Source organism: Oncorhynchus nerka, linkage group LG18 (assembly GCF_034236695.1).
Source record: "Oncorhynchus nerka isolate Pitt River linkage group LG18, Oner_Uvic_2.0, whole genome shotgun sequence".
In the NCBI taxonomy this organism is placed as follows: Eukaryota; Metazoa; Chordata; class Actinopteri; order Salmoniformes; family Salmonidae; genus Oncorhynchus; species Oncorhynchus nerka.
Window position 1 is genome coordinate 46066499 of NC_088413.1, and position 144179 is coordinate 46210677.

The 144179-nt window shown below is 40.6% G+C and overlaps 1 protein-coding gene and 1 long non-coding RNA gene across 3 annotated transcripts; both read left to right on the forward strand.

The window, feature by feature from the left end:
* Positions 1-62375: 62375 nt before the first annotated feature.
* On the forward strand, positions 62376-119315 carry si:dkey-87k14.1 (leucine-rich repeat transmembrane protein FLRT2). Of its 2 annotated transcripts, none has more exons than XM_029687692.2 (2): positions 62376-62624; positions 115268-119315. In XM_029687692.2, exon 2 carries the CDS (start codon positions 115851-115853, stop codon positions 117894-117896), a length of 2046 nt encoding a protein of 681 aa, XP_029543552.1. In that variant the 5' UTR covers positions 62376-62624; positions 115268-115850; the 3' UTR covers positions 117897-119315. The 2 variants fall into 2 exon arrangements, with proteins under 2 accessions (XP_029543552.1, XP_029543551.1); XM_029687691.2 differs by lacking the exon at positions 62376-62624 and adding an exon at positions 100801-101475.
* Positions 76754-81273, forward strand: LOC135561563 (uncharacterized). Its single transcript, XR_010459560.1, has 3 exons — positions 76754-80612; positions 80834-80959; positions 81077-81273. It is a non-coding gene; the product is annotated as an uncharacterized LOC135561563 (long non-coding RNA).
* Positions 119316-144179: the final 24864 nt, after the last annotated feature.

The window sequence follows — 144179 nt, forward strand, 5'->3', positions numbered from 1 at the left end:
ACATAGCACACTGGCATTCATTTCAGAGAAAGGGGTTTATGTGGCTTTTGTAAGTGTGAGTCTGTGCACGTACATGTGTGTGTATCAAATGTGTGTATGATTGTTAATTAAATATGTGTAAGTGTGTGTGTGTGAGCGATACTTGCATATACAGTACATAGCTGGAAGTAAATTATGCTGGTGATGGTGCTGTTAGATGTTCACTTGAGAGAGTGTATGTGTGTTTTTCAGCTGTTGTCCATTGGGGGGAACATGAAGGGCAGTGGCCAGTGGACAGCAGGGTCAGGTCAGTACTGGGCTGGCTGGCAGGCTGCCGGGGGCACCACAACCACTGCTGCTGGCAATGTGGAGCTCGCTCACATTAGGGAAATGAAAGGTTATCCTGCTAATGTGGGAATTGCAATCAGAGGCAGATGCTGCAGGTCCAAACAGCAGGGATGGATCCGAAATGACACCATATTCCCTAAATAGTGCACTACTTTTGACCAGAGCACTATGGGATCCATTGGCTCCAGCCTAAAGTAGTGCACTATAGGGAATGCCATTTGGGATACACAGCAGGTCAGGGTGGAGGCATTGGATGGAGGGAGAGCAGGGCGGGAGAGCAGAGCAACTCTGTGGAGAGTAAAACATGCTTATCAAAATCACAACCATCATTATCATATTTGCCAGCATGCTCTACTGTAGGTAGATTTTGTAGGATTGTTTTTAATATCTGATGTTGATATTGATTTATTGTAATGTCCTGTGAAGAGATATGGACTAATAATGGTTAAAAATACTACATGAGGTGTTATTGCATAAAATATATACACTTCCTAGTGTTAATTCCCTAACACTGACAGTGTAACAGCGTTAGCACTAAAAACATTAATTTAACACTTAAAAGTGTGAAGCCTGTATAGACACTGGCACAGCATTGATTTATCATTGGAGGATTTGCTGTGTAACTGTTTGCAGTTTGTTTGATGAAATCTGGGGTAGAGTCAAGGTGAGGTGAAGCAGATACCATGGGAGAGAGACATAATATGAAGTACAATGTTTGTCTTAGTGAAGATTTAGGCAAGTTATAACACCATCCTATATCAGATCAGGTTCTCGTGAAACTGCACTTGTTGGAATAAAGATGTCTGTACATGTAGGAGTTTGAAGCAAAATAAAGTATGTGGTCTGTATGCGATTCCTTTTAGCTTTAAAATGTTTCTGATAATGCAAATCTAAACATATAAATAAAATAGTCTTCTTTCTCATCTCATTAGCGTGCATTGAAGACAAAACATAAAAGTGACAGGTGGACTAGGAAGAGAGGGTGAAAAAGCCTGCACTTGACATTCACAAACCTAAAATATTCCATTATTTTGGTGTCTAACCCAATTTTAGCATTTGCAGAGGGTAAACACATGTTGTAAACAATTTGTATCAGTGGTACTGAAGATAAGTTATCCCATATCAACAACAAAAATGCATCCCCTTTTATAAACATCATTAGGTGATAGTCTGAATAGTGAGACAGGGGAAATATGATTCTGTAGCATTACGAAGACCACAGTGACCTCCAGGGATGTCTATATACTATCATCATACTGGCCCCTGAAAAGAGAGAAAAAAAAGTTATAACTCAAGGTGATCTTAAATCTCAGAGGGTCACCGGGTTGTTTCCCGGTCAACGGGGGGACTTGAATGATTATCTGTGGAGATGAGATTACTTCTCTGTGTGAAAGAGGAGAACGCGAGACAAAGGAGAGGCCTCTGCTGTCCTCTCCACTTAATCGCTGTCCTTGGGGTATGAGCTGTCAGTCACTATTGAAAAGGGAATCATTATGCAGTGAGATGCCTAATGTGGTGCAGCAGCAAATGTCTGAGTTTGAATGTATCTATTTCAGCAAGAGCAGGATAAATAATGTGTTTGGGGGTAATGACTTTGACTCCTTGTTTTGCGTTTGCTGAGCAAGTAACAGCATGAGATTGAGCAATATTAGTTAAAAGAAGGAAAAGTAACTAACATGGAGACATATAAGCTCAGCGCAATACTATGTGGTATTGTTGTCCTGATTCTGTCAACGTTTTTCACCAAATGGAAATGCAAAATCACGTTATCAATGTCCATGAAATTAATTGAAAAAACAAACACCCAGAAAAATGACGAAATAGAAATTGCACCAGTTAGAAGATCAACCAAAGGTGAGGTAATACAACACAATTCAATCATATCTGTGAGAAGATATTTTGATTTGGGGTGCTGGCAGGGGGTCCCCTTCATAATAAAGCATTTCATGCATCTATAGTCGCATTTGAATAGTGGCATACAGCTGAGCAGACATGGGGTTGAGGTCAGGGCTCTGTGCAGGCCAGGGAAGTTCTTCTTCACCAATCTCGACAAACCATTTCTGTATGGACCTCGCTTTGTGCACAGGGGCAGTGTCATGCTGAAACAGGAAAGGGCATTTCCCAAACTGTTGTGACAAAGTTGGAGGCACAGAATTGTGTACAATGTCATTGTATGATGTAGAGTTAAGATTTCCCTTCACTGGAACTAAGGGGCTTAGTCCGAACCATGAAAAACAGCCCCAGACCATTATTCTTTCCTCATGCATGTTGGTGTTATAGCATGCCTCTCTCTCTCTCTCTCTCTCTCTCTCTCTCTCTCTCTCTCTCTCTCTCTAGTAGGCCTAAGCTGGCTTCTCATCCTTTCTATTTATTCTTTGTATACTAGCATCATACAGTGGACGCCTAAGTCTATAGGTCTCTGCACGCAATGTCCTGATGGATTTAGTGCTCACATCTGACAGCTGAACCGTGAGTTGGAAAATGTGTGTTTTAGGAAAGTAGAAACCAATCAAACAATAGCCTATGAAGTTTGGCATATGCTACACATCGAAACACATATTTTTGTAATATGTTCTAGGCTGTAAACGTGGATAATTTGGCCAATATCCCTCGTTTATTGATGGCGCTGACTGCGTGGGTTGCGCACACCCAATGCATATGGATGACCGGTACATTTCTCAAATTTCCGACACATTTAAATCTTCCCAGTCACTTGTCCGGTGCCAAATGTTCCTTGCGGAAACCATGATATATAGCATATATATATAGCATAGGATACAGTAGGCTACCAAATAAACTTTCCAGTGACACTGACTCACCCAATGATTAAGATGAAGCATAGGTTATTCACCGGTGATGGCCGATGTCCTCGTGCCAATCTCTCAAGATTTTTGCATAGCCTAATTTTGACAAATGTATTTGCTACTTTGCTTTTTGCCCAGAATCACTCCAAAATTGTTGAGAATGTTGTTTTTTCTTCCACAAACCGATTAGACTTCTCTTTTCAGCAGTAGGCATTTGCTTTCCAAACGCCCCGGCTGTAGGTAAGTGATGAAACTTAATCCATGAGTTCTGACTGTTCAGATAGGAGTAATATAATTTTGGGGGAAATTATTTTGCATAGCCTAATTTTGACAAATTTATTTCAATTTATCAGAGGGTGTTGCAGTACCCCCAGCACCCATACTTCCCCCGGCTTTGAAGCCAATCCCATCTTTCCGTTGCCCTCTTCCTCGCCCTGAAAGACCAAGGTTTTCGATCTCCATCTGCAACCTCTGAAAAACCTAGTTTCCACATTTGGTTCTGGGGAGGAGATAAAAGTAGAGAATAAAATATTTGTGTGAAGATGGCCACAAAGCAAATTGGGAAGTGTTACCTAAAGTATATTTTTCTGTGTAACATTTCTAGTCTTGATTCAGGTGTTATATTAACTCTGTAGTGTTGAATTAAAACTAATTTGTCTAAAATAACCCCAGTGTTGGTGTTAATAACTAGTTTTAAACAAAAACCACGTCCATCATTATCGTATTTCCCAGCATGCTCTATTACGGTAAAATTGTTTTTAGTTTGTTTCAATGTTTTTGCATGTACATTTGATCTATGAATTAATCTTATGCTACTCAAATATAAATAAAACAATGCTAAACTAATCCAATCTGATTTATGCTTAAGGTAGTCTTATATCTTAGTCTTCCCAACCAGGCAGTAATTCTGAATACAGGCTGTGGATGAATATAAATGCAAATTATGGCTATCCACACTCTGCCTGCATTCCAATAGGAAATACACATCACTTTGCAAGCCATCATAATGTGACATGCAAGCCTGAAAACCTTGAGTTGAAGGCCACCGTACTAGAGTAAAACTCTCAATGTAAGGCCTCATTAAATACTTGAATTGTGTTAAATAATGACACTTTAATGATAACATATTAGCTTGGGATCATACATGACTGAAAATGGATGAATGCAACAACCATGTCTCTATCACTAACACATACGGTCATGGGTACTATTCTGAACTTTGTGTGGTGAGCTTTCTGGCACCCAGAGCTGCTGAGGAATCAACAAAGTGGGTACTACACAGAGTGGAAGAAGAGAAGTCCAGTGACTATAAGACTTGTCCTCTACAAGGTCATCAGCAGACACCATCACCATCATCGACCATCCTCTGTCCAGCTCCCTTTGCTCAAGCCATGAACTGACCCTTTCCATCTTCGGAGGATGCAGCATTCAAAGACTTGGCTTCGATTGGTTGACCTGTCATGATATATTGCTTGTTTGTTTTTCGCTTTGAGATTCTATGAAAAACGCTATAAACATGTAATACATTATTATTATCATGATTATGGGCGGTAACTCTACAATTCAGTAGAAAAGCAAGGCACTCTGGGAAATGTGCAAATAAAGCTTTACACTAAGCAGTGTGTTCATTTACCACTGAAAAGTGTTGACCCATATAGACACTGGACCGGTGTTAAATTTAACAATGTCCGTGTTGATTTAACAATAGAGAATTTGCTGTGCAGGGTCTCAGAGCTCATTCATCTTGAAACAAACACCCACACACACACACACAATCCCAAGACCAACAGATCACCCTTTTTAAGTCAACATCAGGCTGGACCTCAACTGATAGGAGTTAAAGGAGGAGATGGGGAGGAGAGAGGGAGAGGTAGTAAAAGTGAGAAGAGGAGAGAGGGAAGGAGTAATAGCTCACAGCAATCATGAGTGAGAAGGAAAGTGAGAAGTGGTAGCAATAAAATGAGAGGAAAAGACAGGGAGGGAGGTGACAGAAATAAGGGAGAGGACGAATGGGAACGTTAGAGAAATCCTCCAGTAGTATCACTCACCAACAAATCATCCCACCTGAGGCCATGTTGGCCATGTTGACATAATAAAACTCAGGCTGCTTTTTTGTGCTTGGCTGACTGCCTTCCTTTCTCTGGCCTCTGTCTCTCCACCTCTCCTAAGTGCTAGGGGGGTGAAGTTAGCTATGCACAATCCTCTTTTTTTCATCCACCTGCGCTCTGTCATTGCCCCACTGTTTTCTTTGTGCCTCCAATAATAAACTGGGGCGGCTGCTATTACGCATTGCACATTTATCAGTTTCCAAGGGTATCATTATCCCCTGGGGGACAGTGTGCCTTCACAGAGCTGTGACAGGTGTCGGGCAATTTTTAGATTATTTATAATCTGCAGCTGTCCTTGGGAATATGTTACACACTAACACACTGGGCACCTAAACTTCTGGGATTATATTTAATGGCAATGCACAGGAACTGGGAAGGGCAAACTTTTTAGTGGAAATATTAGACAGGCAATTTCAGTAAGGGTTTATTTTCCTTGGTCTCAGAGGTTCAGTTTGATTTCCACATAAAAAAGGAACACAGTTTATGGAATTTTAAAAAACATGATGGTAATGGGCACTTGTTGAGGTGTACAATAACAAGGCCAATCAACATAATCGGACTCCCAAAACACTTCATCAAATCTTAGAGAAAAGAGTTCCAAAAGGGTTCTTTGCGGCGGGATAGGGTTCTACTATTGAGGGACAAAATGAAGAACTCAGCATAAAAAGAAACGTCCCTTTTTCAGAACCCTGTCTTCAGGACCCATAAACATTTAATGAACATGCACCTGTGGAACGGTCGTTAAGACACTAACAGCTTACAGACGGTAGGCAATTAAGGTCACAGTTATGAAAACACTAAAGAGGCCTTTCTACTGACTCTGAAAAACACCAAAAGAAAGATGCCCAGGGTCCCTGCTCATATGCATGAACGTGCCCTAGGCATACTGCAAAGAGGCATGAAGACTGCAGATGTGGCCAGGGCAATAAATTGCAATGTCCATACTGTGAGAAACCTAAGACAGCGCTACAGGGAGACAGAGTGGACAGCTGATCATCCTCGCAGTGGCAGACCACGTGTAACAACACCTGCACAGGATCGGTACATCCGAACATCACACCTGCGGGACAGGTACAGGATGGCAACAACAACTACCCGAGTTATACCAGGAACGCACAATCCCTCTATCAGTGCTCAGACTGTCTGCAATAGGCTGAGAGAGGCTGGACTGAGGGCTTGTAGGTCTGTTGTGAAGCAGGTCCTCACCATACGTCACTGGCAACAACGTGGCAAAAAGTGCTCTTCACTGACGATTCGTGGTTTTGTCTCACCAGGGGGTGATGGTCAGATTTGACTTTATCTTAGAAGGAATGAGCGTTACACCGAGTCCTGTACTCTGGAGCGGGATCGTTTTGGAGGTGGAGGGTCCGTCATGGTCTGGGGCGCAGTGTCACACCATCATCGGACTGAGCTTGTTGTCATCGCAGGTAATCTCAACGCTGTGCATTACAGGGAAGACATCCTCCTCCATCATGTGGTACCCTTCCTGCAGGCTCATCCTGATAGAGTGGGGTAACATCTCACAGCAAGAACTTGCCAATCTGGTGCATTCCATGAGTTGGAGATGCACTGCAGTACTTACAGCAGCTGGTGGCCACGCCAGATACTGATTGTTACTTTTGATTTTGATCCCCCCTGTGTTCAGGTACACATTATTCCATTTCTGTTAGTCACATGTCTGTGGAACTTGTTCAGTTTACGTCTCAGTTGTTGAATCTTGATATGGTCATACTAATATTTACACATGTTAAGTTTGCTGAAAATAAACGCAGTCGACAGTAAGAGGATGTTTCTTTTTTTGCTGAGTTTACTTAGCATCTTTTTTTCTAATAGCGTACTTCATTTTCAAACAAAGCCTTTCAAACTGTTTAATACATTACTGGAATAAGAGTTTCAATGGTTGTGCAGCTATGGCAATGGTTGACGTGTTTTGTCAGTCCACATGTGAAAAGTGGCCTTTTTGGGAGAAAGGTTGATGGGTGCAAGTTGATCTGCCTATGAGTCATGGGCTGTAATCACTATGAATGAATTGTCTCCTCCACCCCTCTCCACCACTCCATTTTCCCTCTGCCCCTCTACTCTTCCACCCCTCTGTTTTGGTAATAAAGACTATTATCGGAGGGAGATAGCTAGGGGCAACCACAATGGCTCAGAATATGTGACTCAGCCAGTCAACGAGGAAGAGAAAAACAGTTTTGGAAACACTGCTGGAAAAGATACAGGAGGAAGGGAGGAGAGGTACAGTGTATGGGGAGGGGGTGGAGGTAGGATAATTACCATGAGAACACTGTGTTATTGCATGCAATAATTAGAATGCAGTGTGATAAAGCAAATTGTCAATGAATGAATTTGTATAATGTAATAATGACCTGACAACAACAACGTGATAGAACCATGGTCAATATAAATGTTTTGGATACCTGGTGAACATAAAGCATGTTGCTCCCCTTATTTTCTAACTGAGCAAAAACTCAGGCCAAGCTGAAAATCGTGGTCATCCCTTTCCTCAGACCCAACATGATATTGATGTATTACTATCAGTGAGTGTGAATTTAAGTCTGGTCAGGGTTAGTAGAGTCTGACCAATCAAAGTGAGATATTTGCAGGAGCTAAAACAACTTTAGAGAACCTTCAGTTTACTTTTTGCAACCTGCAGCTCGGAGGAATCTCTGAAAGAGCTTTCGATGTTGTTGGTTTATGGACATGTGTCATGTTATGTATTCTGTTGATGTTTGGATTTGTTTTCTGCACATCTGAAGAAAAATTGTTAGTTGAAACATGTACTAAGAACATGGTGAATATCAAAATACTATTGATGACATTTTGCTGTTGTTCTATTACGATATTTTGGTAGACAATCAAGCAGATGGATATTCAAATAACCTGCAATACGCTAATAGCCTGTACAACTGTATTTTTATTTGAGTATGAACTCAGAAATGAACAATTCAGTGGGGAATAACTTTTTAACGCAAATCAAGCTTTTAATGTGTATGAATAGCTCAAGGCTGGTGAGATGATCAAACATCTGCCTAACTTTTCTGCATGTCTTTTCGGGAGGAGTATAAAGAAAGCTTGGCTTTTATTACCTCTAAATCAGTGTATAGCTGTCAGACAATAAGGCCTGTAAAAAACTGACCCTTGAGCCAGATGGTGATGAGAAACAGACAAACAGTCCACTGAGCCATGTACCCAACATTAAATCATCGAATTCCACCAGTGCCCCACTGAGAAAGATAATACAATGCTTTGGGCTTTCAAAAAAACATTTTACCATGGTTTCCTTTCGGCAGTCCCTCTGTTTTTACAGTTGATGTGTGAAACGGATTCCTCTGTCCACTACAAAAGCTTCCCCATCTCGATTGCTGCTTAAGACTGATGCAAGATCTTGGAACAAGAGGTCTATTTATGAAAAAATGATTGATTAACACTGATGAACTCTTTAGTCATATCTCACTTACTTATGCCTACTCCTGATAATTCATTTTTCAGATCGTATGAGCAAAATATATTTTACTCTATCTTGGACGCTATACCAGACAAGGCCTCCGCAGTCTGTAGGGCCGTAGGGAGACCGGGCAGAGGGAGGAGATGACAGAACTTAGAGAACTGATCCACAACGACCAGGATCGCGGTGTTACCCTGTGAGGGGGGAATCCACCGACAGGTGCGACCAAGGCCGTTGTGGAACGGGTAAGGGGTGTAGCTTCCCTCTGGGCAGGAGCCTAGGAGCCTTACACCGGGTGCACACCGAGCAGGAGGAAACATAAACCCTCCTTAGCCAAGGTAGGCCACCAGTACCTCCCGCTCAAACAGCGCACTGTCCGACTGATCCCAGGATGACCAGAGGAGGGTGACATGTGGGCCCAATAGATCAACCGGTCATGGACAGCAGACGGGATGTACAGACGCCCATCGGGACACTGGACGGGAGCGGGCTCTGCATGTAACGCCTGCTCAATGTCCGCGTCCAGCTCCCACACTACCGGCGCCACCAGGCAGGAGGCGGCGAGTATGGGAGTGGGATCCATGGGCCGTTCCTGTGTCATACAGCCGGGACAATGCGTCTGCCTTCGTTCTGGGAGCCTGGTCTATAGGAAAGGGTGAACACAAAATGGGTGAAAAACATGGCCCACCTTACCTGGTGAGGGTTCAGTCTCCTCGCTGCCCGGATGTACTCCAGATTTCGGTGGTCAGTCCAGATGAGAAAAGGGTGTTTAGCCCCCTCAAGCCAATGTCTCCACGCCTTCAAGGCCTTGACGACAGCCAACAGCTCCCGATCCCCACATCATAGTGTCACTCCGCCAGGCTGAGCTTCTTCAAGAAGAAGGCACAGGGGCGGAGCTTCGGTGGCATACCGGAGCCCTGAGAGAGCACAGCTCCTATCCCAACCTCGCATCCAACTCCACTATGAACGCCAAAGAGGGATCCGGATGGGTCAGCACGGGAGCCGAGGTAAACAGCCCTCAAGGTGACTAAAAGCCCTGTCCACCTCAGCTGACCACTGCAAACGTACTGGGCCCCCCTAACCATGTTACGTTAGCTAATTCTAAACCCAATCATAACCATAACACTTTAACAACTTAGCTAGCATGTTACAGTGCCTTGCAAAAGTTTTCACCCTGTTCTTGGCATTTTTCCTATTTTGTTGCATTTCAACCTGTAATTTTGGGGGAATTTCATGTATTGGACGTACACAAAATAGTCCAAATTGGTGAAGTGAAAAAAAAAAAAACTTGTTTAAAAAAAAAAAGAAAAATGTACAACGGAAAAGTGGTGCGAGCATATGTATTCACCCCCTTTGCTATGAAGCCCATCAATAAGTTCTGGTGCTACCAATTACCTTCAGAAGTCACATAATTAATTAAATAAAGTCCACCTGTGTGCAATCTAAGTGTCACATCATCTGTCACATGATCTCAGTAGATATATACACCTGTTCGGTAAAGCCCCAGGAGTCTGCAACACCACTAAGCGAGATGCACCACCAAGCAAGCGGCACCATGAAGACCAAGGAGCTCTTCAAATAGGTCAGGGACAAAGTTGTGGAGAAGTACATAGAAAAATATCAGAAACTTTGAACATCCCATGGAGCACCATGAAATCCATTATTTAGAAAAGGAAAGAATATGGCACCACAACAAACCTGCCAAGAAAACGCTGCCAACCAAAACTCAAATATCACAGATCAGGCAAGGAGGGCATTAATCAGAGAGGCAAGAAAGAGACCAACGATAACCCTGAAGGAGCTGCAAAACTCCTATGGAGTATCTGTCCATAGGACCACGCTGTACACTCCACAGAGCTGGGCTTTATGGAAGATTGGCCAGAAAAAAAGCCATTGCTTAAAACCTGTTAGGGATGATGCGAATTTTTGCAGCTTTTTGTAAAAACATTTCAACGTCCTGCTACTCATGCCAGGAATATAGTATATGCATATGAGTATGTGTGTATAGAAAACACTCCGAAGTCTCTAAAACTGGTTAAATCATGTCTAAACAGAACGTGTTTAGGAGTAAAAATCCCAGGGAAAACTGTTCACCAAAAACACAAAAAAATATTCATCCGCCAGTCAATGTATTGTCTAACGCGATAGAAAATAGATGAGGTTCCGTTTACAATGCCTACAGCTTCCACACGATGTCGCCAGTACTGGCATTTCCTTGCAGGTTTATCCTTGGTGGGATGACGTATAGGCACTTCCTGTCTTGGGGTGCACCGGAGGAAGTTATGAAAGTGAAAAAATGGACGATGATTTCAAGACTTGCTGCTATCGAATACAGATCGCCCCGTGATCAATTTGATCGATTATTAACGTTTATTAATACCTAAAGTTGGTTTACAAAAGTAGTTTGAAGTGATTTGTAAAATATTATAGGCAACTTTTTTTATTTTAAAAAGTGACGCTGCGTCTTGTAAAGGTGAATTTTCCTGGATCAGACCGGCCTTCCTAAATGGACATTTTAGGTATACAATGACGGATTTAATCGGGAAAAAAGACCCAATTGTGATGTTTATGGGACATATAGGAGTGCCAACAAAGAAGCTCGTCAAAGGTAATGAATGTTTTATATTTTATTTCTGCGTTTTGGGTAGCGCCGGCTACCGCTAAATCTTTTGTTTAGGTCTCGTTCAGGTATTTCGGGGGGTGCATGCTATCAGATAATAGCTTCTCATGCTTTCGCCGAAAAGCATTTCACAAATCTGACATGTTGGCTAGAATCACAACGAGTGTAGCTTTAATTGAGTACCTTGCATGTGTGTTTTAATGAAAGTTTGAGTTTTATCGAGTACTACAGGTGGCGCTCTGAAATTTCACGGATTTTGGTTCCGCATCATCCCTAAGAGGGATATAAGAAAGAAAGAAATAAGCAAACAGACTTCCCAAACATATGGAAGAAGGCACTCTGGTCAGATGAGACTAAAATTGAGCTTTTTGGCCATCAAAGAAAACGCTGTCTGGCACAAACCTAACACCTCCCTTCATCCCGAGAACACCATCCCCACAGTGAAGCATGGTTGTGGCAGCATCATGCTGTGGGGATGTTTTTCATTGGCAGGGACTGGGAAACTGGTCAGAATTGAAGGAATGATGGATGGCGCTAAATACACAGAAATTATTGAGGGAAACCTGTTTCAGTCTTCCAGAGATTTGAGACTGGGACGGAGGTTCACCTTCCAGCAGGACAATGACCCTAAGCATACTGCTAAAGCAAGACTCTAGTGGTTTAAGCGGAAACATTTAAATGTCTTGGAATGGCCTAGTCAAAGCCCAGACCTCAATCCAATTGAGAATCTATGATATGACTTCAAGATTGCTGTTCACCAGCAGGAACCCATCCAACTTGAAGGAGCTGAAGCCGTTTTGCCTTGAAGAATGGGCAAAAATCCCAGTGGCTAGATGTGCCAAGCTTATAGAGACATATCCCAAGAGATTTGTAGCTGTTATTGCTGCAAAAGGTGGCTCTACAAAGTATTGACTTTGGGGTGTGAATAGTTATGCACGCTCAAGTTTTCCGTTTTTTTGTCAAATTTCTTGTTTGTTTCACAATAAAAAAATATTTTGCATCTTCAAAGTGGTAGGCATGTTGTGTAAATCAAATGATGCAAAAAAAACAAACATTTTAATTCCAGGTTATAAGGCAACAAAATAGGAAAAATGCCAAGGGGGGTGAATACTTTCGCAAGACACTGTACCTAACTGTACCTTTACTGTACCACTGTACTTTTTTTTGCGTGACTTCATGCATTTCAAATAAGTACAGTAATTTGTGCCTATTTCACAATAAGTTGTGATAGAGTGTTCAGTAATTTCTGACAAACATACCAAACCCCGTAGAAATAAAAAAAAAATAAAGAAGCTTTAAGGAGAATGAAAAAAAAGGAGAAATATATAAGAAGAATTATGTGTGTTCTAGAGTTCTAGAGTAATTGAGAAAATTCCACCCTACAATCAGGCTGCATTACGTTTGAAAGAAAATGTAGTTACATTAAAAATCAATCCATTAACAGATGTTTTACAATCTGCCACCACTTTGTGTTGGAGTGTAATATTGTACGTACCAAATGGCACCCTATTTAATATGTAGTGCACTCCAGGGACCATAGGGCTTGGGTCAAAAGTAGTGGACTATACATGGAATTAGGGTGCCATTTTGGGAAAACAGTGATTTATATACACTAGATGACTGACCTGTTTTGAAGCCACCTATAGAAATATTTTGGAACCTGTAGAAATACATTTAAGAATGTCTACATTTGTTTTTGTCACACGTATTCGATTACAGACACCTTAATGCATATTTGAAATTGTTACGTGAGCTGAACAGAATTTAAAAAAATAAAAAGTATTTCCTTAAAGTATAATTTTTTGAAAGTTCTAATGTTAATGTGCCCAATACAATTTATTTTATTTTTATTATATACATGCAATTTTGTCCTTGAAACAACAACTACTGTACAATTCCATTCATTCCTGTGGAGGACTGTTTCTTCTGGGGAGTGCCATTATGGCCAACCGGTGGTTTCAAAGACTCTCATTGGCCAATACATAGCATCAGCAATCCAGGCTTTGCATACATAATTGGATATAGCCTTAGACTGGAATGCGTTCAAACTGTTTACAGTGTGCACTCTTTATTTCCTTACAGAGCCTGGGATAACTGACTTGACAGCCTTATGTAGTTGTCAATAGCAGTGGATTAGGAATGTCGTAAAATGAGATCACAGCCTCACAGCAGTATGTACTGACTACTGTAGTGTAGTGGTAAGAGGTTGAGTATACTGTAGACTTATGAGACGCTAGTGGCAATTATTAGGTCACCATTGAAGCTTTAATTTGTATAGTATATAATGTTGGGTATCTATTGGTTATTCTTAATGTATAAGGTGTACATTTATCTCCAATATAGGACTGGTAATAGTATGTATATTTTTCTTTTCCAGTCAACACATAGCAATACCAATTGTATTTTTATTTGCTTGTGTTGCATATAAAATGTTATTAAATATTTATTCAAGAAAATGTCAACATCATCTTCTGTCAAACAACATATCATAAGATTGATGTCTTCTAAACGAGGCAATATGTTTGAATTTGAAAGAGATTGACAGCTCAGCAATTCATTTTCAAACTCATCCCACACAAAGTTATTTGAAGTTCTTATTAGCATATGAAAATCAAGAAATGTTACAAAGAAGGCTTACATTTCTCAAAGGAGACTATTTGAAATGCATCTGTAGCCATGAACTGCTTTGAAAGGCTGGTCATGGCTCACATCAACACCATTATCCCAGACACCTTGGACCCTCTCCAATTTGCATACTGCCCCAACAGATCCACAGATGAAGCAATCTCTATTGCACTCCACACTGCCCTCTCCCACCTGGAAAAGAGAAACACCTACAGTACCAATCAAAAGTAATGATGGACTGTCATTTTTCTTTGCTTATTTGAGCTGTTCCTGCCATAATATGGACTTGGTCTTTTACCAAATAGGGCTATATTCTGTATACACCCCTACCTTGTCACAACACAACTAATTGGCTCAAACACATTAAGAAGGAAAGAAATTCCACAAATGAAGGCACACCTGTTAATTCAAATGCATTCCAGGCTACTACCTCATGAAGCTGGTTGAGAAAATGCCAAGAGTGTGCAAAGCTGTCATTAAGGCAAAGGGTGGCTACTTTGAAGAATCTCAAATATAAAATATATATTTTTGTTAAAAAATGTTTTTGTTACAACATGATTCCATGTCTTATTTCATTGTTTTGATGTCTTAACTATTATTTTACAATGTATAAAATAGTAAAAATAAAGACAAATCCCTTGAATTTGTCCAAACTTTTGACTGGTACTGTAGGTGATAATGCTGTTCATTGGTTATAGCTCAGTGTTCAACACCACAGTGCCCTCCAAGCTCATCACTAAGCTCAGGACCCTGGGACTGAACACCTCCGTCTGCAACTGGATCCTGAACTTCCTGACGGGCCGCCCCCAGGTGGTGAGGGTAGGCAACAACAAATCCGCCACGCTGAACCCTCAACACGAGGACCCCTCTGGAGTGCGTGCTTAGTCCCCTCCTGTACTCCCCTCCAACACCATTATTAAGTTTGCTGACGAGACGATGGTGCTTGGCCTGATCACTGATGACGATGTGCCAGCCTATAGGGAGGAGGTCAGAGACCTGGTATTGTGGTGTCAGGACAACAACCTCTCCCTCAACATCAGCAAGACAAAGGAGCTGATCGTGGACTACAGGAAATGAAGAGCCGAGCACGCCCCTTTCCACATTGACGGGGCTGTAGTGGAAAGGGTGGAGAGCGTCATGTACCTCTGTGTCCACATCATAAGGAATGATCATGGTCCACACACACCAACACAGTCATGGATAAGGCACAACAATGCTTCTTCCCCCTCAGGAGGCTGAAAAGATTTGTCATAGGCCCTCAGATCCTCAAAAGGTTCTATAGCTGCACCATTGAGATAATCTTGATTGGCTGCCTCACCACTTGGTATGTCAACTGCTTGGCATCCGACCTCAAGGCACTACAAAGGGTAGTGCATACGGCCCTGTACATCACTGAGGCGAAGCTCCCTGCCATCCAGGACCTCTATTCCAGGCGGTGTCAGAGGAGGCTCTAAAAATTGTCAAAGACTCCGGCCACCCACTCTGCTACCACATTGGAAGTGCTACCGATGCACCAAGTCAGGACCCCGAACAGCTTCTATCCCCAAATGATAAGACTGCTAAATAGTTAGTTAAATAGCTAACCAATAGCTACCCTGACTATCTGCCTTTACCCTTTCTGCACTAACTCTTTTGAATCATCACATACACTACTGCTGCTGTTTATTATCTATCCTGTCGCCTAATCACTTTATCCCTACTTACATATGTGTACATTCAGTATCTGCCTCAATTACCTCGTACCCCTGCATATCGACTCAGTACTGGTACCCTGTGTATATAGCCATTATCATTGTGTATTTAATATTTTTCTATTTTTTCAAAAATTTTCTCTCTGCATTGTTGGGAATGCGTAAGCATTTCACTGTTAGCCTACACCTGTTGATTACAAAGCATGTGACAAACACAATTTCATTCGATGACATGTTTAATGAAAATGTTCAACTGAAGGTATTGAACGTTTCATTAGCTTCTCAGTCAACCCATTCTTTTACAGACCTGGATTCAAATACTATTCAAAATCATGTTAAATACTTTACCTGGGCATGATTGGACTTGTCTGGAGCAATGGAGCCAATAGAACATTCGCAAAAGTGCAAACCTGGCCCATCTGGCACTACAGGTAGGCTAAAGCAAATGCTGAAAGCATTTGAAAGATTTCAAATAGTATTTGAACCCAGGTATGAACGACATCAAGTCATTTAAGACAGTTGATGGATTAGGGGGGTTATTAACCAGAAGAAGAATATTCCTTTAGTAATTAGAGTCTCGTAAGCAGAACATTGATGTCAGCTCTGCTGTCAGTTCCGTGCTCGCCTCTCAGAGCTGCGTCATAATAGCGAGGTTGAGGGGAGAAGCCAGACGCTGTCCTGTCGATTTCAGAGTGAGACCACACTCCTAGTCAGACATGTACGTACGAGTTTCCTTGCAACAACCATAGACATGTCCAGGCACAGAGTACACAGATTATCTGACACCATGAGCACTGTACTGTTAACAGTTGACTGCATTGTCCATTCAAGAAGTGTGATTAGTTTCAATGAATCCAATGTTCTCTCGCCTGTCAGAACGTTCCCTGGGCTCATTTTCATCTGGATGTTGGGTTGCAAATATGAAACTTGGAATTATCTACACTGCCACAGTTTGGACAATCAAAATGAGTTGGTTAAATCAAGCATTTCATTCTATCTTTGATCAAACGGCCCACCACAAATTACGTCCACCAAGTCATCCATTATGGCTCTACTACTCTCAGCTTGCAAACTGAAGGCTGTTTGAATCAAAATGGGTACATAAAACACAATCATAACTTGAGAAGTGCTGTTACAGACCCTCCCATAGGCATTTCTGAAGAAAAAGGGAATGTGAACAATCAAGGTGACAGACATCTAAGACATTTTTGTGGGGCTTTGTCTGCAGTGATGACTCTTAAAGACTGGAGGAGAGGACTCAATGTTGATGGAAGGCTGAACTCTCTTCCCTGGATCAAAACAAGTAGTGTCTCTAGTGCACCATATCTGACATAAAAATATGAAAAACACTCTCTTGCGGTTGATTACCATGCAAGGACACACAAGATCCTCCAGCAAAACAACTTTCTGTACCTTTAGGACATTTTTAGGGAGTTTTAGTTTCATGATCTGTATTATCTGAGGGTGTAGGACAAAAGATAAAAAGGAAAATATGTGTAAAAGGCAGGTGTTTCTGTCTATGTTATTGTCTTGAAATATACAGTGCATTCAGAAAGTTTTCAGACCCCTTGACTTTTTCCACATATAATTCGTTTTTTTTGCTCATCAATCTACACACAATACCCCATAGCAAAGGTTTCTTTTTTTATGTTTCTATTTCTTAGAATTTGGCTGGGGTAGGCATCATTGGAAATAAGAATTTGTTCTTAACTGACCTGCCTAGTTCAATAAAGGTTTAAAAACATTTGGAGGGAGTTTCTTCCATTGTTCTCTGCATATCCTTTCAAGCTCTGTCAGGTTAGATCCCGAGCGCAGCTCTTTTCAGGGCTCTCCAGAGATGTTTGACAGGGTTCAAGTTCGGGCTCTGGCTGGGAAACTCAAGGACATTCAGAGACTTGTCCCGAAGCCACTGCGTTGTCTGGGCTGTGTGCTTAGGGTTGTTGTCCTGTTGGAAGTTGAACCTTCGCCCCAGATTGAGGTCCTGGGCACACTGGAGCAGGTTTTTATCATGGATCTCTCTGTACTTAGTTCCGTTCATCTTTCCCTCAACCCTGACACGTCTCCCAGTCCCTGTCGCTGAAAAACATCCCTACAGCATGATGCTGCCACCACCTTGCTTCACCATAGGGATGGTGCCAGGTTTCTTCCAGATGTGAGGCTTGGAATTCAGGCCAAAGAGTTCAATCTTGATTTGGTCAGAAGAGAGAATCTTGTTTCTCATGGTCTGAGAGTCTTTAGATGCCTTTTGGCAGAATCCAAGCAGGCTGTCATGTGCCTATTACTGAGGAGTTGCTTCCATCTGGCCACTCTATCATAAAGGCCTGATTGGTCGAGTGCTGCAGAGATGGTTGTCCTTCTGGAAGGTTTTCCCACCTCCACAGAGGAACTCTGGAGCTCTGTCAGAATGACCATCAGGTCCTTGGTCACCTCACTGACCAAGGCCCTTCTCCCCTAATTGCTCAGTTTGGCCAGGAGGCCAGCTCTTGGAAGAGTCTTGGTGGTTCCATACTTCTTCCATTTAAGAATGATGAGGCCACTGTGTTCTTGGGGACCTTCAATGCTGCAGAAATGTGTTGGTACCCTTCCCCATATCTTTGCCTTGACACAATCTTGTCCCAGAGCTCTACGGACTATTCATTTGACCTCATAAACTCAGCAAAAAAAAGAAATGTCCCTTTTTCAGGACCCTGTCTTTCAAAGATAACTCATAACAATCTAAATAACTTTACAGATCTTCATTGTAAAGGGTTTAAACACTGTTCCCATGCTTTTTTAATTAACCATAAATAATTAATGAACATGCACCTGTGGAATGGTTGTTAAGAATAACAGCTTTCAGACGGTAGGCATTAAACGTCACAGTTATGAAAACTCAGGACACTAAAGAGGCCTTTCTACTGACTGAAAAACACCAAAAGAAAGATGCCCAGTGTCCCTGCTCATCCGCATGAATGTGCCTTAGGCATGCTGCAAGGAGGCATGAGGACTGCAGATGTGGCCAGGGCAATAAATTACAATGTCCGTACTGTGAGACGCCTAAGACAGTGCTACAGGGAGACAGGACGGACAGCTGATCATCCTCGCAAGTGGCAGACCACGTGCAACAACACCTGCACAGGATCGGTACATCCGAACATCACACCTGCGGGACAGGTACAGGATGGCAACAACAACTGCCCGAGTTACACCAGGAACGCACAATTCGTCCATCAGTGCTCAGACTGTCCTCAATAGGCTGAGAGATGCTGGACTGAGGGCTTGTAGGCCTGTTGTAAGACAGGTCCTCAGCGAGACATCACTGGCAACAACGTTGCCTATGGCCACAAACCCACCATCGCTGAACAAAACAGGACTGGCAAAAAGTGCTCTTCACTGACGAGTCATGGTTTTATCCCACCAGGGGTGATAGTCGGATTTGCGTTTATCGTCGAAGAAATGAGCGTTACACCGAGGCCTCCAGCATGACAATGCCACCAGCCATACTGCTCATTCTGTGCGTGATTTCCTGCAAGACAGGAATGTCAGTGTTCTGCCATGACCAGCGAAGAGCCCGGATCTCAATCCAATTGAGCACATCTGGAACCTGTTGGATCGGAGGGTGAGGGCTAGGGCCATTCCCCCCAGAAATGTGGGGCAGCAGGGTAGCCTAGTGGTTAGAGCGTTGGACTAGTAACCGAAAGGTCGCAAGTTCAAATCCCCAAGCTGACAAAGTGCAAATCTGTCGTTCTGCCCTTGAACAGGCAGTTAACCCACTGTTCCTAGACCGTCATTGAAAATAAGAATTTATTTTTAATTAACTGACTTGCCTAGTAAAATAAATAAAACTGGCAAATCTGGTGCAGTCCATGAGTTGGAGATGCACTGCAGTACTTAAAGCAGCTGGTGGCCACACCAGATACTGACTGTTGCTTTTGATTTTGGCCCCCTTTGTTCAGGTACACATTATTCCATTTCTGTTATGTTCAGAATGTTCAGTTTATGTTTATGTTCAGTTTATGTCTCAGTTGTCGAATCTTGTAATTTTCATACAAATATTTACACATGTTAATTAACGCAGTTGACAGTGAGAGGACATTTCTTTTTTTGCTGAGTTTAGCTTGGTTTTTGCTCTGACATACACTGTCAACTGTGGGACCCTATGTAGACAGGAGTGTGCCTTTCCAAATCATGTCCAATCATTTGAATTTACCACAGGTGGACTCCAAACATCTGAAGGATGATCAATGGAAACATGATGCACCTGAGCTCAATTTCGAGTCTCATAGCAAAGGGTCTGAATACTTATGTAAATAATGTATTCCTGTTTTAAATGTTAAATACGTTTGCAAAAATTTCTAAAAAACCGTTTTCACTTAGTCATTATGGGGTATTGTGTGAAGATTGATGAGTAATAAAATGTATTTAGTCCGTTTTAGAATAAGACTAATGTAACAAAATGTGGACAAAGTCAAATGTTCTGAATACTTTCCAAATGCACTTTAACTACCTCAATTTTTCATCTTATCGGCATGGAAATTGTACATCAAAGTTTAATCTTAACCTTCCAAACCCAATACATTTCAATTTGCTAGCTGTCTCCTCTCCAAAGAGTCTCTTATGAACAAAGAAAAACAGATTTACTGCACTTAAGTGGAGTGCTTCCCATAGATTTCCAGTGGATCTTTTCAATGGGCACAATATTTTTTTTTTTTGTCATTCTCTCTCACCGGAAATGTGTTGAAATGCCAAAGATAAGTGCAACCATTCAATGTTGTATGAAACATAATGCAAAGTTAAATTAAATTGAAATAATATTAGAAAAAATAGGAGAAAAACATACCTGTTACTATTGACTAATACATTGCGACAGACTAGTTTGAGGAAAGCCCTTTGATGATATAATTTTTTCTATCTTGATTCTATACCCATATATTCAGAAATGGGCAGTGAAACCCATTTATTTACTTCAGGTCAGCGTCAGGTCACCTTATTGACTGCCCTCGGTGGCTCTGTCTTAGCCTCCCTAACCCCAGAAATAAAAATGATTTAGTGTATTGATTGAGGTGATCTGTGTGGGAGATTATTAATTCATGTAAACTAAATGACTCATGTAAACTAAATGAAGATTTCTGTCAGAGGAAGAAAAGTGTAGTGAGAGGAGGCCTGTTCGTTGAGAGAGATAGGTGGAGAGAGGTGGAGAGAGAGAGAGAGAGAGGGGTGGAGAGAGAGAGAGAGAGAGAGAGAAAGAGAGAGAGAGAGAGAGAGAGAGAGAGAGATATTTCAACCTAGAAATGTTTGTCCTCAGCCATACATATGTACAATGTAATCAAGTCAAATCAAATCAAATTTATTTGTCACATACACATGGTTAGCAGATGTTAATGCGGGTGTAGCGAAATGCTTGTGCTTCTAGTTCCGACAATGCAGTAATAACCAACAAGTAATCTAACTAACAATTCCAAAACTACTGTCTTATACACCGTGTAAGGGGATAAAGAATATGTACATAAGGATATATGAATGAGTGATGGTACAGAGCAGCATAGGCAAGATACAGTAGATGGTATCGAGTACAGTATATACATATGAGATGAGTATGTAAACAAAGTGGCATAGTTAAAGTGGCTAGTGATACATGTATTACATAAGGATGCAGTCGATGATATAGAGTACAGTATATACGTATGCATATGAGATGAATAATGTAGGGTAAGTAACATTATATAAGGTAGCATTGTTTAAAGTGGCTAGTGATATATTTACATAATTTCCCATCAATTCCCATTATTAAAGTGGCTGGAGTTGAGTCAGTGTCAGTGTCAGTGTGTTGGCAGCAGCCACTCAATGTTAGTGGTGGCTGTTTAACAGTCTGATGGCCTTGAGATAGAAGCTGTTTTTCAGTCTCTCGGTCCCAGCTTTGATGCACCTGTACTGACCTCGCCTTCTGGATGATAGCGGGGTGAACAGGCAGTGGCTCGGGTGGTTGATGTCCTTGATGATCTTTATGGCCTTCCTGTAACATCGGGTGGTGTAGGTGTCCTGGAGGGCAGGTAGTTTGCCCCCGGTGATGCGTTGTGCAGACCTCACTACCCTCTGGAGAGCCTTACGGTTGAGGGCGGAGCAGTTGCCGTACCAGACGGTGATACAGCCCGCCAGGATGCTCTCGATTGTGCATCTGTAGAAGTTTGTGAGTGCTTTTGGTGACAAGCCGAATTTCTTCAGCCTCCTGAGTTTGAAGAGGCGCTGCCGCGCCTTCTTCACAATGCTGTCTGTGTGAGTGGACCAATTCAGTTTGTCTGTGATGTGTATGCCGAGGAACTTAAAACTTGCTACCCTCTCCACTACTGTTCCATCGATGTGGATAGGGGGGAGTTCCCTCTGCTGTTTCCTGAAGTCCACAATCATTTCCTTAGTTTTGTTGACGTTGAGTGTGAGGTTATTTTCCTGACACCACACTCCGAGGGCCCTCACCTCCTCCCTGTAGGCCGTCTCGTCGTTGTTGGTAATCAAGCCTACCACTGTTGTGTCGTCCGCAAACTTGATGATTGAGTTGGAGGCGTGCTTGGTCACGCAGTCGTGGGTGAACAGGGAGTACAGGAGAGGGCTCAGAACGCACCCTTGTGGGGCCCCAGTGTTGAGGATCAGCGGGGAGGAGATGTTGTTGCCTACCCTCACCACCTGGGGGCGGCCCGTCAGGAAGTCCAGTACCCAGTTACACAGGGCGAGCTTGATGACGAGCTTGGAGGGTACTATGGTGTTGAATGCCGAGCTGTAGTCGATGAACAGCATTCTCACATAGGTATTCCTCTTGTCCAGATGGGTTAGGGCAGTGTGCAGTGTGGTTGAGATTGCATCGTCTGTGGACCTATTTGGGCGGTAAGCAAATTGGAGTGGGTCTAGGGTGTCAGGTAGGGTGGAGGTGATATGGTCCTTGACTAGTCTCTCAAAGCACTTCATGATGATGGAAGTTACCTTAGCTTTCTTGGGAACAGGAACAATGGTGGCCCTCTTGAAGCATGTGGGAACAACAGACTGGGATAGGGATTGATTGAATATGTCCGTAAACACACCAGCCAGCTGGTCTGCGCATGCTCTGAGGGCGCGGCTGGGGATGCCGTCTGGGCCTGCAGCCTTGCGAGGGTTGACACGTTTAAATGTTTTTCTCACGTCGGTTGCAGTGAAGGAGAGTCCGCATGTTTTAGTTGCGGGCAGTGTCAGTGGCAATGTATTGTCCTCAAAGCGGGCAAAAAAGTTATTTAGTCTGCCTGGGAGCAAGACATCCTGGTCCGTGACAGTGCTGGTTTTCTTTTTGTAATCCGTGATTGACTGTAGACCCTGCCACATACCTCTTGTGTCTGAGCCGTTGAATTGAGATTCTACTTTGTCTCTATACTGACGCTTAGCTTGTTTGATTGCCTTGCGGAGGGAATAGTTACACTGTTTGTATTCGGTCATGTTTCCAGTCACCTTGCCCTGAGTAAAAGCAGTGGTTCGCGCTTTCAGTTTCACGCGAATGCTGCCATCAATCCACGGTTTCTGGTTAGGGAATGTTTTAATCGTTGCTATGGGAACGACATCTTCAACGCACGTTCTAATGAACTCGCACACCGAATCAGCGTATTCGTCAATATTGTTATCTGACGCAATACGAAACATATCCCAGTCCACGTGATGGAAGCAGTCTTGGAGTGTGGAGTCAGCTTGGTCGGACCAGCGTTGGACAGACCTCAGCGTGGGAGCCTCTTGTTTTAGTTTCTGTCTGTAGGCAGGGATCAACAAAATGGAGTCGTGGTCAGCTTTTCCGAAAGGGGGGCGGGGCAGGGCCTTATAAGCGTCGCGGAAGTTAGAGTAACAATGATCCAAGGTTTTTCCACCCCTGGTTGCGCAATCGATATGCTGACAAAATTTAGGGAGTCTTGTTGAATGAATTCATAAACTAATCACAGTAACGCTGTTTCCAAGATACCCACGGAAGTATAACATTTCAAAGGTCCATATTGTTTTTCAACTATTGAAGCGTTTATTCCAAAATGCTATGTCCACCAATTTTTCACATTTGTGTTTTTTCATCCGCAATGATTGCTTATGGGTACATTAATGGGTGTGTAAAATATAACTGTTGTCAGATGTTTAATTAGTAGATTGTTTCGCAAAATGCAACATATACAGTGTTGAACTGAAATGGAATGTTCGCATTCTGTATTTTTGACTGTGATATGTGGTTGTCTCACCTAGTTATCTTAAGATCAATGCACTAACTGTAAGTTACTCTGGATAAGAGTATCTGCTAAATGACATAAATGTAAAATCTTAATGTTTTACATACAGATCTGATATTACTGTATTGAATTATTTGTAAAAAAATTAAAATATTTGTCACAAATGTATAATTTGTGCAGTTCTTTAATAAAACTGTAGTTATTTGTTACATTTGACTGTGTAAAACCTAGCAGTACTACTTATTTCTGAGAGTGAGGCGGATATATAGCGTTTAGCAAAAATTAAACAGATTATTTGTCGCTCTGAAAAGAAACCATCAAGTGATAGATGTTAAACAACTACCTGTCTGTCATTGAGCAACCCCATGCCATCATTAGATAGTGAAAAACACACACCAATCCCTGTTATAATTTCTTTAAACAATAAAAGTTAATTTACCAACATTTCTGAAAATAGATTTATACACAGACAATTATCCAGTGTTAAACACTGACAGTGTTAAAGGTCATACAGTCTAAATCATGTTTTTCATGAAACTAGATGATATTTCAAGGAAACCAGATCAAAGTATGATGACTAAAGTAAGAAAATGACTGTTGCTTCTACTGTGAAACATTTATGTCATACAGTTACTGGTCTCCTCCCCTTTCTCAAACAGTTGGATTTGTTATTAAAGGGACAACATGACACCATCTTAACTCTCATTTTAATACTACAATGGTAACATAATTTTCCCTTACCTAATTGGAACCAACATCGGAGAAGGTGCTGTAGCTAGATAGCTTCTCTACTGGTACCAAAATTTGACTGTAGAGTGTCAGCAAATATAAGTAAAAGTACCCTATGCATCTATGGCAAAGATACTGATATGTTTCCCCTTTCATCTGTGTCTGTTTAAAGCTAGTTAAGGGCTAGCTAGGTCATCAGCCAGCATGGAACAAAAGAGGGGTAGGGACATTCAAAAATCTGATGCAGTTGTCAAGACAACACATCCGTCAGTGCTGCTGTGAACCACATCAAACCATACATGCCAAACCATACATGCCAAACGTATATAAAAAACAATTATGTCATGGATGCAATTTCAATGTTGGTTGAGTTGCATTGTTTATCACCAAATTTCCTTCAGATGATTTTACTGTAACACTGCTCACTGCATCCAAGTTGCTTGACATACAGTAAGTATTTCACTGAGCCTATCTTTTTAAACCTCCTGGTAGTTACCCATAAGAGCAAGTACTTTTCAGAATAACTGTTCAGTATTGATGGGGAAACAAAGCTTTCTGAAGAATTGAGTGTTTCCAGCTAATTGTGTCAAAAAATATGTTCATTACGCAAGGCTTTGATCAACACAGTGTACACTAGTGGCACCTGCTGGTCAAAACAATTTAGAACAGACAAATTATTATAGATGACATCGCACACGCCGTACTGCGTACACAGCTTAACCTTTTTGTCTTCTACCGAAACCAATCGGGGAGTTGTACCACATTCTCTTTTGCAAGCGTTTATAAGGAATTCATAATTGAGAGACGATATGCTCGAACTCTAATTAACATACCCATAGACCACTTAAACTAGTATAACACGTCCACTTACAGGTGGCCAAAAATAACTAATTGAAAGCCACGCACCCACTAACACACTCCTCCAATATAATTTCCCAATGTACCTTGCCTTTTTGTGTGACTTGTAGTGTTAGCACCCATCTCTGTATTTGTTTGTGACATAGACATGGTTGTTGAATTTGTTTCATTTTTAGTCCTGTGGACTTCACTGAGTTCCTACTGTAGGCAAATGTTATCATTAAAATTCAACTGCTAATGACAATACAGTACATATATCATAAGACCAAACTTTGATGGCCAAGTCTAACCCTTTGGAGTTAGGAAGTTCCTGGTTTAAAGACCACATCTGGTTTAAAGACCACATCAGGCCTGCAAATCACATTATGCTGGCTTGTAAAATGATATGTAACTCCTATTGGAATCCAGACAGAGTTAATACATCCAACATTTTGAGTTTTTATTGACCCACAACCTGGATTCCGAATGACTGTCAGGGTTTGGAGCGTTGATAAAGGAGACTACCTAAACCATTTTATTAACTGAAACAACCATTTCAGTAGTGGGTTCAATAACTAACTGAAAAATGTATGTTATTTATCTTGGTGTAGCATATGATTAATCAATCAATCAATGTACATGCAAAAACACATATATTAAAAACAATCCCCCAAAAATCTAGCTGCAGTAGAGCATGCTGGGCAGTATGATCATGTTTGGCATGGTTTTGATGGGAATGTTTTACCCTCCACAGAGAGTATTAACACCAACAATATTTATTCTACACCACTGAGTGAGTGTTAATTTCACTATTAGATAGTTCATCTCCTGAATCACAAATAGAAATGTTCCACTGAAAAATCAGCACTAAGTAACACTGGCCATTTTTTGGGGTAGCGTTTTGAACTGAAACATTCCTATTGTAGTGAATAAATCTAATTCATTGTTTAGTGTTTCTGTATCAAAGGTGACTTTTTAAAAGATCCAAGTCCTTTGGAACCCAGCTAAAAACACCTACTTCCACCTATATTCATTTGATAGATAAGACCTTTAATTGAATCTAGGTTTCTCTGGAGACAAACTGTAATAAGTTATCCATACCAACACAGGGTGGAGGACCTGTATCAGTGTTTTTACCAGTTAGACAGATCATCCGCAGAGAAATAGCTGCCCAATGTACTTGCCAAAGTTTGTACTTTTCTATACCAGGTATCGCATGACTGTGTGCAAAACCAAAGATACTGTATTTTTGTGCATATAAATATCTGCCAATTAGTATACATAATTGATAGAATAGCAATACAGAGAGCTGTATTGGTGTGAATTCTCTGAACGGTATAGTTATTCTAGTGCAAATCTAAAAAATATATATATATATAAAAATATCCAAGTTTCTGAGGAGACATCATTTTAAGTAATAAATATCCTCAGAGGATGGAGAGTGACATGTTGGAGTGATAGACAGATCACCTGCAAAGAACTTGCCAATGGTTATAACTGGTTATAACTAGGTGTGACTGTGTACAAAATCTAAATGACCTGAAATGTATGCTTAGTTGCAGTCAAAACAACTCATAAAGTACTGTCAGTGCTATGAATACTTGGTAGAACTGTAATAGAGAAACCAGCTACCCTCTCAATGTACACATAATGCTCTATTGGTGTGTGTTCTCTGAAAACAAATATTATACAAAACATTTTATATAGATACCAGAATTTTTATAATGTCCTCCAACGTATGTATTTTGATTGCCATAACACTTGGTTTGAAGTGGATTTGGTCATGGTTATTGAAGCATCCTGCAAAAGGCCCTACAATTCCCTACTATTCCCTTCTCTACACAGCACATCTCCACCGGCCCAGTGTCTATATGGGGCCACACCTTTCTGTGTTAACACACTGCTTAGTGTAAAGCCTTATTTTCATATTTCCCAGATTGCCTTGCAGTTCAGGTGAATTGAATTGAGTTACCACCCATGACTGTATTTGTTTGTGACAGTGACATGGTTGTTGCAGTATTTTTGTGGCATTTACCAAGTAAGATCCTAAGTGAATATGTTATTATTAAGTACTTCTTGCCTTATTTTGAGAGCCTATGTTTACCCTAATACAGTGGCCTGAAACTCATGGTTTTCAGGCCTGCAAGTCACATTATGCTGCCTTGAAAAGTGATGTGTAATTTCTATTGGAATCCAGCCAGTATAGCCAACGTAATGAATTTCTATTCACCTGCCATCTGCAGTAAGGATCACTAAATTATGGCACTACCTTAAACCATTTAAACTGGAACAACCATTTCAGCAATGGGTCCAATAAGTTCAAGTAACAGATTTGATTAGTTAAAAAAATGTATGCTATTTATATTTGAGTAGCAAAGATGAATAAATCAATCAATGTACATGCAAAAACATAGATATTGAAAAAAACTATTCTAAAAATGTACCTGCAATAAAGCATTCTGGGAAATATACTGATTGGTATGGTTTAGTTTTAACACTGGTTATTAACACCATCACTTAGGTATGTTTACACTAATTAATGTTAATGTAACACTTACAGAGTGATTTCAACACCTGAATCAACACTAGAAATGTTACACTGCAAAATGAAAAAAACAACACTAGGTAACACTGGCCAATTTGCTGGCAATGGGCTAAATTAAGAAAATGAAACCATATTTTGGTCAATGTTTCTCAGGATCAATGCTGCCCTACAAATACAGTAAATACGAATCTTTGATCGGTTGTAATGGCCAGGTATATTTTCTGATTAATTTAATTTCCTGACACAAGAATAAGCCAGTTGATCAGCATATACACTTGCAGTCAGAAGTTTACACACAAATACATTTAAACTCAGTTATTCACAATCCCTGACATTTAATCCTAGTATAATTCACCGTCGTCTTAGGTCAGTTAGGATCACCACTTTATTTTAAGAATGTGAAATGTCAGAATAATAGTAGAGAGAATGATTTATTTCAGCATTTATTTATTTCATCACTTTCCCAGTGGGTCAGAAGTTTACATACATTCAATTAGTATTTGGTAGCATTGCATATAAATTGTTTAAATCGGGTCAAACATTTTTTTCACACACACTTTTTCAGTTCTGACCACACATTTCTATGGGATTGAGGTCAGGGCTTTGTGATGGCCACTCCAATACCTTGACTTTGTTGTCCTTAAGCCATTTCGCCATAACTTTGGAAGTATGCTTGGGGTCATTGTCCATTTGGAAGACCCATTTGCGACATCTGACTGATGTCTTGTGATGTTGCTTCAATATATCCAGATAATTTTCCGTCCTCATGATGCCATCTATTTTGTGAAGTGCGCCAGTCCCTCCTGCAGCAAAGCACCCCCACAACATGATGCTGCCACCCCCGTGCTTCAAGATTGGGATGTTGTTCTTTGGCTTGCAAGCCGAAAAAGTACAAAATTGTCATATTTGAGTAAAAGTATATGTAAGAGTGCAATAGCAATTCCTTTATTAATCAATCCATGCGGTGAGTCCAGATAAATGTTTAGATTTTTTTATTTTTTATTCCACCCATTAACATGAAGTGTATCAGTCTCTTCTATTCTTCCATTAGAATGATAAAATGTTTCACATAAACAATGTTCATCCACTAGGAGTAGTGGTATAGAGTCGAGAGTCTTGATAGTCAACACACTAAAGCAAAAGCAACTGTATGGTGCCTCAATAGTCAATGTAATCGTTCACTGTGATATAGCTTCAGACTGATAACACTCAATGAAAATAATAAAGATCAGTGGACTGATTCAACAAGGCGTAACAAAGTATTTCTCACACACCATAACATTAAAATAACCAATAACAAAATAGTTTGACAATAGTTGGTGAAATATCCAAAAAGCCATTCCACCTATGACATTGTAGATAATCAACCTTTGATTATCAGACAACCTGAAAGTCCCAAATAAAATAAAATAATAAAGTTGATTTTGTTTCAACTCAGTCCCATTTAACTAAATAAACCAGCAACTCCAGCAATAAACGGGACAATGTCCTTTGCACTTGAAGAACAGTTATCGAAATTTTCCCAATTGACTGACCTTCATGTCTTAAAGTAATGATGGACTGTCATTTCTCTTTGCTTATTTGAGCTGTTCTTGGCATAATATGGACTTGGTCTTTTACCAAATAAGGCCATTTCTGTATATCACCCCTTCCTTGTCACAACACAACTGATTGGCTCAAACACATTAAGAAGGAAATAAATTACACAAATTAACTTTTAACAAGGCACACGTGTTAATTGAAATGCATTCCAGGTGACTACCTCATGAAGCTGGTTGAAAAAATGCCAAGAGTGTGCAAAGTTGTCATCAAGGAATTGTGGCTACTTTAAAGAATTTCAAATATAAAATATATTTTGATTTGTTTAACACTTTTTTGTTACCTCATGATTCCATATGTGTTATTTCATTGTTTTGATGTCTTCAGTATTATTTTAAAATGTAGGAAATTCTGTAACGAGTAGGTGTGTCCAAACGTTGGACTGGTACTGTATGTATGTATGTAGGTATGTATGTATGTATGTTTATATATATATATATTTCCAAATAAAATATATGGGGGATTGGAAATTATGCAGATAATTAATACAAGCTACAATCTAGCTGCAATATTAAAGCTGATCTGCTGGTGCTGTATTTCTCAAGTATTTTATTTACTTGTTACTGAGATTTTTGACACTGGCATGTCACAGGCTATAACATAATGGGCTCTTCCCTGGTTAGTATATAGATCATCTTTGCTACCGCAGATGTTTGGGAAAATATACATGTAGCTATTGACAACTGCAAAAGTGTTGCTAACAGCACTCAAAAACATTGCTGCCCTGAATTTAGCTGGATATAAGTAGAGACTACTTTCTGGAGGACAATGCCATGCTGAGTTTGAACGATGCTGAATGGGTGTAAACAAAGGAGAGCTCTCTTGGGAGTGTGAAAATCTCATCAAAATCTTTCAAATTGCATTTATCCTACTACTTGTCTTGTAAGTAGGATGAAATGTTTATCAACTTTTAAAGTAGCACAGCTTTCCTTTGTTTCCTCCAACTGCAGTGTACAATATACTATTTTGAAGCTCTGAGTCTGGACACAAATGCGCATGAAAACTAGTAGTGTACTGCAGACAGTATCAAGTGCTCGGGACTATTTGGAGAACACATCTACAAGTTAATCATCAGCAAGCAGTCAAATTATCATAAATAAAGCAACAGCTTTTACATGCTGTATATCAGTTCCCAAAATCACCAGCTAGCTAGCTATGTTCCATCTCTGTGTTTGTCAATGAAGCTAGCGAGTAGTAGCTAGCAGGCACATTGAGCAGGCAGGCGACGTTAGCTAAATCAGCTATTTAATGGCAAGTGCTACGTTGCCATTTTGTTTTACAACTTTTTTTACTATCTATTACCAGAGTGTGCGCCTGTCTGGCAATGTTTCATAGTGAATCATGTTGCAAAACTGCGGGACACAAGATGCTCACAAATGGGTTTTGAATTTTTGAATATTGACAAGTGGCAGTTGGGGTGAAATATAGAGTTTAATTCCAAAACTCTATATATCCATTTTTAGAAATGTTGGTAAATTAGCTTGTATTGTTTAAAGACATTTTGAAAGAGGTTGGTATTTTTTTCATTCTCTAATCATGGCATGGTGTTGTTCAATGACAGACATGAATTTGTTTAAAATATATCCCTTGGTTTCATTTCAGAGAGACGCAAAATGCTACATTTCCAACTCACTCTCAGAAATAAGTAGTACTGCTAGGTTTAAAAATAAATAATTCAATACAGTAATGTGAGATCTGTATGTAAAACCTTTCAGTTCGTATCCAGAGCGTGCATCCATCTTAAGATATCTAACTAGCGTCCAACCTGGCCAAAAGCCAGTGAAAATGCAGAGCGCCAAATTCAAATAAATTACTATAAAAATCTAAATGTCATAAAATCACACATGTAAGATACCAAATTAAAACTACAGTTGTTGTGAATCCAGCCAACATGTCAGATTTCAAAAAGGCTTTTTGGTGAAAGCAAACGATGCTGTTATCTGAGGATAGCACCTCCGTAAACAGAGAGAGAAAAGCATATTTCAACCCTGCAGGCACCACACAAAACCCAGAAATGAAAATATAATTCATGCCTTACCTTTGACGAGCTTCTTTTGTTGGCACTCCAATATGTCCCATAAACATCACAAATGGTCCTTTTGTTTGATTAATTGCGTCGATATATATCCAAAATGTCAATTTATTTGGCGCATTTGATCCAGAAAAACACTGGTTCCAACCTGCGCAACGTGACTACAAAATATCTGAATTTGGGCATGCATTTCATCCGGATGTGAAAATACTGCCCCCTGTCACCAAGAAGTTAATTAAGGTAGCTAGGTGAGACAACCACATATCACTGTCAAATATATAGGATACGAACATTCCATTACAGCTAAACGACCCTTTTTGCAAAAAAAGAAACACATTTTCATACACATTTAAAATGTATTAATAAAAAATCTGAGAACTGTAATATTTTAATCAATCAATAAAATTGTATTTGTCACATGCGGTGTAGACTAACAGTGAAATGCTTACTTATGAGCCCTTCCCAACAACTCAGAGACAAAAATTTAGAAAAAAAAACATCATCTGAGGAATAAATTCACAAGGAGTAACGATAACTTTGCTATTTGCACGGGTTACTAATACCGAGTTGATGTGCAGGGGTACGAGGTATTTGAAGTAGATAACGTGCCTTCAGAAAGTATTCAGACCCCTTGACTTTCTCCACATTTTGTTACGTTATGGTCTTATTCTAAAATTAATTAAAAAATATATATAATTCCCCTTAATGACAAAGTTAAGACAGGTTTTTAAAGATTGTAGCAAATAATATTATTATTTTTAATCGGAATACCTTATTTACATAAGTTTTCAGACTCTTTGCTATGAGACTCAAAATTGAGCTCAGGTGTTCACACAGCCAAGACAACACAGGAGTGGCTTTAGGACAAGTCTCTGAATGTCCTTGAGTGGCCCAGCCAGAGCCCAGACTTAAACCCAATCGAACCTATCTGGAGAGACCTGAAAATAGCTGTGCAGCAACGCTCCCCATCCAACCTGACAGAGCTTGAGAGGATCTGCAGAGAGTAATGGGAGTAACCCCCCAAATACAGATGTACCAAGCTTGTTGCGTCATACCCAAGAAGACTTGAGGCTGTAATCGCTGCTAACGGTGCTTCAACAAAGTACTGAGTAAAGGGTCTGAATACTTACTTAAATGTGATATTTCCGTTTTTAGTAAAAAATAAAAAATACATCTGTTTTTGCTTTGTCATAATGAGGCATTGTGTGTAGATTGATGAGGGGGAAAAATGTAATACATTTTAGAATAAGGCTGTAACGTAACAAATGTGGAAAAGGTCAAGAGGTCTGAATACTTTCCGAATGCACTGTATGTACATAGGGGTAAAATGTTTAGGCAACAGGAAAGATAAACTGTAGCAGTAACATATTTACACACACATGAAAGTACCCATAAGAAATAATTTCTGATAAAAAAACACAAATGCAAAAATTTGGTGGATGTATCATTTAGGGAAAAAAACAATTTGTTATATTTTCCTTTTGCCCAAAACGATGGCAGACTCGAGTGATCACTATCAAAGACATCAGCAAGTGGCCACTTGAGGCGCTGTGTAATTGGCATGTCAGTCTCACTGTCTGGAGGTTCGCTTCTTTAATTCTCCCTAGGTGTAACAATCCCATGTTAGTGGGCATGATTGTGTGACTTAATTAGCTATCACAGGCCCATTATCTATCATGGGTCCTTCGGGGGAAGGTGATAGATAATTAAGTCAAATAAATAGGGTTACGACACTAATGGAAAACCGGCTCAGCTATGTCATATAACAGCAGAAATTTAAATGTTTTTGTTTCCACCATAAGCAGCTGTGTTTTCAAGACCATGACTGCACTGTTTCATATTTTCACTTCCTCAGTCTTGTGTTCAGGTGGTGGTAGGAAGCGGTGCCTACCTTCTCTTCAAAGCAAGTGTTCTCTTGAGTAATACTCTCCTGCCTGCAGGAGACAACCTGCTGGCAATTTAACCTTCCAAAGCATGGTGGGGAGCGATGGAGAAAAAAATGATTTGCTTCCGATGAAGAGGCTGCCTCCGCATCGGGGCGTTTCCTTCAGACGTAGCCCAAACTGTCATCAATCGTCTTCATTGCCTCTCGCTGATCAGGGTGTGAAGGCTGCCGAAAACCGTCTCACCCGGCAGTATTTACGAGACTCACAGGTAGGGGCGGACTGGCCATCTCCCATTTCAGAAAATGTCAGATGGGCTGATCTATTTTTAGCCCAGTGGGCCTGGATTTGGGCAAAAAAAGTGTTTTTTTTTGCTCAAAATAATCAATATTTGGCTAATACTGGGGGACTCAAGGAAAAAATTCTACCTGTACTCAGTGGTAGACATGACATAGTAAAAGTAAATCTGGGATACTTCAATTAGTATGATATGTTACATTTTGTATAATATGTATTCATTTGTGGATGTGCATCATCCATTTTGAATGATATGTTAATAATTACAATTTCTTAAATATGTTACAAATTTGAAAATACAAAGGTATGTGGACACCCCTTCAAATTAGTGGGTTTGGATATTTCAGCCACACTTGTTGCTGACAGGTGTATAAAATCGAGCACACAGCCATTTCCATAGACAAATATTGGCAGTGGAATGGCCCTACTGAAGAGCTCAGTGACATCCAACGTGGCACTGTCATAGGATGCCAACTTTCCAACAAGTCCGTTTGTAAAATTTCTGCCTTGCTAGAGCTGCCTCTGTCAAATGTGCTGTTATTGTGAAGTGGAAACGTCTAGGAGCAACAACGACTCAGCAGCAAAGTGGTAGGCCACACAAGTTCACAGAAAGGCACCGCCGAGTTGCTACACTCACTACCGAGTTCCAAACTGCCTCTGGAAGCAACCTCAGCACAATAACTGTTCGTCCGGAGCTGCATGAAATGTGTTTCCATGGCCGAGCAGCCACACACAAGCCTAAGATCACAATGTGCGATGCCAAGCGTTAGCTTGAGTGGTGTAAAGCTTGCCGTCATTGGATTCTGGAACAGTGGAAACACATTCTCTGGAGTGATGAATCATGCTCTACCATCTGGCAGTCCGACGGACGAATCTGGGTTTGCCAGGAGAACGCTACCTGCCCCAATGCATAGTGCTAACTGTAAAGTTTGGTGGAGGAGGAATAATGGTCTGGGGCTGATTTTCATGGATCAGGCTAGGACCCTAAGTTCCAGTGAAGGGAAATCTTAATGCTACAGCAAACAATGACATTCTACACATTTCTGTCTTTCCAACTTTGTAGCAACAGTTTGGGGATGGCCCTTTCCTGTTTCAGCATTACAATGCCCCAGTGCACATAACGAGGACCATGCAAAAATGGTGTGTCGAGATTGGTGTGGAAGAACTTGACTGGCCTGCACAGAGCCCTGACCTCAACCCCATCGAACACCTTTGGGATGAATTGGAACGCCAACTGCCAGGCCTAATTTCCCAACATCAAGGCCCAACCTCACTAATGTTCTTGTGGCTGAAAGGAAGCAGGTCCCTGCAGCAATGTTCCAACATCTAGTGGAAAGCCTTCCCAGAACGGTGGAGGCTACTATAGCAGCAAAGAGAGGACCAACTCCATATAAATGTCCGTCATTTTTAAATGAAATGTTCAAAGAGCAGGTCTCCTCATACTTTTGGTCATGTCGTGTATGTTATGAATTCCAATTTGTTGTGGCTAATGTTAGCTAGGTGGCTAATGCTAACGTTAGCTAGGTAACTAACTTTAGCTAGGCTAGGGGTTAGGAGTTAAGAATATTGCACTGGTCATACCCAAAGCCAACACTTCCTTTGGCCGCCTTTCCTTCCAGTTCTCTGCTGCCAATGACTGGAATGAATTGCAAAAATCTCTGAAGTTGGAGTCTTATATCTCCCTCTCTAATTTTAAGCATCAGCTGTCAGAGCAGCTTACCGATCACTGTACCTGTACACAGCCAATCTGTAAATAGCACACCCGACTACCTCATCCCCATATTATTACTTACCCTCTTGCTCTTTTGCACCCCAATATCTCTACTTGCACATCATCATCTGCACATCTATCACTCCAGTATTAATGCTAAATTGTAATTATTTTTGCCTCTATGGCCTATTTACTGCCTTACCTCCCTACTCTTCTATATTTGCACACACTGTACATAGATTTTTCGATTTTTCTTCTATTTTGTGTTATTGACTCTACATTTGTTTATATTTAACTCTGTGTTGTTGTTTTTGTCGCACTGCTTTGCTTTATCTTGGCCAGGTGACAGATGTAAATGAGAACTTCTCAACTGGCCTTCCTGGTTAAGTAAAGGTGAAATATACATATATTTTTTAAAGAATTGTATTAAGGTTAGTGTTGGGACTTATGTTAAAGGGTTAAGTTGAGGGGAAGGGTTAGGTAACATACTAAGTAGTTGCAAAGTATCTAAAAAGTAGTAAGTAGTTGCAAAATTGCTAAAATGATAAAGTTGTCCATGATGACATTCGCGTTAGACTTTCGCATTATATACCCACCCATCCACCCTTTTTGCCTTAAGTAACCTTCTTTCTTATATAACCATTCTAAAAGTATAATTTCATACTAATTTGAGGCCCCCTGATTTACGTTTGCTATGTTACGTCTATGAGACCAGGCTGAAAAAATGGGCAGATGTGGGGGTCTCAAGAAGAAAAAGGGCTGGTGTGTTAGAAATGCCAGGGCTGATTTCTGGTCCCTGTCCTCCCCAGCCCACAGGCCACAGCAGGGCTATCTAACTTTAAGATTGCATGTCCACAACTGCACTCCATTAGGAATTGAGTGCTCTGAGGTATAAGCAATATATATTGGGCATCTCAGGATGTAGAGGACCCCCGTAAGTGGACATCACCTTAAATCATCCGATTATGGTAGATAGGCCTACAGATTTCCTGTGGTATTATGATTGTTGCCTACATAACACACATTTAAACCCTGGAAAATATATTACTAAGGAGTGGTGGATAAGAAAATGTATGTCACCTATTCATTGGGGCCCCTTTGAATGTCACAATATTTGTGCCTACAAAATAACTATATCTTAGTATATAAAAAATAGTCATATATTTAAAGATGTACTGACTGTTGAGATTAGTTCACTCTTTGAATATGCATTCAATATGTGTTCAATATTCCCTGTTTGTATCTTTGACTCTATTTCAAAACAATGTAAATGCGCCATATTTATCAGACAACACAAGTCCTGGGGAGTAGTGAACTACATGTAGTTCAACTATTATTTTAATTACATTATGCTGTAGCTTAGCTCAACTCCAGAGTGATCTGTTTTTGCTATTTGTAGTCTGTAACATTTCTGATTTAGATATGTAAATTTTTCCACAAAGTAGTTTGGAAGTGGAGAAATACACTTTCAAAGTAAACTACATGCTTTTAAGGGTAGCTTTAGCATAGGTTAACTTCTTCCAGTGTGAAGTAATTGGTAGCTTGGTAAACTACAGTGCCTTGCGAATGTATTCGGCCCCCTTGAACTTTGCGACCTTTTGCCACATTTCAGGCTTCAAACATAAAGATATAAAACTGTATTTTTTTGTGAAGAATCAACAACAAGTGGGACACAATCATGAAGTGGAACGACATTTATTGGATATTTCAAACTTTTTTAACAAATCAAAAACTGAAAAATTGGGCGTGCAAAATTATTCAGCCCCCTTAAGTTAATACTTTGTAGCGCCACCTTTTGCTGCGATTACAGCTGTAAGTCGCTTGGGGTATGTCTCTATCAGTTTTGCACATCGAGATTCTGACATTTTTTCCCATTCCTCCTTGCAAAACAGCTCGAGCTCAGTGAGGTTGGATGGAGAGCATTTGTGAACAGCAGTTTTCAGTTCTTTCCACAGATTCTCGATTGGATTCAGGTCTGGACTTTGACTTGGCCATTCTAACACCTGGATATGTTTATTTTTTAACCATTCCATTGTAGATTTTGCTTTATGTTTTGGATCATTGTCTTGTTGGAAGACAAATCTCCATCCCAGTCTCAGGTCTTTTGCAGACTCCATCAGGTTTTCTTCCAGAATGGTCCTGTATTTGGCTCCATCCATCTTCCCATCAATTTTAACCATCTTCCCTGTCCCTGCTGAAGAAAAGCAGGCCCAAACCATGATGCTGCCACCACCATGTTTGACAGTGGGGATGGTGTGTTCAGGGTGATGAGCTGTGTTGCTTTTACACCAAACATAACGTTTTGCATTGTTGCCAAAAAGTTCAATTTTGGTTTCATCTGACCAGAGCACCTTCTTCCACATGTTTGGTGTGTCTCCCAGGTGGCTTGTGGCAAACTTTAAACAACACTTTTTATGGATATCTTTAAGAAATGGCTTTCTTCTTGCCACTCTTCCATAAAGGCCAGATTTGTGCAATATACGACTGATTGTTGTGCTATGGACAGAGTCTCCCACCTCAGCTGTAGATCTCTGCAGTTCATCCAGAGTGATCATGGGCCTCTTGGCTGCATCTCTGATCAGTCTTCTCCTTGTATGAGCTGAAAGTTTAGAGGGACGGCCAGGTCTTGGTAGATTTGCAGTGGTCTGATACTCCTTCCATTTCAATATTATCGCTTGCACAGTGCTCCTTGGGATGTTTAAAGCTTGGGAAATCTTTTTGTATCCAAATCCGGCTTTAAACTTCTTCACAACAGTATCTCGGACCTGCCTGGTGTGTTCCTTGTTCTTCATGATGCTCTCTGCGCTTTTAACGGACCTCTGAGACTATCACAGTGCAGGTGCATTTATACGGAGACTTGATTACACACAGGTGGATTGTATTTATCATCATTAGTCATTTAGGTCAACATTGGATCATTCAGAGATCCTCACTGAACTTCTGGAGAGAGTTTGCTGCACTGAAAGTAAAGGGGCTGAATAATTTTGCACGGCCAATTTTTCAGTTTTTGATTTGTTAAATTTTTTTTAAATATCCAATAAATGTCGTTCCACTTCATGATTGTGTCCCACTTGTTGTTGATTCTTCACAAAAAAATACAGTTTTATATCTTTATGTTTGAAGCCTGAAATGTGGCAAAAGGTCGCAAAGTTCAAGGGGGGCGAATACTTTCGCAAGGCACTGTATGTTCAGAGTAGCTTCCCTAACACTGGTTAACTCTAAACACCTTTTGATCATCTGGGAGAACCTTAAATGTCACAGTTTCCTTTCTGAACACTGGTTTAATAAACTGTTAGCCTGCCCTGCCAACAGAAGCTACTCTACAGATCAGCTGTGCAGAACTACAGAACAATAGCACTTATTATTCAATTATTCACCACAGTAAAAGGCCATGGCATGCTTGAAAACATTTATGCTACTGAGCACAATGAGAGGGGTTTACAGACAATTAGGAATACACCGTCATCTGTATACTGTATACAATCTCAATACTTAAAGGATAATCAACGAGGGGCTATTGCGTTATGTGGTAAATAATGCATGACGTTGAAGGTGTGTTGTGCGTTGTTGCACTAACCTTCCGTGGAGTTGCATTATTTCCCACCGAACGCATAGAGCCCCGAGTTGATTATCCTGCTTATACCACACCTATAATTGAACACACTTATCGCTAGAAATGGGTTCAACATCCACTGAAGTAGCTAGAAAGTGTACTCAATGACTACTGTAATTGCCTTGGGTACCAAAGAGAGACTTGCTATGTTAGCAAGTGGCAATAATGTTTCCAATTATAATTTTGCTTTCAAAAGCAGTTGAAAAATAGAACATGTAAGAATGAACTTCATAGCCGTTGGTTATTGCCATGCATTACAGATAAACAATGCCCACTCTAGTCCAGAGTCTGTCGATGTGCCATTGAGCAAAGGCACTTAACCCTCATTTACTCCAAGGGTGCCGTACTACTGACCCTGTAAAACAACACATTTCATTCACTGCACCTATCTGGTGTATGTGAAAATAAAACAGAAAAATAGAATGCCCTTCAAGCCAATTAGAAATAAATATTCAACAGTACCGTTGTATAATTAATACTAATACTTAATTGTGCTTAAAGATCCACTCCTTTTTTTAAATGTTTGCCTAAAATGACATACCCAAATCTAACTGCCTGTAGCTCAGGACCTGAAGCAAGAACATGCATATTCTTGATACCATTTGAAAGAAAACATTTGAAAGAAAACACTTGTGAAATGAATCTAACAGAATATAACACATTAGATCTGGTAAAAGATAATACAAAGAATAAAACATACATTTGTTTTGTATTTTTTGTACCATCATCTTTGAAATGCAAGAGAAAGGCCATAATGTTTTATTCCAGCCCAGCTGCAATTTCGATTTTGGCCACTAGATGGCAGGAGTGTATGTGCAAAGTTTTAGACTGATCCAATGAACCATTCTATTTCTGTTCAGACTGCCCAAATGTGCCTAATTGGTTTAACTGTTCAAGTTCATAATGGTACACTCCCCTCAAACAATAGCATGGTATTCTTTCACTGTAATAGCTACTGTACATTGGACAGTGCAGTTAGATTAACAAGAATTTAAGCTTTCTGACAATATCACATATGTCTATGTCCTGGGATATTTTCTTGTTACTTACAACCTCATGCTAATCGCATTAGCCTACATTCGCTCAACCGTGCCTTGGGGGACCCACTGATACTGTAGAGATTTTTTAACTGACTTCCCTGTATAATGTATAACCAGCAGTATACATCCATCATTACATGAAATAAAGACCACAGGATCCCTGTACATACAGAGCAAAACATCATTCTCAACTCAAGAACAACAATGAAAAGGAAAGTTACAAGAATTGATTTCAGAAAATGTTTCCTTTTTTATTTATTTTTCACTGCTAAAGACAGCAAACCCCAGGCCTCACAACACTCTACATTCTCGTCGATCGAAATACTCAATGACAACTCAACAAAAAGAGTGAGAGTGATAGAGGATAACAGATCTTGTTTTCTACTTCATCCACACAAACATAGTTGTCTATAGCAGGTATTCCCAAACAGGGGTACGCGCAATGCTTATTTTTTTTCATATTTTCAAACAGTCCATTTATATTTTCCAACGGGGCTATACATTTGGGTGAAGTTTTTTTCTCATTTGAGTAGCCTTGTTTCACTGCCAAAAATGTCATTAAACTATCTAGTGTTCAGCGATATAGCAACACAATGTCAATTACAGGTAGCCTAATCAAATAATTTTTATCCAATCACATTAACCGTTATTCTCTGCCGGAAATTCCACTAACGGTGTCACGCCCTGATCTGTTTCACCTGTCCTTGTGATTGTCTCCACTCCCTCCAGGTGTCGCTTATTTTCCCCAGTGTATTTATCCCTGTGTTTCCTGTCTCTCTGTACCAGTTTGTCTTGTATGTTTCCAAGTCAACCAGAGGTGTTCCCGTTCTTCTGCTTTTTGCATTCTCCTTTTTCTAGTTCTCCCGGTTTGACCCTTGCCTGATTCTGGACTTTGTACCCGCCTACCTGACCATTCTGTCTGCCTTGACCTGTCTGCCACTCCGTACCTCCTGGACTCTGATCTGGTTTTGACTTTTTTGTTTGTCCATGACCATTCTCTTGCCTACCCCTTTGGATTAATAAACATTGTAAGACCTCAACCATCTGCCTCCTGTGTCTGCATTTGGGTCTCGCCTTGTGCCTTGATAAATGGTCCGTATGTAGCCAAAAGTAGCTGCTGCTGATGTTGATATCTGTACTTATGGCGCAAAAGCCATGACCATGTAACGCCTTTACAACATACAGAAGTGCACTGGTTATCAATGGGCAAAGTATTGACACATTTTTTAAAATTGAGAGACGAGCTTAAAGTTTTCTTTACTGACAATAATTTTCACTTGCCTGACCGCTTGCATGATGACGAGTTTCTCACACGACTGGCCTATCCGGGAGATGTTTTTTCTCGCCTGAATGGTCTGAATCTAAGATTACAGGGACTCTCTGCAACTATCTTCAATGTGCGGGACAAAATTGAGGCTATGATTAAGAAGTTGGAAATCTTCTCTGTCTGCATCATCAAGGACAACACACAGTTATTTCCATCATTGTAGGAGGATTTTTTTGTGTGCAAATTAACTCAAGTTTACGGACAATGTCAAATGTGATATAACGCAGCACCTGAGTGAGTTGGGTGTGCGCAATTACGCAGGTACCCTCCCGAAACGGATGACACAAACAACTGGATTCGTTATCCCTTTCACGCCCTTTCTCCAGTCCACTTACCGATATCTGAACAAGAGAGCCTCATCGAAATTGCAACAAGTGGTTCTGTGAAAATTTAATTTAATCAGAAGCCACTGCCAGATTTCTGGATTGGGCTGTGCTCAGACTATCCTGCCTTGGCAAATTTCACTGTTAAGACACTGATGCCCTTTGCAACCACGTACCTATGTGAGAGTGGATTCTCGGCCCTCACTAGCAGGAAAACTAAATACAGGCACAGACTGTGTGTGGAAAATGATTTAAGACAGAGACTCTCTCCAATACAACCGAACATTGCAGAGTTATGTGCATCCTTTCAAGCACACCCTTCTCATTATTCTGTGGTGAGTAATTCACAATTTTTGATGAACAAATGACGTTCTATATGTAAAATGGTTAAATAAAGAGAAAAATGATTGATTATTATTATATTATCATTTGTGCCCAGGACCTATAAGAGCTCTTTTTCACTTCCCACGAGCCGGGTTGTGACAAAAACTGACACTCATTCTTATGTTTAATAATCTTATCGTATAGTGTGTGTGTGGCAGGCTTACAATGATGGCAAACAACAACAATTTTAGAGTATGCTGACCCTGGTGGGGTACGAAGCTGGAGGTTGAATGTTTGAAGGGGTATGGGACTATAAAACGTTTTGGAACCACTGGCCTATAGCATCCAAACAGCAGCTCAGACATGCTGTACCTAGCATTCCAGGGAGTCCACAACAAAAAATACTGACTAAAGTAACCGAAAGAGAGAGAACCTTCTCAGCACCAAGTTATTTGTAATTTGTCACTTCAAGTTATTATTTCATTCATCCTTTCATTACATGTTTTGTAGGTCACACAGTTGCCTCTTCAGTCTGTTTCTAGCATGACAACACTGTTTTTAGGCCTATGACTGCATTATATATGTAGTTTATTATGGATTGTTTGGTTGCTTCCCACTCCTGTACACCTCAGCCTTGGAGCCCTGGTTGTACCCCTGCTTACACCTCACCTTTGGAGCCCTGGTTGTACACATGCTTACACCTCATCCTTGGAGCCCTGGTTGTTCCCCTGCTTACACCTCATCTTTGGAGCCCTGGTTGTTCCCCTGCTTACACCTCATCTTTGGAGCCCTGGTTGTTCCCCTGCTTACACCTCATCTTTGGAGCCCTGGTTGTACCCCTGCTTACACCTCATCCTTGGAGCCCTGGTTGTTCCCCTGCTTACACCTCATCTTTGGAGCCCTGGTTGTTCCCCTGCTTACACCTCATCCTTGGAGCCCTGGTTGTACACCTGCTTACACCTCACCCTTGGAGCCCTGGTTGTTCCCCTGCTTACACCTCAGCTTTGGAGCCCTGGTTTTACCCTTGCTTACACCTCGTCCTTGGAGCCCTGGTTGTTCCCCTGCTTACACCTCATCCTTGGAGCCCTGGTTGTTCCCCTGCTTTCATTCATCCTTGGAGCCCTGGTAGTTCCCCTGCTTACACCTCAGCTTTGGAGCCCTGGTTGTTCCCCTGCTCACCATGAATCCCTGTGGCGTGGCTCCTCTAGGTGATAAGTTAAGCCCCTCCTCCTCTTTAATCGCCATGTTAATAACATTTATATTTTCGGTGGTTTTTCCTCTGAACGCCATGCAACATTACCACTGAGCTGAGTGATGCTACTTGTCGAAAGGTTCATTAACCACACATTAATATGTTTTGCATCTGCTAATATCATTTTTCACTTTTGCCCCCAAACGATCAAATTCCAGATAAATCACAGAGAGTGTATTATACTGCCTCACTGTAATTTATATAATTTTCTCATAATCATAATTCATGCTGTCACCGTAATTAGTTAACTATGTTTAATCACATGCAAAATTGATCCCTGGATAAGTAATGTTTCATGAAAATCCCCCCTAACTGCTGGTCTGCTGTTCCATTCATTAATGTGGCTTGCGAAAGCAGCCACACATAAAATATTGTAGCACTTATTTCTGACATAGTTATTATTCTATACAACGCTACTCCTCTTACACCGTTTGAGCTAGAAAAGCCATTCAGACTTCAAAACCTGCAGACAGGTTAGAATAGTGTGCTTGCATATAACATTTAGATATTTTTTTTTTAGTTTTTAAACTATTAAACTTTTATTAAACTAATTAAACTGTCCACTTTAATGGTATTTTTTCAATGTTCAAAAGATTCCATCGATACAATGTAACTTTTGACACAAATCAGTTACTTTGACCACTTTCCCAACAACTTAGGCAAAATGTTATAAGGAAAGAGTTCTTGGTCTAATTCTCTGCTAATAACATTTACATTTACATTTAAGTCATTTAGCAGACGCTCTTATCCAGAGCGACTTACAAATTGGTGCGTTCACCTTAAGAATAATAAAATCTGGAATCAGAACATAATTATTGTGTACCGATCAAATGTTAAAGCTGTTTTAGTAAGAGCATCAACAAAACTCTCTCTAACTTTTTTTTACCACTTTCCCAAGTTAGACAAAACATTAGAGGGTAAGACCTCTTTGTCAGGAAACATAATTTTCTGCTACCAATCAAAAGTAATGGCTGTTTGTCTGAGTTTAGAGTGACGAAAAATAGCTAGCTAGGGCCAGCTAACAGCTCTCTCATGTCTCATCACTGATCAGCCCAAACAGAGCCGTTTCTATGAATATTCACAAACCTTATAGGGTATGACATCTTGGTCTACTTCTCTGCTATTTATGGATGTGTCACTGCAACCTTAAAGGTCCTCAATGATGTCACCATTGCGTTTGATTCTAAGCAATGTTGTGCTGCTATTTGTATTTACTTGGCCAAGGCTTTTGATACGATAGATTATTCCATTCTTGTGGGCTGGCTAAGGAATATTGGTGTCTCTGAGGGGTCTTTGGCCTGGTTTGCTAATTACCTCTCTCAAAGAGTACAGTGTATAAAGTCAGAACATCTGCTGTCTCAGCCACTGCTTGTCACCAAGGGAGTACCCCAAGGCTCAATCCTAGGCCCCACGCTTTACTTAATTTACATCAACAACATAGCTCAGGCAGTAGGAAGCTCTCTCATCTATTTATATGCAGACGTTACAGTCTTATACTCAGCTGGCCCCCTCCCTGGATTTTTTGTTAAATGCTCTACAACAAAGCTTTCTTCGTGTCCAACAAGCTTGCTCTTCCCTGAATCTTGTTCTGAACATCACCATAACAAAGGTCATGTGGTTTGATAAGAAGAATGCCCCTCTCCCCACAGGTGTGATTACTACCTCTGAGGGTTTAGAGATTGAGGTAGTCACCTCATACACGTACTTGGGAGTATGGCTAGATGGTACACTGTCCTTCTCTCAGCACATATCAAAGCTGTAAGCTAAAGTTAAATCTAGTATTGGTTTCCTCTATTGTAATCGCTCCTCTTTCACCCCAGCTGCCAAACTAACCCTGATTCAGATGACCATGCTAACCATGCTAGATCACGAAGACGTCATTTCTAGATTGGCAGGTTAGGATGCTGTCGAGTGGCTAGATATGTTCACCATTTGGAAATCAGATTTGCCACCAATGCTCCTTATAGGACACATCACTGCACTCTATACTCCTCTGTAAACTGGTCATTTCTGTTTACCCGTCACAAGACCCCCTGGTTGATGCTTATTTATAATACCCTCTTAGGCCTCAATCCCCTATCTGAGATATTTACTGCAGCCCTCATCCTCCACATACAATGCCCGTTATTCAAGTCACATTCTGTTAAAGGTCCCCAAGCACACACATCCCTGGGTTGCTCGTGTCTTCAGTTCGCTGCAGCTAGCGACTGAAACGAGCTGCAACACTCAAACTGGACAGTTTCTTCTGAATCTCTTCATTCAAAGACTCAATCATGGACACTCTTACTGATAGTTGTAGCTGCTTTGCGTGATGTATTGTTGTCTCTACCTTCTTGCCCTTTGTGCTGTTGTCTGTGCCCAATAACATTTGTACCATATTTTGTTCTGCTACCATGTTATGCTGCTGCCAGGCTGTGTTGCTACCATGTTGTTGTCATGTGTTGCTGCCATGCTATGTTGTTATCTCATGGCTATCTTTTTGTAGTGTTGTGTTGTCTCTCTTGTCATGATGTGTGTTTTGTCCTATGTTTTAATTTTTTTTATTTGTAATCTCAACCCCTGTCCCCACAGGAGGCCTTTTGCCTTTCTGTAGGCCATCATTGTAAATAATAATTTGTTTAAAACTGACTTGCCTACTTAAATAAAGGTGAAATAAAAATAAATAAATAAAAATACATTTAAATCTGGACTCAGAACATAATTATCTTCTACCAATCAAACGTTACTGCTGTTTGTCAGAGTTTAGTGCACGTGTCAAACTCATTGCATGGTGGGTTGAGTGTTTGCAGGTTTTCGCTTCTCCCTTGTACTTGGTTGATGATTTAAGGTCACTAGTTAGTAAAGAACTCCTTTCACCTGGTTTTTTAGGTCTTAATTGAACAGAAACCCCCATAACCAGCAGACCCTAGATGCTCCATGGAAAGAGTTTGACACCCCTGGTTTAGAGTGATGAAAAGTAGCTAGCTAACGTCAGCTAACAGTTCTCTCATGTTTCGTAATTGAGCAGCGCAAACGGATACCAGTGCATTTCAATGGTAAAAAAAGGTCCGTAGACTAGAATGGTATGACAATAAAAACATTATAGACCTATCTTCTCTTTCACCATTTAAGCTATCAACTCCAAACCAACTTTGAGATGTTCAGACTGACCCTACTTAGATCTATTGTTAAACATTTTTCATACTATATAAACTTTTTGAACTATAACCATTGAAAATGTGCATTAATTAACATGGGTTTGAATGAGAACCATAGGATTACAGAAGTAGCTATTCAAAATGGTCCTGCTCCTTGTCCAATTATGCTACAAGGCCACATTTAAAACATTCAGGCTATCTGAACTTCAAATACTTTTTTTTTTATAAACTTTTTTTTAAAACTATGACTATCAAAATTTGCATAAATAATAAAATATCTCATCAACAGTTTCTCCAACCTAAGTGTATGTAAACGTCCGCCTTCAACTGTATGTTTATAGAGCTAAAGCAAGTCACAGTATTTTTCTTAATGGAAATGTTGTTCCACTAATGACTATTTAGTGGTCAGCGGGAAAGGGAAGGGGAAACAGAGTAGGGGGGCGTGTGGATAGTATTGTTGTTCTGACTTCACATGTATTCAACTAAGTCATGTTGTTCCTCATCAATAATTATCTTTGCCTTGTGTTGTGTACCTGAAAGGAAAACAGATGGAAGTTAGTTTATTCAGAAAGAGGGTGTGTGGAGGCTGAAGCATTTCTCATGAGCCCATTTCAGTGTCTCTCTCCCCTTAGTCTACAAATGTTCTATATGTACTGTCTGGCATTTACTTATTTTGTTCATTCTTCTTTTTCTTTTTCTCTCTCTTTTTCTCTTTCTTTTTCATGTGCAAAAATAGCAATGACTATGTGACAGAGTTAACGAAAGACGTGCATACCATTGTGCAAGCTGAAACCTCTCAGGCACTGAGGGTTTTCCTTTTTACTCCTTCACTCTCATTCCTCTTTCAACACCCCACGCATTCTCCCTCTCCCTTTATCAGTTTCAAAACATACAACAATTAATTAGTCCCAAAAGACTCGTACAAGTCAGAGAGAGTTGAATCACCGCTGGTCTTGTTGGCGAAACAAGAATCTGCAGATCTTAAGACGCACCTCTTGCTCCTCTCCTCTTGCCGGGCCTCTCTGCCCTCTGAAGTGTTGTCTGTCCCTGGGAAGCAGAGCTGAGGGAATGCATTCCAAATGGCACCCTATTCCCTTTATAGTGCACTGCTTAAGAAATAAGGTGCCATTTGGGACACAGGCAAGGTCTGCCCTGTCTGTGATCATAATAGCACTGTCGACAAGAGACTGGTGCCAGTTTCCTGTACCCTGCCTTCACTACATTCTTCGACCTATGTTTATCACCCCAAGCACCTTTACAAAAGTGTGGACCTAAGGTCAACCTTTTCACATGGCAGGCCTAGAATGAACCCTGAGCAGTCAGGCAGGACTCCATGGCTGCAACTCTAATGGCATCCTATATTCCCTATGTAAGCACATTAATTTTGACCAGAGCCCTATGAGTAGTTCACTATATAGAGAATAGCCATTTGGGACACAGGGAATAACACCAGATCCCTCAGGAAAATATCCCCACGGCCCAACCAGCCAGCAAGTGGGTTATTTATTTACTATGTACCTTCAATAATCTATACATTCAATATTATGTATACATTTTCAACTGACTTTTTTTATTTTGGTGGATATAAAATGCAGATTACTAAAATAGGAGTAGCTTTTCTCCTGCTTAGTTGTTGGCTGCTGTATGCTCTCTCTCTGCGAGTTTTATTTCTCTCATTCTTTTTTTCCTCACCGGGGAAAAAGGGAAAACCATTTTGTAGAACTCCTTTCAACACCATACGCTGCTTCCACTCTAGGCTTAAGTTGAGCTCACCCTGAAAAATGTAGTCATTTTCCATGTTTCTTTATGAGAGATGTGAAACAATATGCTGAGCTTCCTTAATTTGACAGGTTCCAAGGGGGCTTTAAATTAGGGACAGTATGTTCATATGCACTGAAGTGGACAAAAATGTACACATTATGAAACGGTGTATGGAGTTTGAATGAAGCCTCTCTCCAGCACTAATACAGCCATATTGTACAGTGTTTTGTGTCATTGAATGTTTAGACATGCAAAAAATATTTTTGATTTATTTTTTGCCGCATACCAATTCAATGGATAAGAGCATTACTTTTCTGAGAATCATGAATAGGAATACGAGTTAACTACCCAAAAGAGCAATATAACAGAAGAGAATACAATAACAACAAGACAGACAGAATATAAACAATGCAAAAAAAATGTATATATATATATATTTTATTTTTTTTGTACAAATGATCCTTCCTCTTGCTCGGGTACTCAAAACCCACTGGTCATTGTTCCCGAAATACCCTTTGTCGGTCGACGTCATTTTTGTCTTATCTCAACGAAGATGCTTGACCCTGTGTTGTCTCTGCTTGGCCAGAAAGAAAACGTAGTCAGGAATGTGATTGTGGGTGAAGAGTTTAGACCGCCTGGAAGTGGTTTGTCTGGACAGCCATCACAAACAGCATCAGATAACTATGTCTGAAGCAATGAGCAGGACCCAGACAACCAGGGCCTGATACCCCTTCCATACAGGAACAGCTGATACCCCCACCACTGGGCTCGGAGCTGAGAGTAGAGGAGCTGGGGATGCTTGGGACCAGACAGCTCTTGACGTGTTAGTCTCTGTCAGCACCAGGCTCCAGACAGGCCTGTTGCACATAGAGGCCTAGCTATGACGAGCAGAGCTGTCAGCCCCTGTGACTAGTCTCCTTGTCGTCTAGGTGCCTTTGATCTGACCGACGAAGGAGATGATTGTCAGTTTCAGGACTAGAACATACCACAGCTGATCACCAGACAAAAGAGAGGAGGGAAAGGGGCTTTGGGGACTATTTGCACTATTTAACTAGTTAGTAGCTTGTACCTTTGCTCGATGCAATGATCAAGGTGGTGAATGGTGACTGACATTGAAATTCAGTCTGGGCACAATTTCTGCCTTCAATGAGCGTGAAGACTAATCCTGTATTCACTGGATTTCTTGGAAATGACAAAAAACAGCTATCTGAAATAGAATAATACGGCATACAATAGTGAGGTCTTTTTATTATTATTTTGTGCCTAAATATGACATTATTCTCGAATCCTTCCCCTGAGCATATTGCCCTCTGAGGACTCTGAATTCCCATGTTGCCCTCTGAATTCATGTTGTATATTGCCCTCTGAATTCCCATGTTACAAATGATGGAAGTTGCTGATGAGACATAATTGTATCTCTCAGCATTGTAAGCAGCATTGTGTGACCAATCAAGCCTTACTCCATACACAATCATAATCTGTGTCATACAACATGCACCATATTGTTCAATGAAAAATAGGTAACAGATGAAAGTGTTAACAATAACCTATCCTTGGATTATCTGAAAAAGAAGATCCAGAAGCCGTTTTGAAGGTCTTGGTAGATTGTTAAAATATCTTACATGCAGTCAAATATTTATCAAAAGGTTTTAGTGTAATGGCTTCCACATTCACAATGGCCTTGGCTGCTGAAACAATTTCAACCGAAGACTGAAATCAAGGTGAGTAACACCAAATGTTTTATATTCGAGCCATTTGCTCATTTAGCCCAGAGGGATGATATACAGTATTTCCTGCTCTGTGGAGAAATAACAAATGGTAGGAATATATCTGAGACACAGTTTAAGAAACCAAGAATGCATATACAAAAACACAACTAAAATAAAACACAGGCCGTGATGAAATTCTTGGATAGGTTTAAGGTGTCAAATAAGCTCTTTCACAAAACAAACTTTCTATAGACAATACTTTTTATGTGTATGAATCATTATGAAAACATCTCAGAACATTTTTCAGTTTGTGGTCCTGACACCATGTTATTCCGGGGACATAAAGTCTTTATGAGTGTGCTTAAAAAAAAAAAACTGTTAAGACATGAACTCACCCCACATGATTCAGACCTGAGGAGGTTATACTGTAATCACACCCCTGCCTTCCCCTTCCCACAAATTATACCTTCAGCAAACATAAAGCTGTCCCACATTCGATTTTTCTCAGTTAACATCAATGAAAGATTCGGGACTTGAATTCCTGACGATATATTTGTATAGTATATTCAATCACTGAGAATAATACCAGGTAGCACTTTATAATAATTCCACATAATAAAGAATTTATAATGGATTAGTAAATCGTTTATTCTTTATTTAGTAATCATTACTCCCATATTTGTAAATGTTAGCAACCTAGTTGTTCACACATTTATAAACAACTTTCAAAGTAATAAATAATGATTCATGAGATCATTCATAAGGTGTTTAATATTGGTCTTTATAAACCATTTACTAATCATTACTTAAGTATTTTTGCATGGCCTAATCTAAAGTGTGGTCTATTTATACTTTATAAATACTTTATGTTTTGAGTGACCAGTGTAATTTGATGGTCCTTTAAGCCCAGTGCTGTCAAAAATGTGATTTTCCTGTGTTTTATATATTTCCACAATATGAGGTTGGAACAATATTTTGAAAATTATAATAATACCCTCTTCGTGCTGTTTCAAAAGACCACTTGAAATTTCTACCTGTTTTGGTGGGAGGGAGTTTTGGCCTTCCATGGTGGTATCACCATGCAGTAAATTCATTTTTAGCCCTAACATGCTAACATTGTGACAATACAGAGGCGGATGCAAGATGCAAGCAACGATGGTTTAATGAATACAGTTCACAGCAGCAACAGGACAGACAGACTGTACTCAGACGGAATCCGACCCAGGGACTAGGGCGCATCTTCCTATGATAGCGTGCTGAGAAATCCAGGGGAGTGTGTCCGGATGGGTAGGAAGGAGCACAGCAGATAATCCACACAAGGGCGGCGAGAGATGAGCACGGACACACGACACAACCTCAGGGAAGTAACAACGATCGGACAACAAGAAACACTGGTTACAGAACATATAAAGGGAAGATAAGTGATTCCAGCTGGCGCAGACAATCAGGCCGAGATTGGGAACCACGCCCACACAAACACGGGGAGAGAGAGAGAGAGAGAGAGAGAGAGAGAGAGAGAGAGAGAGAGAGAGAAAGAGAAAGAGAAAGAGAGAAGGAGGCAGTGGATTCATGAACCGTGACAAACATAAGCTTTTCATGGTAGTGACTTTTTTACCAAAACTAAAGTGTGGATTGCAGTCACTCCTTAGAGCAGTCTAATCTCAGTTAACACAGAGCTAAAATCTTGCATCATTTGGTCAGCTGTGTGATTAAGTTCTGGGTCCATATGTGTTAGAAATCGGGTGTTCCCCAGTTTGCAAAGTCTCCATCCTCACTAAAGGAATCTCTCGGCCAATTTGTCCACACTCGCAAAGCATACAAAGTTTAAGGATCTCCTTCAACCCAACTTCAGATCCACTGCTGCTCATTATTCCGTCCCGTCAGCGACAGATTCTCCGGGTTACATGCAGCATCGTTCCACGAGATATTTAGAGCAGTCCATAGACTGCACTGTAAAACTGGATAAATTCTGGCTACTCAAACATTTTGATTAAGAAACTTAAATTGCTGAAGTGAGCAGTACTACCTTTATATGAGAAATACAAATGCATTTTTTTGTAAGGAAAATACTCAAAATTAACGCCCACACTGTCACGACTTCCGCCGAGGTTGGCTCTCCTGCCCGTTCAGGCGGTGCTCGGCGGTCGTCGTCACCGTCCTACTAGCCACTACCGATCCCTTTTCGTGTATCTGTTGGCTTTGTCTGATTGGTTTCACCTGTGTGTTTAGTTTATTAGTGTCTGTATATATAGTAGGTTGTCCCGCCCTTGTTTTGTGCGGGATTGTTTATTTGTCATCTATGTCTGTCGGTGTATCTTGTGTTCTTATTCTCCGGTTCGTCTTTTATCCTGTGTTGGATTGTTCACCCTGTGTTATTGGGTTGACCGTGTTTCTTGTTCACCGGAGAATAAACTTTCATATCGCTATCTGCTCTCTGCGCCTGATTCCACCCACCTTGATTAGACGTGACACACACTAAGCCACACCTTGCCTTTTCGATTCAATTGTATGGGGTGGCAGGTAGCCAAGTGGTTAGAGCATTGGGCCAGTGACTAAAAGATCAAATCACCGAGCTGACAAGGTAAAAATCTGTTGTTCTGCCCCTGAACAAGGCCGTTAACCCACTGTTCCTAGGCTATTTGTATTGTATTGTAAATAAGAATGTGTTCTTATTAACTGACTTGCCTAATTAAATAAAGTTTAAATAAAAAAAATATATAGTTACCACCATGACTGTGTTTTCTTAGTGACAGAGACACGGTTGTTGAATTACTTCATTTTCAGTCTTGTGGCCTTCACCAAGTGAGTTCCTAGACAAATATTATAATTTAACCATTACAGTGGGGCAAACAAGTATTTAGTCAGCCACCAATTGTGCAAGTTCTCCCACTTAAATAGATGAGAGAGGCCTGTAATTTTCATCATAGGTACACTTCAACTATGACAGACGAAATGAGAAGAAAAAAATCCAGAAAATCACATTGTAGGATTTTTTATGAATTTATTTGCAAATTATGGTGGAAAATAAGTATTTGGTCACCTACAAACAAGCAAGATTTCTGGCTCTCACAGACCTCTAACTTATTCTTTAAGAGGCTCCTCTGTCCTCCACTCGTTACCTGTATTAATGGCACCTGTTTGAACTTGTTATCAGTATAAAAGACACCTGTCCACAACCTCAAACAGTCACACTCCAAACTCCACTATGGCCAAGACCAAAGAGCTGTCAAAGGACACCAGAAACAAAATTGTAGACCTGCACCAGGCTGCGAAGACTGAATCTGCAATAGGTAAGCAGCTTGGTTTGAAGAAATCAACTGTGGGAGCATTTATTAGGAAATGGAAGACATACAAGACCACTGATAATCTCCCTCGATCTGGGGCTCCACGCAAGATCTTAACCCGTGGGGTCAAAATGATCACAAGAACGGGGAGCAAAAATCCCAGAACCACACAGGGGGACCTAGTGAATTACCTGCAGAGAGCTGGGACCAAAGTAACAAAGCCTACCATCAGTAACACACTACACCACCAGGGACTCAAATCCTGCAGTGCCAGACGTGTCCCCCTGCTTAAGCCAGTACATGTCCAGGCCCGTCTGAAGTTTGCTAGAGAGCATTTGGATGATCCAGAAGAAGATTGGGAGAATGGCATATGGTCAGATGAAACCAAAATATAACTTTTTGGTAAAAACTCAACTCGTCGTGTTTAGAGGACAAAGAATGCTGAGTTCCATCCAAAGAAGACCATACCTACTGTGAAGCATGGGGGTGGAAACATCATGCTTTGGGGCGATTTTTCTGCAAAGGGACCAGGACGACTGATCCGTGTAAAGGAAAGAATGAATGGGGCCATGTATCGTGAGATTTTGAGTGAAAACCTCCTTCCATCAGCAAGGGCATTGAAGATGAAACGTGGCTGGGTCTTTCAGCATGACAATGATCCCAAACACACCGCCCGTGCAACAAAGGAGTGGCTTCGTAAGAAGCATTTCAAGGTCCTGGAGTGGCCTAGCCAGTCTCCAGATCTCAACCCCATAGAAAATCTTTGGAGGGAGTTGAAAGTCCGTGTTGCCCAGCAACAGCCCCAAAACATCACTGCTCTAGAGGAGATCTGCATGGAGGAATGGGCCAAAATACCATCAACAGTGTGAAGTCTGTTCCCAAGTATTCCCATGCGTAATATGGTGTGATTGTGTACAATTGTAAGAAAGGTTTGAAATTATTTTAGTCAAATATTATATCTGTTTTCAGTCTACAAAACATATTATGTTCCACACAATATAAAATTGGCCCGCAGCTGAATCTAGTTGATGATCCCTGTTCTAGGCTATTTTGAGACCTTAAGGAGCATCAGGCACTGCTGGAATGTCTATCAATGGCCCACACTTTAGATGAGGCCACACAAAAATACTTATTAACAAATTATTAGTAAATGGTTTATCAGGACCTATATTAAACATCTTATGATTGGAGTAATGATTAATAACTGATAAATAAACAATTAACTTATCCATTATAAATGTTCTATTAGGGCCTCCATGAGTGGCACAGCGGTCTAAGGCACTGCATCGCAGTGCTAGAGGCATCACTACAGACCCGGGTTCAATTGGGGTTAATCGAGCAGTGTGTCAACAAGCAGTCTGGCTTGGCAGGGTTGTGTTTCGGAGGACGCATGGCTCTCAAACTTTGCCTCCGTACTGGAGTTGCAGTGATGGGACAAGACTGTAACTACCAATTGTATATCATGAAAAAAGGGGTAGAAAAAATATGTTTTATTACAAGGAGTTATTAAAAAGTGCTACCTAATCCAAAAATTATATTTGTTGGCAACAAATGTATCTGTCTCGCTAAAAAAATGAGATATAACTTCTTTATACTTTTTACTCCGTTATAGATGCAGTACAGTATGTACGAAAAGGCATGGCCATGTTTGGAGATCCATTTGTTTCTGACAAATGAGTTATTACCTCTCAGATAGAGTCTGCATACCATTTACTGCTCCCTATTCTACAGGTGTTGTATTTCATGGTTAATGTTGCAGGTAGTAAATACTCTTTTCTCTCCTAGTAAAGAACTCTCATGTCAGTCACAAATGATGTAATTACCCAGCTATTCTAGCCCTCATAAACATGGCCCTTCATTACCAACCAGCTCTCTGGTAGGCCTGCAGCAGCCCACCGCTAAGGCCTATAAAAACTACACCGAGAGTTGTTTTTCATTTTCTTTACCACCGTAACAATATGCAAACTGGACTAATGGCGTACTGAACTGTGCCTTTATCGTTTGTATCTATTTCATTTTATCGCAAACATCATGGCAGTCTCTCACCAGTGACTGACCCTACTGCTGTTGGCTTACCTCCTACTGTTGACGACGGGATACTTGCCTGTTTCTTCTGTGGCGACTCACTCCAAGAATGGCTATATAAGTAGGGAAACATACACAATGCATTTAGTTACAGTTGTTCAGAATATTCTAGAATAGTACAGCTGAATGGTGTGAAATAGTTTTCAAAGCCATGAAAAGATGTAGAAAAACAAAGAAACCATGGAAATGAGCTATTAGAGAAATCGTAATTCTTGTTCTTTTTTACCGTAATATTTAGCCCTCATAATAACGACTGGGGTCATTTTGACGCCAGAGGCATATTGTGTGCATATACAAATCGGCCAATGGTATACGAGGTCTGCCAATGTAAAAATACTTGATAGAATTGCAATGCAGAACTCATATACGCTCTGAATCTGCACAGAAAGCGGTATTGTTGTGTATTCCCTGAAAACAATAGTTATTCTGGTGGAAATAAACAACAAAATACACTTGAATTCAGGTTTCTCTAGAGACATAATATTAGGTTATACATATCCTCAGAAGGTGGATGGGATGTTGAAGTGATCTTGACCTGATCACCTGCAGAGATGGAGCAGCTTGTGTGCTCACCTAAAGTTATAACTAGGTATGACCGTGCACAACATCTAAAATACCTTAGGTTTATGCTTAGTTGCAGTCAAAACAACTAATAAAAGTATTTCAGTGATATGAATACTTTGTATAAACGTGACACAGATACCAGCTACCCTCTGAATGTACACATAGTTTTTTATTCTACTGAAATTGTTATATAAATACCAGAATTCCTTTAAACTTCTTAGGGATTTTTCCATTTTCACCTAAATGACATACCCTAATCTAACTGCCCTGTAGCTCAGGCCCACCTTCAGAGGTGAATTTATCAAACCTATCGCGGTGAAAAAAAGTGTTTTGTTGTTGGGAGCTCTCCTCAAACAACAGTATGGCATTTTTTCACAATAATAGCTACTGTAAATTGGACAGTGCAGTTATAGTAACAAGAGTTTAAGCTTTCAGCCGATATAAGACACTTCTATATACCGAAAGTTGTTGTTTCTCTAAAATCTGCGATGGTGACACAAGACGCTGCATGATTTACAACTGCCCCGATGACGGGACGCCGATCCCAAATAATACACTCCAATATTCTGTATGTGCAACTTGTTATGGTATTTTGGATAATATAACATTTGGTTTGAAGTGACTTTGAGGATATGGGCATTGTGTCACTAGCAGCGATGCTAATGCTGGCTGTGGGGAAAGTAAAAACAGAAAACTAAGCAATATTTTTGGTCGTTGTCTTTTATTTAACTAGGCAAGTCAGTTAAGAAGAACAATGACGGTAATTTACAATGACGGCCTACCCTGGCCAAACCCTCCCCTAACCCGGACAATTGTGTGCCGCCATATGGGACCACCGTTCACGGCCGGTTGTGATACAGCTCAGGATTGAATCAGGGCTAGGGGCGTCTGTCAAGATTGATGGAAGAATCCGTTTTTATCATTCAAATTACATATAGTTTTCCTTTTGGTGTACTGCCCCTTTACATGTCAGTTATTTTTTACCACATACTGTACATATCTCAAAATTCTATATTTACTTCACAATTATATATTTTCTTCAACATTCTAAAAACAAAATGATATTACAAGAAAATGGCAGTAAATCAGATTTCTATTACTAATGTGGATTATACTTTGGAAAAAAAGCTGTACATTATATAAGGAAAAAATGTATATATTTGTTTTACAGAATATGCACATTAACTGTAATTTTCCTACAATAATGGTATGTTTGGTTATATTTTATTTCAGATAACATTATTTACATGTCTAATGATGTTTTGATAATAATTAAGTTTATCTTGCTATGATTGTTGCTTTTTCCAATTGTTATTTTTAAATATAAATTCGCTTCAGCAGCTGTGAAATACAAATTACTTTCTGGGATGTGTAGCTATATTACATTTCCTTTTTCATTTTCCATTTTATTGGGATTAATAATGGGGTGTGCTTCAAATACAGAGATCACCAAACAATACCCATCAGAACAAACACTTAAGTCTGTTTAGGGTGCTTAGAAATAATGGGGGTGTAATCGCTCGTTATCCACTTGGCTAATGTTTCGGAATGAGCACAAGGACATTGTTTTTTCTCGCCCACATACTTAATGAGAAATGATCCGTGTCAAACGAGTGACAACGGAGATCGTGAGGCTCATAATGTCAATTTTGGCTCAGCGATACTCACTGACAAGACAGCAATTTAGACATCACCCATGACACCACTCTCAAATTCTGAAGACAATAAGGTTATTCTGAAAAGTTAAGATGGGTAATATGTTTTAAAGTTTTATATCAATCAATACCGCTCGATAAGTTGATTTACCGTGCAATTTAATGTTAATATTACTGTAATATTGCCTTCTAATGTACAATTACATTTTATCACTTGATCAGCAAAGCATGAGATCTAAATCCAGGATCACAAAATATTGGGGAGAACAGGGTTGGTTGTCACACTTTTATATCTTACAATACTCTTTTCAATATTAGGGGAAGGACCAATGCCTTGGGTTGAAATTGGAACCCTATTTATCATCATATCTTATTCCAATATGGAGTTCTTAGACATCAAACACACTTTGTCCAAGTGTGACAACCAGCCTCATCGTAGGTATGTACGGCAGGACCAAATCAGAAAGAGAGGTAGGAGCAAGCCCATGTAATGCTTTGTAGGTTATCAGTAAAACCTAGAAATCAGCCCTTGCCTTAACAGGAAGCCAGTGTAGGGAGGCTAGCACTGGAGTAATATGATCAAATATTTTGGTTCTAGTCAAGATTCTAGCAGCCATATTTAGCACTAACTGAAGTTTATTTAGTGCTTTATCCGGGTAGCAGTTAAAGTAGAGCATTGCAGTAGTCTAACCTTGTAACAAAAGCATGGATTACTTTTTCTGCATCATTTTTGGACAGAAAATGTCTGATTTTTGCAATGTTACGTAGATGGAAAAAAGCTGGCCTTGAAACAGTCTTGATATGTTCGTCAAAAAAGAGATCAGGGTCCAGAGTAACGCCGAGGTCCTTCACAGTTTTATTGGAGACGACTGTACAACCATCAAGATTAATTGTCAGATTCAACAGAAGATCTCTTTGTTTCTTGGGACCTAGAACAAGCATCTCTGTTTTGTCCGAGTTTAAAAGTAGAAAGTTTGCAGCCATCCACTTCCTTATGTCTGAAACACAGGCCTCTAGCGAGGGCAATTTTGGGGCTTCACCATGTTTCATTGAAATGTACAGCTGTGTGTCATCCGCATAGCAGTGAAAGTTGACATTATGTTTTCGAATGACATCTCCAAAAGGTAAACTATGTAGTGAAAACAATAGTGGTCCTAAAATGGAACCTTGATGAATACTGAAATTTACAGTTGATTGTCAGAGGACAAACCATTCACAGAGAGAAATTAATATCTTTCCGACAGATACGATCTTAACCAGGCCAGAACTTGTCCGTGTAGACCAATTTAGGTTTCCAATCTCTCCAAAAGAATGTGGTGATCGATGATATCAAAAGCAGCACTAAGGTCTAGGAGCACGAGGACAGATGCAGAGCCTCGGTCTGACGCCATTAAAAGGTAATTTACCACCTTCACAAGTGCAGTCTCAAGGCTATGATGGGGTCTAAAACCAGCATTTGGTATACATTGTTTGTCTTCAGGAAGGCAGTGAGTTGCTGTCTATGTTCGTATATAAGATGATAGCACCCCTCCAGCTAGGATGGAGTCCGTCACTCCTCAACAGGCCAGGCTTGGTCCTGTTTGTGGGTGAGTCCCAGAAAGAGGGCCAATTATCTACAAATTCTATCTTTTGGGAGGTGCAGAAAACAGTTTTCAACCAGCGATTGAGTTGTGAGACTCTGCTGGAGAACTCATCACTCCCCCTAACTGGGAGGGGGCCAGAGACAATTGCTCGATGCCGACACATCTTTCTAGCTGATTTAAACGCTGAAGCTTGGTGACCTCTGACTGTTTCATCCTGACATCGTTGGTGCCGACGTGGATAACAATATGTCTATACTCTCTATACTCACCAGTTTTAGCTTTAGCCAGGCACCATCTTCAAATTAGCCTTAGCATCGGTAGCCCTGCCCCCTGATAAACAGTGGCTGGATGATTCGTTTTAAGTCTAATACTGTGGGTAATGGATTCGCCAATTACTAGGGGTTTCAATTTGTCAGAGCTAATAGTGGGAGCCATCGGCATCTCAGACCCCATAACGGGAGGAGTAGAGACCAGAGAAGGCTCGGCCTCTGACTCCGACTTGCTGCTTAATGGGGAGAACCGTTTGAAAGTTTCTGTCGGCTGAATGAGCGACACCGGTTGAGCATTCCTACAGCATTTCCCTCCAGAAGCCATGAGAAAGTTGTCCGGCTGCGGGAACCGTGTGAGGGGATTTATACTTACGTTACTATCTGTATTTACTGGTGGCAGAGATGCTACTTATGTTACTATCTGTACTTACTGGTGGCACAGATGCTGTTTCATCCTTTCCTACACTGAAATTACCCTTGCCTAACGATTGCGTCTGAAGCTGGGCTTGCAGCACAGCATCGTTCTCCTGTATATTATGAGTACAGCGACTGCAATAAGAAGGCATCATGTTAATGTTACTACTTAGCTTCAGCTGTTGGAAGTCCTGACGAACCATGTCCAGATAAAACGTCCGGAGTGAAAAAGTTGAATGAAAAAATGTTGTGTGGGGGAAAAACTAAAAATATAAACGGTAATTAAAATGTAAAAACCGTAAAGTTGTCAGGTAGCAAAGTAAGGTTGGCAACAAAATGCACAGCAGCACGTAAACAAGTCTGCAAGTTGTGACTGGAAATGATAAGCAATCACTTGCGAAACCAAACCATTTGCACTCTAAATGTAATAAATGTGAAAATATAGTTTACTGTGAAATTTAAGATCAACATGTTTTTTCTTTTAAGGGCACACAGACAATTCTTGCTCAGGGACTTACTATAACAGACAATAACAGCACATACCAACTCAAGGTGCACACACACACGCACACGCACACACACACACACACACACACACACACACACACACACACACACACACACACACACACACACACACACAATGACATCTTACAGAGTTCATTTCCTGCAATCTGCAGAGGTAACATTATATTTGTGTCTGTCTGAACAGCTAAGAGCTGGTGATGTATCGAGTGTGGTCTCTAACGTTCACAGAACGACAAGAATCTCTTGTCTTTGAATGCTTCTTCATTGATATACAGGTATATGTGATACTCTAGCCGATGTTCTCACACATACAAGTCAGACACATTACTGAGGTGTGTTTAAAAAAAGTGACAGAGTGATATTTCTTGTATTGCATTACCTGCAAAGATGGTCTAACCAAAGGTATGACCTGTTCTTTAAATGGCATGTGACACTACAACCTCCCTGAATGTCGAGGGGTCCTGCAGACATGTCCCCCAAACAATATTGCACAGATTAGACATTGTGGTGTAGTCGGCATGATTGAAAACTGTGTCCTGTATTCCAATTCTTTACTGTAAGGGGTTTATGACGGGTTGGTTAATTGGTTTTGGAGTTTTGTTTAGTTGACATTGCATTCTGTTCATTTTAGTCCTTCTCCATGTCTGAGATATTAAAAAAAATACAAAATATTGTACGTAGTATGTAAGTTCCTCCTGGGTGACAACTAAAAGCATAAAGATAGAGAACTGAGATAGAAATCTATATGGGTTAAAACTCCCTAATGATTTTAAGTGAGAGGACCAGAAAATAATGGTGGGAGGATCTATAGGAGGATAAACTCTCACTGTAATAGCTGGAATGGAATTAATGGACAATGTCAAACCTGTGCTATCCATATGTTTGATGTGTTTGATAAGGTTCCATTTATTCCATTCTAGCAGTAACAATGACCCTGCCCTCCTATAGCTCCCCCACCAGCCTCCTCTGGAGAATAACATAGGCACCCTATTCCCTATGTAGTGCACTACTTTGACCAGAGCCCTATGGGACAAAAGTAGTGCACAATATAGAAAATAGGGTTCAATTTGAGACAGCCATAGACCAGTGGGAGCCTGTGCAAGCTAGACCTTGTCAAAGCACTTTCTCTCACCCAAATAAATAATAAATATGGGCTAATACCTCATCTGTGGATCCACACGGCTCCATTATTCACATGCACAAACACAGAAGTTTCTAGGCATACTGCCATCCAGTCCTGTTGATTTGAATTACAGTATCCCTGTTGACAAGAGATTGAAGAAAACACATTTTCTTTGTCCCACAACTACTAACAAGTCAATAGTGAGTTTTATATATGTTCTGACTGCGTCCCAAATTGCACCCTATTCCCTATTATGCACTGGTTTTAGTCCAAAGTAGTGCATTCCATATGGAATGGGGTGTTCTCCAATGGGGTGTTCTCCAATGAACTACTACACGGTTCCATTGCCGTCAATACTAGGAGGGGTTATGACATGATGTCATTACCTTTAATGATGCAATGCACATGTGTTCTGCAGCATTCAGATGAGACACATAGGTAAGTAACCTGAGATAACTTAAAAGCACATCACACTGTAATGAACCCGTAGAAATCCCTTTCTAAATAACAGTGCTAATAGACTGTTCACTTTGACCTCATAAAAACTACCGCTTAGCTTGAAAGGTTTCTGTACCTATTTTTTGGGGAACCACTCATTGTTCACAAGAGCGCCATTTCCCCTACCTTAACATTTGTTGAAGTTGCGATTCTGTTCTAAAGCTTGGGGAGTTTTAGCCTGCTGGACGGATCATCACATGGTCTTCATCTGTGAGATGCAGAGACTCCTCAACCAGCCTGGCCACTCTCACTTTTTCCTTCTCCCCTGTGTTCTCTGGTCTTCCCCAGGCTCTCCTTCCTTCACGAGTCCTGGAAACCCGACCCTACTGCACCTGTGAGCTCATCGCTAGCTGGGCTTAGGGGTTAAATAAAAAGGAGAGGAAGTCGAAATCCCAACTGGAGGTGTGATGCCTGCCTGTGGAGGGCTGGTCCAGGGCTGAGGGGGAGTTGAGGAAGAGGGACAGAGGGAGTGACGGGGTTAAGTTACACAGTATGAAGAGAAGGAAATGCTGAGGTGTTGATCTCACTGAAAAGTTGCTTGAGCCGCTGAGCAGTGGCCCCGGTCTCCTGCTCGTTCTCTGAAAGTTTACAAGTCAACCGTGCAGTACGAGGAAGGGGGAGCGCCACAGAGGACTGTGAGACTGCATGCATTTAGAGTCCCTGACAGCAGCCCTAGAGAAGGTAAAGAGCCAGCCTACCTAATTACCTGATATAATGAGAATGTATATGGTGAACCGTTAAATTGTTGCTGCATGCGCTTAACGGCTGGACAATTAACTAAAATCCTTGTGATCATTATTTCAATGTTTACTAAGACATGTTTGGTAGAGGTTAGATAAACCTTATAAAAGTATGTATGGTGAAAACATAATGAACGACAAAACTATCCTCAGACTTATATTCAATGTTACAGTACATTGAGATCAAATGTGAAACAAGAAACCATATTCAAAGTCATATTCAAAGTTATATGAAGATCACATGTAACACAGCATGTATTACAAGGAGTAACTCAAGCTGAAAGTGTTCATTTATAATACAACACACAAGCAAGGGTAGTTTCAAAGACGGTTTGAATTCTTGCCGGCCTTTCAAGTATTTTGTCCAAAGACAGCGTGAAACACGTACTGTACTTTTCAAATATGTCTTTGATATATTGTAAGGCACACAGATTTGCCATGTAGATGGAAATACGGCATTATCCTATTACTTCATTTATTTTGTTGAGTGAATTTCCTCCTCAATTCCGTGCTAGTGTTTGGAGAATAAGACTACAGAATATATATAAATATATATTTTTAATGACTTGTCTTAATATGTAAAGCCTATATGGTGGTATTATATATATTTTTTTACTTTATTTTACAGTACAGTATTTTCTAGGTATTTACAAATAAAATACTTGGTACAATTGTAATTACACAATAACAACATACGAATTACTAGTTTGTTTAATCAAGCACTGCTTCACTACCGTACCATTTGAAACCAGCTTTAACATGTACTTACAAATTCACGTTTTTTTGACCTAAGTACCATTACTATCATCCTATTGGAAACAGTACTGTAAAATACAGCGATACCACAAAATGCAATTCATTGAAAATACACAGATGTCATCTAATCTGATGTATTGTTGTAAGTTCTTTAAATCTGAACATGAATTTAGAATAACTACAGACGGGCCGCAGTCCATGAAATCCATATAACTGTTCACCATTTCCCCACTGGAAAGGGGTTACCTTGATTTTGACAGTAGCTTACAGGCTCAGTGGCAAGTAAAATTCGGTATTTCATTTTACAGTACATCTACTGTAATATAAATAAATACAGTATCTCTCCTCAACTTACATTCTGACGAGTCCCATGGCACTTGTGGGGGTCGGAGAGCAAAATGGAGAAAACCATTGTGTTTGTGAGAATCTCATCTTTCCATATTAGTTTCAAAGCCCAAATGTTTCGGAGGCTACATATTAGTTTGTAGCCCAAACGTTTCCATGAGAAGACTCATTTTTGGGATATCTCATGGTCTGACAAACACCACTGTAGCTCAGCCACCTTCCACCGCCAGATGTGGAAGGCCGACATATGCGGATGTAGTGGATTGAGACGCCGCCCATGCGTCAATAGACACTTAAAGATTTGAATGAATATTTGGTGGTTTACAGCATATTACTTGCACTTCTAGCGGGCTTAAAAAAGGCTTCTAAACTGACAGCAACTACAGAGCAAAACAGACTAAAATGACATGGCAAAATGCTCAACCATTTAAAGATGCACTATGCAGAAATCACGCCACCATTTCCTGCTTGCAAAGTGTCTAATAATTTGGCTAGTTTTAGGGTATGTGACAAAACAAGCAAGTATAGTGTAGAGAATAGAATCATTGTACCATCTAAATCATAAAAAAATTAATTGTCAGCAGTTTGAAGCTGGTGTACAAAACAGAAAGTAAAAGATACAAAAACTAAACTTGAATAACTAAATAGGGGTTTAAAAAAAGGTACATAAAAAAATGAAAAAATGTAAGATTTTTTTTAACTTGACAACGGGAAGCATAGAAAAAGCGCACATAGAGTAGATCTACTGCTTCTTAATTGCTTTCTATGAGAATGACAGATATATAACACAAATTTCTATGTAAATTTGGTGAGGTCGCCCAAAAAGTTACACATTGCAGCTTTAAGATTTAAGACTTGCTGCCACTCCAATCTGTACCCTATACATTTTAAAATGATGGGGCACTATATCCACATAGGAGTTAAATTCACTGTTGCATCAAAGATAGCTTCTTACAAGGCATGCCTCAAAATGTGTTAATTACCTGGAAACAACAATACCATGCACTCACTAGTGGTCAAAAGGTTTTTGTTGCTCCAAAAATACAGTAATGTACTGTATTCTGTGGGGTGGAATTACAGTACCATTTGAATGGCAGCATTTCTTTCCCCGCCCACAACATTTCCCCACAATGCATCCTAATGTTAAGTATGCTGCATTAAAACATTTCGGAGTATTTTACTGTTGATAATAGACAAAATGACCGTATAATTTACAGTTTTCCGTTACAGTGTGTAACGTGTACGCTAGGAATCGGGAAGCAAGTACAGGGAGTGAATTTAATAAAGAAATGAAACATGGAACAAAACAAGAGTAGCGTACAGACATGAAACACAGAAACAGAGTCAATAACGCCTGGGTAAAGAACCAAAGGGAATGGCAAATATAGAGGAGGTAATCAGGAAGGTGATGGAGTTCAGGTGACTCATGAAGCGCAGGTGCGCGTAACGATGGTGGCAGGTGTGCGTAATAATGAATAAACTGGCGACGTTGACCGAGGGGGAGCGGGAGTAGATGTGACATGACATAGTGTAGCTTGGAATAGTAGATTTAAAACAACAAACAGAACCAGATCAAAATCTTACATCAGTTGTTTCATTCGTCAAAACGGGAATAAAATGAAAGTCTCAATGGTGGTCTTCACTACTAGGCCTCTTGAGCATTGTACGGATAGGCTCTTAGAAGAGTTCGGTGTGTATATCTACTGTATGTGTTTGCAAGGACATACTTGTGTGTGTGTGGGGGGGGTTGTGTTTGTGTGTGTGCATATTTAATGTCTCTGCTTTCCTAGTGTGTTTGCAGCCCATCCACTTGTCTTTTACAGTGTTTTGATCAAAGGTGAAACCACAGTTATGGTTGCTATCCCCTCAGTGCCTCTGTTTAGCTGTTTGCCCTGCAGTTCTATTTACTGACATTCATTCATTCAAATACTACCTCAATCATTAAATCCTGGACAGAGCTGTTCAGAGAAATAGTACAATTCAGACAGACCAGAATTTGAATACATCTCACAACTGTATTGTGATTCAATGGGATGATTGTTGTGTTTCTATGAAGCCGATTGACCAGCGGAAGAGCGTTGAAAACATCTCAAGATCAAAAAGAGCTTTTGTACTGTTCTACAAAAATATGAGATAGAATACAAACTTTTACCAGCAGTTTTTGTTTTGTAGTTTTAGGTTTGTTATATCTAGTGCCTGAAGAAGTTTTTGAAAATGTATTTACTAGAAAAAGCAACAGTTTAAAATGAATCCTATGGCTCCCAGCCATTTATATTGTGATGAAAATGCATTTATGTTGGCTACTACTCTGTATGTTGACAAAAGCAACAACTCCTTCTGGGGCTTTCCCTTTGCTTATGCCACTGAAGTCACAGTGGATTTACGTGTTGTGAGACATGTGACAGTGACAGAGTGCTGACATAACAGTTTCATCGCTGGTCGGGTCGCTGTGGACAGGTCACCTACTGTACGCCACTGTAGTTGTAGAAAGATAAAAACACACACAAAAAAACACACACAAACGTTCACACAGGAACACCATACACGTGCATGCCCACGTGCACACATACAAAACAGTGAACACTTGCTGAACTTGCCCATTGACAGTACAGTCATTGGGTACCTAATGACGACAAGACTTAATGACTATAGAACAGTATATCTTTAGATCTCCTCTCCCCGGGCAGGGCTGGTTTGAAGCTGGTTCCCCTGGCTTTGTAGACAGGTTAAAGGGGCTTCCAGAACCAGGACAGAGCTGAATTAGGTAGTAGCAATACTCTGTAGTAAATGGATGGTTCCAGGGGTATTCTCTTTCACAAATGACGGGAGACATATTGAGGCTAAGCAAGGACTTGGGCTCTTAACTCCAAACTGTGAACAATGTCAAGGCATACATTTTTTGGGGTCTCTTGTTTGCTGGTCACAAAGTACCTTGTCCTCATGTTATGCTTATCGTTTTGTTTTTTAGTTTGTCAAATCTTACTCCCCCTCAGGGCAGATCTCTAAAACATACAGATGACCCACATGAAAAAATACTACAGCATACTATGGTATAAATACTATAGTATTCCCTGTTGTATTTTTGCAGACTTTACTGCAGCATTCACTGTAGTGTTTCTGTAGACTTTACTGCAGTATTTACTGTTGTATATTGTAGTATAATGTAGTATTTCCAGTTACATATAGTATAAATACTATTGTAATTAATGTATTGTTCTTGAGGATCGTACTATACTGTAGTATTTACTATAGTGTTTTGTGTTATTATCCTTGACATATAAGTGGTGTGTGTGTGTGTTGTGTGTGTGTGTGTGTGTGTGTGTGTGTGTGTGTGTGTGTGTGTGTGTGTGTGTGATCTTTCTATAACCTGGAAGGATTTTTTGAAATGGTTTGTTTCTATACATGTTTTTGAAACAAAGTAGCATAATTAATCAAATGTTAATCAAATATAATTAACATACATTTGTCCAAACTCCAGTTTAGATGCTGTAGCTAGTTTCACATCTTATACATCCCAACCCGGCAGTCAATCTAAAATCAGGTTGTGGTTGAATAAAAATTCCAAATGCTAGATATCCCCACTCTGCCTTGATTGCAATATGATTCACACATCACTTTGTAATCCATCATAATGTGACTTTCTGAAATACTTGTTGTATTGTGTTAAGTAATTTTAATTTTAATTATAACATATCAGATTATAATCTTGCTTGATGAATTCAACAGCCATGTCTGTCACTAACAAATACAGTCATTGGTGGCAACTATACCATTTACTTGAAAGGCAAGGCACTCTGGAAAATATGCAAATAAGCCTTTACACTAAGCAGTGTGTTAATTTTACACAGAAAAGTGTGGACCCGTATAGACACTGGACCAGTGTTAAATTTAACACTGTCCCTGTTGATTTAACACTGGAGAATTTGCTGTGTACACATGATTGAGGGATACTACCGTGTGTAGTATAGTATTCTACAGTATACTACAGTTTACTATAGACTTTTATAGTAAGTACTGTAGTATTCTATAGCAAACTGTAGAAGTTTTTCAGTACGAGACAGGGGTTTCCTATGAAGCATATAGTGAGTAGATATTATCAAATGAAGCAACAAAAAAAACGGTCTCATATTTAGGTCTTTACATCTTATGATCAGGCTAGATAGAGCATATCAACTGTAAAATATAAGATTACTGTTGAATTGAATAGAATCGGCTGAACTGTATTCCATTGAGGAGAGATCTAGCTCAATGGACCAGATTATACATTTCTTAGCAGGGGGCTCCAGCTTCTTTCTTCGGTTATACAAATTACCAAATTATTTATTTATGCATTTATACTGTTAGCACCTCCCATTGAGACCTAGCCAGTGGGTCTGAGCAACCATTAGCCTTGAATCCTCTACTCTCCTCAAGGTTTTAAAAAATACTCTAACTTTCCCCAAATCACCAGGTTTTCCAGAAATACTGGTTGGCTGATTCTGGATTTCCTGCTTTTTCCTTCCTGATTCTGGGAATATTCTAACTGGGATTTCTGGAAAACCTGTGAATTTGAGGAACATTACAGAAATTTTGCAAATTTAGCCGAAACTGAAGATCAACCCATCCAATGCAGCATTAGCTCTGTAATAACTGGGCTATGTTAAAAAAGGTTGTTAACGATCCGCTGGTGTATTGCAGATTTTCCAAAAGCATGGACTCAAAACTTGTTCCAAGGTGGTAAACATTAGACTCTTGCTTCGCTCCTAAAGAATTTGTTGTGGTGTCGGGGCACTTGGCTAGAAAAACATATTAGCATTATTCCAGAGGCAGAGGAGGAGGGAAATGAAAACAGGAGAAAATGACTATATTGACTTTATTGGGCATTTCAAAGAGGTCTGGGAGAGTATGGGTTGGCAACCGGTGGGTTGTATTCTACTTTTGTTTTACATGATGCTGCCAAGAAACAAAGAGAAGTGGAAAAGTTTAGGTCTGCCAAGTGGGTGTGATGCTCTGCATCTTTATTAAAAGCTTAAATCCAAATCAGCTCCATTTGGATTAGACCTCATTCCTGCAGGCCACATTTTTTAACCCCCATTAGTGGTTAATCCTAACTCCTACGTACGTTCAGCCTGTTGGCATCCTTGGAAACAGATTCAAAACCATACATTTAAAAATATTTATGGAACAAACAAAATGATGCAATGGTCTATAAACAACATTTCCATTTTTGTTTCCAGGCAAGAAAAACCCCCACAAAAAAACACTGAGACAAAGGGATATAGAGATAACCAAGATTAGAACAGTGGAGGCCACACTAAATAGAAAGCATTTTATGCAAATTCCCATTGACTGAGTGTCTGAGGATCTAGGGATCTGGTCAAAAGTAATGCACTAAATAGGGTACCATTTGGGACATTCACAGGGCTTTCTCCTCCTGTCTTAAAGTGGAGGTATGAGCCTGGTTGACCCAGGTCAAATTGCAATGCCATGCTTAGTTGATTACCTGGCGGAGGCTGCTGCTGTTTAGTAAGTGGATCCCCTAACCTTGTGTCTTTCACATTAAAGGGGCCTAGCGCTGGTGGCAGACCAGATGGAAGACAAAGCATCGACCTCAGCTAAGCTTGGGGGGGAAAATAGAGAAAAAAAATAATTGCTAAAGTTCTCTCGCAAGCACACAGAAACAGACAGTGGTGCAGTGGTCTAAGGCACTAGAGGTCTAAGGCACTGTGCCACTAGAGATCCTGGTTCGAGTCCAGGCTTTGTCACAGCCGGCCATGACCGGGAGACCCATGGGTGGCGCACAATTGGTCCAGCGTCGTTTGGTTAGAGGGAGGGTTTGGCCAGCAGGGATGTTCTTGTCCCATCGTGCTCTAGCGACTCCTGCGGTGAGCCGGGTGCAATGCATGCTGACACAATTGCTAGGTGTTTCCTCCGACACATTGGTGCGACTGGCTTCCGGGTTAAGCGGGCATTGTGTCAAGAAGCAGTGTGGCTTGGCTGGGTTGTGTTTCGGAGTACGACCGGCTCTCGGCCTTTGCCTCTCCCGAGTCCTTATGGGAGTTGCAGCAATTGGACAAGACTGTTGGTTATCATGAAATTGGGGAGAAAAGGTAAGAAAATGATACAATTAAATATAAATAAAGAAACAAACACACACAGTCTCTGAAGGGTTGTCTCGCTCCGCTCTCCTTTTCTTCTGTCATCAGAATTTTTTCAGAATAGCCAATGAGAGATAACTGTCAGTTGTGAGTAGGGCGCACAAATGGTTTAGTCCTAGGTATGATGCAATGGTGTAGACAGAGCCAGTGGGTGACAATCAGTGGTTTAAGAGAGCTTCCTAAAATAAGCATTATTATACTCTTAGCTGCACTGTAACTCTCTTAAACCACTGATTGTCACCCACTGGCTCTGTCTACACCATTACCAAAACTTACCTTAAAAAACATTATTACACTCTTAGCTGCACTGTAAGTTTTGGTACATTTTCAATCCCAGTTTGAACAAAATAACCTGTGTAGCCTATTATTCGCTGTCTTCAAAATTACTACAACCATTCAATCACGCATCCCAAAAGCATTATTGTAACAGGTCATGTAGTAGGCTACATTAATCTCCGAGAGGTAATCATTTTGATTGTGATTTGTAGCTGAAGGCGGTGGTTAGGGAGCAATGTGTACATAACATTGCACACGCCACAGGGCATGTGGAGATGATTATGTTGATAGAGAACATCTATAGCCCCATCTGAGAAACCAGATGTAATATATGTGCGTGGATGTTGGCTTAATGGCACTGTTTGGTGGGTTTTATTTATTTATACTGTACACACAAGAAAGCAAGCAAGAATGCACACACGAACACACATGCACACACGCGCGCACACACACATACACAGTACACAGACACAACTGCATGTACCGTAAAATGACATACCACAGAGAAGGTGTTTTGGGGGAAAGCGTTGTTTGTCTATGCTTGTAAATACTGTTGTCTGGACAGAAATGAGAAGTTTGAAATAGTTTGAAACTGTGACACAAAGTGAGAACTGTGAGAAGTGAACAAAGAATATCGCTGTTATTGCGGCACATTTAAATCTTCTCCACATCCACTGTTGTGAATATAGGGAGGAGTTAAGGAATCGTAAGAAAATAAAGAATAAAAGCCACAACACATGTAAAGCACATTTTCAGACTTTGTGTTGTTTTGATTATATGCACATTGGTGCCAAATCCGAATTCGATATTTGGAAGCATAACTCAGACTTTGAATTCTCCAATTGACATCAAAGATTCAAGCGAAGGTCTAAGTTACATGTGAATATCTCAAGATACCATTTGTCCCATTAGAAAAGTTAACTTTCTAAAAGCTTTTTTGAAAGTCTGTTTTACCTCATAAGACCAGGATGAGATAAGTGTTCCCGAGTTGACTTGCCAAAGTCTATGGAGCGATCACACTTGGCTTACATCTCTTTTTTGGGTTATGTTCTCATGACTATTCAGTCACGTTAAGTATCAAATCATTAAAAGTCCATATCCCAGTGTCAATATCAAGTCAAACTATATTATAATGTAATGACTTCAATATGGTATAATACAAGCCAGACTATAGCCAAAAGCAAGTTTAAAACTACCTGGACCAGTGAAATTGTGAAAGTCTGCTCTGAGTTAGTTTGTACTCCATTTTGCACTGCATTGCTTGTTAGCCAAGTAGTTTGTGCTAGCCGGGGAGGGCTTGTCAGAACATAAGTCACAAAAGCCTCACGTACGTGGAGACCCAAACTGTCCTATTCCTAGCTCATCCTCTGTTTGAAGTAGTGCACACTTCCACTCTATTCTTCAACACGTTTTGTGAAGTAGTTCATATGTGCAGCCGCTCGTATATCTTGTGACACGCATGTGCTGGGATCGGTCATGCCCGTGTGTAAGCCACTCACAGGGATGAGAGCAGAAGTGGGAACAACGTCAATCTCCATTTGTTCAGCTGCTGAGAGACATGATTAAGTGGCACAGATATGATCCAGAGAGACGCCTCACTTTGAGCCCCTAGACCCAACACACATGTACACACGTGCGCAAACGCGCACACACACACACACACACACACACACACACACAGACTGTACACACACATGTACATGCACACACACACACACACACACGCACATACACACACACACACACCAGCCACACACACAATGTGACGGCTTGAGTTTCAGACCCTGGGTAGATTGACTGGCCGCTACTCCCTGTCCTGATTTATTGTTGCAAATTCAAAGATTCCAAGAAGTGAGTCAGTATTTGTTGGCAAGGAAACCGCCCAGATCGGTTACAGGCTGCCCCCGCTGCTCGCTATTTTCATGGTACACACTGTATCAGCCGTGAAATGATACCACCACTAAAACAATATTCATTAATTGAGATTGCTGCAATACTTCAGGGTTTTGGCTCTGGGCCCTGGAACCTGGGGCTGTCCGGTCGGACCTCCAGTGAATTCTCCCAGGCCCTAGCCTGAGTGATGGCTGGGCTGGCAGGGATCAAAGCAGAGGATTGTAGCTCTTGTTGGTGAGATGTAGGCCACGGTACAGTAATTTGACCTCACTGCAAACACAGGTTATCACAGAAATGTTCCTAACACTGGCTGGGGTTTTCTGATTATATTGAGTACATCTCGGCACAGCCTTCCTCCATGGCAAGGACGCTGTTCTGCCCTTTCCTGGCATAGGGCTTATGATGATGAAAAACAAAATAAATACAAATGAACCTACCTGAAAACAAATGTGCTGCCAGTAGTGGTTATACAGTATGTGGGTCAAGTTTTTCCATGACCATGCAACATCAGCAACAAAAGAAAAATGGTCATAGGCACAACTCCTGGACCGATTTAGGACCACTCCCTGGTAAAACATTTGTTTTCAGCTTAGTTTATCCAGATTTGTTGTATTTATTTTCTTCTGACTAGACAAGTTTTTGATCTTGAACAGCCGTAGTACACTAGCCCCTGGGTGCGTCTGCTCTCACCAAGAAAAACTATTCAACTATACTGTATTGTGCGGTACTCTACTCCACTGAATTAAACTATAGTTTACTGTAGTATTCTCTACTGTATTGTACTCTACTGTACTTTAGTCTAATGCAATTAAACTCTATTGTACTGTAAGTACTGTACTGTATTCTACTGAATAAAATTCTACTGTCCTGTACCGTACCATATTGTACTGTACTCTTTAATCTTCTACTATGCTCCACTGTACTAAACTGTGCTATACTGTACTGTGATGTTCATACCTGTGAAACATAGCCTAGGCATCTATGATTTGTTCGGGTTTGGATCTGGTCCGCACCGACCACATGTGTACATGTTTGGGGGCTAATTAAAATAATGCCCAGCACACTTTGCAAGTGTTTGTTTTTGCATTTATATTTTGGTCATTCAGTAGACGTTCTTATCCAGAGTGACTTACACTCAGCGCATTCAACTAAGGTAGAAAAACAACATATTACAGTCATTGCAAGGGGGGAAAAAATCAGTTGTAATTGAAGTGGTCTGTTGGTTTATTTTGTATATTGGACTACTTCGAACATCCTCACTTCCAGTTTTAAAGCTTTTGAAAAAGATAACACACAGTAAAAGCATGTCATAGATGGGAGCAATAATACATATTTTGTTGCAATCTCCAGTTGGCTCCTCTTTCCTATTAATTGGTTTGGAAAATAATTATTGTGATATAATGTTGAAATTTGGCCATAGAATCAATGACCGTAAGAAAATGATTTTCAATGTCTGGAAATGTAAATCAACGTCTGGAAAATACATATTTTAACCTTTCATTCAGTACGTAACATACACCTGATTACAACATCAAGAAAAGATGTACAGTATTCTGAAATAAAATATTTCAACATCTGGAAAATACGTATTTTTGACGTCTGTATAAAACATAATTTCAATATCCAAATAAGATGTATTTTCAACGTCTGGAAAGACATCTTCTTACCTTTAATTTCAACGTAATTTTGCTGATTGAGTCTTGGCTGTAGGCATAAAGACATGGCCCAGGAAGGTACAAATCTCCAGTTACAAACTGCTGTCCATCACAACTTGGTCTATTAAGTACCCCTGGAATGACATGGTGGAGTGCAGCTAGCAGAGACCGAGAGGGAGGAACGTGCCCTCCCTCTTTATCGCCCTGAGGAAAGTGCTCCTGTTAACGCCATTTGTTTTTTTCGCCGGGGGTCTTCCCTTTCCTTTCCGCCTGATGGAATGAAATGAGTGAAATGAGTGGACACCAGAGTCCTATCAAAAGTAGTGTGCTCTATAGTAAATAGGGTACCATTTAGGATGCAACCCCAGGCACAGTTACATGATGTATGGTGGCCTCTGTGAGGCAGGCTATTTTAGGAGGAGTGTGCCCATTAGCAAGGCTTTTCTGACTGTGTCGTAAATTAGGACACAGGGTCAATGCAAGGCATTTTATGTATAGGTAATGTACACTCACACAAATGAGCTAGCTAGCTAAACACAGGCCAGCTCTCTGTGTTTGCTGTCTACGCATTCCCATTGTCCCATAGAGGGCTATAAAAATATAACCATAAAAACGTGGGAAGAGAAGTACACATTTTGAGGAGTAAAGGGATTTTAGTTAGAAAAATTGTGATTTGGGAAACAAAGAAACTCTAGAATGCATATCAAAGTAACTGTCCAAAGTACAACAAAGTACAAGTTCTCAGTAGACACAGATTGAGAAGAGGAGAGCTGTTGCCTGTGTTCTCAAGCCAATTCATATGCGTTACAGGACATGGAAACAAACTATGGTAAGCCACTATTTAAATAAGTAAACCGTTTCACATGTAGAACACATTGTAGAATATTTTATTAGAAGCTAACCCAACAGAATTTAGTCCATGTCCTGGAAATAGCTTTACTGTGACATATTGTAGATAAGACACATGAATATGCATCTTGGCAGACTCAACACAGTATGATTAAGTTATCTGCAGTGGCAGGATATTATCCCTGTTCTTGGAGCAGAATTCCCCACAAAATAGTAAACAAACAAAAAACAGACCAACAAGGGACATTTCGTTAGTCCCCACAAGGTCAAACGCTATTTCTAAAAGGTTTAGAGTTAATGTAGAATTTGTTAGGCTTAGAATTAGATTTAGCATTAGGGTTAGGAGCTGGGGTTAGTTTTAGGGTTATATTTAAGGTTAGGTTTTGTGGTTTATGCTGGTATCAAACCATGGGTTACACGTGCGTATTGCAACTTTCTGCCCTGTTTCTATATTGTACATCATACCGGTCTGGAGAGGGTGAGGTTAGGGTGGGTATGGGGTCAGGGAAAATAGAATTTTGAATGGGACGGAATTGTGTGTCCCAACGAGGTTAGTTATACAAGACTGAGAGAGACAGTGAGAGAGACACAGATAGAGAGAAAGAGAGACAGACAGACAGACAGACAGACAGACAGACAGACAGACAGACAGACAGACAGACAGACAGACAGACAGACAGACAGACAGACAGACAGACAGACAGACAGACAGACAGACAGACAGACAGACAGACAGACAGAGCGAGGCAGTAGTAGAGAGAAAAAGAGAGAGCCATTCTCTCTCCATCAGGGGGAGATCCCAATCTCACCCTCGTTCTGGAAAACAGATGATTTGTCTGTTTTCATCTCAAAGTATCATCTCCTAGCTCGCCCTCTGCATTGTGATGCAAGCATTTGTCTGCTCTACTGTGCAGCATACTGATGAGAGAGACTGAGGCCTTGGCCGTGGGACTTGAACTGCCTGGAAGTATCACAGAGTAGAGAGTGGAAATCGTTAGGAATCTACCTGTACGCCTGCATGACTGTAAGCAGCATGATAACCTATCCTCAACCAAAACTGTGGTGGGGAGGAGGGAAAAGGATACCCAAAAAGTGTTAGGTGTGTGTGTGTGTGTGTGTGTGTGTGTGTGTGTGTGTGTGTGTGTGTGTGTGTGTGTGTGTGTGTGTGTGTGTGTGTGTGTGTGTGTGTGTGTTTTCGAGATATTGATTGGTTTGGTAGGGTAGGGTGGTCTAAGGTCAGAAGTAGTAGAAAACCAAGCTAAAAGCTGACAAATTAGTTCGCCATTTTGAGAATTTCAAGGGCAGCAGGGACAGTACTGAGACTAGAAAATAAGATCTCTGGCATGTGGATATTTCTCTCCATCTTTCTCCGCTTAGGGAAACTTTCTTGTCATAAAATTATTTCACAATAAGTTACAATATCTGATGCTGGAATGCTCTTTCCGCCTTTAATGTACATGAATTCAAATCAATTCTTTAATGTTTTATGTAGAAAAAATACACTTGATAAACTACACACTGACTTTCTTGCATATGAACTAACCCATTTTACAGTTCGTTTTTTTTTAACTGTGTAACAATTTACAGATAATCATGATACAAATGACAGTGTTTCCACCCACTGACAGGTGTTTGGTATGCGCGTCTGTATCTGAATACTTCCATAAGGTAGGAGGAAGGTAGTGCCATGCACAGACGGCTCTGTACAGTTATGTCAAAATATTAGTACGGGGAGTCTGACAACATCCACACTGTCAGGAGTGTGAATTGGATTCCAAATGTAGATGTACAAACTGGCACAGAGAATGATTTCAACATCGGATGGAGAGAGAGAGAGAGAGAGAGAGAGAGCAGCACAATTAAAACAAAAAGATATTTACTTGACACATTGGAAAGAATTAACAAAAAAACAGAGCAAACTAGAATGCTATTTGGCCCTACACAGAGAGTACACAGCGGCAGAATACCTAACCACTGTGACTGACCCAAAATAAAGGAAAGCTTTGACTATGTACAGACTCAGTGAGCATAGCCTTGCTATTGAGAAAGGCCGCCGTAGGCAGACATGGCTCTCAAGAGAAGACAGGCTATCACTGCCCACAAAATGAGGTGGAAACTGAGCTGCACTTCCTATCCTCCTGCCCAATGTATGACCATATTAGAAAGACATATTTCCCTCAGATTACACAGATCCACAAAGAATTCGAAAACAAATCCAATTTTGATAAACTCCCATATCTACTGGGTAAAATTCCACAGTGTGCCATCACAGCAGCAAGATTTGTGACCTGTTGCCACGAGAAAAGGGCAACCAGTGAAGAACACACACCATTGTAAATACAACCCATATTTATGCTTATTTATTTTATCTTGTGTCCTTTAACCATTTATACATTGTTAAAACACTGTATATGTATATAATATGACATTTGTAATGTCTTTATTGTTTTGAAACTTCTGTATGTGTAATGTTTACTGTTAATTTTTATTGTATATTTCACTTTATATATTATCTACCTCACTTGCTTTGGCAATGTTAACACATGTTTCCCATGCCAATAAAGCCCTTGAATTCAATTGAATTCAATTGAATTCAATTGAGAGAGAGAGAGAGGTAGATAAAAAGGTTTCATGACATGGCTGGCCGTGTTTGTAATTACATGCTGTCATATAAAAACGGTTCATTAGTGGATACTGTTGAAAGATGACTGGGGTATTCCTTCCCTCCGCTGCCAAGACGGACCCTGATGGGAAATGTGACTGGTACCCCCCTTCCCTCCCTCCCGCTTTCTTTCCCTCCGTGTGGAACACAAAACACAATACCTGCACTTGTTTGAGGCACACAGACTCCAGCCGAGTGTGGAATAATAATAACAATACAGCTAAGCCCAGAGCCCAGTGGTGATGTGGAGAGAGACGACAGAAGACAGGAGGGCTGGGGCTCCAGGTCTGAGCCTGCCTGCGAGGCCTACAGTCAGAAAGCCCAAGCTTCATGTTCCCGCTGTGCATGCAAAGAGGCCATTCATTAAAAACAAGTCTTTCTTGTTATGAAGTCTAGCTATCAGTTGGACTGGACACAAGCCAATCCCTGTCCCCCAGGGGATTTTTTGGGCCTGTCCCAGGAATGTGCCATGACTGGGAATGTGGTATTCCTTCCTGAACATGGCTAATGCAGGTCTGAAACTCCCTGCCCTCCCCACTACTTTGAAATGGAGTATGCCACATGCAGTGTTATACTGTACGTCTCGATGTGTGACTCAATTTCTCTGTTGGCTGGACTTTACTATGAAAAGCCTGGATTGTGATAATGTATGGCACTCTGTTGGCCTTGGACTGTCCATGTTTCAAATATCAACTTCATATGAACACATACAGCAGCTTACAGTGTTCTGACAACACTGTTCCAGCGTCAATCCTCACCACCAAATTTACCACCATGAACATCATTATAGTTACAAAGAAGCCATTTTGTTTTTTAGTTGATACACCATTTTTAAATAACATTTTGCAGTCGTTGCAATATTGCTCTCGAGCTAATCTACCTTATCTGAAAATAATTACAGAAACTTAAAAGAAGCCCTTTTTTTCTCTTGCGATTCAGGTGGGCTTGGGGCCAGACCTTTAAACACACATTCAAATGGTATTCTCTCTCCACAGCTCCTGCAGCACTTTGGGCCCTTACGGGCATTTAATGGGTCTGATAAATAGGGTTTGCAGAGGGCTGATTTCTTAATGCTGATGTATGGTTCTGACGGGACAGGTGCTGGCTCCTCAGCTTCCTAACACCACTGTAATTAATCTCATGTGTCATGTGATGAACCTAAAGCCCAGGTGGAGCCCAGAACAGACCAGAACACATGAATTATACAATGGAAAATCTCAATGGTAATGATTTCCCACCCTGGATGCGCACGAAGGCACGTGGGCGCGCACACACGTGGACACATGTGCAAGCACACACACATTCACACACTCACAGGTAGGTGACTTTGGTCTCCTTGATTTACATTTCTCTTTTATCTCCCTTTTCTTAGAAGAACCGAGTACTGGGCTCCACTTTGAATCACACTTTAGAATTGACAAAGAAAAACATCCTTGATACTTATGCATTTTCATGGATGAGAAGGATATGAGCCATATGTGATTCATTTGCAGCGGCGTCCTTCCATTAATCTGCTGTGTGGGGTGGCGGCGTGACAGCCGCTGGTGCTCGGCCCTGTGCCACCCGAAGAAGAGTTATCTCCTCAGGTCCCACCCTCTGGTTAATAATTGGAGAAGAAAGCTGTCCTGTTCATTAATATGCATCACATTACCATCACTCACTGGCCTAGTTAATGTTTACTGTGCTGTACAGCAGGCCGAATCATAGCAGAGAATGTCCGGATTGATCCTGGATTGTCATTAAGATGTGTTTACACTTGATTTTGGATCATCATTTAGAGCTAGTGACTTTGTGTGAGGATTGAGGGAAAGCAGCTCAAATTGTTTCCGATTATGTTCCGCTATTTAGCTGTGTTGATCCTGCATTGTCATAGTTGTGTTCATCCTGGATTGTCATTATGTTCTGTTGATCCTGGATGGTCTTGTGATATCCAGCATTTTCAAGAAGTAAAAAATACAAAATGTTCACGCAGAACTGTGAGTAACGGATCTACTGTGCTACACCGACAGGGGTGTCGTTGATTTAATTAATCGTGAGTTGGCCTCAGAAGAGAGCAACATGTTTGTTAATTGACATTTTCTCTCTCTCATGCTGGTGGTGGTAACATGTGGGAAGGTGTAAGGTCAGAACACAAACCGTCCTTCCAACTGCCCAGATGGGGCCCACAAACTGAGCAGGCTTGTACTGCTCCACTGACGCCATATGGAACTAGGAACAGAAAATGACTTATTTACAAACCCGCCGGCTTTCGTCCCTTCCGACATGTCGTTCCGACGAACCATCTATCGTGAGGATAGATTTGGAAGTAGGGATTGGGATTTGAAGTTACCTGAGAGAGTTGTAACAGTTGAATGAAATCTAGAATCTGAGGTGGGGTGCATCCCAAATGTCACCCTATTACCTATATAGCGCTTTATGGACCCTGGTCAGATAGAAGTAGTGCACTATAGGGAATAGAGTGCCATTTGGGATCTGGCCTGAAAAAGAACCAGTGTGAATCTGACTGGATCATGGAGAGAGAATGGAACATTATGCCAGAGAAGAAAGGAGCATTTTGTGACTTCACTTCACAAGCACTTCACTTAGATCGGCAAAATCCACGAAAGTCACCAACTGACATTTTGAAACAGTGTAATTATGGGGTGAGCAACTGTTGCAACTCCTCTGTAATTTTAATGGAAAGGAGGAACGTGATGGAGTGCTGTTTCCTTTGGCTAAAATTCCTCTCTGTATGATGCATGCATATGATGTGAAAGGAATGGTAATTGACAATGATAATAATCAATGTATCCATTTGAAGAGTCACTGGGGGACAGCATGTTCGGCTTTCTTCAGTGTCTTGCACTTTCTCTAGCTTCCCCATTGCTTTCTCCTACTGTAACTTTTCAAAATGTTCCTATTTTTCTCCTCTCAACACAACTCTTAGCCCTACCCTATTTATCTTTCTTATCACCCTGGCTTCTCCTATATATTTAACTCTGTGTCAACAACTTGACTTGCTCCTTTCTCCCCCTCTCCTCCCCGGGAGGAGGTGCTGTATGGGCTGCAGCAGTCAGGCAGGAAGCGAAGCAGCTCTTGCTTCTCTCTCTCGCTCTCTCTCTCTCTCGTTTTCTCTGGTGTAACTAGCTATGTGTACACTCTAAATATTAGGGGTTCAACAAGGGTTCTTCTAAGATCCTCAAAGTTCTTAGAAGAATCGTAGTGTTCTAGGCACTGAAAATTGCAGACAAAAGGTTCTTCCAAGACCTGGGGTTCATCAAGGAACCTCCTTAGGTGCCCCACTGAAACATTTGGATTTGAAAGAACAGCAGGCGCAGGAATTTAACTGAACAATGTTAAGATCTCCTCAATTTAAGGTAAGGTTTGTCCCTTGTATGATCTACATTGATTTTGTTTCATGATGATACCATCTATCTTTTCATATTTGTGCAAATCTTTCTAAAACAGAAAATGTACACAATTCAATGGATATCAATCCACAAAGAGGTAATAATATGTAGGCTATAATAATTGGTTGAAGGCTAGCAGTATTGGGTGCAGATTAATGAACTGCTCACTTTTGTGTCTGTGTCTGCAGGTATACAGACGAGGAGGCATACACAGGTATGTCAATTGGTATTGATATGTTATGCAGATCACATTTACCATCCTCCTCCCTTACCTCTTCAATGCAAATCCCACAGGCCTCTACATTATGGACAAGGTATGTGTATGAAAACCATTATCAAAACAGCTTTTTTTCATTCACATTTACCACAAAAACCAAGGTATAAATACAGTTGTGCGCATGTTTTGTTAAACATCTGTTTTGGATTCACAGACTTTACCCTCCTTATACCTGATGAATATAACAGGAAACCTGTTCGATCACCATGCGCTGCAAAATCATTAGGGGTATGGATACGGACAACATCAACATGCCAGAGGATATACCCATTGGACTTGGGGCTCTGCTGGGAGTTTACCTCATATTTAGATTTTTAAAAATTCTGCTTTCCCACTAAAATCATAATAAACACTGACGACTAAAATAGTGTTATTGTTGTTATTGTACTGCATATTAATAATAACATGGGAGGAAGGGGTAGTTAAACAAACATAGCCTAAAAGGTTCTTCAAAAGGTTCTTTGAGGATCCATTAAAAGGGGTTCTTTGAAGAACCCTTTTAAAAGGCTATTCGAAGAACTTGTAGTGGTTCCCCCACAGTCTCAATTTGAATAACCCCTAAAGGATCTTCCAGGAACCTTTACTTTTATAGTATAGCAGGCAGCAGCCAGTGTCTTCAACGGTGTGAGAGAGAGCCCAGCTGAGAGAGAGGCCAGCCAAAAGGGAGAAACCTGTCCATTGCTTGAAGCTATTTGTCTGTTTACTCAACCGTCTTTTGAGAAGGCATGGCACGATTATCACAAAACCAACATCAATCACAATAATGTATGTTCAGCGACTCTCAAAGACAATAGCACTTGTTAATGTTTGTGTCATGGGGTGAAATGACATTACAACAACTGACGAAATAATTAAGCATTAGATTGTTAGATTGGACTGAGGGAGTGTTGTTGTGTTCTAGTATGGCCTGTGGGCCAGCTTGAGATGAATGCTGGTAAACTGGACTCCATGATGGTCTCTCAGGGTGCTATTACTGTAGCTTACTTTTCCTTCCATTACAACCAGTAGAGGTTGCATCTTTTCAGACAGGCTTTGTGTTCAGAACAGACCTCCATGTTTTCTGGCTAGAGATAGTGTCTGTTTCCCAAATGGCACACTATTCCCTTGATTCAACTTGTCAGTAAGTCGACACCTGTGGTTTACGAAGCATGTGACAATTAGATTTAATTGAATTTATCGTGCAATACTTTTGAGTCAAACTGATGATCTAAGAGATGGAACATCCACAGCAGGGAACTCCTTTGATGTCGGATGATGTCAAAATGGGTCAGACAAAGAATGTTAATGGTCAGAAAAGAGCACAGAGAGAAAAGACACTGGCAGAACTACAATGGATTTAGGTTGTAAAACTCAGAGTGGAATATCCCCAATCAGCCTCGATATCAAAGACAAAGTACGGTGAGGAGATACAGAGGGAGTTTTTTTGGAGAGAGTTGTGGCAATAGAGATGCGGGCAGAGGTAGAATTTGACAAAGAGGAATAGGCATAATGAGTTGGAGAGAAGGAGAGATGAATGAGAAAGAGGGACGTGTGGAGTTTTGGATAGAAGGGGGTGAGTTTGAGAGAGGGGGGTAAAAAGTTGGTGCGAAAAATAAGAAATGAGAGAATTGAGTAGAGGGGATAGAGATTTGTAGAGAGGGAGGAAGAGTCGGAGGGACAAATAAAAAGAGAGGAGCGGTAGATGTAGTGAGAGAGAAAGCTAGAGAGAGAGAGAAAGAGAGCGAGCTTCTCTTTGCTCAATAACCCTCCCTCTTCTTTGCTCTCATGTCCCTCCTCTCCTGTCTGTCTGTAGCCCGGCCATTAACAGGCGTCTCTCTGTTGCCAGTCTGTTTTCACAGCCTGCCACCCAGCTCAATGTCTGTTGTACCCAGGGCTTTTTTAGCCTGATAATTTGACTCTGACTGAGAGAACTGGCATATTGAACAAATTAGCTGATTGAACACTGCCACCATTTCTCTCCTAGTCCCCGGGTCTGAGAAATATGTTCATTGTTTTTCCATTTGAGGGGGCTGATGAGGTGTTATGGATGTCTACATGTCTTGGTGGGTGTGCACAGCAAATTATCCAGTGTTAAATCTAACACTGACAGTGTTACATCTAACACTGGTCCAGTGTCTATTCGGGTCCACACTTTTCAGCATTAAGGATAGGTCTCCCGCTAGCGGGACAACCTCCGGTGAAACTGGAGGGTGCGCAATTCAAGTAAATAATCATTAAAATTATGGATATTAAACATTTAGGTACATATAAGTGTCTTATATCGGCTGAAAACATAAATTCTTGTTAATCTAACTGCATTGTCTGATTTACAGTAGCTACTACAGCTAAAACATGCCATGCGATTGTTTGAGGACAGCGCACCACATCAAAATATTTTTCCACCGGCACACGTTCCATACATTCACAAATAACGATTAAATATTCACTTACTTTTTGAAAATCTTCCTCTGAATTGTCATCCAAAGGGTCCCAGCTATAACATCTAGTGTCGTTTTGTTAGATAAAATCCTTCTTTATATCCCAAAAGGTCACATTCATCATTTTGTCAGTAATGTAGCCTTCATCAAGTGAAGTCTTAACCTGTCTAGGACTGGGGTTCGCTAGCAGAACCCCTCGCCTACAGCTAATGAAATTGCAGGGTGCCAAATGCAAATCAACAAAAATCTCATGAATCAAATTTCTCAAATATACAAGTATTAGGCACCATTTTAAAGATAAAGTTGTCGGTGATCGAAAGCTCCACAAACGATTATGTTAGGTCACCACCAACTCACAGAAAAACCCAGCCATTTTTTCAGCCAAAGAGAGGAGCCACAAAAAGCACAAATAGAGATCAAATGAATCACTAACCTTTGATGATCTTCATCAGATGACACTCATAGGACTTCATGTTACACAATGCATGTATGTTTCGTTCAGTAAAGTTCATATTTATATCCAAAAATCTTATTTTACTTTGGTGTGTTACGTTCACTAATTCTAAAACATGCAGTGATATTGCAGAGAGCCACATGAATTCACAGAAATATTCATAATAAATGTTGATGAAAATACAACTATTATACATGGAACTTTAGATACACTTCTCCCTAATGCAATTGCGGTGTCAGATTTTTTAAAAACTTTACAGAAAAAGCATATTTTGAGGACGGAGCTCAGAGCCCAAACCAGCCAAAGAAATATCCGCCATGTTGGGTAGTCAACATTATTCATAAATGGCATTATAAATATTCACCTACCTTTGATGATCTTCATCAGAATGCACTCCCAGGAATTGCAGTTCCACAATAAATGCTTGTTTTGTTCGATAATGTCCATCATTTATGTCCAATAGCTTCTTTTGTTAGGGCGTTTGGTAAACAAATCCAAAAGCGCGTTCAAAAAGTTATATTACAGGTCGAAGAAACTTGTCAAACTAAGTATAGAATCAATCTTTAGGATGTTTTTATCATAAAGGTTCAATAATGTTCCGACCGGAGAATTCCATTGTCTCTAGAAAAGAAATGGAACGAGAGATACCTCTCATGTATGACTGAGAACGAGGCTATAGGCAGACCCCTTAGTCAAACAGCTCCCATCCGGCCCCCTTCACATGAGCAGCCTGAAACAACGTTCTAAAGACGGTTGACATCTAGTGGAAGCCTTAGGAAGTGGAAAATAACCCATATCCCACTGTTTTTTCGATAGGGGTGAGTTCAAAAACTACAAAACTCAGATTTCCCACTTCATGTTTGGATTTTGTCTCAGGGTTTTGCCTGCCATATGAGTTCTGTTATACTCACAGACATAATTCAAACAGTTTTAGAAACTTCAGAGTGTTTTCTATCCAATACTAATAATAATATGCATAATATGCATAATATCTGGAACTGAGTAGGAGGCAGTTCACTCTGGGCACGCTATTCATCCAAAAGTGAAAATGCTGCCCCCTATCCCAAACACGTTTTAACTTCTTATGGCTGCAGGGGCAGTATTGAGTAGCTTGGATTAAAGGTGCCCAGAGGTTCCCAGAGTAAACGGCCTGCTCCTCAGTCACTAATATATGCATAGTATTATTAGTATTGGATAGAAAACACTCTGACGTTTCTAAAACTGTTTGAATTATGTCTGTGAGTATAACAGAACTCATATGGCAGGCAAACACCTGAGAAGAGATCCAAACAGGAAGTGGGAAATCTGAGGTTGCTCGATTCCTACGGCTTCCACTAGATGTCAACAGGTCCTGGTCATGCGCATTTCACATGATAGCGACCTGAGTTCCATGGCTTTTCTACAGACAATGGAATTCTCCGGATTGGAATGTTATTGAAGATTTTTTTTTTTTTTTTTTACCTTTATTTAACCAGTCAGTTAAGAACAAATTCTTATTTTCAATGACGGCCTAGGAACAGCGGGTTAACTGCCTGTTCAGGGGCAGAACGACAGATTTGTACCTTGTCAGCTCGGGGGTTTGAACTTGCAACCTTCCGGTTACTAGTCCAACGCTCTAACCACTAGGCTACCCTGCCGCCCCATTTATGATAACAACATCCTAAAGATTGATTTTATACTTAGTTTGACAAGTTTCTTCGACCTATAATATAAAGTTTTGAAGTTTTCGTCCGACGTTCGGCTGGGCCTGCACGAGCGTTTGGATTTGTGTACTAAACGCCCTCACAAAAGTAGCTACTTGGACATAAATAATGGACATTATCGAACAAATCAAACATTTATTGTGGAACTAGGATTCCTGGGAGTGCATTCTGATGAAGATAATCAAAGGTAAGGGTATATTTATAATGTTATTTCTGTTGACTCCAACATGGCGAATTATTTTTTTTTTTTTCTGAGCGCTGTCTCAAATTATTGCATGGTTTGCTTTTTCCGTAAAGTTTTTAAAAAATCTGACACAGCGGTTGCATTAATAAGGAGAGGTATATCTATTTTCCATGCCTAACAATTGTATTTTCATCAACATTTATAATGAGTATTTCTGTAAAATGATGTGGCTCTCTGCAATATCAGCGGATGTTTTTGGAACTAGTGAATGTAACGCGCCAATGTATACTGAGGTTTTTGATATAAATATGAACTTTATCAAACAAAACATACATGTATTGTGTAACATGAAGTTCTATGAGTGTCATCTGATGAAGATCATCAAAGGTTAGTGATTAATTTGATCTCTATTTGTGCTTTTTGTGACTCCTCTCTTTGGCTGGAAAAATGGCTGGGTTTTTCTGTGAGTTGGTGGTGACCTAACATAATCGTTTGTGGTGCTTTCGCTGTAAAGCCTATTTGAAATCGGACACTGTGGTGGGATTAACAACAAGATTACCTTTAAAACGGTATAAGATACATGTATGTTTGAGGAAATTCTGTTGTTTTGAATTTGGCGCCCTACATTTTCACTGTCTGTTGTCATATCGATTCCGTTAACAGGATTGCAGCCCTAATACGTTTTTAAGTGAATGTGTTATCATTAAAATTGACTGAACAAAAATACAGCCTTACTTTGTTGGCTTAGATTTAACCTAATATCGTGGACTGAAAGTCACATTATGCAGGCTTGTAAAGTGATGTGTAACTCCTATTTGAATCCAGCCAGAGCTGGGAATGTGTATTCACCAGCAGCCAGCATTCAGAATGGTTAGGAAAAATAAGTTATACTGATATATAAAATATATTTCAAAGACTTTACTGAGTTACAGTTCATATAAGGAAATCAGTAAATTTAAATATATTAATTTGACCCTATTCTATGAATGTCACATGACTGGGAATTCAGATAACTTAAAGAAATGAGTGGCATGGATCAGAAAACCAGCCAGTATATTGTGTTACCACCATTTGCCTCATGCAGCGCAACACATCACCTTCACATAGAGTTGATCACGCTGTTGAGTCAGGCATTTTGAAATGTTGTCCCACTCCTTTTTATTGGCCTTGTGAAGTTGCTGGGTATTTACGGGAACTGGAACACGCTGTCTTACACTTTAATCCAGAGCATCCCAAACATGACAAACAAGGACTGATTTTGGGAAAAACTGCTATATTGAGCCATAAAAAAAGGTTATAACCATAGCGGATTTTTTTGGGGCCTTCTAGAACCTTTTTGAATGGTTGTTTATAGCAGGGTTTCCCCAAACTTTTAATGTATTTATTTCTAAGTATAAATATAAAACTAACAACAGGTATACTTTTTGCCCTTTTCTTATAAGAAAGGGTATGGGATACCCTCACTCAATTTGAGCCCAAATACACCAAGCCCTTCCCTGACACTGAGGTATTTAACGAGTGCATGGGACAGTATTGGAGGATTTGGCTATACCAACATCTATGGATAGCACTCCGTTCGTCATCCTCCTATTGTAGTGGGCCAATGAAATTATATCTTGGGAAATTCCCCTCTTGATGTGGCCAAGCCTGCGCTAACATATCCTGTAAAGATCCATTTATATCTTTTTAATTTTTTTTGTCTGGGATTCGGATTTACCAGCAGCAGCACCACTGTCATCGGGGACGTGGAGTGACGAATCTGAGCACGGGTCCTAGATATTAGGGTCTCCGCTGGCAATGTTTGGAGGTGTGGCTAGCCTGGTGAGACCACCTGTTCTTGTCCACCCAGGCAGCTGTCATCATCGGTGGAAGTGGATAGCCCTGACTCGCCCTCTTTGCTGGTAGAACCAGTGAACAGGGGCTCGTCTGTCGCTGTGAATGAATGGCCTTTCCTTGAAGGCTTGTTGTTCTCCACACCAGCTGATGGAAATTGTTGCACGCTGATACATTTCAACAGCGAATCTCTTTTGCTTAGAGAGTGTGCCTCTTTTCTTATTTTTTTATATTTTTATATATATATATTTGCCTCCTGAAAGTTGTCTCTTCGACATGGTAGAAAATCTGGTTGCAAATCTCTATAGCTTACTTTTTATGTGAAATTATTTCCACTACAGTGGTTGTTCAACTAAAAGTTTTGATATTATGCTGCGGGATTTAGAGGTAATCAGTGGGTTAGTACTGTACCCCGCGTCACTGCTTCATTGCTCCAGACCAGCACAAGGGGGAGTTAGAGCACTGATTATGTTTTTGGGTCCCAAGGCACTACTGTGTTACTGCCTTAATCACTAATCATCACACACAAACATAAAAAAAACAGTACAATAGTTTAATTTGCAGATTCATTTTTATTCATGTGATAATCACATGTAAAAACACACACATATCACCATCGCTACCAAGGATAGTGGGCGTGAACTTCGGGAGAAGCAGGGATGGAGTGGTAGCGGGAACTGCAACAATGGCTATGAGCTGGTGGCTGGGACAACGCCGGCCATGCAGTAGCCGATCAGGGGCACCGGAGTATACAGTTATTGGCTGAGTCAGGTGATCGAGAGGAGCAAGAGCAGCACACACGTATGTTGTGACAACCTTTTACCAGTTGTAGGGAGGCTATGTAGATTCTCATTAATGGAGACACCTATTTCCAAACCTTTTTCCATAAAACATATTAAAAAATATGCTAGAATGGAGTGGAAGTTATGAAACTCCCTCCCGTGGTTCTTTTTAAGGGAAAAGTCCTCAATGGAACTGACATTAGGCTAAAAGTGGATAATTATACATTTTCCTCTGTTGACCATCAAGTAGCCTATTAATGTAAACTCAGCAAAAAAAGAAATGTCCCTTTTTCAGGAGCTTGTCTTTCAAATATGATTTGTAAAAATCTAAATAACTTCACAGATCTTCATTGTAAAGGGTTTAAACACTTTCAAATGAACCATAAACAATTAATGAACATGCACCTGTAGAACGGTCATTAAGACACTAACAGCTTACAGACGGTAGGCAATTAAGGTCACAGTTATGAAAACTTAGGACACTAAGAGGCTTTTCTACTGACCCTGAAAAACACCAAAAGAAAGATGCCCATGGTCCCTGCTCATCTACGTGAACGTGTCTTAGGCATGCTGCAAGGAGACACGAGGACTTCAAACGTGGCCAGGGCAATGTCCGTGCTGTGAGAAGCCTAAGACAGCGCTACAGGGAGACAGGACGGACAGCTGATCGTTCTCGCAGTGGCAGACCACATGTAACAACACCTGCACAGGATCGGTGCATCCGAACATCACACCTGCGGGACAGGTACAGGATGGCAACAACAACTGCCAGATTTACACCAGGAACGCACATTCCTGGGGTGAGATTTGTGTTTATTGCCAAAGGAATGAGCGTTACACTAAGGCTTATACTCTGGAGCGGGATCGGTTTGAAGTTAAAAGTAGTCAGATTAGGCTACAGGTAAAACACACTAAAAAATGTTTTAAAAAATGGTTGTTGTTGACAAGCATATTCAGTTCTTACACATATTATTAATATTGAATTCAGCGAAATTGTAACCACATCTTCAGTAGCCTATTCCAGCAGGCTGTTGGGAAACACAATAACTTCTTATTACGAAATCGCCTTCCTATTCATGTTGAATAAATTAGTATATGTATATATTTTCCCACCTTTATTTAACCGGGTAGGCAAGTTGAAAACAAGTTCTCATTTACAACTGCGACCTGGCCAAGATAAAGCAAAGCAGTTCGACACATATAACAACACAAAGTTACACATGGAGTAAAACAAACATACAGTCAATAATACAGTAGAAAAATAAGTGTATATACAATGTGAGCAAATGAGGCGAGATAAGGGAGGTGAAGGCAATAAATAGGCCATGGTGGCGAAGTAAATACAATATAGCAATTAAAACACTGGAATGGTAGATTTGACAGTAGATGAGTGTGCAAAGTAGAAATACTGGGGTGCAAAGGAGCTAAATAAATAAATAAATACAGTAGGGGAAGGGGTAGTTGGGCTATGTACAGGTGCAGTGATCTGTGAGCTGCTCTGACAGCTGGTGCTTAAAACCAGTGAGGGAGATAAGTGTTTCCAGTATTTGAACTAAGAAAGCTGCTAAATTGTTCAGTTTACATCTTGTCTCCATCTTGTCTAGACTACTGTAGACTATATTAAATCAGATGTAACCCTATAGGCTACCTGCCTTTATCTAAGCAAACTATGGCAACATTTTGTTAAATAACCCAGATTTTTATCTGTAGCCTGTCTATTGAAATGACAAGTCAATCTTGCAAATGGGCCATTTATAACATCTGGCACATAATAACAGCACAATTGCCAGAAAATAGCCTAGCATTAGTGTTTTTATGTTCGTGTTAGTGTTTTTATGTTCTTGCGCAGAGATTTCGAGATCCTCTGTCCAAGATGGCGCCAAAGAGGATGGCTGACGTTTTACATGCTCCTAACAAACTGGGCTATTTTGTACGTTTTTTTGAGTCTGTAACTTCTTTTTAAACTTAATACATAATGTTGCTGCTAATGCCTCTTATGACTGAAAATATCTTCTGGACATCAGAACAGTGATTACGCACCTCAAACCTGAAGAAGATTTTTCCTTTAACAAGTCCAACGAGAACGATATACTGCTTTCCCGGGAACAGGCCTAAATCGGTGTCATTTGCGTGAAGAAAAGACGGAGGAAAAGGTGCGCAGGTCGGCTGCCTTCTGAGAATCAGTACGCGAGTGAGTAAACTCCCACTGCCATCCGTTTTACTGGCTAACGTGCAATCATTGGAAAATAAAATTAATATGATTAAGATTACCCTACCAATGGGACATTACAAAATGTAATATCTTATGTTTCACTGAGTCGTGGCTAAACGACGACACAGATAATATAGAGCTGGTGGGATTTTCCATGCACTGGCAGAACAGAGAAGAAGCTACGTCTGGTAAGACGAGGGGTTGGGGTGTGCGTCTATTTGTCAATAACAGTTGGTGCGCGATGTCTAATGTTAAAGAAGTCTCAAGGTATTGCTCGCCGGAGGTAGAGTACCTTATGATAAGCTGAGACCACACTATCTACCGAGAGAGCTATCATCGATATTATTCGTAGCCATCTATTTACCATCACAGACCGATGCTGGCACTAAGACCACACTCAACCAACTCTATAAGGCCATAAGAAAATAAGAAAATGCTCATCCAGAAACGCTACTCCTATTGGCCGGGGACTTTAACCTGTTAGTACTCTAGGGGCAGTATTTCATTTTTGGATAAAAAGACGTGCCCGTTTTAAGCGCAATATTTTGTCACGAAAAGATGCTCGAATATGTTTGGAATTGATAGTTTTGGAAAGAAGACAGTCTTACGTTTCCAGAAATGCAAAGATTTTCACTGTGAGTCCCTTAGAACAAATGCTTCGGGCAAAACCAAGATGTATGACCGACCAGGAAATGCACAGGATTTCTGAGGCTACGTTTTCCATGATCGCCTTATATGGCTGTGAATGCGACAGGAATGAACGGACTCTTTCTCTTGTTTCCCCAAGGTCTCTGCAGCATTGTGACGTATTTGTAGGCATATCATTGGAAGATTGACCATAAGAGACTACAATTGCCAAGTGTCCCTCTTGGTGTCTGCGTGGCATTCGGTGCGCAAAAATCAAGTCCCAGTATTTTTCCATTCAAATCTCAGAACAAAGCAGGGTAAAAGGACGGTGCTTTCAATGGAGAGAACTATGACAAACCACCTTCAGGATTGATTCAAACAACGTTTTCTATGTTTCAGTCGATATTATGGAGTTAATTCGGAAAAAAGTTCGACATGTAGGTGACTGAATTTTCGGTTAGTTTCGGTAGCCAAATGCATAGTAACAAAAGGGAACGATGTGTCCTACACAATAATCTTTCAGGAAAAACTGGACATCTGCTACGTAACTGAGAGTCTCCTCATTGAAACATCTGAAGTTCTTCAAAGGTAAATTATTTTATTTGATTCCTTGGCTGGTTTTTGTGAATATGTTGCGTGCTAAATGCTAACGCTAAATGCTAAGCTAGCTATCACCACTCTTACACAAATTATTGATTTTCTCTGGTTCTAAAGCATATTTTGAAAATCTGAGACGACAGGATTGTTAAGAAAAGGATAAGCTTGAGAACAGGCATATTTATTTCATTTCATTTATCTGTAACGTTGCGTTATGGTAATGAGCTTGAGGCTGTAGTTACGCTACCGCATACGGGTTTGGGCGGACTATGAGGTTAATGCAGGCAAACTTTAATCAGTTATACCAAATTCTTACCAGCATGTCACATGTGCAATCAGAGGGAAAAAAAACTCTTGAACACCTTTACTCCACACACAGAGATGCATACAAAGCTCTCCCCCGCCCTCCATTTGACAAATCTGACCATAATTCTATCCTCCTGATTCCTGCTTACAAGCAAAAACTAAAGCAGGAAGTACCAGTGACTCGCTCAATATGGAAGTAGTCAGATGATACAGATGCAATGCTACAGGACTGCTTTGCTAGCACAAACTGGAATATGTTCCCGGATTCATCCAATGGCATTGAGGTGCATACCACCTCAGTCATAGGCTTCATCAATAAGTGCATTGACAACGTACTCCCCACAGTGACCGTACAGTAGTTCCTCCTTTAAAAGTTGCGAGCTTACGCTGCGGGCCTTAGAGGTAATTTGTGGTTCAGTACGGTACCCTGCGTCACCACTTCATTGCTCCAGACCAGCAAAGGGGAGTTACAGCACTGGTTATGCTTTTGGGTCTTACTGTGTAGCTAACTGACAATGAATGGGTGACATAAACCTAAATAGAAACGGATAATTGTGCACGACTTCAGTATTACTTACTAAAACATTTGTTAGGATTATTTTGCTCTTACTGTAGTAGTGTAGGCCACTCCCGACCGGTCATGTTGTACAGCATCCGAGTGGTGCAATGGTCTAAGACACCATATAGCAGTGGAAGCTGTGTTGCTACAGATGCTAGTGCAATACCCATGCTGTCCTCGACTGGGACACCTATGAGATGACTGTAGATTTTTATTTTTTCTCCCTCTAAAAACATAAATAAATAATTATAAATAACAAACAGGCTTTATTTACAAATTAGTAACAGTCTCAGCCCATTTTCAAAAATGGCCTTTTTCTCGCTGAATTTACGTTATTTGAAAACAAAATAATTTCCAAAATATTGCACTAATAATGGCGCTGACTAGGGAAACGTTCCCGCTGTTCTGTTCTTAGTACAAACTAAAACAATTTTACTAATAATGGCATCTTTACGCTTTCATTAACAAAATCATTTTAAAATGAAATAAGAACCATGGAATCAGTTAAGAACACATTCTTATTTACAAGGACATCCTACCCCTTCCTCCCCGTTGGGGAATTGAACTCCGGTCTCCTGTGTACCTGCATTCTCTAGTACAGTCATTATTGAAGGTACTTGAGGTCACGGAGAAAGTCTGGACATGGCTTGCTCTCCCTTATGTAAGGAATTAGGCACTTTCCCATGTTTACTACAGTATGCATCGTTGGCTATCTTTACTTGTCAGACTGCAAAGTAGCCTAATAACCTCATAGTCCGCCCAAACCCGTATGCGGGAGCGTAACTACAGCCTCAAGCTCATTACCATAACGCAACGTTAGCGATTTCTAAAAATCGCAAATGAAATGAAATAAATATGCCTGCTCTCAAGCTTATCCTTTTCTTAACCTCTTAAGTCGACCCTCTACTTTTTTGAACATTCTGTTAAAAATCGCGCAACATTTCAGCGCCCTGCTACTCATGCCAGGAATATAGTATATGCATTTGCTTAGTCTGTGTGGATAGAAAACACTCAGACGTTTAAAAAACTGGTTAAATCACTGCTGTGGCTTTACCAGAACGGCATTTACATCGAAAAGCACAGGAAAAACTGATCACTGAAAATGGGAAAATATATCCATGCGCTACTTGAACCCATTGATAAACGTGAACCACAATTAATTGACTGAGGTTGCAGTACCTACAGCTTCCACACGCTGTCTAGAGTCTTGTCATTTCCCTTCGAGTTTTTTCTTGGTCAAACACATACAGGACACCGTATCTCCTCCGGTCTAGGACCGGATATTTTCGTTGAGTTTCTAGCCGGACATTTTTCCAGACGGACAGCTAATGATCTTTACATCGCCTCCTGATGAATTTTATCGCTTATTAACGTTTACTAATACCTAAAGTTGCATTACAAACGTATTTCGAAGTGTTTTGTGAAAGTTTATCGTCGACTTTTTGAATTTTAAAAAATGACGTTACGTTTTGAAACTATGTTTTTTTTCGTTTATCACACAGTCTACATATAACGATATCTAGGCTTTATATGGACCGATTTAATCGAAATAAAGACCCAAATAGTGTTTATGGGACATCTAGGAGTGCCAACAAAGAAGATGGTGAAAGGTAATGAATGTTTTCTATTTTATTGTGCGGTTTGTGTAACGCCGAAATGCTAATTATTTTGTTTACGTCCCCTGTGGGTCTTTTGGGGTGTTGCATGCTATCAGATAATAGCTTCTCATGCTTTCGCCGAAAAGCATTTTAAAAATCTGACTTCTTGCCTGGATTCACAACGAGTGTAGCTTTAATTCGATACCCTGCATGTGTATTTTAATTAACTTTTGAGTTTTAACTAATACTATTAGCATTTAGCGTAGCGCATTTGCATTTCCAGAGCTCTAGTTGGGACGCAAGTGTCCCGAGTAGAAGCAACAGGTTAACAATCCTGTCGTCTCAGATTTTCAAAATATGCTTTAGAACCAGAGAAAATCAATAATTTGTGTAAGAGTGGTGATAGCTAGCTTAGCATTTAGCGTTAGCATTTAGCACGCAACATATTCACAAAAACCAGCCAAGGAACAAATAAAATAATTTACCTTTGAAGAACTTCAGATGTTTCAATGAGGAGACTCTCAGTTACATAGCAGATGTCCAGTTTTTCCTGAAAGATTATTGTGTAGGACACATCGTTCCCTTTTGTTACTATGCATTTGGCTACCGAAACTAACCGAAAATTCAGTCACCTACACGTCAAACTTTTTTCCGAATTAACTCCATAATATCGACTGAAACATGGAAAACGTTGTTTGAATCAATGCTGAAGGTGGTTTGGCATATATCTCTCCATTGAAAGCACCGTCCTTGAAGCCTGCTTTGTTGTCTGATTCGAATGGAAAAAAACTGGGAGCTGACTTTTGCGCACCAAATGCCACGCAGACACCAAGCGGGACACTTGGCAATTGTAGTCTCTTATGGTCAATCTTCCAATGATATGCCTACAAATACGTCACAATGCTGCAGAGACCCTGGTGGAAACAAGATAAAGTGTCCGTTTATTCCTGTCGCATTCACAGCCATATAAGGCGATCATGGAAAACGTAGCCTCAAAAATCCTGTTCATTTCCTGGTCGGTCATACATCTTGGTTTTGCCCGAAGCATTTGTTCTAAGGGACTCACAGTGAAAATCTTTGCAGTTCTGGAAACGTAAGAGTCTCTTCTTTCCCAAACTATCAATTCCAAGCATATTCGAGCATCTTTTCGTGACAAAATATTGCGCTTAAAACGGGCACGTCTTTTTATCCAAAAATGAAATACTGCCCCTAGAGTACTAACAGGATAAACAAATGCAGGTGGCTTATATTTTCAAAATACTTGAAATATTTTATTTACAAATGTAAAAGCATATACTGTACAGTACTGTATTTCTTCATCAGCATCTTTCTGCTTTAGTTAATAAAATAATGATAAAAATACTCTTTCAAAATGCAGATGTTGATTTAGTTATGGATCCATAACGAATTACTATGGGAATAAATATCACTGAATTACAGAAATACTGGAACAAAGTTGTCTAATTAAGGTAAACAAACTGTTGCTTACTGGAAAATACTCTTTCAAACACACATGGTCACTTTGTACAACATCATTATGGCTATTAGTAGGGTTATATTTTGGCATTTATTCAAATTACAATCGCTCACTGTTGTTGTTTTTTTACAAAATCATCTCCAAAATATCATTATATATAGCCTTCCCGCTGTGGACATCTACTTCAGCACCGTTTCACACTGCTCTGTATCAAGCATGGTGAAACTAAAATGTTCAATTATATTCCGTGATATTCTTAAGATATATGTGTTGACTGAATATAAGAAGTGATGTCTGCTAAATTATCAAGTTAATCCGGATTCTAATAAGAAATCATGCTATGCCCTTAGACGAACCATTAAACAGACATAGCGTCAATACAGGATTAAGATTGAATCCTACTACACCGGCTCTGATTCACATCAGATGTGGCAGGGCTTGAAAACTATTACGGACTTAAAAGGGAAACCCAGACGCAAGCTGCCCAGTGTCGTGAGCCTAAAAGACGAGCAAAATAACTTTTATGCTCTCTTCGAGGCAAGCAACACTGAAGCTTGCACAAGAGCACCAGCTTTTCTGGATGACTGTATGATAACGCTCTCGGTAGCCGATGTAAGCAAGACCTTTAAACAGGTCAACATTCACAAAACCGCACTGCCAGATGTATTGCCAGGACATGTACTCAAAGCATGCGCGGACCAACAGGCAAGTGTCTTCACTGACATTTTCAACCTCTCTCTGACCGAGTCTGTAATATCTACATGTTTCAAGAAAACCACCCTGTGCCCAAGGAAGTGAAGGTAACCTAAATAAATGATTACCGCCCCGAAGCACTCACGTCGGTAGCCATGAAGTCCTTTGAAAGACTGGTCATGGCTCACATCAACAGCACACTCCCGGAAACCCTAGACCCACTCCAATTCGCATACCACCCCAACAGATCCACAAAAGACCCAATCTCAATCACACTCCACACTGCCCTTTCCCACCTGAAAAAAAGGAACACCTATGTGAGAATGCGGTTTATAGAGTACAGCTCAGCATTCAACACCATAGTACCCACAAAGCTCATCACTAAGCTCAGGAACCTGGGACTTAACACTTCCCTCTGCAACTGGATCCTGGACTTCCTGGCGGGTTGTACCCAGGTGGTAAGGGTTGGCAACAACACGTATGCCACGCTGATCCTCAACACTGGGGCCCCTCAGGGGTGTGTACTTAGTCCTCTACTGTACTCCCTGTTCACCCACAACTGAATGGCCAAACACTACTCCAACCCATCATTACGTTTGCTGACAAAACAACAGTGGTAGGCCTGATCACAATGACAACGATGAGACAGACTATAGGGAGGAGGTCAGAGAACTGGCAGTGTGGTGCCAGGGCAACAAGCTCTCCCTCAATGTGAGCAAGACAAAGGAGCTGATCGTGGACTACAGGAAAAGGAGGCCGAACAGGCCCCCATCCACATTGACAGGGCTGTAGTGGAAAAGGTTGAGAGCTTCAGGTTCCCCTGTGTGTCCACATCACTAAGGAATGGTCATGGTCCAAACACACCAAGACAGTCGTGAAGAGGGCACGACAAAACCTTTTCCCCCTCAGGAGACCGAAAAGATTTGGCATGGATCCCCAGATCCTCATTAATATCTACAGCTGCACCATCAAGAGCATCCTGACCGGTTTCATGACTGCCTAGTATGGCAACTGCTCAGCATATGACCGTAATGCGCTACAGAGGGTAGTGGGTACGACCCAGTGCATCACTGGGGCCAAGCTTCCTGCCATCCAGGACCTATATAATAGGCGGTGTCAGTGGAAAGCCCATAGAATTGTCAGAGACTCCAGTCACCCAAGTCATAGACTGTTTTCTCTGCTACAGCAGAGAAAACAGTTATTTTCCACCATAATTTACAGATAAATTCATAAAAAATCCTACAATGTGATTTTCTGGATTTTATTTCCTCATTTTGTCTGTCATAGTTGAAGTGTACCTATGATGAAAATTACAGGCCTCTTGCATCTTTTTAAGTGGGAGAACTTGCACAATTGGTGGCTGACTAAATACTTTTTTGCCCCACTGTATGTATGTTCTAATGAATAGCTTTGTGTCTCTATGTACTTGCAAGGTCACAAAGATATGTTTTACAGACTGTTCATGGCACCACACTTCAAGGGGTCAAAGGGAAGGTCTATATCCATAAGGTTGGGTGTCCTTCATGTGTGACATACTGTATCATGACTCCAGATGTGGTACAATCCTGTACACTACTGCCACCTTCATATAGCATGTTGAACTTGCAGCACCTGACTCACTGCATATAGCCCACATATAGTGGCTTAAATTTCACGATTCACATACAACCTTTACCACAGATCTTCCTTTACAACCTCAAACCCTGTAGTCTCTCAAATAAGTGCCATATGAAATGTACAAATACCAGCTTGATGATGTTTCATTTCCAGTTGTGGAACACTTAACAAGACAGAAATCATTCTGCTATCCTGTATTGAGTTAGAGAGTATATAATACATAGATTTAATATCAGACAGTGCTTTGAATATGTGTTCAGCACCACTGCGTTTGTTCATTTAGCAGCTGCCTCTGTACTTAAAGGGGCAATAACGAATTCAAACAACAACAAGTTATAATATCATTGATTTAAAAGTTTTAAAAATGAACCTACCAATTCCAGATTGTCCCTTTAAAGCTTTTATTCTGTGGGCTACATAGTCTCATTATAAGACAGATTATACCAACACCACCCAAATAAACCACCATGAAGGACATATTGTCAGTGAGGGCCTGATATGGCCCATCACTTCATGATTTAGTAACCAACAGCCAGATTTAAATATAATTTTAATTATGGAAGTGGTCGGAGAAAGAGAGCAGATGTGGTGTTTGGCAGTTGAACTTAGAGCCACAAAGCTCCTGATAATATCACATAGAGGCAGTGGACACAAAATACTAATGATGATATTGACAGGTTAAAGACCTGTGTGTATTTGTGTGCCTGTGTGCATGCATGAGTGTGTGTTATCTACATATTTGTGACTCACCACCTGGATTCGGTCTTGTGTAGAAACATTTGAAATTGTGTTTTTTACAAAGGATAAAAGTAGAGACTCAGAGCTACAAAATGGTATATCATACATTGCATTTGAGGAACAATGGGAAAGTATTCTGCTTTGAAAGTTGATCAACTTGTAAACTCACTTTTGAATGTTTTTAAAGAGCTTTTCTTTGTCTACATCCATTCAGCATCGTTCACACCCTCTTAAGCTTTAGCTCCACCCATCTCATTTTGCTCTCGGAGCGAACACTTGACTTTCTGGCCAATGATTTGTTTACCTCTGGATAACATGAAACACTTTTTTTGCAGACACCAGCCATATTCAACGGGTGTTGTACACACGTTGTGTAACGTTAGCTAATGAACTAGCCAGGTAACATTAGCTAGTTAAACAACAATGAAGAAAGTGCCAACACTGCCTAACATTAGGCTCGAACTAGAAAAGCAAACAGCTCGGGGAAACTAATAATAACGTCCGCTAGGGAGCCAGCCAGCTAACGTTAGCTGGCTAGCTAACAGTACACTTTAGCTTAAGACATATAGCTAGCTAGCTAGCTAGCTAGGTAAACAATGAACCTAGCTAGATAAACAACGTTTAAGATCACACACATCGCATAACATTAGATAACGAGCCAGCCAGCTAATGTTAGCTAGTTAAACAACAATGAGCATACTTCCAAAGTTGTGGCAAACTGGCTTAAGGACAACAAAGTCAAGGTATTGGAGTGGCCATCACAAAGCCCTGACCCCAATCTTATAGAAAATGTGTTGGCAGAACTGAAAAAGCGTGTGGGAGCAAGGAGGCCTACAGACCTGACTCAGTTACACCAGCTCTGTCAGGAGGAATGAGCCAAAATTCACCCAATTTATTTATTGTGGGAAGCTTGTGGAAGGCTTCCCGAAACGTTTGACCCAAGTTAATCAATTTAAAGGCAATGCTACCAAATACAAATTGAGTTTATGTAAACATCTGACCCACTGGGAATGTTATGAAATAAATAAAAGCTGAAATAAATCATTCTCTCAACTATTATTCTGACATTTCACATTCTTAAAAAAAGGTGGTGATCGTAACTGACCTAAAACAGGGAATTTTTACTTGGATTAAATGTCAGGAATTGTGAAAAACTGAGTTTAAATGTATTTGGCTAAGGTGTTTGGAAACTTCCGATTTCAACTGTATTTAAAACCAGACACAAAGTATCTTTGCCATATATGAATAAGATAAACTTTTAATTATATTTGCTGACATCCTACGGTCCAATTTTGGCACCAGTAGAGTACCTACCTATATAAACCACGCCTCTCCGCAAACATGCCTTCTCCGATGTTGGTTACAAGTGCAAATTTAAATTAGGTAAGATAGGTAATTAGGTAAGATAATATCATTTTACCATTGGTGTATTCAAATTTGAGTTAAGGTGATGTCACATTGTCACTCTGATAATTAATCCAACATGGTGGAGTAACTTCATGATCAAACTTAATCAATTTAGAAGCAACAGTAATTTTTTGTACTTTGGTCATCATACTTTCATCTGGTTTCTTTCAAACATCACCCAATTGAATGAAAATCATGATTTTACCCCTGGAACAGCTTTGGGGTCCCTGAAGAGGGAATTGAAACCCACTGACTGATTTAGTCAACCAACCATTCTCAATTGGCCCAAGGCCATACGTGAGTATTTCATAAACCAGCATCACTCCATAGCCCTTCATAATAAATCAAAATCTGGCCTAACACAACACATTACATAAACTGGAATGACACTCATTTAGGGTTTTACAAAAAGACCAATGTGAAAACCACAACATAAAATATTTTAAAACAATCATCCTCCCCTTCATTTGAATTATCACTAAAAGAGCAACGACGCAATTTGTTAACTGTAAAGAACAATTGAAGAGCTCAAAGGGTTATTTGAGTCATTATGGTTCCACATAGAACCATCACCATTCCCAAAGAACTCTTGAGGAACACACATTTTTTAGTGTGTAGTGTAGGACAGCTAGTCATCTTGAAATGGTGGGAGCGACAGAGTGAGAAACGCTTAGGTGTGCGCCAGGGTGTGAGGAAGAGAGTGCGCGCGTGTGTGTGTGTGTGTGTGTGTGTGTGTGAGTGAGTGAGTGAGAGAGAGAGAGAGAGAGAGAGAGAGAGCAGTTGGGAAAGATCGCTATCAGCTGAAATCATTACAGTTAACGTCTCCCATGGGTTTCAAGGGGAAAAGGCAATTCTTGCATTAGCAATAAACAATCCAATGTTAGTCGTTTATGGCTAGGAAATCGGGCTGCTTTCTTGAGAACTGCGCGCAGTCGATTCTTTTGGGTGTACATGAAGGGGTGGGAGACAAAAGTCCCATCTCTCCGCCGAATGTAATCCTTTAATCTTTTGAAGGCAGCGCTGAACTTGGTGGCGCCTCTGAACCAGCCCGGGAGGCGAAGGACTGCTGCTGTGGCATCGCCAGCGGAGTACAGGAGTAGCGGAGCATACCGGGGATAAACTGAATCGTTGCCCGGACCAGCATGCCCCCCTACAACAACCACCCGCCTCCGGGAATTCTCGGGCAGAGCCGCTAGGACCCTGGAGTACACCAGTCAAGATGTGGAAGCCTGAAAGCCCGACAGAGTGAAAGCCTGCGCTGGGTGTCATTTACGTGGGAAACGGACCAGGGATAGTTCACCATGCCCCATGGATATACAATAAAACGACGTTCAGCATTCCTGAAAAAGGTGAAGACCATCTTACTGCCTAAAACCAGTTTTATCGCTGACATCTGGATGTGCGTTATTAAATACCTACAGCGCTGTCCACTATAGCCTAATAACACTACGGTGGTAAATATACATATATTTTAAAACTTTAGCTAAAATAGGATAAATTTGATTTCACGCATATGGTTTATGTTTTACGCACAATATAGCCTATGGTTTTGTATTTTATTTCGACATGTAAAACAAGCCTATATGAAACACTGACTACATATTATTTTTAAATGTACTTTATATGTATTTTCCACTTGATTACTTCAAGTGAGCCGTTTCAGACAAATCTATTGGCATTGTGAGTGTCGTTTTTCCCTTTTTGCGCAGCGTTTGAAATTCACCTGCGGTTCGTGACATATTGGTAATGATAAGGAACTTTTACCTACGCTGCTATTGGCAGCTGTAACTGACATTTATTTAAATTGCTGGCTATATTGACACATCGGCTCAGGATTCTATTTAAAGATGTTGCCAGTCCAGTGCTTCACCTGGATTAGGGACAGAGTTAGGTATTCACTATCCAGTTCAGAAGCTGATGATCCGTGTTACACAAAAACAAATGGTTATATATAGTGCCAAATAAGGGTTATTTGGCTTGTAACAATAGTGGAACCCTTTTTGATGCTATATAGAACCGTTTCTTGAAGGTTCTATAAAGAACCATGCTCATACGGTTCTAAATGGAACCTTTATGGTGCTATGAACCCTTTTCTACGGTTTTTATAAAGAACTATAAAAAAAGGTTCCATAGAGCACAAAAAAAGGTTCCACTATGGTTTCAACCCTTTTTAATGGTTCTTTATAGTATTTGTATTTTGCATTTATTATTGATCCCCATTAGCTGCTAACAAATCAACAGCTACTCTTCCTGAGGTCCAGCAACATAAGACAGTTACATACAGTTTCAAATACTACATGACATTACATTATATAACACCTTACCCAACACATACAGTGTATTCCCTCAGGCCACCATTCCACCACCACATATTTACAATACAACATACATGTCCACATGTGTAGAGTGCGTGTCTTATCATGTGTAAATGTGTCTGTGGAATAGAGTTCTATGTAGCTATGGCTCTATGTAGTACTGTGTGCCTCCCATTGTCTATAGTACCTTTACTGAGAATTGTTTTTTATAGAACCATTCTCAATCTCTAAGGTTCTACAGAGAACCTTATGAAGAACCATACAGGGTTCTTTTTTCTGGTTAGCCAGAAAGAAGATTATTTTTAAAAACCATTTAGTCCATAGCTCATTAGTGACACAAGGCCATATCTGAGGGTTACCTGAAACACCATTACCAGCTATAATCATTTTAGACATATAATAGCAAAACACAACAGATTAGATAAACTGGAATGACACTCTCACTCAAGGTTGCACAAAAAAAGCTGTGGGCAAACCACACCCCAAAATATTTGAATGAGCTGCCACCCCGACATTTTAATTACCACCAAAAGATGAAAGAACCCTTTTCTGTATAGCAAACATCCATTAAAGGGCTCAAAGGGTTCTTTGGGTCAGTATGGTTACACATCGAACCATCATCCTTCCCAAAGAACCCTTGAGGAACACTAGTTGTCAGCCAGGCTTCGTTTCCTCCTGTCCTGGCAGGGTAAAAAGTAGAGGTTTACACTACATTATCAGATAATGTCTTGGACATTTTCAATGACATTTGAGGAAATGACAGCCAGCCAGGTGTAACTTCATTACTTGTCCCCATCTCTCTTCTCTACCTTTATAATTCATGTGGTCATATCTGGAGCTCTGTCCCAGAGTTGTCATGCCCATAGGAGGCACAGGGACACATGCCCCCTCAGATTAGCCCAGTGTATTCTCCCTGTAACACTACTAGCCACCTAGCAATTATATGAAGTTGGCTTTAGCTAGCCCAAATAGGTTCCCGATCTCCAAACCTCATAACTAGCTACCAAGAGGCAATTTCAGGCTATCAATCAAGTTAGAGTAGCTAGCTTCCCTAACTAGTTTAGCTGGCATGCATGCTGGCAAGGTTGGAAGACTTAAGAAAAGCACGCAATAACTAAATGTACTGAATAAGACTCACATTCCTTTCAACCTTTAACCCAGACTTTAGCAGAGATGCAGAGAAACATATTTAGTTTCTTTTAAAAAAGAACCCCCAGTCATGAGGATACAGACAGCTAAAGAGGTATGCTTAGATATGCAGAAAAATATGTATATTTTTTTGTTTACATAGAATTAAGCATAATGATTATGGCTATAGATTGCAGTAAAAAGCAGGTTCAGGTGTTTGAAAAATGCTAAATTCTTCAACTTCAGTGGGGGGGGGGGTAGCCCCCCTCCAGACTACCCTCCCAGCCATCCTCAAGTACTATTTTTCCCCTCAGAGTTTTTGGGTTGCATGACGCCCCTGCTCAGCCCCTTCAGCTTTAAATATTGATACTGCTTGAGGTTGCATAGGGTAGATATCGTCAGTTATGGGAGGTGGATTGCAAGTACATTTTTTTACTGCTTGAATACAACTGAATTAGTCCACTCATGTTTAAATGTGAATCATTGTCTTACATGGGTCATTCTTGAATTGCAGTGGCATTTGCAACCATACACAACACATTAAAATGAATAATAGTTATGCAACAAACATTGTTTTGTTTATATTGAACTGTTTATTATTGATAAAACATAATGCAAGTCCTTTACTACAAGACTGTATACTTATTCATCGCTTAAAGTACTTAGGGCAAGCAAACAGGCTTGTCCTAGTAGTGATGTGTGGAGTTGTAGAGTTGTTTTGGGGATTTAGAGATATCTATTATTTAGAATGTTAGAAAGTGAACAAAAGTATTTCATATTTTGTACAGATCAATAGAACAAAAAAGGCATATTAAATAAATAAAAAATGAGCAGTATAATGTGTGTCCCTCAGTTCTATGTCATTGGTGTTAGCGCCTTGAAAATCACTCATTACAAAGATATACAGGGACCTTGAGTCTTCTCTCTAGTGGCAAATTGTTATCGGAGGAAGGGTCTATTTAAAAAAAAAAAAATATTAGTTAATCACACCTTTTTAGTATGTCATCCATTTGAGGATTCCATTGATCATTTGGTGTGTCTAAATCCAAAGTGTCACTTAGTTTTACTAAATTTAAATGAAGGGCAATAAACATTGTCAGAAAGATTATTAATCATATCACTTTAGCAAAAGATGTTTAAAGTATTGATAACCTTAGGATTTAGCATTTGTGACCTCCATTTCAGAAAATCCTAATTTACCTAAAATATCTTGTTGGTGTCACCATCATTGATGTTATTACTCTTACCAGTGGCACAATGTTATCATTGTGGTAAAAATTATTAAACATCATTAAGCTACCATATTAGTTGGTTTAGAATAGGATGTATCCAAATATTTTCCCCCCCAAATGCCACTGTATTTCAAGAATGACCCACATGCTCTTTTGTATCTGGTATGATGTCAACTCTCCATTTTATGTTTTAGAGCATGATCGTCATCAATGGCATATATAGGCAAATCAACTTCACTGGAGCATTGCTGCCCATGCTTTAGCTTCAGTTGCAAGATTCTGTTCCCCCTCTAACTAAAAAAACTGAATCACAACATTTCGAATTGTAATAGAACTGACGTGTTTATGTGTATGTGTGTATGCATGTATGTGTGTTTTGAGAGAGAGACATTATGAAATGTAATTCTTCATGTGTATCTCTCTCTCTCTCTCTCTCTCTCTCTCTCTCTCTCTCTCTCTCTCTCTCTCTCTCTCTCTCTCTCTCTCTCTCTCTCTCTCTCTCTCTCATTACTATTGGAGGACTGTGCAGTGCTTCTTGTGAGTGCAGTGGAGCAAATCTCTGCCCATCACCGTGGCATTTGACAGATTAAACACCTCAATGCCCAGAGCCAGTGATCTCTTTAGCATCACTCACTTACTTCACCACTATTCAAAATACATTTGGGAGCTTTTCTTTATTCCTGACTCAATTTACTTTACTTCTTTATTTATTGATCTATTTATTCATTTATGTATGCATCTGTTTTTCTATTTATTTCTCTCTCTCACTCTGATTATTTCATTCAGCATTTCTTGCCAGCTTCAGCACATGCAGCAAAAAAATTGTTCTATACGTTTTAAAAAGTTGAAAATGTACAGGTAATTGCCAAAATAAAGAAAACAATTGAGTAAATTAGGGATACAAAGTCTATTGAAAGCATGTGCTTCCACGCAGGTGTGGTTTCTGAGTTAATGAAGTAATTAAGATCCCATCATGCTTAGGGTCATGTATAAAAATGCCCAGTTGCCGATTCTTTTGGCTACCATGGCTAGAAGAAGAGATCTCAGTGAGTTTAAATGAGGGGTCTCAAACGTGCATTGCGAGTTTCAAATGTGTGTGTACGTGTGTGCACGCACGCGCAGCCCTTTCTCGAGGCAGGAGCTCAAAATAATAAAAGGGCATTCCCCCTGATTCAATTTTGTTTTTTTTACTTTCATAATTCATATCTTGAGTTTGGTAACATAACAATTATCTCTGTAGTGAACATTTTACACAGGCCTATTTCTTTCTGCAACAAAACACATTCACTCATAATCACAAATTGTAATCAGGCTACACTGAACAGTAATATAATTGCAACATATAAAGTGTTGGTCCCATGTTTCATGAGCTGAAATAAAAGATCCCAGAAATGTTCCATACGCAAAAAAAAGCTTATTTCTCTCAAATTTTGTGCACAAATTTGATTACATCCATGCTAGTGAGCTTTTCTCCTTTGCCAAGATAATCCATCCACCTGACAGGTGTGGCATATGAATAAGATGATTAAACAGCATTATCATTACACAGGTGCACCTTGTGCTGGGGTCAATAAAAGGTCACTCTAAAATGTGCAGTTTTGTCACACAACACAATGCCACAGATGTCTCAAGTTTGGAGGGAAAATGCAAGTGGGATGCCAACTGCAGGAATGTCCACCAGATCTGTTGCCAGAGAATTGAATGTTAATTTCTCTACCATAAGCCGCCTCTTGCTTCATTTTAGAGAATTTGGCAGTATGTCCAATCAGCCTCACAACAGCAGACCACATGTAACCACACCAGCCCAGGACCTCCACATCTGGCTTCTTCACCAGCGGGATCATCTTAGACCAGCCATCCGGACAGCTGATGAAACTGGGTTTGCACAATCAAATAATTTCTGCCAGAAACAGTCTCAGGGAAGCTCATCTGCATGCTCGTTGTCCACACCAGGGTCTTGACCTGACTGAGGTTCGGCGTTGTAACCGACTTCAGTGGGCAAAGGCTCACCTTCAATGGCCACTGGCATGCTGATGAAGTCTGCTCTTCACGGATGAATCCCGGTTTCAACTGTACCGGGCAGATGGCAGAAAGCTTTAATTGGGTCGTGTGGGCGAGCGGTTTGCTGATGTCAATAGAGTGTCCCATGGTTATGGTATGGGCAGGCATAAGCTTTGGACATTGAACACAATTGCATTTTATCGATGGAAATTTGAATGCACAGAGATACCATCACCTCATGTTTAAGCATGATAAGGCACAGCCCCATGACTCAAAGATCTGTACACAATTCCTGGAAGCTGATAATGTCCCAGTTCTTCCATTGACTGCATACTCACCAGACATGTCACCCATTAAGCCTGTTTGGGATGCTCTGGGTCAACGTGTACGACAGTGTGCTCCAGTTCCCACCATCTCTAGCAACTTCACACAGCCATTTAAGAGGAGTGGGACAACATTCCACAAGCCACAATCAACAGCCTGATTAACTCTATGCGAAGGAGATGTATCGCGCTGCATGAGGCAAATGGTGGTCACACCAGATACTGAGAATTTTTTAGGCCCCTACTTTTTTTTAAGGTATCTGTGACCAACATATGCATATCTGTATTCCCAGTCATGTGAAATCCATTGATTTGGTTCTAATTTATTTATTTCAATTGACTGATTCCCTTATATCAACTGTAAATCTTTGAAATTGTTGCATGTTGCATTTATATTTTTGTTCAGTGTAGTTACAGTGCCTCCTATAGGAGAAGAGGGTGGGCAATCAGCTGATCATTGATGTTGATGATTGATGTAAATCTTCTCTTTAGCTAGCTCTATTTCTTTTAATGATTGTTACGTCTGTATGTCTTTCTGCCTCTCTCTGCTCCACGTATCAACCAACCAGATCGAATATTGATGATGTAGGCTACATCAAGTGTTATCAAGTGTTAATCAAATGGTATGCTGCTGTGGCAGTAATGTTGATACTTAAACTGGGTAGTTAGCTACACATACTCAACCTGTGACCGCATGTCTCAAACCTTGCATGTTTGGATACCGAGCGCACAATCTCTGTACAGGGCATACTGGGAAAAAGGGGCAACCGGGACTGGGTGTGGGGTGGCAAGCTTTATGACGACTTGTGGGCAGTGAGTTGATTATACCACCAGCAAAGGGGCATGTGTTCTGCACAGGTAGAGCCTATCTGAGCGTATTTGTGTCTCAGTCACCAGATCTCAACCCAATTTAACTCTTATGGGAGACTCTGGAGCAGTGCCTGGAGACAGCGTTTTCCACCATCATCAACAAACACCAAATTATTGAATTTGGAAAGAATGGTGTCCCTTCACTCCAATGGAGTTCCAAACACTTGTAGAATATATGCCAAGGCACATTGAAGCTGTTCTGGTGGCCCAACGCCCTAAGACACTTTATGCTGGTATTTTCTTTATTTTGGCAGTTGGGGAGTAACGGATTACAAAAAACCAGTAACTGTATTCCGTTCCGTTTACAGCCAAAATATTGTAATCAGATTACAGATACTTTTGAAAATTATTACCTTTAAATTCAGAATGTATGTTTGCGAAGGACAAATGGTTGAGATTTCTCAGTTTTTTTCAATGACATTCAAATCAGCATTGAAAAAATTTGCAAGTTTATGTTTGTTCCACCTGAGCGAGTCTGACCACAAGTCAGAGACCACTATGATGACACACCAAATGTGTTCAATGGATCATGAGAAAAGAAAGGAATAGGCTACAGTCCATGCTATGTCTTCCAATGGTGCGACTGCTGTCGGCATCCAAAGAGTATCCAACTTGAATAAACACTTGGGGGTAAGGATGACAGGAGTGGTGTAGTCTACGGCGATACGGATATGACTTATTATTGATATCTACATAGCGCATTGATGTGAATCACACTGCTGCTCTCTCATTTAGCGATTTGAGCCTTTTAGATTGTGGTTGTTGTGGATGGCTGCTCACACATCTTTCTGTGTATTTGAACCCAATAATGGTTGAATTGAAGAAGTTGAAGCTGCTTATCAATCATAGTTTTTGAAACCAGTGGACAGCCAGTAAAAATGCACTCTTGCAACAGCTGCATAGTGCAGATCAAAACCTATGGAATAAAATGGGTATTTTATTGCTCAATCTAATTCATGCTGATAAACAAAATAATTCATAGGCCTAATTGACACATGCTCAAACTCGCACACTTTTTTATAGAATTAAAAAGGGGCAATCTGCAGTTGCTACATCAATTTTTTGACTTATAAAATTGTATATATTTATATATAACCCTTGAATGAATGTGTCCAAACTTTTGATTGGTATAGTACATACAGTACCAGTCAAATGTTTTGACACACCTACTCATTCAAGGGGTTGTCTTTATTTTTACTTTATACTATTTTATATATTGTAGAATAAAAGTTGATAAGTTGATGACAGCTTTGCACACTCTTGGCATTCTATCAACCAGCTTCATGAGATAGTTTCCTGGAATGCATTTCAATTAACAGGTGTGCCTTCTTTAAAGTTAATTTGCATAATTGATTTCCTTCTTAATGTGTTTGAGCCAATCAGTGTGTTGTGACAAGGTAGGGATGGTATACAGAAGATAGCCCTATTTGGTAAAGGACCAAGTCCATATTATGGCAAGAACAGCTGAAATAAGCTGAGAGAGAAATGAGTGTACCTTATCACTTTAAGACATGAATGTCAGTCAATCATTTCTAGAACTTTGAAAGTTTCTTCAAGTGCAGTCGCAAAAACTATGAAGCGCTGTGATGAAACTGGCTCTCATGAGGACCGCCACAGGAAAGGACGACCCAGAGTTACCTATGCTGCAGAGGATAATTTTATTATATTTTACCGTCCTTGTAAATTGCAGCCAAAATAAATTATTCACGGAGTTCAAGTAACAGACACATCTCAAAATCAACTGTTCAGAGGAGACTGCGTGAATCAGGCCTTCATGGTCGAATTTCTGCAAAGAAACCACTACTAAAAGACATCAATAAGAAGAAGAGACATACTTGGGCCAGGAAACGCGAGCAATGGACATTAGACCTGTGGAAAGCTGTCTTTGGTCTGATGAGTCCAAATTTGAGATTTTTCGATCCAAATACTGTGTCTTTGTGAGACACAGAGTAGATGAACAGATGATCTCCACATGTGTGGTTCCCACTGTGAAGCATAGAGGCAGAGGTGTGATGGTTTGAGCGTGCTTTTCTGGTGACACTGTCAGTTATTTATTTAGAATTCAAGGAACACGTAACCAGCATGGCTACCACAGCAATCTGCAGCGATACGCCATCCCATCTGGTTTGGGCTTAGTCGTACAATCATTTATTTTTCAACAGGACAATGACTCAACACACCTCCAGGGTGTGTAAGGGCTATTTGACCAAGGAGAGTGATGGACTGCTGCATCAGATGACTTGGCCTCCACACTCACTCAACCCAATTGAGATTGTTTGGGATGTTTTGCTTTGGACTGCAGAGTGAACATGTGCTCAGCATATGTGGGAACTCCTTCAAGCCTGTTTGAAAAGTATTCCAGATGAAGCTTGTTAAGAAAATGCCAAGCGTGTGCAAAGCTTTCATCAAGGCAAAGGCTGGCTATTTGGAGTATCTCAAATACAGTGGGACAAAAAAGTATTTAGTCAGCCACCAATTGTCCAAGTTCTCCCACTTAAAAAGATGAGAGAGGCCTGTAATTTTCATCATAGGTACACTTGAACTATGACAGACAAAATGAGAAAAAAACAACAGAAAATCACATTGTAGAATTTATGAATTTATTTGCAAATTATGGTGGAAAATAAGTATTTGGTCACCTACAAAAGTTTATCTCAATACTTTGTTATATACCCTTTGTTGGCAATGACAGAAGTCAAATGTTTGGGCCAATGTTTTTTGGCCCATTTCTCCATGCAGATCTCCTCTAGAGCAGTGATGTTTTGGGGCTGTTGCTGGGCAACACAGACTTTCAACTCCCTCCAAAGACTTTCTATGGGGTTGAGATCTGGAGACTGGCTAGGCCACTCCAGGACCTTGAAATGCTTCTTACGAAGCCACTCCTTCGTTGCCCGGCGGTGTGTTTGGGATCATTGTCATACTGAAAGACCCAGCCACGTTTCATCTTCAATGCCCTTGCTGATGGAAGGAGGTTTTCACTCAAAATCTCACGATACATGGCCCCATTCATTCTTTCCTTTACACGGATCAGTCGTCCTGGTCCCTTTCCAGAAAAACAGCCCCAAAGCATGATGTTTCCACCCCCATGCTTCGCAGTAGGTATGGTGTTCTTTGGATGCAACTCAGCATTATTTGTCCTCTAAACACGACATGTTGAGTTTTTACCAAAAAGTTATATTTTGGTTTCATCTGACCATATGACATTCTCCCAATCTTCTTCTGGATCATCCAAATACTCTCTAGCAAACTTCAGACGGGCCTGGACATGTACTGGCTTAAGCAGGGGGACACGTCTGGCACCGCAGGATTTGAGTCCCTGGCGGCAGGCTTTGTTACTTTGGTCCCAGCTCTTTGCAGGTCATTCACTAGGTCCCCCCGTGTGGTTCTGGGATTTTTGCTCACCGTTCTTGTGATCATTTTGACCCCACGGGGTGAGATCTTGCGTGGAGCCCCAGATCAAGGGAGATTATCAGTGGTCTTGTATGTCTTCCATTTCCTAATAATTGCTCCCACAGTTGATTTCTTCAAACCAAGCTGCTTACCTATTGCAGATTCAGTCTTCGCAGCCTGGTGCAGGTCTACAATTTTTTTCTGCTTTCCTTTGACAGCTCTTTGATCTTGGCGGTAGTGGAGTTTGGAGTGTGACTGTTTGAGGTTGTGGACAGGTGTCTTTTATACTGATAACAAGTTCAAACAGGTGCCATTAATACAGGTAATGAGTGGAGGACAGAGGGGCCTCTTTAACAAGAAGTTACAGGTCTGTGAGAGCTAGAAATCTTGCTTGTTGGTAGGTGACCAATTACTTATTTTCCACCATAATTTGCAAATAAATTCATTGAAAATCCTACAATGTGATTTTCTGGATTTTTTTCTCATTTTGTCTGTCATAGTTGAAGTGTACCTATGATGAAAATTACAGGCCTCTCTCCTCTTTTTAAGTGGGAGAACTTGCACAATTGGTGGCTGACTAAATAGTTTTTTGCCCCACTGCATATACAAAACAAATGTTTAACACTTTTTTGGTTCTACCTTATGTGTTATTTCGTAGTTTTGATGTCTTCACTATTATTCTACAATGTAGAAAATAGTAGAAATAAAGAAAAACCCTTGAATGAGTAGGTGTGACCCAACATTTTTTACTAGTACTGTACATACAGTTGAAGTCGGAAGTTTACAAACACTTAGGTTGGAGTCATTAAAACTGGTTTTTCAACTACTCCAAAAATTTCTTGTTAACAAACTATAGTTTGGGCAAGTTAGTTAGGACATCTACTTTGTGAATGACACAAGTCATTTTCCAACAACTGTTTACAGACAGGTTATTTCACTTATAATTCACTGTATCACAATTCCAGTGGGTCAGAAGTTTACATACACTAAGTTGACTCTGCCTTTAAACAGCTTGGAAAATTCCAGAAAATGATGTCATGGCTTTAGAAGATTTCTGATAGGCTAATTGACATCATTTGATAGGAGACAGAACGCGTCTTCTTCCTGAGCGGTATGACGGCTGCGTGGTCCCAGGGTGTTTATACTTGCGTACTATTGTTTGTACAGATGAACATGGTACCTTCAGGCATTTGTAAATTGCACCCAAGGATGAACCAGACTTGTGGAGATCTACAATTTTGTTTCTGAGGTCTTGGCTGGTTTCTTTTGATTTTCCCTTGATGTCAAGCAACGAGGTACTGAGTTTGAAGGTAGATCTTGAAATACATCCACAGGTACACCTCAAATGATGTCAATTAGCCTATCAGAATCTTCTAAAGCCATGACATAATTTTCTGGAATTTTTACTGATAAAAAATGTGGACAGGTAACTAGTAACTGTAATGGATTACATTTAGAAAGTAACCTAGCCAACCCTGTTTATACTGAATGTTATTAGATCTTCAACCAAAACCTAATATTAGATAAAGGGAACCTGAGTTTACAAATAACCCCCCAAAAAGTATACTTATTTATTTAATTAACACCCTGTGTGAAAAATGTATTGCCCCCTTACACTCAATAATGTATTGTACCACCTAGCTCCAATGACTACAACCATTGTTTAAAGCTTTATTTGACTAGGCAAGACAATTAAGATCAAATTCTTACTTACAATGACAGCCTACCAGGGAAAAGTGGATTAACTGCCTTGTTCAGAGGCAGAACGACAGATTTTTACCATATCGGCTCAGGGATTTGATCCAGCAACCTTTTGGTTACTGGCCCAATGCTCTAAACTCTAGGCTACCTGCCACCCCAAATGCTCGCTGTAGTTATTTATTCTCTCACATCGCTGTGGAAGAATTTTGATTTCATTTCCAGTCCTGCCACAAAATCTCAATTGGGATTAGGTCTGGACTTTGACTAGGCCATGCCAAATCATAAAATGTGTTGCTTTTTAACCATTTTCATGTAGACTTGATTATTTGTTTTGGGGCGACAGGTAGCCTAGTGGTTTGAGCATTGTAACCGAAAGGTTGCAAGATCAAATCCCAAAGCTTACAAAGTTAAAAATATATATTAATTAATTAATAATTATAACACATTTTTTTAAATAACAATCTGTCGTTCTGCCCCTGAACAAGGCAGTTAACCCATTGTTCCTAGGCCGTCATTGAACATAAGCATTTGTTCTTAACTGACTTGCCTAGTTAAATAAAGATACAAAATAAAATGTTTTTGGGATCATTGTCTTGCTGCATGACCCAACTGTGCTTCAAGCTTCACCTCACAGATGTATGGCCTGACATTATCCTGTAGAATCCTTGATACAGAGTAGAATTCAATGTTCCTTCTATTAAAGGCAAGTCGTCCAGGTCCTGAGGCAGCAAAGCATCTCCAAACCATCATACTACCACCACCATTCTTGACCATTGGTATGAGGTTTTTACTGTGGAATGCAGTGTTTGGTTTTTGCCAGACAAAATGGGACCCATCTTGTCTAAAAAGTTCACTGAAATTTGCCAGAAAGAACCTGGAAGCACCTGGATGATCATCAAGACTCTTGGAAAAATGTTCTATGGACAGATAAGTCAAAAGTATAACTGCTCTGTATCAGAGAATTCTACAGGAGAATGTCAGGCCATCTGTCTGTGAGCTGAAATGCAGCTGGGTTATGCAGCCAGACAATGATCCAAAACATACAATAAAGTCTACATGAAAATGGCTAAAAAACCACACATTTTACATTTAGGAATGGCCTAATCAAAAGACCAGACATAATCCCAATTGAGATGTGGCAGGACTTGAAGCGAGCAGTTCATGCTTGAAAACCAACAAATATATCTGAGTTAAAGCAATTCTGCATGCAAGTGTGGGCCAAAATTCCCCCACAGCAACATGAGTGACTGATCAACGACTACAGGAAGTGTTTGGTTGGAGTCATTGCAGCTAAAGGTGGCACAACCAGTTATTGAGTGTAAGGGGGCAATTACTTTTTTTGCACAGGATCATTGGGTGTTGCATAAATTTGTTTATGAAATAAATTAAATGAGTATGTAATTGTTGTGTTATTTGATCACTCAGGTTACCTTTATCTAATAGGTTTTGGTTGAAGATCTGATATTCATTCAGTATCAAAAATATGCAAAAGTAGAGAAAATTAGAAAGGGGGAAAATACCCTTTTCACAGCACTGAAAATGCGCAACTCCACACAATAATGTTTCCATTGTTCCATTATTATATGGCCACAATTGGATTAAACCTACAAATGATTCACATTGTGTACCATCTTCACTTTCATTGAAAGCTTACAACCAAATTGAAAGTTTGACAGAAATAAAATCTTGCACTGCTGTTAGAAAATTGACATTTTCATTGACACTTCTACCTGTGATTCATTTGTAAAACTATGCTACAGATCACAATGGCCAGCTGTTTCATGACGTAATTACAGCTGTAAGGAAACTGTCATGTAAAAGTGTTACATGATTTTTTACAACAAGAGCATTATTCAACATTCACTGTTTTATATAACATCCACTGCTGCAACACATGTCTGGTGAAGGATATGAAATAAGTGTCTATCAGATTTACCATCCACTAGTCTGTCAACATGATATTGTTGAAAAGCATAAGTCTGGTAAACTTTTGTTGAAAGATATGCTTCACAAGATGTGATGCATAAGTCAATTCATGTTGAGTCTGTTCTCTCTAATTTACAATGCTTCACTTTGTATTTGAGGGATAGAAATTGAAGTCTTCCTTTCTGTTAATTTAGAGGGAAAGCATGCATTCTAAGATCATCCAACTGATTTCTCCATTTGTCTCTTTGAAAATAGGCCTCTGGATCCAAATGTCAATTCCAACGGAGGCAGCATCAGTCTGGGCCCAGCCGTGTGTAACGTGAGCGAGTGAAACAACAAGAGAGTGAAAGACAGAGAGAGAGGAAGAGAAGGAGAAGGAGGGGTCTCTCCGATGATAACCCTGAGTGTACCATACATGGCTCTCTGGTAGCCACCATTTTAAATTGGCCCTTACAGTGCACTGCGGCGGCTGACTGAGAGTGAAAATGTGATGAGCTTTGCTATCATCCCCCGTAGCGAGCTAGTGAGTGTGGATGGCGGCCGGTGAAGGAGGCACATTGCTTAATGAGACCATTGCTCTTGTGTTAGGACGCTTAGGACAGGCAATTACGGAGGAATTACCACCAGAGGCCTTCTCCAGCACTGCTGCTGCTGCCGCTCCACCACTGCTTACTGCTGGAGCAGCAAACTAAGCATTCACGGCTGGTTACAGAACTTTTTTATTCGGGTGGATTTGTACTATTTTGTTCTTTTTTTTCCTTTTTTGCTACTGGCTGTTGTGATTGTCATTTGTCGTTCTTTTAACGACAGCTCCATCAGTTCTGACCTATCGTTTATAATGGAGCTACATCCATTGCGAGTGTGGAATAAGGACTGGGCCTCTTTCCTCAGGCCATGGATACCCATACTGCTGGGCCTGCACATGCAGTTCTACCGGGCGTCTGGCTCAAGCTGCCCAGAGGAGTGCCGCTGTGACAGGACCTTTGTTTACTGCAACGAGAGGAGCCTGACCTCGGTGCCGCTAGGGATCGGAGAGGGCTACAAGACCCTCTACCTCCACAACAACCAGATCAACAATGCCGGCTTCCCCTCGGAGCTTCACAACGTCGCCTCCGTGGAGACTGTCTATCTCTATGGTAACCAGCTGGACGAGTTTCCCATCAACCTGCCCAAGAATGTACGGGTACTGCACCTGCAGGAGAACAACATCCAGACCATCTCCAGGGCCGCGCTGGCTCAGCTGCTGTGGCTGGAGGAGCTCCACCTGGACGATAACTCTATCTCCACAGTTGGGGTGGAAGAAGGGGCATTCAGGGAGGCCATCAGCCTCAAGATGCTCTTCCTCACCAAGAACCACCTGAGCAGTGTCCCTATTGGTCTCCCTGAGGACCTCAAAGAGTTGCGATTGGACGAGAACCGGATTGCAGTGATCACCGAGGAGGCGCTCAGGAATGTGACGAGGTTAGAGCGCCTCCTGCTGGACGGGAACCTGCTGACGGATGAGGGTGTGGCCCCTGGAACCTTCCAGGACCTGGTGACACTACGAGAGCTGTCTCTGGCGCGGAACTCCCTCACCTACCCGCCCCCGCTTCTCCCAGGGGATGTTCTGGTGAAGCTGAACTTTCAGGATAATCAGATGAATGAGATCCCTGTGACGGCCTTCGCGGGGCTGAGAAAGCTGGAGAGGCTAGATATTTCCAACAACCAGCTGCAGTCCCTGACAGAGGGGGTCTTTGATGGCCTCGTCAGCCTCAGACAGCTCACTGTTCGTAACAACCTTTGGCTGTGTGACTGCAGCATTAACTGGGTCATACTGTGGTTAAAGTCTCTGCCAGTCTCCCTCAACGTGCGCGGCTTCATGTGCCAGAAGCCCGAAACTGTCCGGGGCATGGTAATCAGAGAGCTGAACACCGAGCTCATCCAGTGCCCTCGCAGCACCACGGCTGCCCTGCTGCCCACCCACTTGCCCCCCACCTCGCCAGGCCTCACCACCCGCTTCCCTCCCTCCTCCACAGGCTACCCCTCAGACACAGAGTCTCTCTCTCCCCCATCCAGGCTCCCCTTCTCACCCACACATAACCCCCCTCTCCTCCCCTCCTCCCCTTCCAGAGATGGGGAACAGAGGACTAACCTGCCACCCCTGGACCCTGAGCGGGAGACCCTGCAGATCAAGTTCACCATACTCAATGGTTCAGCCATCCATGTCAGCTGGGTGGCCTCCTTTCCTGTCACAGCCTACAAGGTCACCTGGGCCAAGATGGGTCCCAGCCTGTCGGGAGACACAGTGAGGGAGAGGATGGTGGGAGGGGAGCACCGGGGCATACGTTTGGTCAACCTCAAGCCTAAGTCCACCTACCGGATCTGTGTCATCCCGTTGGATGCGTTCAATAACTACCGTCCCAAGGATGATACAGTGTGTTCAGAGGCTGTGACTAAGCCGGTCTCCTATGGCCAAGGTAATAATACAGGGCCACCGGGGCCGGAGCAGGCCACCCAGCAGGACCCCAGTTCTCCCTTTCTTCTGGCTGGCCTCATCGGAGGGGCCGTGATCGTAGTTCTGGTGCTTCTCCTTAGCATATTCTGCTGGCACATGCACAAGAAGGGTCGGTCGTCCTCGGCCAAGTGGAAATACAATAAGGGCAGGAGAAAAGACGACTACTGCGAGGCAGGAACCAAAAAGGATAACTCTATACTGGAAATGACTGAGACCAGCTTCCAGATAGCGTCCCTGAACAACGAGCAGCTCCTCAAGGGAGACTACCGCATACAGCCCATTTATACCCCTAATGGGGGCATTGGCTTCAGAGACTGCCCTCTGGGAAGCAATAGCACAGTATACTGCAAGAACAATGTTCAAGCAGACGCAGACTTTTGCCGTACATGATGGTTTTGCATAGCAGAGTGTTATAGAACCCCCTTTGTATTAACAAATACACTTAACTACATACAGTACACTGAAAAGTATATTTCAAAGACCTCTGTGTCTGCAATGTAATTTATACACCGGCTGGGCTATAATGTTGAATTCAGCTAACTTTTATATTCCCTTAGTAAAAAATGCTAATTGATTTATAAGTTATTTATTTCTCAAAGTTGTGTAACTCGGTTCTGTGCAGACAGTTCTTTACAATCAGAGCTTTCTCTCATCATCTTATATTTTGAGCTCCATAAAGATTGGGCCATGTGGAAGTCATATGATAGTCAGACGGTCTACTCATTCCTATAAAAATAGCCTAGCCAGTAATGACTCTAACATGCACAATGTCCATAACAGATATAGCTACATTCCATGTTTTGGCAATGGAAATTAAAACAAAAAGGGTTTATGTCATAGACTTGATGTGGCAACTCAATGTGACAGAGAGAACCAACCATTCAGGAAATGAGCTTTGGGGATACATATTTTCTCACAGTAAGGATTTGAGAGAGAATGGGAGAGAGTCTAGGAAGGGGGTAGGGAAAGAGAGAGGGAAAGAGGGAGAGAATCTGTTCATTCAAATGCACCACAAGAGGGCAGAATTTTTCATTATTGTCAATGATTCATTCATGATTCTTGATCTTTTTATTTGCTTGGACATTGCTGAGTACTGAATAGTAGTTCTGCCTATGTAAGTAATACTGCAGTGAGTGTCTCTCTTTCATCATCTCATCTACATAACAAAGACACATTTCTATGAACACAGTTTTGAGAAGTGTTGGTCAAATGGCTGCATGGATTCCAGGGCTGGTAGACATAAAGTGTCTCAGATTAGATGTGCTGATCTAGGATCACGTCCCCCTCTGTCATCTTATACAAAATTGGCTACACTGATCCTAGATCAGCACTCCTAGTCTGAGATGCTTGATACATGCGGCGTCTGATTCAAGTACTTATTTCAGTAACAACACGCGGTTATGTTGTTGGCCAGTGGTCATTCACCACAACATGGAAATACTGTTGATGAAATGGTAGTAGGCTACTGTAGTTATGGAGTTTGTTGAACCTTTTGATTGTTTCCCAAGCTGTTTAAAATGCACAGGTCATAAGTTTGTATCTTATGCTTTCCAAAAAAAACGAAAATTCAAGCATAATTAAAGCATAAGGAAGCTGTACGTCGTATAGTTGAGAATGAAAGATCAACAAGCACATCTGTCAAGATAGTTGGATACGAAGCAACTATTTGAGTTTATGTTCAGCAAAACAAATATGTTGTGGTAATATATTATATGTGCCTTGAAATGATCAGCTCATAATGTAAGGTCTTTTGAATCCATGTGTTTTTTGCACAAAAGTGTAATGTAAATACATTCAATTGACATTGAATTGTTGTTGGAAAAAATTGATTGCCTCGTATTTGATTATTTATTTGTTGTTTATTTGTTGCTTTATCAGTCTTATCGCATCTCTTTATCACTTAAGAAATGTTTTATCTGTGATGCTACGGTCTTCTCTGGGAAATTATGGAGAGAGTCTATATCATCGATGCTTTGAGTTATTTTTCTACCAAAATGTGTCCTCAGCTCTCACAAAAGTCGGGCCCTAATTTGGAAGGGACACGTGAAGGCTGGATAATAAATGTTAAAAAAAAGAATGTCAAACACTGAATGGTACCCTTGAGAACAAATTCTGAGATGATGATACTGCAATTTGTTTGTCACAAAATGTATTGTGTCCCATATCAAATCGCTTGTCTAGGGAATGTGGAACATTGAGGGAAGGCTTTTATATCTCTAACATTCCAAAATGATATAGATTACTGTAGTAAGTTGCATCCCTCATCCTCAGAGATTTTGTCAACCTCTGACATTCCATTTCATGAAGCTTCTATTCTAGCATCTATTTTTTAACGAGTCTCTAGTCTAGTGAAAGGTCATTTATACTTTAGCCAAACTCTGCCCACACTGAAGATCAGACATACCTGTAGACTACTTTGGCTCTCTGCCACCTTTTCTAATGATGGCTGCAATTACATGATCCGGTACCGATCCAGGTCATGGCTCAGCTGTTTTCCTCATTAGTCTTGAGCTGTGAGTCTTTGTGTGTGTCGCACATGGGGATGTGTGAAATGTACTCCTCAGCCTGAAGTGTCACTTCTTGCGCCAGCGAATAGCTAGCTTTTCACGAGGCGCCGACTGGTAAAATGCTTCAGGAGGGCGGTCATGTGTGTTAGCAAGGCAGAGGTCCTGAGTTTGCGTCAGGTATGGGCTGAATCTGGAAGAATTGGTACTCGCTAAGCAATCAGCATGACGTCCTTTACATGTGTACACAGTATACTGTAGTGTGTGTGTACACACATATTCTCCCGTGATTCCTCTTGAGAGCAGAGGAATGAATTAGGTGTATAAACAGTATACCTATCTAAATGATCTCTAACCTATGTTCCTGGTGTGCCGGTGGAGACAGTAATCAGCCTTGAAATTCACACTTCCGTCTCCTTCAGTTGTGTGGTCATCTATAAAAGTAAATAAATAAATGCTCCCTCTCTGGGGAGATCAGTGTCTGTGAGTGAGATACTTTCATATTGAGGACAGATTTGAAGGTAGTGTACTCATACTATATGTGTGGTACTTTGTCCAGGTCTGCCACGGGCCCAGTGTGGAGGAGTTTTACATCCCCTTTTATAAAAATAGCAAAAAAGTTCAAATGATTGAGTGACAGAATGGCACACACTCTGTATCTCCGCTGCGCAGCTGTAGGCACCCCAGCCATTTTGAAATCTCTGCAGTGATTTGCACACTAAAGGAGATAAATATATTCCACTGAACAGTCCCTCTTCCAAGGGAACTTATCACAATGTATGTTCAATCAATCCCGTCTTCCTCCCCCATTTCTTTGCATCTTTTCTTTACCAATTGTGAGGGAAGTGTCAACGCACTGCCAACTATGTTCTGTCTCACCGGGCAGTGACCTTCTGGTACTAAGACAGTGTTTGTATCCAAAAAGGGACCCTATTTCCTACATAGTACATACTGTTGACCAGAGTCCTACAGTAGTGCGTTATATAGGAAATAGGCTGTCAGTTGGGATGCAACCTCAGTGTCACCTGTGTGATGTCCCACCCTGCAGTGACCCTCTGGTTCTGAGAGAATCAGGATGTCAGTTTTACAGTGGCCTGACTATTAGTTGCCTGGCCAGCACAGTTACTGTAATTGTTCAGGGTTGACCATGGACAACCAAGGACATGATCACTTAAAATACAGAGTCGATTGGCTACAAATTCCAAGATTAAACTTCAATGTGCTATTCCAATGCGCTAGTATTTACTTGTATTTTAGATATTTGTTCTGTGGTTATGGTAGTAGAAATACAGAAATATATCAAGTATATCACATTGGAATGCTATTTAAATGATATACAACCAACTAAACAGACACTAAACAGTGTTTTACTCATACCAAGTAATATGATCCATTTGCAATCTCAATTATTTTCATTAGAATAGTAGTCAAATTGTCCTAGAGTTTGAAGCGTGCCTATAAGCCAATTTATTTGGCGAGACAGCTGGCATCTCACTGTAGTAGGCTGTAGGCCATGTTTAGGTTATTTGGATCTACATTCGCCTTTTATTTGTTGTGTTTGTTTACTGTTAATGTAACTAGCCTAAATATAGATTGTGTCATGCCTTTATCAATATTATATTTTGTTTACTAGGCCTACTACTTGGTACCACTGTTTTGTTCTGTTCACGTTTGCAGTTGTGTCGGTATTCTAAGCTAAACTGCTATTCAGTATTTTTGTTTGCGTGCATGAATAACTAGGCTGCTACTTTCAGCATTTAGTTGCCGTTATTTTGGTAAAACAGCCGTGTGTATGGCTGCATTCACATAGGCTGTTTGTAAAAGGGGAATTACCCTATCTGTTTTGTAGCCTATATTCAATACCAAAACAGCCTTGCTATAGTATGTAGGGTGCTGTCCATTGTAGTGATACAGCGCAACGGCGATAGGCTACAGATTTCACTCCAAAACGTTCACTTTCAAAGCACTCAATCAATGGTCTCGGAGTCTCTGCATTTGAACGTTGTTTATTGTGTGATATAAGCAGAATTCAATATAATTCCAATGCAAGAAACCCCCAAAAGTGTACCCCCTCACTGACGTATGTCCTTGATTAATCCCCGGTATTGCCTGTTTAGGTTTTTTTATGGTCTGAACGTTATCATGTGAAGGACTAGTTTCTGGAACAACAGAAGCTCAGACAGTGCATGCAGTGGCTGTGCTGCATGGTCCTCATTCTTCAGTCATAAATGCCTGGGAGCAACTATCAGTTGAGGTTTTATATGAGGGTTTTATATTCTCCATATCCATGGTATAATTATAATTGATCCACTGTATTCTTTTTTTAAAATCACAGAGCATGCAATCATGTTTGCTATGCTTACAGAGTAAGCTTAGAGGGAGTGTTTTTAAGGACCATTGCTTTAAGTTTTGAGATGCATTTTCTGTTTGTTAGTCACACGACAGATTGACGAGGACAAGTGGACTACTGTTTTCATGAAAATAATCTAGATCGCAATCGTACCATTTTACTTGGTATGAGTACAATACTTCTCTGTTTCGTTGGTTGTATATTGTACACCAATGTGCTATATTTTCTATATTTCTATACTTCTATTACCACAACCACAGAACAAATATCTAAAATACAGGTGAATACTAGCACATTGGAATAGCACATTGATGTTTAATCTTGGACTCTGTAGCCTCTCGACTCTATATTTTAAGTGATCATGTCATTGGTTGTCCATTGTCATCCCTGAACAATTTCAGTAACTGTGCTGGCCAGGCAACTAATAGTCAGGCCACTGTTAAACTGACAGCCTGATCCCCTCAGTACCAGAGGGTCACTGCAGGGTGGGACATCACACGGGTGACACTGAGGTTGCATCCCAACAGACTCCCTAGTCCCTATATAACGCACTACTGTAGGACACTGGTCAACAGTATGTACTATGTAGGAAATAGGGTGCCATTTTGGATACAAACACTGTCTTAGTACCAGAAGGTCACTGCCCGGTGAGACAACATAGTTGACAGTGCATTGACAGTGCTTTCCTCACGATTGGTAAAGAGAAGATACAAAGGGATGGTGGAGGAAGACAGGATTGATTGAACATTGCGATAAATTCCCTTAGAAGAGGGTCTGTTCAGTTGAAGAGATGTACCTCCTTAGTGTGCAAATCACTGCAGAGATTTCAAAATGACTGAGGTGTCTGAAGCTGCATCGCCATTGGCACTGTATAACAACATATTTCACCGCACTTATCAAGCAGAAAACAATAGCAGTGGACTACCCCTGAACTCAGTGTTTAATGCCCTGCTGCAGTTGCTGGATATATTGGTCCCAAGCTTCCAGGAACATTTGGGCTCCATGCCTCATGGTCATTACCATGGTCAGCTTCCATTCAATTAAACACACAGACACAGGCACACACACTGACTTGTGCACACACTTACACTGGGTGCAGTTTCTATTGAGTAAGGGACCCCTGAATGATGGTCTCCCAACTCGTCAGAGGTATAATTATCAAGTAAACACACACACACACACACAATCTACTTCCCCCACATACTCTCTCACACACTCCCACACACATACACACTCTCTTCCTCACACCCCAGCACACACAAACACACTCTTTCCCCTCACACACAGGCAGACTCACCCATACACACGCTCTCTTCCTCACACCCTAGCATGCACACACGTACACACACACACACACACACACACACACACACACACACACACACACACACACACACACACACACACACACACACACAGGAGAGTATTGATCTAAGGGGTTCCACTGTATGAAAAATGGTGCCCAGCCCTAATGGTTTGGCCTGAGATAGACTGCCTCTTCTGTTCTGAGCAAATAAGAAGGTGCAAACATGAGCAGAAAATATCAAATCTGTGTTAAATGTTGTCTTGGGTTATCATTGCATCTACTAGAATTGATTAAGTGCTAAAATAGAGATATTATGGAGTAACGGGGCTTTCTTGACCGACAGATGGTTTCCCTGGGAGATGAAAATGTGAGTTTCTTTACTTTACAAGCACCACAGGACTGGGATTTTCTGTCAATAATCATGTGAGACTATCAAAAACATGCTCAGACAATTATCATAATCAAGGACACGTCTGGTCTAGCTGAAATGCAACTATCCACTAAGATAAAATATGGAGAATATTCACAGATCAAAGCAACATGACATTGACAGCTTTTTATCCCATCCAATGAAAATCTATTTGAGAGTATTAGAGACATTGTTGGCTGAGATAAGCTCACTTGACATTGACATAAACACTCTATGTCCCCTTCTATGAAAGTTGGTGACCACACTTCAGTGCAGTTTGACTTAATTTGACCTTGACACCATTGCCTGTTAGCCTCTCTCCTCTAATCAGGTTCAGCCCCTGCATTAAGGCTATGTCCATTGTTACCAGATATAGTGTGTGTGTGTGTGTGTGTGTGTGTGTACACGCTTCTGTGTGTGTGTACACGCTTCTGTGTGTATGCCTGTGTCTCTGTGCATGAGTCCCTATGCGGACTAGAGAATAGTTATAGGATGTCTGGCTGGGAGAATGTGTCCTATAGAGGATACATTAATCATAACATTGGCTGCCACCCTTACTTCACTATCGCTACCATTATTGCCGGTTTCAAAACATAAAGAGGATTTCAAACCAATTTATTAATGAAACTTTACATCTGCTCTTTATTCTAGAGTGAAATAGCATCATATGTGTTTCTTAGAAAGGAATGTAATGTGTTCATCTCAATACAGGTATCATGGCTTTCTTTAGCCTTTCCATGACTGTGAATGGATTAATTTGGTGTCAGGGTGCTACTATTGATCACCAAACTGTACTGAAGGCGCTGAGAGACTTGGATTGAACCACAAAATCAGACTGGATAGAAACAGAGCCACAGATAAACAAGCTACAGTATACAAGTACAACTCAGTTTAGATTCAGAGTTTTAATGACAGGCATCTTGGCAAAGAAAGTTCCTCAACACATTCTAGTTAGAATGCAAATTAGAATGTTATCGTTATGGGATGGTTGGTGCCAACATGGAGGATGCTAAACTCTATATGTATACACACTAAGAAAATATGGTTGGTTCATCAATATTTCGTTGGTGAGGATGATGGTTCTATGTGGAACCATGATTACTCCAAGAACCCTTAGTGTGTATCGTTGTCTTTTGATAGCTCCTTTTCAGCTAGAACAACCATGAGTATGAGAGAGAATAGAGAGAGAGAGACTCCTCCACCTGGCCCTGTGATATCTAAACACCTCATGATGGATCTGACCCTAAATGTTAAACATGAATATATGTTGGCCACTGGAAAGCGACAACAGCGGGATGAATTGCTGTGGTGTGTAGATTGATTCTCCAATCTAATGTGAATTAGCCATTGCACCCTCCCACATATAGACAGAGTGGCCTGATAGATGTAACAGAATTGCATATTTTCTGATTCATTACATTATTATCTGGCATTTCTCCGCTCGCTGGGTAAGTGGATTGGAGGGAAGCTGCTATGATTTCCTGCTCTACCCATCTCAGTCAGGGGTTGCGTCCCAAATGGCACCCTATTCCCTCTACAGTGCATTTCTTTTGACCAGGGCCCATGGAGCTCTGGTCAAAAGTAATACACTATGTAGGGAATGAGGTGCTATTTGGGACGCAGACCAGGCATAATGGCTGCCGAGGCATCTTTAACGCCTTAATGAACATGTTCGCCCGCTCTTGGAGATCCCTGCTACTTACGTTATTGACACTGGGAATTGAAGTGTCTCATGCCTCCCTACAATCGTCAATAATCCTGCTGATTGCATTCTAACTGGGTTAAAAGCCGCTAGCCACATAAATAATACACCACCTACATTATTACAGTCATAGAATAGCACTCAGACAGACATGTGGATATAAAATATGATTGGCACTGACATGACATTATAAAACGATGTTGCATGAAGATGCAGTATATCCACTAATGATTTATTCAAGGTATGGTATCAAGTGAATAGTGATGTAAATAGTCAATAGCATTATCAGTGGATCATACTAATCACCACAAACAGGTACCTCAAACAACACCAAGCACCAAACAGGTATCCCAAACAAACCCAAGCAACCACAAACCACCCCAAACAACAGCAAACATCCCCTAATAGAAACCCAAAAGAACCCAAAAGTACCCCAAACATTAATATGGCGCCGGAAGAAATGGCAGCAGTTTTAGGGGCGCACAACCAATTGTGTATTATGTGGTGGGTTTTCGCGTTATTTGTAACTTATTTTGTACATAATGTTTCTCCAACTGCATCTTACGGCAAAAAAGAGCTTCTGGATATCAGGACAGTGATCACTCACCTTAGATTAGACAAATATTTTTTCTACAACAAGGAGGACGCACAGTACATTCTCCAAACACCCCACAGGGCCGACATCCCCGTTATTTGCAAGAGGAAGCAACGCAGGTACAGAGAACAAAGAGTCAGATACCTTGTCAGGACCCGGAGAAGGCGAGTGGGAAAGCTGCCGTTACCGTCAATATTACTCGGTAACGCGCAATCATTGGACAATAAATTAGACGAGGTACGATCAAGTTTATTTACCACCACAGACAGATGCTGGCATTAAGACCGCACTCAGTCAACTGTATAAGGAAATAAGCAAACAGGAAACCACTCCCTCAGAGGCGGCGCTCCTACTGGCCGTTAATGCAGGGAAACTGAAATCAGTTCTACCAAATTTCTATCAACATGTTAAATGTGCAATCAGAGGGAAAAAAATTCTAGATCACCTGTACTCCACACACAGAGACGCGTACAAAGCTCTCCCTCGCCCTCCATTTGGTAAATCCGACCACAACTCTATCCTCCTGATTCCTGCTCACAAGACAAAATTAAGGCAGGAAGCACCAGTGATTCAGTGGTGAAAAAGTGGTCAGATGAAGCAAATGCTAAACTATAGGACTGTTTTGCTATCACAGACTGGAACATGTTCTGGGATTCTTACGGTGGCATTGAGGAGTACACCACATCAGTCACTGGCTTTATCAATAAGTGCATTAAGGACGTCATCCCCAAAGTGACTGTACGTACATACCCCAACCAGAAGCCATGGATTACAGGCAACATTCGCGCTGAGCTAAAGGGTAGAGCTGCCGCTTTGAAGGTGAAGGACTCAAACCCGGAAGCTTACAAGAAATCCCTCTATGCCCTGCGCCGAACCATCAAACAGGCAAAGCGTCAATATAGGGCTAACATTGAATCATACTACACCGCCTCCGACGCTCGTCTTATGTGGCAGGGCTTGCAAACTATTTCAGACTAAGGGAAGCACAGCCGCGAGCTGCCCAGTGACACGAGCCTACCAGACGAGCTAAATCATTTCTATGCTCGCTTCGAGGCAAGCAACACTGAAGCAGCATGAGAGCATCAGCTGTGTAGCCGACGTGAGTAAGACCTTTAAACAGGTCAACATAAACAAGGCTGCGGGGCCAGACGGATTACCAGGACGTGTGCTGACCAACTGGCAGGTGTTTTCACTGACATTTTCAATATGTCCCTGATTGAGTCTGTAATACCAACATGTTTCAAGCAGACCACCATAGTCCCTGTGCCCAAGAACACAAAAGCAACCTGCCTAAATGACTACAGACCAGTAGTACTCACGTTCGTAGACACAAAGCACTTTGAAAGGTTGGTAGTGGCTCACATCACCACCATTATCCCAGAAACCCTAGACCCATTCCAATTTTCATAATAGCATTCTAGTTTGCTCTGTTTTTTTGTTAATTCTCTCCTATGTGTCAAGTAATTATCTTTTAGTTTTCTCATGATTTGCTTGGGTCTAATTGTGCTGCTGTCCTGGAGCTCTGTGGGGTGTGTTCGTGTTTGTGAACAGAGCCCCAGGACCAGCTTGCTTAGGGGACTCTTCTCCAGGTTCATCTCTCTGTAGGTGATGGCTTTGATGGAATTGAACGGCTCTTTTCTGGATTTTGATAATTACCGGGTATCGGCCTAATTCTGCTCTGCATGCATTTTTTGGTGTTCTACGATGTACACTGAGGATATTTTTGCAGAAGTCTCATTTGTCCCATTTTGTGAAATCTTGGTCGGTGAGTGGACCCCAGACCTCACAACCATAGAGGACAATGGGCTCTATGACTGATTCAAGTATTTTTAGCCAGATCCTAATTGGTATGTTGAATTTTATGTTCCTTTTAATGGCATAGAATGCCTTTCTTGCCTTGTCTCCCAGATCGTTCGCAGCTTTGTGGAATTACCTATGGCACTAATGTTTAGGCCAAGGTATGTATAGTTTTTTGTGTGCTCTAGGGCAATGGTGTCTAGATGGTTTTTCTATTTGTGGTCCTGGCAACTGGACCTTTTTTGGAACACCATTATTTTAGTCTTACTGAGATTTACTTTACCTCTATACATCTCTATAGGTCCGTGTACCTGCGGTTTATAACCAGAACTGGCAGCTCGAAATAACGATTTTATATGAAAAGGTCTGTACAGATGTATGGCTTACAGTATATTATGGCTAATTAAGCAGCACATACTGTATATAGCCGCAGCACTTGTCGTCTAGCACAGGAAAGCATTGCCACAGATAAAAGGAGAAACTAGTGATCAAACCTGAGTTAGTGAGTAGCCTGTCTTTTTAAGAACACACGCGGCTAGCCTTGCTCCTTCCCAAAGTGAAAAATAGATTAATGTATTTTTTTATTGAAAGTAATTTAACTAGCAATATAACACATTACTTTCCACACAAAGTAATATAGTAAAGTAATGCCTTACTTTTGTTAATGATAGAGTGATATGTAATGTATTACTTTCCCAAGTAACTAATCCCAACACTGGTGCAGACAAGAGCTAGACCAAAGTTAATGTGGACCAGACCTAGCCAGCTACAAGCTACACCCTGGACCAGAGCTAGTGTGGCCCAGAGCCACTAGCTATACCCTCGACCAGAGATAGCTAGCTACTAGCTATGCCCTGGACCAGAGCTAGTGACAAATTATCCCTCAGGTACATGGCATTAGAGCACCTGTACCACTTGTTTGGGGTTATTTGGGGTACCTGTTTGTGGTTGTTTGTGAATGTTTGTGGTGGTTTGGGGTACCTGTTTGTGGTTATTTGGTTCTTTGGGGTACCTGTTTGTGTTTGTGGTTGTTTAATGTTGTTGTTGTTATTTTTTTTGGGGGGGGGGGTGGTACCTGTTTGTGGTTGTTTGTGGTTCTCTGGGGTTGTTTGAGGTACTTGTTTGCAGTTGTTTGGGTTGCCTGTTTGTGGTTGTTTGGTTCTTTGGGGTACCTGTTTGTGGTTGTTTAATGTTGTTGTTGTTATTATTTTTTTTGGGGGGGGGGTGGTACCTGTTTGTGGTTGTTTTTGGCTGGTTGTGGTTCTCTGGGGTTGTTTGAGGTACTTGTTTGCAGTTGTTTGGGTTGCCTGTTTGTGGTTGTTCGCAGTTGATTGGGGTGATTAGTAGGACTCTTATCGATAGATACATTGGAACAAATAACTTCGTAAGAATTCATTAATTTGTCTGTTGAACATGTATTTAACATATTCACCAGATTATGACTGACTAGGTTTAGCATGAGAATAGACTTTAGCCTATACGGCATTTTTTTTGTCAACCTCTCATCTCTGATCCTGAGACCCTATTCTCAATTTCCTTGTCTATATTCCACTCTCAGGACCAGAATGAGATTTCCTCTTCACTCAGCACATCCATGTGTACCTGGTGGCCATTCCCCCTCCCATCCCTCCCTTCAACCCACTTCCTCACCCTGGTTCCTGGATATCATTTATCACCACTCCCACTTAATAAGAAATCTTCCCTGGGCAATATCAGAAAAATAGTAATTTACATTCAATCAATAGGCTACTCAATGAAGATATTACTACCATAGTATTCTCAATCAAGCAGCAAATTCAGTAGTACAGTAGATGTTCACCTGCATTGACGAGTAATGGGGGAGATGAGTTCCCTGGCTACCCAAACTCCTTGCTCCAGCCAAACGCTACGTCATGCCCACGGACATTTGTTTCCTCTCCGCAATGAAGTATGTAGCAAACATAGCTAGAGCAGCTGAAGAGGAAGGAGCAGGTAAGTGGAGTACTTGGTTTTGGTGATGATTTCAAATTGGAATATGTTTTTGAAGAATTTTGTGTTTGTGCCAAGTTTCCCTCTGACCCGCTCCTGCCCTTGTCTCGTTTTAAGTATGTACTGTTGATGATGAATGTTGAGTGATGTTTGTCCGTCTTGTTCAGTAACCTACATTTTGAGTGGAGCTAGTCTTTTTCGGAACTCTCAAGAAAATATTAAATCAATGCTGAACTGTTACATGGTGTTGGTTTGCTCACTTCCACATTTGCCAGCTCAAGTTGGATTGTCAGAACCTGTGTAATGGTATTAGGCAGAGCTCCCCATGCTCTAGTTTAAACCTGAGCTGTGTTCGAATATTCATACTAACCGCACCACCCGTACTATTTGTGATGTAAATTAAGTATATAGTATACTTATTGCTCATAGTATCGATATATAAAAGGTCCCGGATGTCGTACTACATTCGCCAAAATACGAAGTGTACAAGCGGTGGTCACTAATTCTGTGCTTTTAGGGCCCATAATGCAATTCTTCAGAAAATGGGCGTGGCTTCACATTGTTTTGAAGAAAATGCTGGAAAATATGCAGCCTTTAACTAACTATGACAAAGAAAATGTTGAGCAATGTAACAAAGTAATTACTTTCCAAAAAAGTTACTTTACACGTTATGTTGGCTGACAATTTGTTTGCTACGCCATCCTTACGAACCACATAGCATATCTTCACAGAAGTCTGTATCGGTATGTTAGCTAGCTACCTAACATTAGTTGACTACTAATACATCAAACTTGCCAGTATATTAATTATATGCTATCTAACTAACTACCCAACATTTATTGACTTGATTATTCCCGTTATTCTTAATTTAGCTAAGTGGTATAGGCATTGTGCGTTCTCAATGGACATTCAGGTACTTTTGTCAATTATCTCTGGCTATCTACTCCAATTTCCGAGCACTCTCATCTCGTCTGAGTGTACCAGACCAGAGAGCAGAAAAACTGATGAATTTACGAACACTCAACACCCGTTGAATATGGCTGGTGTCAGTAAACGTTGGCAAAAAAAGCTCAATTCAATTGTTGCCAGCAGCACAATTACAGTGACCAACACTCTGGTTAGAATGAGGTGTTCTCTAATTTGTGTCTGGAAGTAGCTAGCAAGCTAGCCGACGTTATCCTGTTAGCTTGGGTGAGAACGCTCAAATCAACCCTACTCCTTGGTCAGAGCATTCAGTTTGCACTCTGAACGATCTAAGAGCGAAACACTGAATTTACATGTGGACAATCTGACAACGCTCTGAATTTACGAACACCCAGATTGAATTTAAGAACACACCCAAAGTCGTAAAATGTCTAGCTAGTAATTTGTTAAGCTAACAAGCTAGCAAGATGTTGCATAGTAACAGCATCAACTTCCTGTAGACAGGTGAAGCGCTAGTACGCTCAACTGAAAGGATACATTTGTTTACAGTATACTAAAATGAACTAATAGTATATAATATGTAGTATATACTCCTTAAGTATTTAGTATGCTGTAAATTAGTATAGGTATTTGAACACAGCTCTGGTGTGGCACAGTAAGGAAGTGTTACAGAGGGAAAGAGATGGCGGGAGAGGAAAAGGAAAAGGCTAACTGCCTCTGCTCTGTACTCGGTGCTTGTGATTGGATGTCCTGAGATTTCCTGAGCTCTACCATCACCGATGACACAACACAGTCTGCTACAGTAGTTGCTACACTCAGCAGATGAGAGCAAGGCTGGCTGTACCTTAGCTAACTTATGGGGAATGTAAGGATTTGATGTTGAAGGTTGATATGACACATGCCAAGGGGTATCCTACGAAGCAGGTATGAGGAGTTAGCAAAGTAACTTTGGTCCACTTGGAGTTCAACTCGGAATAACCGGTCATACAAAAGTGGCTCACCTTTTAGCCACGTACATTTCTATGGCAATGAATCCTTCAGAACTAATGCATCTTACCCTATTGAAATGACTGAGCCGCGAGTTGAGGATAAATTAAATCAGATTCCCTCCCTGTTGCAAAGATTGCGTCATCATCCCCTTCATTTGAGGAAGACGACTGATTAAATATTTTATTAATCAAGACGTTTTTTGTGAAATAGCAATGATAAAATACATCACATTACACATTTAATGATAGAATGCATTTTAAACGTAATGCACAGTAAAACTTTTGTATGACTTAATAAAAAACACAATTGATAAGAGTGGGGGAAAAAAGGTTATTGTGCATTGATAAGCACACTAAAGACGGCATTAATAATAAAATAAAGATGGCACTTCTAAAAGCCTATTTCACATCATAGCCTAATGAATTTGCGAGAAACATTTTCTTTCATTTTATTTAGACACAAATTAAAATGTGGCACTGACTCACTTAATGTTTTAGCATTGTCAGTAAAGAGTTCAGCGTTCGACATGCACGTGCAGTTACAAGCCTGCTAGAGTTAACGGCAGGCGGACGAGCAATATCCACCATTGTAGTAATGTCTTGTTTTGCACGCTTTGTACAAAATAATAAAATGCAGTTCTACAGGATATTTCTTAACATAGCTCTTTATTAGCTAGCTATAACTGGCATGTTCACGTATCTCCAACCATGATCAACTGACCATGACCTAACCATCTGGGTGGTCTTAACCAATCATAGCACAGTATGATACGGCTAAAATGCATCCAATTATAATTCAGTATGTTTACACATATGAATATTACAAGTACGATGAAGCCTGAGCTGGAATGTGAAGCTAGCTGAAGCTGGTTGGCTTTAGAAAACCCTTTGTAGGATACCCTTCCAGTGTGTTGCTTTAATATTCAGCCTGGGCTGGTAGGTTTAGCAGACCTGGTTTAGTGGTAGAACACCAAAGTTTATTATGTTTTATAAAGCTTTGGAAAAGTCATTAAAATGAACTTTTCTAGATGAAAAAGTTGAACTACAGTTTATTGAGCATATTATTATCACGTTTAAGGTATGACCCAGATGCAGACAGTGTCAAAGAAACAAATGTTTATTTCTTAAACAGGGGCAGGCAAATGACATGTCAAAAGCAAGCAGGGGTCAATAATCCAGAGAGTGTGCAAAGGGTTCAGAAGGGCAGCCAGGGTCAGGGCAGGCAGGGGTCAATAATCCAGTAAGGTGGGGTAAGGTACAGGATGGCAGGCAGGCTCAGGGTCAGGGCAGGCAAAATGGTCAAAACCGGGAAGGACTAGAAAACAGGAGCGAGAAACAGGCAAGAGCAGGGGTACAAACGCTGGTAGGTTTCACAAACAAAACAAACTGGCAACAGACAAACAGAGAACACAGGTATAAATATACAGGGGGTGATGTCTAAGATGGGCGACACCTGGAGGGGGGTGGAGACAAAAGCACAAAGACAGGTGAAACAGATCAGGCTGTGACATGTTAATGTAATACATGTTCAAAGTATTTACTTATCACTATGCTCTGCAAGTTCAGAGAAAGTACAGGTAGGGGCAAGGAGAGAGACGGAAGCAAAACTGTTACACGGGTACCATGTTAATCAGGAGAATCTCCTCTTTGTAATTATGTAAGTCTGAGCAGCGAGCTCATTTGTCATTGAACGCTAGACCAGAAATAGTCAGACGTTTTTATTTTTTCCCTTCTTTTTCATTATGCAGACATAAGAACAGTTGACACCATCCGCGCTAGTTTTCCAGTTTAACCAATGTTCTTAAGCCGTTTTTCAACCTTAGTTGAATTTTGACTCGTTCTATTGTCCAGCCTATAGATAGCCAGAGCGAATTCACGAAAGCACACAAATGTCCATTGAGAAAGCACAATACCTATACAATTTAGCTAATCTAAGAATGACGAGAATAATCAAGTCAATAAACATTGAGTAGTTAGATAGCCTATAGTTAATATACTGGCAAGTTTGATGTATAACTACTAACATACCGGTATATACCGCTGTAATGATGTGATTCGTAAGGACAGTGTAGCTAAACAAATTGTCAGCCAGTAAGGTAACTTATTTGAAATGTCATTGCTTTATTACTTGTTAATTGTTTACTCCATGTGTAACTCTGTGTTGTCTGTTCACACTGCTATGCTTTATCTTGGCCAGGTCGCAGTTGCAAATGAGAACTTGTTCTCAACTAGCCTACCTGGTTATACCTCTTAGAGCTCCCCCTCTATACTGCCCCTGTTGGAGAAAGTGCGTGCCCATAGTAAACTGAAAATATTTTTCCCCAAAATTGCTAATATATGCATATAAAAAATATTATCGAATAGAAAACACTCTAAAGCTTCTAAAACCGTTTAAATTTTGTCTCTATGTAAAGCAGAACTCTCAGGGCATGCATTCTCCCAAATGCTATCTTGTCATGGAGAAAGTTGGCCCAACTTTGACGTCATCTCACATGCACCTCCCAAACAGCTACCCCCTGGGAACAGTCTGTACGTGTTCAGCGCGAAGCCTGCTTTCAATGGGGCTTGTCATTGTGAGACTCGCGCGCTCACGGGAGTTTGAGCGAGCTGAAACCTCTCGGCCACGCGAAAAAAAAGGTGACTTTTACGCGCGCTCTGGCCGGGTGAAGTCCTTTCTTCAGGATCGATTAAACGACATGTGTGTTTCTGTTCGCCCTCACGATTGCTGTGCACCTTTATAACATGTTAAAGCTTAATTATGAACATAGTTTGACAAGTTTACTCGACATATAATATGTACTTTCGACGTTTTGGTGCGCATCCACTTGAAATTTGCCTACATTTCGACCGAAATGTGCCGTTTTTGAGAACCGAAAGACACAGACTTGAAAACTGAACGCTGATTTGGTAAGTATAATCCCTTCCAGGTCTTCTGATGGAAGAACAGCAAAGGTAAGGGAATATTTATGTGTTAATTTTGGGTTTCTGTCGACTCCAAGATAGAGGAGGGATACTGCTAATGTTGGAGCGCCGACTCCTAGTATAGCCTAGTGAACGCAACCTGTAACGTTAAAAATAAATGTAACACAGCGATTGCATTTAGAAGAAGTGTATCTTGCTATACATATGTAAAACATGCATATTTAGTCAAAGTTTATGATGTGTATTCCTTGTTAGCTGACGTTATCTGCCGGAGCTATTTCATTTCTCCTGACATTGTAGTAGCATTTTTTGAACGATGCGTCATTGTAAACAGAGATTTATGGATATATATTGCAGATTATTGAAAAAAAAATGAATGTACTGTGTAACATGTTATATTACTGTCATCTGATGAAGATTTCAAAAGGTTAGTGAAATGATTTTTCTTTTAATCCTGCATTTGTTGATTGCATATTTTTTCCTACTTGGCTATGCTAATGAGGTATGTCTGCGGTGGTGGTTGGACATAAATATGTGCTATGTTTTCGCCGTAAAACATTTTAGAATTCTGACTTGCTGGGTAGATAAACAACTTGTTTATCTTTCATTTGAGCTATTTTACCTGTTAATTTTACATTTAAGTCATTTAGCAGACGCTCTTATCCAGAGCGACTTACAAATTGGTGCGTTCACCTTAAGACATCCAGTGGAACAGCCACTTTACAATAGTGCATCTAAATCTTTTAAGGGGGGTGAGAAGGATTACTTTATCCTATCCTAGGTATTCCTGAAAGAGGTGGGGTTTCAGGTGTCTCCGGAAGGTGGTGATTGACTCCGCTGTCCTGGCGTCGTGAGGGAGTTTGTTCCACCATTGGGGGCCAGAGCAGCGAACAGTTTTGACTGGGCTGCGCGGGAACTGTACTTCCTCAGTGGTAGGGAGGCGAGCAGGCCAGAGGTGGATGAACGCAGTGCCCTTGTTTGGGTGTAGGGCCTGATCAGAGCCTGGAGGTACTGAGGTGCCGTTCCCCTCACAGCTCCGTAGGCAAGCACCATGGTCTTGTAGCGGATGCGAGCTTCAACTGGAAGCCAGTGGAGAGAGCGGAGGAGCGGGGTGACGTGAGAGAACTTGGGAAGGTTGAACACCAGACGGGCTGCGGCGTTCTGGATGAGTTGTAGGGGTTTAATGGCACAGGCAGGGAGCCCAGCCAACAGCGAGTTGCAGTAATCCAGACGGGAGATGACAAGTGCCTGGATTAGGACCTGCGCCGCTTCCATTTTGTTAATGTGTGGAGGTTAAATATTTTTAGGAATTATTTTTCGCATTGTGCGTTATGCTAATGAGCTTGAGCCCTAGTCACGAACCCGCATACGGTATTGGTGGACTATGAGGTTTTAAATAAAGGTGAAATAAAAAAAATAAAAAATTACATTGAGTAGCAAATCTGATCTGTGATGGGGGGGGGGGTTCACACGTAGCTCAGCTATTAGATATTCTTTAGTAATGGATGAATAGTCTATTATTCAGCTATTAGCCCTCCTCCCCAACTTGCAACAAATTATTTTCTGAGTGGCTCACTTGTGGGCATGCTGGCAGGATATGGCATCTTCGGTTGTGAGTCAAGATTTCTGCATACAGTAGCACATTTGTATGAAGGTGTGGTTATTCACAGGCAAATTGTTATACATTTTGGAGGTACATTTGTGTCTTTGTCGAGAGTCAAACCTTTTTTATTTTCAATCAAAAATAATTGTTCTGGAAGCAACTTTTTTTCCGACACAAAGGAAGTCAAAGCGGACACCTACGAAGATGGCATTTCAGGTAAGCAGCAAAGGGCTGTATTGACGTATCCTAAAAATGGCATATGCTGCTTTAGATTGAACGGTCATATGTATAAAAAAATAAGCTGTTTTCTTTACTTTCAGAGAGCGAGCTGACCAAGGGGTCGAAAACGTAGATATTGCCAGATGTTCACTGTCCGAGGAACAGGTCGTGGAAGCTTTATCGCTGGAAAAGTGTCCATAACCAGAGGTAATTAAACTGCTCTGTGTCTTTTTCTCCATCTCTGCTTGTCTTGTTGTATATGGAACCTATGTCACATTCATTAATTAAAAACCCTTAACCTGTTGTAACTACCCAATCCGGGTCCAGGAGCGTTGTCATCATCTGACACTAATTAGCATAACGCAACAGACACAGATATTACTAGAAAATAATTATATTCATGAAAACACAAGTGAGATATATTGAAACACAGCTTAGCCTTTTGTTAATCACCCTGTCATCTCAGATTTTGAAAATATGCTTTACAGCCAAAGCAAGACACGCATTTGTGTAAGTTTATCGATAGCCTAGCATAGCATTATGCCTAGCTAGCAGCAGGCAACCTGGTCACGAAAATCAGAAAAGCAATCAAATTAAATCGTTTACCTTTGATGAGCTTCGGATGTTTTCACTCACGAGACTCTCAGTTAGATAGCAAATGTTCCTTTTTTCCCAAAATATTATTTTTGTAGGCGAAATAGCTCCGTTTGTTCATTCACGTCTGGCTGAGAAATCAACCGGAAATTGCGGTCACGACAACGCCGACAAATATTCCAAATTAGCTCCATAATATCGACAGAAACATGGCAAACGTTGTTTATAATCAATCCTCAAGGTGTTTTTCAAATATCTATTCGATAATATATCCACCAGGACAATTGGCTTTTCAGTAGGACCGAGAGGAAAAATGGCTACCTCTGCATTTTACTCAAGAATCACTCTGAGAGCCATCATGTGACCACTTACGCAATGTAGTCGCTTACGCTCATTCTTCAACATAAAGGCGTGAAACTACGTCAAAATGCTGTAGACACCTTGGGGAATACGTAGAAAAAGGAATCTGGTTGATAGCTCAATAGAGACGCATCGGAACGCAGAGATTTCAAAACATGAGTCACTTCCGGATTGGATTTTTCTCAGGCTTTCGCCTGCAATATCAGTTCTGTTATACTCACAGACAATATTTTTACAGTTTTGGAAACTTTAGAGTGTTTTCTATCCTAAGCTGTCAATTATATGCATATTCTAGCATCTTGTTCTGACAAAATAGCCTGTTTACTTTGAGAACGTTATTTTTCCAAAAATGAAAATACTGCCCCCTAGGATACAAGACGTTTTAAGATGTCAGCTGCTAATTTTCAGATTTACACCACATAAACACAGCCATTTTCATTGGACTATCTGTTGCTGCCAAGTCATGATTTCCCTGGGGGTTAGCCTTGCAATAACCAAGTGGTGAGACACATAGCCCTCTACATTTAAATGTTTCAGGTACACTCCGATAAGTGTGTGTGTCACATACAGTATCTTCTATTGACATTATCTTCTATTGTTTGTCCTCATGTGTCTGTTTTTCAACATAAAGTACTCTGTAGCCACTTAGTGTGGACACCAGGTGAGACCACACACACACAATAACAGTCTCTCTTCTTCACTTCATCCCTCTCCCCTTCTCCCTAAATCCTCTAGGTTATATCAGCTGTTTTGGTGAACCCCTCCCACATTTGATCTGGCTGACACAGGGCATGCATGATCATAGGTGAGATATCACTTGGTCGGGTCAACAGGAAGTATTATTAAAAAGACGTAGTAGTCCCAGAGTTAATGATCCAAGGTCAGTTTTGCATTTCACCTCCTGATTTAAGATGACAGACCGTGTTAGAATAAAAAAACAAGGCTTAATCATGCTGTCTCTATGTCCATCTGTCACTCGTATGCAAGTATGTTTTGATGTGAGAGAGGAAGCCAGTCCCATCATCGCCACCTCACCCGCTCTTAAAACTTCTTAGGGCTGCAATCTCGTTAAAGGGATTGATATGACAGCAGCCAGTGAAAGTGCAGGGCGCCAAATTCAAAACAACAGAAATCTCATAATTAAAATTCCTCAGACATACATACATGTATCTTGTTGTTAATCCCACCACAGTGTCCGATTTTAAATAGGCTTTACAGCGAAAGCACCACAAACGATTATGTTAGGTCACCACCAACTCACAGAAAAATTCTTCCATTTTTCCAGCCAAAGAGAGGAGACACAAAAAGCACAAATAGAGATTAAAATGAATCACTAACCTTTGATGATCTTCATCAGATGACACTCATAGGACTTCATGTTACACAATACATGTATGTTTTGTTTGATAAAGTTCATATTTATATAGAAAAATCTATGTACATTGGCGCGTTACATTTTACATTTACATTTAAGTCATTTAGCAGACGCTCTTATCCAGAGCGACTTACAAATTGGTGCGTTCACCTTAAGACATCCAGTGGAACAGCCACTTTACAATAGTGCATCTAAATATTTTAAGGGGGGTGAGAAGGATTACTTTATCCTATCCTAGGTATTCCTGAAAGACGTTACGTTCACTAGTTCCAAAAACATCCGGTGACATTGCAGAGAGCCACATCATTTTATAGAAATATTCATTATAAATGTCAATAAATACAATTGTTAGACATGGAAATATTGATATACCTCTCCTTAATGCAACCGCTGTGTCAGATTTCAAAAAGACTACGGAAAAAGCAAACCATGCAATAATCTGAGACGGCGCTCAGAAAATAAATACAATTTTCCGCCATGTTGGAGTAAACAGAAATCACATTATAAATATTCCTTTACCTTTGACGATCTTCATCAGAATGCACTCACAGGAATCTTAGTTCCACAGTAAATGCTTGATTTGTTCGATAATGTCCATTATTTATGTCCAAGTAGCTATTTTTGTTAATGTGTTTAGTACACAAATCCAAACACTCGTGCAGGTCTATCCGAACGTCGGACGAAAACTTAAAAAAGTGATATTACAGGTCGAAGAAACTTGTCAAACTAAGTATAGAATCAGTCTTTAGGATGTTGTTATCATAAATCTTTCCAACCGGAGAATTCCTATGTCTGTAGAGAAGCCATGGAACACAGGTCACTATCATGTGAAATGCGCTTGACTAGGACCTGGCTCTCTGCCAGACCCCTGACTCAAAGAGCTCCCATCCAGCTCCACAACACAGTAGAAGCCTCATTCAAGTTTCTAAAGACGGTTGACATCTAGTGTAAGCCCTAGGAAGTTTAACTAGAAAATCGACCAACCTCAGATTTCCCACTTCCTGTTTGGATTTCTTCTCAGGTTTTGCCTGCCATATGAGTTCTGTTATACTCACAGACATCATTCAAACAGTTTTAGAAACTTCAGAGTGTTTTCTATTCAATACTAATAATAATAGGCATATATTAGCAACTGGGACTGAGGAGCAGGCCGTTTACTCTGGGCACCTTTCATCCAAGCTAATCAATACTGCCCCTGCAGCCATAAGACGTTTTAAGATAACCTTCGGGCCAACTGGGGGCCCAAGGCTTGTTAGGAGACGCAGCAATTGCGATGAACTGAGAGAATATTAGAGTAGCACTATAATTCATGAATCATATTCTTGCTGTCTGCCGCTGTTCCTACCTCTTTCCCTTTCTGTCTTCTACACCTCTCTCCCCACCTCGTTTTTTCTTCGTTGTTTTATAATGCACACCATATGTGCATTGAAGTACAGACTGAACTTGTATTTATAATATTACAATTATCATAATTATAATGCATTTATGAATTTATAACACCTGGATAATGAACTTCTTTCATTAAAGCGTTTCACATTCTCCACTGGTTGAAATTAAGTATCTCATTCAAATACTGTCCTGTGTCCTCAGATTAATGCAGGTGAATGGAGTTAGATATGCATAGTTTTTTTTATGTGTATATGAATTACAAATCAATCATGTTTCTAGACTATTGCATAGCTACAATGTGTAATCAATGATGTCCCAGGAGCAGGAGTGGTAAACACTGTTGAAGTGCATAATTGTAATACATACATGCAGACACAGCATCATTCAAATAATGGAGTTTCATATGAATGAAAAAGAATGTCTCTGAGATTCATACCTGAGGCGCACCTTTATTTGCCAAGGACGAGTACATGATCAGTGAATATATTCATCATTGGCACAATGAAGTTATTATATTCTACTCTATCCATAGGCTTCATTAATTAATGCCATTCAGACTTGAAGTTGAAACAACAACTATGATAGCTGAGGTTCATAGATTGGTATGAATATTAGTTCAGAACCTAATGTTTTAGGGTCCATACACAGATCAACTACATACTGTAGCTAGCTACACATCCGTAGGCATACAGTTGTTTTTATCCTCCACTACACAATAAGCAAGTAAATAGTTAGCTAGCTATATTACTTCAGCTGCATTGCAAGGCAAGCTTACCCAATTGTACATTCAATTTACAGTAAATGCTTAAGCTAGCTAGATTCTTTACAACCACTGTTTCACACGATGACAGCCTGGATTGCTGGTTTTCTCAGGAGTCCCTAAAACATTAAACAACACGAGTTACAAATTCATTCTCCTAACACTAGCTAGCTGGCTTCTGTTAGCTAGTCAGATAACTTGCTAAATAGCGATTTTCATAAATTAACTTTATGACAAAAACATATGCACAAACGTTTGTCTCTTCATTAACTAACATATTCCTCTCAATTGTAATTTTTTTACTTGACTCGTTATGACGCTATAACAACTTACATCTGGTTCCACCGTAATGTTTTGTCAGCCATCTTTATTGAAGAACGCAACAAGGCAAGGGTGGGGCTCGTAACAAAATGTGTCATGGAACCACTTGATATCATTGGTCATATAAAAACCTTGGGACCCAAATGCATTATTAGTGCTCTAAATCACCCTTGTAGTGGTCTGGAGCAATGAAGCCGTGACGGAGGGTACCCTTTAAGTCCCGAGGTGCAAGCTCACAACTATAGTAACCAAAAAAGTGTTAACCAAATCAAATATATTTTATATTTCAGATTCTTCAAAGTAGCCACCCTTTCCCTTGATGACAGCTTTGCACACTCGTGGTATTCTCTCAACCAGCTTCCCCTGGAATACTTTTCCAACAGTCTTGAAGGAGTTTCCCACATATTCTGAGCACTTGTTGGCTGCTTTTCCTTCGCTCTGCTGTCCAACTCATCCCAAACCATCTCAATCGGGTTGAGGTCAGGTGATTGTGGAGGCCAGGTCATGTGATGCAGTACTCCATCATTGTCCTTCTTGGTCAAATATCCCTTATACAGCCTGGAGGTGTGTTGGGTCATTGTCCTGTTGAAAACAAATAATAGTCCCACTAAGCGCAAACCAGATGGGATAGCATATTGCTGCAGAATGCTGTGGTAGCAGAATCTCAAATATAAAATATATTTTCATTTGTTTAACACTTTTTTGGTCACTACATGATTCCATATGTGTTATTTCACAGTGTTGATATCTTCACTATTATTCTGGAATGTAGAAAATAGTCAAAATAAAGAAAAACCCTTGAATGTGTAGGTGTGTCCAATCTTTTTTCTGGTACTGTATATGTTTTATTTGCATGCAAAAGAGTACTTTTTCTTCTCTCTTAAATTAATCAAACTCCTAAAAGCAGTATTTCTCTAAAAGTATCCTACTAATAAAATCAATATTTCTCTAAACATATCCAACAACTAGAAGCAGTGTAGAGTTACAGCCCCTCGTTACCTCCTTTGTGACATGCACTACCGTTCAAAAGTTTGGGGTCACTTAGAAATGTCCTTGTTCTTGAAAGAAAAGCACATTTTTTTGTCCATTAAAATAACATCAAATTGATCAGAAATACAGTGTAGACATTGTTAATGTTGTTATTGACTATTGTAGCTGGAAATGGCTGATGTTTTATGGAATATCTACATAGGCGTACAGAGGCCGATTATCAGCAACCATCACTCATGTGTTCCAATGGCATGTTGTGCTAGCTAATCCAAGTTTATAATTTAAAACTCTTTTGCAATTATGTTAGCACAGCTGAAAACTGTTGTTCTGATTAAAGAAGCAATAAATATGGCCTTCCTTAGAAAAGTTGAGTATCTGGAGCATCAGCATTTGTGGGTTCGATTACAGGCTCAAAATGGCCAGACACAAAGACCTTTCCTCTGAAACTCATCAGTCTATTCTTGTTCTGAGAAATGAAAGCTATTCCATGTGAGAACTTGCCAAGAAACTGAAAATCACGTACAACGCTGTGTACTACTCCCTTCACAGAACAGTGCAAACGGGCTCTAACCAGAATAGAAAGAGGAGTGGGAGGCCCCGGTGCACAACTGAGCAAGAGGACAAGTACATGAGTGTCTAGTTTGGGAAACAGACGCCTCACATGTCCTCAACTGGCAGCTTAATTAAATAGTACCCGCAAAACACCAGTCTCAAAGTCAACAGTGAAGAGACAACTCGGGGATGCTGGCCTTCTAGGCAGAGTTGCAAAGAAAAAGCCATATCTCAGACTGGCTAATAAAAAGAAAAGATTAAGATGGGCAAAAGAACAGACACTGGACAGAGGAATATTGGAAAAAAGTGTTACGGACAGACAAATCTAAGTTTGAGGTGTTCGGATCACAAAGAAGCCATCTGTTAAGCATGATGGAGGCAATGTGGTGATCTGGGGGTGCTTTGGTGGTAGTAAAGTGGGAAATTTATACAGGGTAAAAGGGATCTTGAAGAAGGAAGGCTATCACTCCATTTTGCAACACCATGCCATACCCTATGGACGGCTCTTAATGTTTTCCTCAATTTCACCTTTTATTGTAAAAGATACATGCAAACTTCATCATCCAAGCATCACACGGAACACATCCACAGCCAAACCCATTCCTTAAACCAGTCTAAATTACAGGTTGCATTGACAAGAAAACAAATCATAATTTAGCGATATAACAGCTAGACTTGTTTACAATGTACAACATCTCTGTCCAACACAAGGGAGAAATGTAATATTCTTTAGAAAAAAAGATACGTGTGAGCTAAGCTAACAGAAGCTACATTGTATTTATTTATTATTTTTATTTAGGGGGTAGATCAGCTTTAATGTTGCAGATCGATTGTATCTTCCATCAATGTAATTGTCTATATCATTTCCTATCCACTATGTAATTAAAAAATATATACAGTATACATTACCTGTCAAAAGTTTGGACACACCTACTCATTCCAAGGTTTTTCTTTATTTTTACTATTTTCTACATAGAAACTAGGCGTATGGCGGGTAAATACAAATACAAATACAATTGTTACATTATGAGCCTAGTTGGTTTA

What these genes read in the sequence shown, in the direction of transcription:
- si:dkey-87k14.1 (XM_029687692.2), top strand. Translation starts at nt 115,851, where the DNA reads ATGGAGCTACATCCATTGCGAGTGTGGAATAAGGACTGGGCCTCTTTC.